Genomic DNA, 144,179 nt, shown 5'->3' with positions numbered 1-144,179 from the left:
CAATTTAACCTAAAAATTTACTTGTAGATGGCCAGGATGATCACAATGGTAACATGTCTGCTTAAATTTTTAATGTTGAGCTCCTATATTTTGAAAATTTACATTGGGTGCTCCAACTTGTTGGTCCATAGTGAGCAAATGAGAAGTGAGAAAGAATTTGAATAAGAGGGAATGAGGCTTTCTTGGACTCCGATTATGATTATGAGAGAAATTTTAAAAAGGCTTATTGGGTGTGAAGGATGTGTATAATATCTTGGAATTCTTTTTCAGCATCGTCTTATAAAGAAGAAGGCTTAAGAGAATGAAGTTTAGCTTGTATACCTGACTAGAGTCCATGTCATGTTTTTGTTGGAGGGTGCTTTCTAATACTTCCTCTAGCAATGTAACAATAAGAGTTATTGTTGCCATAACCTCCCAATGTAGGTGACTATATTATTGCAGTCTGCTTGCCTTGAAAGATTAGCTCAATTTCTTTGAGCATTGAGATGTAATTAAGGAGGTAAAAAAGAGTATTTGAAATTCTTTTGAAACATGTCCCATATAATAAGGTGATTGACACTTTTGTGGAGTACATTCTACCATAGATGTGTTTTGTCAGATAGATAATTTATGGCATACTTAAGCTTATTCTTCTTAGAAAAGGATTCTTAATCAAAATAATCATTGAACCTAGCTTAACCATGACAAAACAACCATGCATTTGCATTTCTACTTCTGTATTTGTTGCATGTTAAAGATGCCACAAAGAATGCATGCAATGTGGTCATCTTCATGTTGGATAGATAGGCTTTGTTGTGCTTCTAGCTCTTGAAGGATGCGAGTAGCCTCAACCAAATTGTGGTGCAAAAGATCAATTTGTTATTAAAGAGTAATCTCCAAAAGCAGAGATTCAACATTAATTTCCTCAGTGTTAAGAGGCTTTGTCATTTTCAAGAGACAACGATCTTGTTGCAGAAAGAAGCTGGTGAATAAATCCATAAAGTAATTTGGCATATGAGCAAGACTCAAGAATAATAAGAATCTTCAAACTATCCTTTAGGATAATATTGCAAAGGAACAAGATCTTGCTAAAAATGTTCTAACGAAATTCTTGGCAAAGAACTCTTCTTAGTTTGAACTCGAGAGAAGGTGAAGAGGTATATGCATAAACAGGGTTCTATGACCTTCTTTCAATAAGGTAAGAACCTTAAGGTTGAATGGATAGGGGATTTAAACGAGAACCCCTCCTTCTTCTTCATAAAAGTGCTGATAAGCCTAAATAATTAAAAAAACAAGCATCATAATCTCTTTTTATTTTGTTTTTGTGAAGCTTCATTAAGCTAAGCTTAAACGAAGAATGTGCTTGCGAGTTATCACCTCCTCATTGCCTGTTGCTATATGTGCAATTTGTAGGGCCTACAACTATTGTTCATGCTGACGTTAGTAGTCCGATTGTAGCACTGGAGCAATAGGAGATAACCAGAGTGGTCCCAGAGATACCATGGCATCAGAAACACTCCTATGTTCACAGTTATATATATATATATATATATATCTAGCTCACCGAGTAGGAAGCAAACAAATAGACATTGCCAACAATATTTTAGAAGAGGATGAGAAGAGCTTATTGGGCTCCTAAAAGAATTCCAAGATGTGATGGATTGATCTTAAGGGAGTACTAGCATATGTGCTTGCCCCCATGAAACCAATAGTGAAGAGTTAGACAAGCTTTTCAAGGCCAATTTCATCTACTAAAAATAGAGCATATAACCTTAGTATCATGCATTATGGTAGTACTTAAAAATAATAAAATTATTTGAATATATCTCAATTACAAAAATATGAATGTAGCTATTTTCCATTGGGCAAGATGGATTGTTGAAGAGGTGGTTATGTGTGCAAGAATTCACGGATATATTCAAGAGATACATACTAAAATAGTTGAAAGTTGCTTTGATGCCATCATCGCAACTCCAAAAGTACTACAGTCACAACTCTAGTGACCAACACTATTCAAAGATCTAGAATTCTTTGTTAAGCATTCCAGTGAATGCCGATATATAAAGGTACCTATTAAGGAAGACAAACTAGAGCTAGTGCCAACTTTGACATGTTAACCATATTCCCAAGCATGGTACATCATAGTTGCCAGTAGGTTTTATGAGCAAATGGGCTGAGGCACAAGCTACATAGCAAAATGATGCAAGAAACACAATCAAGTTCCTATGGGAACAAGTGATATCTAAATTGGGATACCCAAAAGAGATCATAATTGATAGAGGAACTCATTTCATTAATGAAATGCTAGAGCACCAACTCTCTACCATCTTCACGATTAACTAGAAGTCAACACTATACTACCACACAAGCATAATGAAATCTAAATGTATAGACCCAAGAATGGTCAATGCTTAACCACAACAAAACTAATCTCTTGTACACCCAAACCCAAGAGAGGGGAAACCCATGCATCAACCTCCCATAATTGGAGCATGTGATTGAGAAGGTTGAAACCACAATCCCAACATGACACATAGCCCAAAGAGCCCCACAAAGGCAATGTCTTAGAGCAATGAAGCTTTGAATTCATATGCTTTTGATAAGCACCACAAGATTGCAACTGCTAGTTGAAATAAAGCCAAATAGTACCCACCAATTGATACAAAAAATGGCCACATCACAAGTTAATCTTCCAATGGCTAATTTTTTTGCTCAATTGGGTAGAATGTTTGAAATTCTTTTTGCTAGAACCTATGAGATGATTGATTTGGGCATAGTCAAAGATTAAATAATAGAGCTTTGGAAGACTATATGAGAGGATAGTGAACACATTTTTTGCAAAAGCACAATTGTTCAATGAGGCAATTTGAAAACAATTTTGCCAAAAAGCACAAAAGAAATGCAACTCGTCTCCAACTAGGCTTCAACCATGAAGGCTAACAATCCTATTGAAGTAGCTAAGATCTAGTAGAAACGAGATTCCTAAAATCTATTTCTCAAAACCTGGTACAACCATCACTATGACATTTCTTGTAATGGAAGTTGACTCATAATCAACATGGAGCAACAATGCATTGTCAAGACCCTCCAACACAATCCAACCACTATTTCAATCTCACTTCTTGATGTTCTAATAATTTGCAACCTAATATATGAATCAAAACTAGAGAATTATCTTCTAGTAGACAAGATTCTTCTTGAAAAAGAGGTACATGTTGCAAGTTGAGTTGTAGGCCCCTCTCAATTGATTGATATTGCTACCTTTCTTTGCAAGCTTACTTGTCAACCCTGCAACTTGGATACACTTGTTAAGCTTTAGTAAATCCTAATTTCTATATATGGTGGCTCCCCAAGGAAGCCATAGCATTGAGCTATTCGTAAATAAAATACCTACCTTACATATACAAAATAAAACATCGCCATCATTAAAACACACACTTGAAAACCTAATGCTACTACTAAACCCTAGCTAGAAAGTAGTCCATTACCATCAAGAGGAGGGGAAATAACCAAAATAATTGGAAAAACAAACCAAAAATAGAAGCAAGCTGATGTATTAGGAAATTGAGGTAACTTATATTGGTGTCAAGTAAAAAGGTCCAAATTGAATTCTCATCCTAAGTGCATTAATTCCTTGTCTTCATACAATTCTAATACTAGTCTATTGTTGTTAATGTGTACATCGCAAGATGCCCAATTCCATCAATGAAGATCATAAATATTTGCTTCACTAATCAATGAACCTAGAAACAAATACAAATTTTCCTTTATTGTTGAAAATTGTAGCAGACTATAACATACAACTTACCATGTGGGGCAGTGGTAACCTTAAGTTCTAGCTATTGAAAAACTTTGAGTAGTTAACAAAAAGGACAAGGCCAAACAGCTAATGGTATAATGCAATCTACAATTCTATGTCAAAACATATAGTAGACTTGCTAATTTAACCACATGTTTATACTTCCTTCAATACTACTAGCCCAACTCAAAACTAGTAAATTAGGTGAGTAAGAGGGAATAGAAAGTCTCAAATGTCACTTATACCATAGTTGATAGAGTTTCCCCTAAGATCAAACAAAGAAAGGGAAATTATGAAAGATTTGTACAAACACTAGTGTCTCACAAAAGTGAAAAAAGACCCACAACTATCAAAATTGACCCTTGATTAGTGCCATCAAGGAGGAAGAATCACATGTGATAGCCCAAATCTTCCATCACATGTTCACATATAACAAAGAAAACTCTTCCACCATAAGAATTCCTAAGAGCCTTATGGAGGATATTTTAATGAAGGAGATAGGAAATAGGAATCTGAACAACCTATGGCTAGAGGGAGTCCACGAATCTATAGTTAAGGCCCGTAAAATTGTCACACATGACCCTATTGCAAACATCACCTAAATGAAGGCATGAGAAATCACCTTTGGAAGTGCCCTTACAAGGGCAATTAACGTAACACTAGGAATCTCTACAAAAGCCCCATTAGCTCAAGGAATTGTTACATTACCGTGAATAGTTACCACCTCATAGACAAGATAAGAAAAATCACATACAAAGGAAGTGAGAGAATGAACAAGGGAAAAAGGAAAAGAACAAAGAGAAGAGGAAAAAAGAAGCCGATCTTTCAATAGAGAGCAAAGCAACCATGGAAGCGAGACAAGACACAAAGAAGAAAGCAAGAACAAAGAGAGGAGGAAAAAAGAAGCCGATCTTTCAATAGAGAGCAAAGCAACCATGGAAGCGAGACAAGACACAAAGAAGAAAGCAAAAAAAGTCACCCTTTAAGGATTCTAGGGAAGGAGACACCCCAAAGAAATGGGCAGTAGTCCACATTGCCAAGAATAGGTCTAACAATGTGACTTGAAAAGGTTAGAAGCTAAAATGGGACAAGAAAAAGAAGGCTTCAAAAGAACTCTCCTATAGTCCTATGATAATGATAAAGAGATCAATCCCTTCCATAATAGGTGGAGGAAATATGATAAGGATAGAAGAGATTAATCCCTTCCACAATAGGTGGAGGAAATTCTAGTCAAAAGAGGTGAACAAAGCTCTGACAAAGGGAAGGAGAAGGAGGTGGAGAGCCAGCCATCTAATTGACCTAGGAACCTTTTAACTAGTTGGTTGTACAAATTTAGAACATGCAAACCAAAATCATTGAGCTAGAGAGGATAAAAACCATAGAGGAAATTCTAAGGCTTTGTAAAGATACAAGAAATACCCTACAAAGTTCATCACAAGCACAAGGGAGTATAGTTTGGTTGTACTATGGTGTGAGCACCCTAGATCTACTACATGAAGAGCTTTGTAAAGACAATATTGAAGCAGCTCAAGGTAAGAAATAGCTCCAAATGCAGTTAGATGAGACCTAAGAGACCTATCAAAGATTCATAGTACAATTTGACCAACAAATACATGACCTCAAGCACAATTATGGAACATGACTTGGAATTGAAAGACAAGGAGGATCAACAAGTGGAAAAGTTGTAAAAGCGATGTGGGAAATTAAAGCCAAATGAAAAACCTCATCTTCCATCTAGATTAAAGAGGGCCAAGATATCTCTCCAAAGAAAAGGACTCTAAATAATCAACAAGCTCAAAGACAACTGAGGATAGTCAGTAGCAATTTGCAATGAACTATTGAAGCAATTTTTGTTGGAGTTGTTAGTCTAGTTGAGGGTGAAACTAAAATAGCATATGAAGAAGTAGTGAGACAAATTTGACTTAGCAATCTTAGTACATAGAGAAAGCTAGCTTAAGGTTCATGTAGGCATTTATAAGTATGTGATTGCCTCATAGCAAGAGCTTTACAAAAAAATTCGATTGCTACTACTAAATATGTAGCAGAAGTGAAGGCTTAGTTGGTTTTGGCCACTATAGCATTGAAGAATCTGGACCAAGGCTGAAGACTCAATTTGTTGACCCTTATGCCAACAAGAGAAACTCTCATACACCACTAACAATGTATAGACTACAAAGAACAAAAATAATAGGACTCTAGCAACCAAATTCCTCTAAGCTAGAGCAATCTACATCCTTGGAGGCACTAGAAACCATGATGTCCATAGAAGAATATATAAATCCACTTGAAACTGATGAGCCTAGACAGGATATAGGAGAAGTACCTCAAAGCCCACAACAAGAATTTGAGAGGACACCAAAGATACATACATGGTATGCACAAATGATACATGCATTGCCCCCGCCCCTGCCCCCACCCTCCCCCCCCACCCCCCACTCAAAAGGTATGTGATCATCCCCTTGACTTTCAAGGATATGAAGAGTAGTAGAAGGATCTAGAAGGACTAGTGAGAAGATGCCAAGAGAGAGAAGAGTAGACTTGGCCATAGCCTTTGACTTTCACATTTTGATCAGGTTATGCGAGACAATAACTAGAAGCTGGAACAATCAACAAAACAAAGGTATGTCGTGAGAAGCTTGTCAACTTTTGAAAGATAAGACTCGAAGCGAATAATTGGCATTCAAACCCCAAGCCATCTACAAATTCATGATACACATTCTTAAATGTAGATGACATCACTTGGTCAACGTTTTGCACATCCTCATATATGGACTAGTGTGCTTCATTATCCTTACTGTAGGTGACACAAAGACTATGATCCATTAAAACACAGCTAGTAAAATTTTCCAAATATCGTCAATGCCAATGCCCCATTAGGCAACAAATTGTACCTATTCCAACCAAAGGACCTTAGGTTTTCTTGCAATATGTTCCTCAAAAGGTTTACCATCTACTTGGACCCTATATTTTATAGCCACCTACAACTATCTTTATCTCTTGGTAAAGTTATTGTAGTAAGCACCAACACCATACAAGAATGGTATACTGCCACTACCATTCAATATCAATGCTAAGATAAACAAAGTTGCTATGTTTTGGCTGCACTTCCATGCAATACTCTTTCCATCATGCTATAGCATACTACTAGAAGACATGGTGGACGACCACTTCACCTATCATAACTATCCATTTTACTTAGAGTCCTCCATTTAGCCTATGGAAAGCAATGCAGGATTGTCTACTCAAGAAGGATGTCTCACTACACCCTATAGTCACTCCCAAAATAATAATACACAAAAAAAGAAGAAAAAAAAAAGAGAAAAGAAATTAAAGAGAGAAAAGGCCCCAACCTTATAAGTCACCACACATTCACTGTATCTAGGGGTCCTTAAGTTAGATGCTTCTAGTGGCATTGATTGATCGGCTCTATTTCTAACCCCCAAGACCTTTCCCTCACTATACAACTTCAAGGAACATCAATGGCAAGACATTTTGAGCTTGCTCAAATGACTTGTCACATTGAGAATTACATGGCACAATAAAACTTTGTGTCAATTGGGTCCTCGAGTGTGGGACAACATTTCAAGCTTACTTGAAATTTGACATGTCTCTCAATCAACTTGGCATGATAAGGTAAACACACCCCTAGGGAAGGCATATTGTTTGTTGATATAATGAAGACCTCAAGAGTAACTAGTGATATTGGTAGTCACATATCCTCTACGATGACCATGTATCCATGCAAACTTCATCCACATATTAAAGCTACCACCTACTAGAGCATAGTGACAATCCTACCATGTCATCAAAAACTACTACTACTCCTCCAACAAGACTGTGTCCCCATCATAAATCTCCATGATATTGTGTATTAAGGGACTGTTGCTCATCTAGGAGGGAGGTAATGTGAACCTCAATTTCAAAGAAAAAAGCAAAAGAAGAAAAGAAGTGATAGGACACATGTAGCTAGATCTTTATCAAAAACTATATTTTGAAACACTTGCTATTTTATCTAATAATACTATATTGAAATTATATTGCTCAAGAACTAAGCTAACTCCCATGTAGATTTTTTTAGATTTTTTCAAATTTTGTTAGGAGAGAGTCCAAGTTAAACTTTAAATGTATGCATGTATCACAAAGGATTAGTCAAGAGCCCAAGAAAGAAGATGCAAAAATCTTAGGGAGAGCCCTAGAATTCAAAGTCCATATATAAAAGACCAAAAACTAAATAGAAGAGGTTATTCTTGTGTGTGCCAACTTTGAGAGCACCCTTCTCTTGCTTCCACCTTATCCATTTGAGCATCTTTTTTATGTGTGTGTGCACGTGTGCGCGCACACACACACACACACACGTGCATGGATGTGCATGCATACGTGTGTGTGTGTGTGTGTGTGTGTGTGTGTGTGTGTGTGTGTGTGTGTGTGTGTGTGTGCGCGCGCGTGCGCGCGTGTGCGTGCGCATGCGTGATGGAGAGTGAGAGACCATTTGGAGAAGCTCTTCTCCAACTCTTGTACCATCTTCTTCTTCTTCTCTTCATTCACAAGTAGGATGGAGTATTGATGGATCAATTTTGATGCCATGAAGTAGTGGATCTAATTGAAGAGCACCACTTGGATTGCAAAGCCATTTGTTACCCATTGAGGAACAAGGACTACAATACAACAGGTGTTAGCTCTATTCCACTTCCCACTAATCTAGAAATTCAATCAAGTAATCATCCTTAGCTACCAAAAGTAGTCAATCCACTAAGTTAGTGGTTGCTACTTCCAAATCTGACATGGAATCACAAGAGTCGTAGCCTTTGGTGGCTATAACAAAAGCTATCATATTAGTTGCAAAACAAGCCTCTACTACTCCACTACTATAAGGGGATATATGCATTGTGACTAACAGCATAATGAACCCAATGCCTCACAAGACATCCTCTTCTCGATTGAAACCTCTAGCACATTTAGAGCCTAGACATATCGAGAAATCTCTCATAGAGATGGCATAGGAGTGTGCATTGAAGGAATGAACTAAAAATGAAGTGTCTTGTAGAACTAGAGAACATGTTGACATCACTAACATATGCTTACATCCATTGGCATGGGATACAAAGCTCTCAAAAAATTTGTTGACATGGGATGAGCAACAACACATTTGCTCTCATTACATTGCCATTGTCGGTGAAGTCATGAATAACATTTTAAAAGCCAAATCTACAAAGCTATTCTTGATTCCCTTATTTCACACTAAATATTTCAAGAAAAGAAATATGAAAATAGAAGCATTAGAATAAAACCAAAAAGAATAAAGTGTGTTCGAATAGTTTAAGTTTGGTAGCTAGAATTGGCATCCGCCATTGCAAGAAAAGAAAAGCTCTTTGGACTTCAATACATGATTTGATGTATGTGGCCCCTACATCCCCAAGAGTGCTTGAAATTGTTTGTGGTGTCAAACTTGGTACATCTACCCAACAACATTCCTTGTATGCTAAAGTCCTTGTGGAGGAAGAACTACATGTGGCTAGCAAGTCGGGACAAGGAAGCATTGTAGTTGATGTTAGAGCCTATGTTTTTTACCTTATGCAAGATCCACAAATTCTTGATATCTTCATCCCACTTCAATGAAATCGTGACTTCTTTGAGTGGTTCAATCCAAGGCTGAGTAAAAGTAAAAATCATAAAGATCACAAATCTTTCTTCCATAATGCACAAGCACCACCCTTAGTCTCAATGACATTAAAATATACTTGCTTTGATAATGACAAAATGATGGTAGACTTACATAGGTCATCAAGCTCTTCCCATTCCTTTGCATCATGAAATTCTCACTTTATGTCCTCTAATTCCAATGGCTTGACTTGCTTCTTTTGCACCAATACTTGCCAATCCGAGTCTTCCAATACTCAAAGTTATTGCCATGCAACTTCTCTATGTTGAAGATAGTATTGTCATTGGAAGCAACTGCCATTATGTCTACTAAACAACAAAGAGAGTGTGGGCTGCTATAATAACATCAAATTAGCCCCAAAACCAAGCCAAAAAGAGTGTAGTAGGAGGATGACTAAGCCAATATAGTGTTATCCACAAGCAAGAAGCACTAAAGTGCTGAATACAAATGTCTGCTCTCAAAAAAATTGCTCAAAACCAATTTTTAGTATGGTTATCCATAAAAGTGTAATAAAGCAGCATGTAACTATAGGCAAACAAGCAAAATAATAAGTTCTGACTGCTAGGGAAATTTGGGTAGTAATCGGGATGTACAATGCAACTAGTAGTGTAAACACTAAGCATAAACCACTAAGTACTAAAGACTATCAAAACATCCAAGGTATCAAACACATAGATGTATACCACAATGCATACCAAGCATGTATCTACCAATGACAACACACTAACAATAAGTGGCAAATGGTGCCCAAATCAAAGGTAAATCAGCCCACAGTCACGAACCTCTACAATGACAGTATATGCATAAACCAATAAGTATAAGAGAGTGTCCCATTAACTCAAATGAACCAAGCTCTATGTTCTTTTTATTAAAAAAAAAGAACTACTCCCATTGGAGCAAATCTAGAGTATCCAAAGTAGCAAAGGAAGCTTGATGGATAGAGTTCATAGCATCCAACTACCCAAATTACATCATCTATACATCGAAGAGCATAAACCTTCAATAAGTTTTGAAGCTCGCAAGTGGAAATCACTTGAAAAAATAACTACTATCCAAATGCAATCAAATGAACTCAAATCCAAGACATAGAGCTCTATGATTTTGTTTTTTTAAAAATGAAGTACTCCCATTGAAGCAAATCTGGAGTATCTAAAGTAGCAAAGGAAGCTCAGTGCATAGAGCTCATAGCATCCAATTGCCCAAATTACATCATCTATACATCCAAGAGCATAAACCTTTGATAAGTCTTCAAGCCTACAAGTGGAAATCACTGAAGCAAATAGCCACTATCCAAATGCAATCAACCAAGCTCAAATCAAAGATGTAAAGCTCAACATAAGCATATTTGGGCATAAACAACAACGCCAAGCATCAACATAATCGTATAGCATACTCGAATAACATGCATGCATTCAATACATAGACATGCACTATGAATGCTTGTTGTCCAAACTTTGCTACAGTAATAAATGCTTCAAATTTTAAGCTATTCAAGCTCTAATCCATCCAAGAAGGTTTTCCAAGAATCAAACCAACATTCAGAAGTTATAAACTTGGCCCATAAGCATTACTTGAACCATAGGTATTCCAATAAATGCTGTCTAGAGTCTATTACAATAGACCTACCCTGTTTGCACTGTCAATGGCTTAGCATATGCACTTGAAATGGTGATCAAGACCAAGCCTTCAATGCAAGAGCAATTCTTAAGAGTCAAAGAAATACCCAAGAGTCAAAAGAGAGCAAGAGGAGTTGTTGTATATTAAAGACAAGTTGCCTAGATAGTGAGCATAGCCAGCATCAACATCCCTCACGCCTATGATGGTTACTTCTTAGCTCTGTAAGGCACTTAATAAGGCTAAGACAAGCCTTGGGAAGCTCCTCAACTAGCCTGGAATAATGTTGAAGGTAGGAAAGCCAATGCATATCTCAAATAAATTGAAATGGGGCTATGAAAGCTCCAAGGCAAGCTCTTTCAGGCTAAATGCAATATTAATGAAGCTCCTCAAATGTCTACTTTGATATTAGTTGAAAGATGGAGCAAGAGTGGAAGCAAGAGCTATGGGGTTCAAGCAAAAGAGAGTAAGATGGTATGTGGGAACTCCAATAGTCACAATGTGTAACTTACATTCCCTTATTCTATTGTTGTGTAAATAATAAAGAATAAAGTGATATTGATAATTGGCCATTACCTACAGTGTATAGGTGTGCGGGTAGTAAGTACAAGTAAATGTAGGTAGTTATGCATAGGGAGCCTTTAACCCTCAACACTAACATAGTGTATAATATTTAAAAGGGGTGCATAGCTCTAGAGTTATCTTCTTAAGTGAGGTTCATAGTAAATCTAATATAGTGTATGATATTTAAAAGGGGTGCATAGTATGGCTAAAGATGTATTGAAGTATATCATGTTCAATCCATTCACTAGGACTAGAGCTTCTTGAGCTCTTTGGTAAAGTTAAATCAAGAATGCTAATGATCACACAAGATTTACCCCAAAGCAAGCCATCAATGTAGATTGGACAAGAAGGAGCCAAGATCATAGAACCAAGCAAGAATGAGAGATAATGAATGAATCACTACAAAGCACAAAGCAAGAATGAGAGTTACCCTAAAGCATGCCATATAGGTGCACTTGAAAGGAGGAACTAAGATAATAGCACCAATCAACAATGAGAGATAACTAATGAATCAATGCATATGGGAGTACTTATGGGGCACCTTAATCAAGGCTATATAAAGAGTTAGAGAGTATAGAGGATTCACTATGAATTCTTCCTTAGCAAAAATCCATAAAGCACTTTATAAAGCAATAGACACATTTCTAAGCACATTTATTATTTCTATCGAATATTTGTTACGTGTACCAAAAAATCACAATAATGTTAAAAAATAAAAAAGGCTTTAAAAGCAAGGATGCCACATGGTTGTAGAAAATGATACAAAAGAAGAATCCTTGAGGACTAACCACAAGATAAATAATAAATTTTGTGCATTAACATCCGATATGGTCCAAGAAAGAATTATGTAACATTCAAAGAAGGCATCCAATATACTTCAACCGTATCAACATCCCAAAAAACACACAATATAGAAGAAGCATAGTCATTCCTCAAGACTTGAATCCAAGTAAAAGATTACGTGGGACCTAAAATTACAAAACACATGTTAGGATGAATACATCAATTTTATAGGCAAGCATTAGCTCATTTAAGGAGGCTAGCATGCACTTAATAAAGAAGACATGCTATCTCTTCACTTTGATCTCACTTTAGAGGAATCAATAGTTGGAGTGCTTTGATACCATGTTGGAAGTGTGATTTGCTCAAGAAAGCTTGATAGCGAAAGAGAATGTTTGTGTTCACAAGATTATGATATCAAGCAATTAGTTAGTGGCATAAGGTTGTAAGCATAAATAAGAGAAATGCTATTGATCCTTGAGTATTAACATGCAATGAAATCACTCAACATTAGTGCTAATCTTACTTTTGTTAAGGTTGTATGTACTCTTTTAGAAAATGTTATTCATTCAAGAAAGATATCGTAGATCACCTTTTCTTTGGACATTGTGGTTATAGAATTTGTGGTTCTATAGATAATATATGATTGTGAGTTTCCAAGGCATGTTTGAGTAACATTACATGGTGGTTGTAGGAATTGTGGTTCTTTAGAAGATAGTGAGTTTCCAAGGTATGTTTAACATTACATGGTAGAAAAAATCAGTAAATTTTATAATAAGAAAAGTTAGCTTTAGGGTACATAGTTAGTTCGAGCATAAGGGCACAAAGAGTGCATGTTAACATTGTGATCAATATGATGGGCTTTTGATGATTGAGTAATAAAGATTATGCATGATGTGTCTATTTACTTCTACCACCTCCAAGTAATGTGCACTAAAAATATATTGTAGAGCTAATATAAAATCTTGAAATGTGTTATTTTGTAAGCTTCTTTGGAAGTTTTCACAAAAAAAAAACTAGAAAGGAATTGTGTTTATCATTTTCATGCCTTATGGATGTTTACTTCTAATTTTTGCAATTCTCCAAAACACCTACAATTAGTCCAGAACTATATTCTTATTTTATATATCTACAATTATATAATATAGAATGTAAGGATTCACCTAACCTATTCCCAAGCCTACATGGTAGTACTAGAATTATCTCAAACCTTCCTTCATATTTTCAAATATGTTATTTTTCTTACTAGAAGAAAAAAAGACCAAAAGGTTCCCCACCCCCCCTTTCCTTGCCCCACACAAACTATTTATGGCCATGCATTAAAGCTAGGGACACTTTATTGTTAGGTTAGCATTGCTCCTAGTTTTGATAGGGTTGAAAATTCTTTTGCCTCATTCGTGAAGCATGGACAAGTTTGGAATTGTGACAATCAAGTCTTTTTCTAGAGCTCCACATGCGGTGCTCTAAAAAATCGTGATTAAGGGCAACAATTGAAGGGGAGCTACAAAGCTCTACCCCAAGACCTAGGACCGCTTATTAATCAAGCATTTCTAGCTGAGCGGCCATGGCTATCTCTCACATAGCCGAAGTGCAATGCCTACCTTACAGGTGTAGTGAGCTTACCTTGATGCTTGATCGAGTTCCCTCCTCTCTCTTGCACTCTGGTAGCTCCACGATCCTTCTCTTGCACTCTGGTAGCTCCACGATCCTTGGGGCAAGCTCAAGCTCTCTCCGTCAAGCTCCATCCTCCATAGCCACGCGAGAAGAGAAGAAGAGAAGATGAAGAGAGAAGATGAGGAGCTTCTTCTCCACGATCCCTCACTCTCACACACTCACTCCCTCACACTCCCTCACTCAAGCACAAGCAAGAAGGCAAGAAATAAGAGAAAAAGAAGAAGAATCTTTGGCCACACACAAAAATGATCTTCTCATTCACTTTTGAACTTTATATACATGCCCTACTTTTTGGGCGGTCATCCCCACTTTTTACATGGCCACCATTAGCCCAGGCCCTCTTTTTCCTATTTCCCACCGTTCTAACTTATCCCATTCCCAACTAGTGCATACAATTTGCACAGGAGTGAGCATGGTACTTTTTACAAGGATTCGGGAGCGCTTTCACAATTAATGGTGTGCTTTTACTCTTTTCTTTTCTCGAGGCAACATTGAGCCTTCTGGAGAGGTAGTCATTCAAAATTTAAAGGTTTGACTTCCATCCGGGGCACCTTTTCCTTCCTTTGTCTTGTGCCCTTTTGGTTATCTCCTTTTTCCATTTTCCCGCTCCTCTGCTCCATTTTCCTGCTCCTCTGTGATGTAGTAAACATTACCTCCCTCCTAGCTAATGCTAGTCCCATGGCTGGGGTTGTTGTTAAGTGGAACTGGTGGGTAGATGACCACAATCAAAAGGTACTATTGTGAATGAGAGGTGATGGAGTTTGATTAATGATGACTGGGAGAGATTCCGGCGTGCTTTATACTTCATGAAGATGCTCGACATTTCTCACACAGTTGTAGCTCCCATTCTGCAACCGCTGATAAAGATTTTGCATGGGCATCTCTAATCCTTTTCATTGCCAGTCGGTTGTTGAGAACCATGTAGCCGTGCATCCCGTGTTGATCCGAAAGCACTTAATCAATAAGTAATCCATAGGTCTAGGGCTTTGAACATACATTTGGAGAATATGAGGTTCCAAAATCTATGCCAATGGTGGGTCCATCACTGAGTTTTCCTTCTGCTTGATTTGGTTCAGTCATGGTAGCCATCAACAAGCAGATGGTCAGCTACATCAAGCATGTTGGTCCATCCAACCATCAGAGTATGCAAAAGCTCCTGAAGCTATTGTAGTGGTGTCCTGTCCGACTTAGGGAAAAATTCTTTGTCATTAGTGAATGTCGTGGATGATCTTCTTTAGTTGGGTAGCCATTCACTGAGTCATGATCATAGCCTGCAAGAGAAAGTTGTGCACTCCCTAAGGGGTGTGTCTATCTCACGGTGTGGTGTAAGTGCATGTGTAGTGGAACTGGGAAATGGGTCTAACCTTGGGTAAGCCCTTGGTAATGTCCCACACTTGAGGACCCAGTTCGTGTGTTGTTGGAGGTGTAGTGCAAAACTTAGGGTGACAAGTCTGGAAGTCCTGCCCTTGATGTGCCCTAAGCATGAAGTAGGGGAGGGCCTAGGTGTAAACCCTAGGTGTAGTGAGTGAAGTGAGCCCTCGTGCTTTTTTCTTTTTTCTTTTCTCTTTTTTCTTTTTCTTCTCTTTTTTTTTTTTGAAGAATTACATACAAGGAAGATGTCCTGGCTAATGCTTATCATCTTCAACTGGATTACGAGGCAGTCGCAAGCATTGGGATAGGAATACGCAACTTTGTAGATATACTTTAATATCGGCCCAGGCCTTCAGAGGTGTGGATGATAAGAAAGGATGATTGCACCTCGCGAAGCGGGTATCACTCATATTCTTTAAGATTTCTAGGCAAAAGGAGGGAAGCAGGGTTGCCCTCATCATTAGTCTAGTCATGGCTCTACTATCTATCCCTAGGTTGATGTCAAAAAAGAGTGAAGGGAAGTGGGCTTCCTCGGCTGTGGGTCTCTGCATTAGTAGGAACTTGAAAAGCCTAAGATAATTACAGGTAGTTAAGAAGGCTAGATCTAGGAAAGAAGAAAAATCTGCGAGGAAGCGGTTGATAGATGGGAGGAGATCCTCTAACCTAAAGACTAGGCATTCCTCGGGGCTCCGGGCATTAACATTATATATATTAGGAAAGTCAAAATTCCCATGAATATTTTGATCATAGTCAACTCCATGCCTACGGGGGTAGGGCATGTAGATGGGGTTGTTGCGTTCTTCAGAGAGCAAGCTGCAGAAGGTAGTCCAAGCATCAAAATTGGTATCCCAAATCCTCCTCCGCCACTTTGATTGTGCCTCGTAGCCTTGGACAATTTTGGGAACCCTATTTACCTTGTCTTGCCAGTAGTCTTCAGGCTCTTGCCTCCATCTAGTTATTATGAGGTTTCTTTCATCTATCCACTTGTTTGCAAGATCATTAGCCAGATCCTTGATCTTGGCTAGAATACCTAGAGGCAAAGCACGGTCCAGAGAGCGTGGATAAGCAAATGAAAGTTCAAACAGCCTCGTCTAGAACTCTTGTTGACTCCATATGACCAATTCCTGAGGCCAATCGATAGGATGGGGATCCCCTCGTAGTGGCACTGGCTCTTCAAGGAATTGTCTTGGCAGTGATCGTGCTTTGCATTGGGCTTCCTCTGCTAGTTCTTGTCTTCTTCTTCTGGCTGCCACAATGCGCTCGGGCATATGGGCATCTTCGGGCTCTTCAGGCGGGAGGTCTAGTAGAGGCGGATTGGGCATTCTTTATTGCTCTTCTTCAGCATCCTGCTCAAAGTCTAGACCCTCTTCGACATTCTGCTCGGAACCGCTTGTGGGGGTGGTGGTGGCTACTCATGCTCTTCAAACCCAAGTTCCTTAAGCTCAATAGTGGAGAGGCCGGCATGGCATAGATAGTGAAATTGCTGCTCTTTTGTGATTGTTGTGCCTGTTGGAAGCTCCCGTTCTTGAAGGCCATACTTTAGTGCTCGGATGGTCAGTTCTAGCTTCCTTCTTACCTTCTCCACTGAATCATTGCCCTCCGCCTGGGTGACATGTAGTACTGTGTTGAGGAAGGCTTGCCTTTGTGTGTTGGCACATACATCAACAGCTTCTGCCCTAGACTCCACAAGCACTCTCTCGCACCGCCAAGCGTTCTGTTAAATCCCTAACTCTTTTAAAATTGTTTCTTTCCCACTCACTCGCTCTCTCGTCCATCTTCTTTCTTCCCTCCTCCAGCTCACTTGCCAAGGTTGTCACAACCTGCTGCTCATTCGTTAAGAACCAGATTTGGTTCCTTTCCCTAGATTTTTGAGCCAGCTGTTCTTTAGCAATTTCTTTTGCCTGATTTGCACTACTGAATCTTTTTTTTGCCTCGGCAAATAGCTTTGACTTTTCTTGCACAAGCTACTCGTGACTTTGGATCTCTATGAAGTGCAATCTTCTTTGGGTGAAGGCCATGGCCATGAGGGCCTCTATGTCTCCCTTGGGAATCTCCAATGCATCTTGCAGTCATTGTGCCTCATTCTGTAGCCTTTGTACTTCTGCTATGGGAACTCCTGGCCTTTCCTGTTCTAAGAACTCTATTTCCATCTCCAATCTGTCTTGTTCTTCAAGTTCATACCATAGCCAGAAAGCTATGGCATCTTCTTGTTGCTCACTTGGCTCGCCCTCCTGAGCTTCTATCTGTTTGTACCTTTCCAGTTTGGCAGTTCTCTGTTGCAAGTAGTTGATGCCTCTAACTTCTGTCATTTTGGATCTTGCCTAGACTCGGCACCTCCAGTAGGTGGCCTTTTTGCTCCGGCTTCTGGTACAATTTCAGCCACTTTACTAACAAGTTGCTGCATCATGTTCATCAATTGGGCCATGTCTAGAGAGGGCGTGGGTTGTGGGGTGGTTGTGGTTGTGGTGTCGGTTGGTACTGGCACAAAGGAGGAAGGCAGGGGGTGCAGCAGGGACTTGCCCTTGCCTACAACTATTGGGACTGTTTCCACACTGCCACTTGCTTCAGGTTCATGGCAGGGACTCAAAGGATCAATCTCTCCTCCCCTATGGGTTTCTTCGACAGATCTATGAGTGGCCTCTGCCAACTCAGCAAGTTCTTTCATTCTTAGTTCTTCGGCTTCCTCCTCTTCCCTTCTTTGACTCTCTTCTTCTACCCTTTTTGATTCTTCTCTAATTTTTTCGAGTTCTTCCTCTTCTTTTTTCCTTCATTCCTCCTCCACCCTTCTTGACTCTCTTTGAGCCCTCTTCATCTCGGCTTGCTCTTCTTTGCTCAGTCTTTCTTTCTTCTCCTTCTGGCTCTTGTCACTCTTCTTTTGCTCCCGTGGTTTAGCTGCTTGAGTAGGTAGTACCTCCGGCTCTCCTTTGTCACTTATTGTCCTTTCACTCGAGCCTTCTTCCTTGCGGTGAGGTGAGCTTTGATGCACAGCTTGCTCTTCATCAACACCAACATCCTTGATAGCCTCATGGATGATTGCCGTCAGGACATCGCCATATCTAATTGTGGAGGTTTTCGAGGAAGGATTTTTCCTTGCGAATTGTGCAGTAGAAACAGGAGACTCCCCACTAGCTGGTGCTGCGGCTGGAGCCAAGAGCACGGCTAAACTCTTGATAGTTTTCTGCACAAAACCGTTCCAATCCACCTCCGCTGGAACTCTTGCAGTGATACTCTCTAGTAATGGCACCCCGATTTTGTTCATTAAAGCGTTGTATCTCTGCTGTATGCACGTCATCTTTTTTGACTCCCATCATGGTATATACATCTCTTCTTGGGGCCTCTCCTTCTTAGACACAAGCCCCAGGGCTTTCTCGATGATAGCTGCATTAAGGGACACTTGCATCCTTCTTTCCTGGTCACCAGTCCCTATTGTGACCGTGCCACAGCTCCTACCTTCATCAAAGCTCTTTAAAAAGTCAGTGCACATGTTGGATCAACCTTTTCCACATACTTTCGAAGGTTGCATTTATCCACCAACTCCTTCACTGCCGGCTCTTCCAGGATTGCATCATCTAAATTCAGGGTATGTTTAAACATGAACTGGCTAGATCCACATGTCTCAACACTGATCCCATACTTTGTCAACTCCTCTTCAGTGAATGGAAGTTTACCCCCCTTTTCTTGTCCTCCCATGGTAGGTGCCTGCCATTACACCATGCCAATATTAGCATTATGAATTGACTCATCACTCCCAAGAAAGAATGCGTGTGACAATTTGCCGTGCTGCTTCAGAGGTATGAAACTTGGAAATAATTCAAAAGCCACATCTATTTCCTCCTTGCATTCTTTCCTATTTAAATTCAGTTGATCATTTTCATCCATCACTACACCTTGCTACATCACTTGGCTCTCGCTTTGCTCCGCTCCGCTCCCCCCCCCCTTCCTTAAGTTTTGAAGGAATCATTCCTAGGATTAGCAAGGGAAGAAGGAGGACTCTCATGGACTTTGTGGGGCGGGTTACTTGGCCAACAGCCAAGTATAGAGGTTAGGGTTATATTCAAGATGGGCATGATGATCAAGTTCACATGGTCGTATGGAAGCTTGGGTGATATAGGTCAAGACATCATGAAAGATGTCCCCGGAGTTGAGGCGGCTAGCAACGTGCAGTTCCTCTTTCGTAAGGAATTGGTCAATGCAAGGGTGGGCTAACACATGGTCATCTAAGTGTATGTTGTGTGTAATGGCCAAAACCCTAAATCAAAGAGGTGCCACATAAGTAGGGTTGTGTTCAATTATTTTGATTGCCCTTCTTTGCTCGGCATTGGTCATGATGCGGCAGCCTTTTTTCTCCCATTGGAGTCGCAAGGCATACCACAGTTGTAAGAACAAAGAATCAGAGCTGGCAAGCTACGTGAGCTCCTCTAGTTCTTGTTCAGGTGCAGAGCGAGCAAGCTTGTGGTACGAGGTAATTAGTCTTTTGAGAATGGCTTGCTCCTTCGAGATTTCTCCATTAGTGATTAATTCAACGGCAATTTTGGGGAATTTAACGGTCATAAATTCATAGTCTTCCCAAGTGCATGGCAATGCACGAACATCAGAAGCAAGGGGTTCATCGAGAAGTCCTAGGTCAAGCCTCTCATAGCTCTTAGCGAATGTGGTGAAGGTGTTATCTAACACCTTGATGCATGCCACTACGTCATCTCCCGAGGTCTCAGCAAGATCCTTGGCCACTGAAAGGAAAGATCGTCTTTCATACGAAGGCCTAAGACCTGCTGGTGGTGATGGTGCAATTGGGCTGGACAGTGGTGACTCCATTAATGGCGTCACAAATGGGACTTTGCACTCAGAAGCACTTTGAGATGCTGCAGGGGGCTCCAGTGGCATAGGAGGTGTGCTGTATTCTATCTGAGCCGGCATGGGGGTGCTCAACTCCTCTAACTTGGATAATTCTAGGGCATCTAGCTTTGGATGATAAATGTGTTGGGATTCATTAATCACAACCGATGCTGGTCCAGATTGCTTTGCAGCCTGGGATCCGTATGTGCAAGCCTCTCTAGCTGGAGTGAGGCTGCTTAGAGTTGAGCCTCTTGAATGTCCACTCTTAGGCACCCATATACAGGGGTTGCCCTCATAGTATCCTTGTGCTCGTAAGAGATCTTTGGGGATCCATCGCGGCATGGTTGTGTGCCTACATCGATAGCATCTAAGTTACCTCTTAGGCTGTGACTGATAGTTTTTGTGTTTAGAAGCACGTTTCTGCGGTTTACAAGGAGGTGGCCCTTGTCGTTTTGGCACCCATATGAGAGCGGACTCCTTGGCCTTGTGAATGGCCATGGTGGGCTTGGTTCTAGCAGTTTGAGCATGGGGTGAGATATCACAGCCCTTCTCCCTAGGCTTGGTCATAGGCGTGGTCATAGGGGTCTCTATCGGTGGCTTTGCAATTGTAGAAGGATCAAGATAACCCTTGCTAAAAGTAGTCACTATGCGCACATTGCTTATAGCAAGATGGATGAGATCTAGGTTATAGTCCACATTGCAGTTCGTCTGCTTTTTAAAAGTGCGACCTAGTAGTGACTTATTACTGGCCCCTTTAGTGTTTGGCAACACATAAAAGAAGACTGGTATACTTTCAGACTCAATAGAGACAGCCACTTTGCATTGCCCCCAAATGGGCTGGGTTTAGCATTTGTGGGTTGTAATTTAGGTTGATCAATGCGTGTCCAATGGTCATGCGTCAAGATATTATAGTCGGCACCTTTGTCGATCAAGGCATCAAAAGAATACGTCCATTCTGCAGTGACCATGATTCGTAGGTAGGCGGGTGCCACTGCTTCTTCATCTGGATCTGTCAGTTTGGTAATAGTGGCCACGCAAACGTTGACAGGGCTTCAAGCATAGGTGGCTCGTGCAACGGATGGGAAGGAGGATAGTACTTTTTCATGCGACTGCCATTGAAAAAGCCTATTCCTTCACCTTCGAGCATCTCCAATTCAACATTGCCTATTCTACTAATTGTACGTACTCGGAAAGGTCCTAGTCCTCAAAATTTCATTTTCTGTTTGTGACCCTTCACAGAGTATAGTAGAACAAGGTCCCCCTGATCAAAGTTGCAATGTTTGACATACTTGTCAAACCACATCTTTCTTCGTGTCTTCTCACAAATCAGAGCGTGGGTGGCTAAGAGTCGAGTCTCTGTGAGATGCTCTAACTCCACTAAGCGGTTGGTCCAAGCCTCTCTTCCCTCCCAATGCTCCTGGGATGCTATCCTTAAGCTAGGGACAAAGAACTCTAAGAGTAGAATGGCCTCCGTTCCATAAGTTAGCCTAAAGGGGGCCCACAAGGCCACCATTAATTTGTTATCCCAGTCACTTCGTGATGTGGATACCACCTTTGCAAGCACGTTGACTAGAATTTTATTCGTGGATTCTGCTTGGCCATTTGCTTGAGGGTAGTAGGGAGAGCAGGTGGGATATTACTTCATTAATGAAGTGCGTGCCCTGATCACTTACTAGTTCAATTGGACAACCAAAACGTGAAAGGACCTGCTCCCACAAGAACTTGGCAGTGGTTCTAGCGTCGTTCTTCCTAGTGGCTCTTGCCTCTGCCCACTTCGTCAGGTAATCCGTTGCCACAATGATGTAGCGTGCCTGGGAGTACTGTGCCGCAAGACTGATTGGTCCAATGAAGTTAATGCCCCATTTTTCAAAGGGCTGTCGTGCTATTATGGGGGTCAACTCCATCTTATCCTTGCTCATAGGCACCTTAGTCCTCTGGCACTCATCGCAGTGTTTTACAAATTTAGCAGCATCATGAAATAGGGTGGGCCACCATAGTTGGGATTGTAGCACCTTACAGGCTATTGTATCCCCACTAAAGTGTCCTCCAGCTATTCCACCATATATTTCTCTCAATACATCGTGCATCTTGTGCTCACACACACATCTATGCAACAAACTGTCTTGTCCTAGCCTATAGAGTTGGCGGATGATCAGTTGGTATGGCTGGATCTTTAAGATAAGTCTCCTTAGCTTGGCTTTCTCAATAGGTCTCTCAGGTAGACCATTCTCTAGCACTTCAACTACATCATTGGTCCAATATGGCGTCAGATCGGCTCTAAACAAGTCTCTTTCGCTAGACAGGTCAAAGAGATGAACGTCCGGTAGGTCGTCAGGTATGCCTTGTCCAGTAGCTTCTCCTATGGGTATGCGGGACATGTGATCAGCCATGTAGTGCTGCTTTCCCTTACGTACAACCACAGAGAAATTGAATTCCAACAAGAGAAGTAACCATCTAGCTATGTGACCTGTAGCGCATGGCTTGTTCACAAGATAAAGCAAGGCTTGATGGTCAACGAAAAAGACGAAGGGGGTGGCCAACAAATAATGCCTAATTTTCTTTACAGCAAACACTATGGTTAACCCTTCTCTTTCTATAGTGGAATAGTTCATCTCCGTTTCAGTGAGCTGCCCACTGGCAAAACTCACGAGGTAATCTAGGTTATGCTCACCAGGCTAGCATAGAACAGCTCCAATAGCAAACTTAGAGGCATCTATGTGTACATGAAACATTATGCTCCAGTCTGGGACTTGTAAGCTTGGTGCAGTGGTGAGAGCCTTCTTCAACTCTTCATATCCATGCTGGCATTCCTCAGTCCACTCGAATATGATCAACAGCTTGTACAATGGTCTAGCAATCAGTGCATAATTCTGTACAAAGCATCGATAGTATCCCGTATGGCGTAAGAAACACTGAACGCCCTTGTAGTTAATGGGTGGTGGTAGGTTGACAATGACCCTGACTTTTGAGAAGTCACTGGCAATGCAATTCCTTCACACTACATGCCCTAGGATACATTCGTGCTTCAACCAAAACTGGCACTTTGAGGGGTTCAATGAGAGGTTGTATAACCGACACCGTTCAAAGACAGCTCTCAACTTTTCTAAGTGTTCGGCTCAACTAGAGTGTACGCATAAGTTGTCTACGAACACCTCTAGCTCGCGTCTAAGGATATCCTTGAAGATGGTGCACATTAATCGTTGAAAGGTCGCAGGTGCATTCATTAGTCCAAAGGGCATAATGATGTAGGCAAATACACCCCACTCTATGGCAAAGGCAGTCTTGTGCCTGTTGTCAGGGTGCATTTGCACTTGATTATAGCCAGAGAAGCCATCTAAGAAGCTGTAGGCTTCTTTGCCTACTACCCTCTCTAGCATGTGCTCGATATATGGTGAGGGGTAGTTGTCTCTCTTCGTAGTGGCATTAACTTTCTTGTAATTCACGCACACTCGAATTTTACCATTCTTTTTCATAACGATCACTATAGGTGATACCCAATCCTTGTGCTCAATCTCATATATAAATCCAACCTTCATGAGCTTATCGATTTCCTCCTTCACTACATAGGCATGTTTGGGATTCATAGGGTAAGGTCGTTGCTTTGTTGGCACCACATCTGGAACCATTGGGATATTATGGGTCACAACCCTAGGATCGACTCCTTTAAGTTCCTCCAAGGACTAGGCAAACACGTCGACATACTCTCGTAGGAGAGCAACAAGTTTAGCCTCCTCATCCTTGGTCAAGTCGTCAGCAATGAACACAGGTCAAGGCTTCTCGCCTTTCCCTGCCAAGTTGACTTCCTTGACCTTGGCGGATCCCTTAATTGGCTCATTGGTTTGCCCTTGTCTCTTTGCTCCTAGCAGAATCACCACTCTATCACCCTTCTTAAACTTTGTGAAGCATTTGGGGAGATCCTGCGGCTTCTTTTACCTCTCTGCTTTTGAGTCCTTAGTTCGCTTCCTAGCCTCCTTCTTTAGCCGTCTGCGCCTTAGGTGGACTGGCAAGTCCCCTTTGGTGCATTTGACCTTAGAGGGTTGGGGTATTTCGAGATCACTCTCCGTACTGACTTCTAACTCTGAGTTAAACTCACATCCCTCGCTTGAGAAAGGAGTTTCGCCAGGGGGTAGTAATTCAGTAGGTATATCTGTCTTAAGCATTGGAACTACCAATGGTTGCGCCACTCCTGCCTGCTCGTAATCCATGGCTCCTATGTGCTCCAACCAAGATCTATCGCACTCCATCCACATGACTCCTCTTTCGTTCTAGCCTATCCTTTTCCTTCTAGGCCTAGAGTCTTCCTTGATCAGTTCGATCATTCTCCCTTTAGTGTCATATTCTATCATGTCTAACTCTTCTTCACTCTCGTCTCCAATAGAGTGGCAGTCCTCGTACTCCTCATCATCAAAGTCTTGCCCCTCTGACTGCTCGTCATCCCCTAGGTTTTTATCTCTAATCTCCTTTTCGTCAATGACTAAAGCCTAATTGTGTAATAGGTTCACATCATGAATCTTGGTCCATTTCCACTCAGGCTTAGCCAAAAGATCACTTAGGGGTTTTAGATTGGCAGCCATGTTGCCCTTCAGTTTATCGGTCAAGTATTCTATGATTTCTTGAAGCTCGAGCTTGTTGGTGGGGATATGGAACGAGACCGGTTTCCCTAGGTTACGTGAGCTTCCTGCCATCATGTAGAGTGGCATGATGGGCTCCCTTGCTAGCATGCTTGGGGATTTAACAGCTTGCCTATATAGCTCTTCCTCATCTTAGAACGGTAGGTCATTGGTTGCCAAGATGTGCATCCAATCCCACTCTTCCTCAGGGCAAGGGATGTACTTGGTCAATGACCCATAGGGTTTGCTTGCATGTGCATCACCTTCTAGTATGGTTGAGATAGCATCAAGGTCGGTTGGGGTAGTCTTCCAGGTATCCATCTCAACCCTTACCGCTTTTGTTCTATTCCCCAAGAAGATGAGATTGTTACCCCAATCTTCAATAACTCGAACGTTCCTCATCCAGGGTCGGCCTAGCAGTATGTCGTAGACCACTCTCTTCATGACAATGAAGTTCACGGAAAACTGCACCCCTGCGACCTTCACTGGCTAGTTCTTTAGGACCCTGAATGGTTTGACCTTCATTCCGTTGGCCAATGTGACATTGAACCTAGCCGTTTCCATGGGTGGGTTTCCCCAGGCCTGTAGAACTACGTGGCTCAAGACATTGGCACTGACACCTGTGTCTACGATTCCTTTTCTTGTTACATCCCCCAAGGCTAAGATAGGTAAGACTGCATGCATCTCAGTGCCTTCCTAGAAAGCATTGAGATGCAGTGACCTTGGAACTGAGTGTAGAGTTAGGCTTGGAATCTGCATGACTGCGTCCTGCTCTTGCAAGTCAGTGGCAGTGTGCTCCTCTTTTTCCTCCACCCAGTGCTTTAGGAAGGGTGCTGCCAAAGCAGATCTCCTAGGCTCAAGGTTACTAGCCTGGTTACTAAAGTGGTGAGGAGGTTGCTGGGTGGTTGCCTTCCTCCTTGGTTAGCACTCTTTGGCCATATGTCTTGGTTAGCTTGCTGATATGCTTCTTCCTGGTCTTGCCTCTGTGGCATCTCATGTGGTGTGGGTGCATTCCTTGATTGAGGCCGCGACGATGAAACGTGTGTACTCACACTAGAGAGATCTTCAATTTGGTATTCCAGTATGGGCTCTATATCCTTAAGGTGTTCCTAGGCGTCCTTGAACCACTCCTTAACTTTGGCTATAGCCTCGAGTTGCCATTTGGGATAGGGGTATTCCCCTACCTTGGCACTCCCTAATTCTGTTGTCTTAGGAACTGAGGTCTCTGCTTATGCATCAGTGACCCTATTTCCTGTCACTAGCATTGTAGCTTCCTCAGTCTTAAGGGTAATCTTTGCGTTTGTTCTCTTTCTCCTTCTCCTCTGGCTTTTCTTTCCCAACGAGGCTGCATCTAGGTTACTTGGCCCAGGTAATGAGATGCTTGCCTGTTTTGTCTGTGCTCGCGTTATGACATATAGTGGGATGGGTGTATCCTCACTGTCAAAGGTCTCCACACTAAATAGCCCCAAGGATACTAAGGGCACGTTGGCAGAACTAGTTGATGGCTTCCATCTAGGACAGTCAGAAAATAGGTGTGTGATTCCACACTCGATGTATCAAAGGTCAGCTTTGTCCTTGTTTGCATGTTCCCTTTCCAGGCAGCGTGATGAAATATGTCTTGGATGACCACAAGTCCAACATGAGATTGGATCTTGGCTTGGTCCTCCAAAGCCTCTGCCTCTTCCTCTACCTAGCACCATCACCGGTACTGGTCGGTAGTCCATTAGGACTGGATTGCCTTCCTCATCATAGGATACGTATGGGTTCATGTAGGTCTCCTCTTCACTAGGTTCTTCCACATAGTGAACAGGAGCGTCACTCGGTGGATGAGTTACATAGGGTTATGGTGGCCTGGGTATGCCTGTTGGGTTCATCTGTAGCCTAGGAATGGCCGGTCTCATGTCATTTGGTGGTGGAAACGCCAACTGGGCTCCCCTACCGCCAAAGAGGTTAGGTGGACTATTGCCTAAGTATAGAGGGTTGTATTGCTGCGCATATGGGAATCTCCTTGGTAGTCTGCAATGTAATGCATCATGAACAAACCTACCACAGTTCGAGCACGGCCTAGATCTAGGAACTTGACACTCAACTGGGAGGTGGTTACCGCCACAGAGTATACACTGCACATGCGACTGCACAGGTTTCCTCATTTGGTCTTGCAATCGTGCAAGCATTCTCACCTCAGCCAGCTCCTAGCCTTGGTCAACACTCTTTTCCTTATCCTATATGCTAGAGTTCTCTCTCTCTCCTGAAATTGTTGACCGCTCTGGAGCTCTATGACTTGTACTGTCCTGACTGGTGCTCCTCATGCTTCGCTCCCTAAGCTGATCGTCCACCCTTATTGCCTCTTCAAAGACTCTAGCTAACACGTCTCGGTGTAGAGTGGAGTTACTAGCCAAAGCCTTGTAGAGCTCCTCGCTTCGAATTCCATTTATAAATACGGTAGACACAACCTTCTTGTTAGGTCGCTCATTTGCAGGGATCCTCTTGAAGAGCCTACGCACATGAGTGACATAGTCCCTTACGCCTTCCTTTTCCCTCTGACTGACATTCATCAACCGGACGATGAGATGGTCAAAGTACCCTACCTCAGAGAATCTCTTAATAAAGAGGTCCTTAAGATGGGCAAAGTTCATGCACTCAGCTGCATCTAGACTAGTGTACCAAATTCTCCCCTTATCACCTAAGCACAGACCGAAAGCTTGAGAGCGTTGTGCAAGGTCCATGAGACCGTTTGCTTCGCAAACTTGTTCAAATTGCTCCACAAAGCTATATGGGTCATTGCTAGGTTCATACTTGTCTAGCTGTTTTGCTACAATAGGGATTCTAGATTGCCCCTTGCATGACCCCTAATCCCGAGAGTAATGCAATGGCTAAGGCTGTTGCGCTCTGCTCAGCGGACGTATTGTCCATGAGCCGCTTGGCTACGAGTTCACTCAATGATAATTCAACCTCTGTTGCTTGTTCTCTCTCTACATTTGGCCCTGCTTTGGCTGCACCAGCCAAGGCTAGCACACGTCGGGCCTTGTACATGTCTACATCTTGTCGGAGTTTCCTAGCCTTCAGCTCGTGGTTATAGGCAGTTATGCCCTCTAGTGCCTTTCTAATCGCCTTTCTTTCCTCTTCTAGGCTTGCTACCACTTCCTCTACTGGTCTGCCCTGAACTACCATCCTAGTCAACAAGTCGTACTCATTGACTAACTCCTGCACTAAGACTAAGAATTCTCCCAGGTCCTCTCCTTGTCCGCCTCGTGATCCTAACATTGCTCCCACTTCCAGCTCCACAAGGTCATCGATCAATTTGAGTAGCTCCGGCAGCGTCCGATCCTCTATATTGTCGCCTTCTAGATCTTCATGTCCTCTTAAGGTCCTACTGATGGGGATCTTAGGCACCCAACTATGTTTTGGGATCTTCTCCTAATAGTGGGCTCCTTGATGTTATCATATCTCCTGATGAGTTCCTTGTTATTGAAAGCAGTGGTCAATCTTATTCACAAGTTGTGCTTCATGCTTTCTAGTGCTTAGTGCGAAAACATGCTTTTTCTTTTCTTATAGTGCACCTTTGGTGATAAAATCAAAAGTGAGGTGTGGATATAGGAAATGCTCAATGCAAACTCCGCTCTTCCCCTCACGTTCGTAGCCTGATATGGCTCTAAGCACAGGTCCTAGTTGATCAAAGGTCTTACTGAAAGTCCATGCTATGTTCTCTATTCTGCTTCAGGGTTGGTTGGTTGGTTACCGAAAGTCAAGTCAAGTTCTAAATTCGGTCCGCTCAGTGTCTAGATGTTTGGGGTGAATCCTCGGTTATCATGTCTGGTCTCTGGCTTCTAAGGGCTAAATTGGGTTTCCAGGGGGGGTCAGAGATGTGAACAGGGTGGCCAGGACTGTCATGCAGGGTCAAAAACCCTCTATTTTAAGTTTTGGTGAAGTGGTCCGATACTAGGAATCGGACCGGCTCGTCCGATTTTGAGACTCGGATAGGGTGGTCCAATTGTGAAAACCGGACAGTTCGATTTCTACTTTGGTCCGATTTCCCTAGTCGGACAGCGGGGTCTACTCCTGCGATATGACGAGTGGTCCAATTGTGGCGCTAGGACGAATGGTCTGATTCTCACACTAGGAAAAGTGGTCCGATCCTTGCAGTTGGTCCGATTTTGAAACTAGGACACGTGGTCTGATTTTGGCACTGGGTCCAATTGCTGGAATCGAATTGGACGGGGTGATCCAATTCTCGCAGTCAGACGGTCCGATTCTGAAACTCGGATAGGGTGGTCCGATTCTGGGAATCCAACCCAGACAACTTGGTCCGACTGCGCCGACGATAGCCCGCAGGTTGCATGCGATGACTCAAGCTCAGCGCCTACTCCATGGAATCATCCAGTGCCTTCCAGATAGATGCAAAGCACTACAAGAAAATGCAAGACATACCTAAAATCACTGTGGTGCTTGAATCGAACGGCACTCCAGAAGTTGTGCCCCTATTTCCTATTTCTAGCAGCAGCAAAACCCTTTCTGTTTTCCTTCTTTTTCCTATCCTAATCTTAACCTAATGCAACAAAAATAAAAAACAGAGATGGAGATGGATGGTCCTACTCTAATATTCAATAACAAATCAAAATACTTACTTGTTCCAAGGATTAAAACCTCCTAAATCTCCTAACTATCTCGAGCACCGGTTCGGCTGCAAACCCTACTTCTATGCTCGATTTGATGCGCGTGGCGGTCGAGGCTTGATTCCATCGCAATGGAACCAAAATGAAGGGGAGCTACGGAGCTCTACCCCGAGACCTACTGACCACTTATTAATCAAGCGTTTCAAGCCGAGCGGCTATGGCTACCTCTCACATAGCCGACGCGCAATGCCTACCTTACGGGTGTAGTGAGCTTACCTTGATGCTCGATCGAGTTCCCTCCTCTCTCTTGCACTCCAGTAGCTCCACGATCCTTGCGGCAAGCTCAAGCAACCTCAAGCCCTCTCCTCAAGTTCCATCCTCCATAGCCACGCGAGAAAAGAGAAGAGAAGAGAAGAAGATAAGATGAAGAGATAAGATGGGGAGCTTCTTCTCCACGATCCCTCACTCTCACACACTCACTCCCTCACACTCCCTCAATCCCTCACTCAAGCATAAGCAAGAAGGCAAGAAACAAGAGAAGAAGAATAAGAAGCTTTGGCCACACACAAGAATGATATTCTCATTCACTTTTGAACTTTATATATATGCCCTACTTTTTGGGCAGTCATCCCCACTTTTTACATAGCCGGCCATTAGCCTAGCTCTCTTTTCCTATTTCCCACCGTTCTAACTTATCCCATTCCCAACTAGTGCATACAATTTGCACAGGAGTGAGCCTGGCACTCTTTTACAAGGATTCGGGAGCGCTTTCACAATTAATGGTGCGCTTTTACTCTTTTCTTTTCTCGAGGCGACATTGAGGCCTTCTGGAGAGGTAGTCATTCAAAATTTTAAGGGTCTGACTTCCATCCGAGGCACCTTTTCCTTCCTTTGTCCTGTGCCCTTTCGGTTATCTCCTTTTTCCATTTTCCCGCTCCTCTGCTCCATTTTCACGCTCCTCTGTGCTGCAGTAAACAACAATACATCTTCTTCTACCATCATAGCTTGTGCACATGAGCTACCATGGTAGATGGCAAGTTTTCTTTTTCTCATGTGGTGATGTTGTATCATTAATTATTCTCTCACCTTGGTTCAACTATGGTATCCCTCTACAACTATGGGGAAAACATTTGTTAAGGAGTCTTATCATGGTGAGACTCCCCTTTCAGGACACATGGCCATTCTCTCAGCTTGGTTCAACTCTGGTATCCCTCTACAACTACGTGGAAAACATTTGTTAAGGAGTCTTATCATGGTGAGACTCCCCTTTTAGGACACATTGCCATACCTTATTTGTCTCTTCCAAAAAGAACGTTTATTTTTAACTAAATAGCACAGTCTCCATTTCTACCCAAATTGATAATTGAGTTACCATGATTTGTAAAAGTATTGAATGTGACTCTCGATCATGGTAGCTTGTGTGCAAAGATTTCTATAAATTAAAAATTGCCATTATCCAAGGCAAGAAGTCTCACTATTGCCCCTATAAAAAAAGGTGTGCCATTTTGTAGAGATTGAGAGGTATGTTGCTCCTATCTTGATGAAGGTAATCAATGCCATGGAGGCCACACACACACACACACACACACACACACACACACACACACACACACACACACACACACACACACACACACACACACACACACACACACACACACACACACACACACACACACACACACACACACACACACACACACACACACACACACACACACACACACACACACACACACACACACACACACACACACACACACACACACACACACACACACACACACACACACACACACACACACACACACACACACACACACACACACACACACACACGTTTCACAAGCCATGCATTGTTCTCTATTAGATCCCCAATACCACTAGTTGGCTTGAAATTCCAAATTTTACTATCATAGTAGATCTTGTTGTACACATCTATAGTAGATCTTGGTTGGCATCTCTTTCAATTCCTACTCCTACCCCACTGCCATGAATTGGCTTCAATTTACGATTTTCATTATCATAGCAGATCTTGTTAAAGACATCTATAGTAGATATTGATTGGTACCTTGATATGAGAGAGAGAGAGAGAGAGAGAGAGAGAGAGAGAGAGAGAGAGAGAGAGAGAGAGAGAGAGAGAGAGAGAGAGAGAGAGAGAGAGAGAGAGAGAGAGAGAGAGAGAGAGAGAGAATACATGGCATGATGTTGATTTACCTTCACTAATCATCCCTCATCTTGCATCTATGAAATTCCACCATTGCCTTATAGCCTTAACCCCTTTGCATTAAATCTTAAGCCTCCCATTTCTTTTTCTTTGAGATGTGAATGAGTATTCAACTTGGTGTTTTTTTGTAATATGTATTGGTGTGAAATGTATTGCTTAGTAGGGAAAGTGCCATGAGGACCTCCAATGCTTGGACTAGATATGTTGATATATAGTTCTAAATTTAGGACCTTGAGTATAGGAGCACTCAAGAGGTTAATGACTATGTGTTATAGAAGCGAGTAAAGAAATGAGAGGATACTACTACTAAGCTTCATACCTATCCAAAGAAATCAAATGGAATGTTACCAAAACTCTTCTCACCATTCATAAGTAGGGAGACCAAATAACGAGGACTCATGAAGTGGTTGTAGATATTGATCTCATACACATACGCATACGCATGTGTGCACACATGCGCACACGCACGCACACACACACGCACACACACACACACAAGAGAGAGAGAGAGAGAGAGAGAGAGAGAGAGAGAGAGAGAGAGAGAGAGAGAGAGAGAGAGAGAGAGAGAGAGAGAGAGAGTGTGTGTGTGTGTGTGTGTGTGTGTGTGCGCGCGCGCATACGTGCATGTGGGGTTGAAGACATGTACATCTGCATATAGTGGGTCTACCATGTGCCTCAAAAGGCATTATGCTACAAGGTGATCCCAAGAACATGGGAATCTACCCAATCTCATGTTATAATGTATATGTGCAATTGCATATTTTGTAAGAAATTTGTGGATAACATTCAAAGGCTAAACTTGCTTTGCTATGGAGGTGTCAAAGACATGACAACAAAAGTGCAAGAGGAGGTACAAAATGAAATTTAAACAAGGAAGGATGAAGATAAACAATGTATATATGATAGATGCTATTTTTTCTCTAGTTAATGAAGCTACATTACAAAAGATTGAATCTCATACACAACTAGGAGGCCTTCCTAATGGGTGGCATGAAGAAATATAGGAGGACTAGAGGATGAAGATTGCTAAGATTTTTTGGAGTCATACATGATACCGTGGCACATTGCCAAATAAGGGAATGACAAGCAACCTTGGATTTTGGAGATGTACAAGATAGAATTGAAGTCCTAAAACAATCAAAATGTTTTAAGGGAGCCAAACTATGGATCAAGAATGCATTCACACTAACACAACTTGAAGAACGACAAAGTGAGATCACCAAAATGAAGTCAACTAGAAAAGAGGTCAAATGTGTTGTTTATCGAGGTGGCAAAGCCATTACTGAAGAGTTCAAAAAACCTAAGCATTAGGCTACTTTAGGGTCTGAACCTATATAGTACCTCTTGTAGCCTTAGTAGTTCTTGTTCATTCATGCCAATGGCACCCTAAAGTGGATTGTATATAAATATTCAATTTGTCATTTTGTCGTGTGCAGCTTTGAGGCAACTTGGAGAATGTTAATATCACTTTCTCTAAATCATTTAGTTGCTTTCAATCTACTCCTACAATTAAAGCACTAAAAGTATTGAGGACTATGCTTTGGTAGCCATTAGAGGAAGTCATGGAATGGTATAGCTTTGAGATTTTTACATGGTGGGATTTATGTTGGATAAGCTTGAACCTAAATGGAAATCTTCTATATTGAATTAGCATAATTGTGATCACTATTGAATTAGTGTTTGTATCTTTCATATCTAGATGTCATCTTACATTCATATTTTAATCATTGAAGATCATTTAGCCACTCGTGAGGTGTTACTAATCCATTTGTTTTAATGAGTTAAATTTGGGTGTCACTAATCCATTGATTTTAATGAGTTAATTTTGGGGTTTCTTCTTTGTAGTGATCCACATATCCATGGATATATGCATACATGGCATTGAACATGAATACAAACCTAATATGCGCCTTCAAATCTATACATACATTCGAAATCTACCCACATAGACACATCAATCTATGTATACCACACCCACCATAAAAACAATCACCCTATATGTGCATATGACCTACATATTTGTGCCACCTCAAAAACTTTAGCAACTTTGAAACCTTTAACTAACACACACACACACACACACACACACACACACATGTGATTAAAAAATTTATTTCACACTCAACTTCTACCTCTTGCATGAATCCATATGTGTTAGCACCTCACATGGTCTCTTTTGTATGGATCAAAGAATAGCCTATGGTTGTGACATGTCTTCGTGTATGGCAATAAGCATATCATACAGCTATAACATTACATTAACATAATTATTAATGCATGGAATATTTGTTATTTGACACTTTAGGTGACCCTAAAAGGACGTTTGAATAATTATATGTAACATGCATATATGCAGATGGATATGTGCAAAATTGATGTATTGGTCATTTTGCTCAAGTCCCCTTCCCCTTCCCCTAACCCTCTTCTCACCTTTCCGCACTTTGTACTTTAATCAAATCACTATTTGTGTATATGGAATGTGAAAGAGAAGTTTGGAACTTTGAACATATAAGATACACATGGACACATACTTTTTTGTGAAATCCATATCCATACATATGCACACATTGAAAGTGCATGTGCACTTGTGTGCATGCACACACCCATGCACATTCTCTCCTATAATTTAAGTCTTGCTTTATTTACATTGAATTATGGGGAGCCACACCAATCCTTGAACCCTTGGAAAACACACAAGCATACACATGCACACTCTTACGAGGCATGCCATTTGTTGCATGCAAAGCACGACATCTGTCCTTTTTTTTGTAAGCAAAGCAAAAACATTGAGTGATGGATAGAGAGGTATGAAATATATTAGGAAGGTGTCACACGATGTTAGCTTTGCAAATAAATTGTGAGCAAAGCAAGTATGACTCATTGCTACATTTAGAGTTCGTGTCAACCTTGGCATCTTTCATGCCTACTGCTTACTGTTGTTTTCAAAGGGGCTCCTCTATATTGCTTAATCTAACCATATCAAATAAAGCAAATTCTCTTGTTTTGTCGTAGCAACTTTAAGGGGAATCCAAGGCAAGGTGTGTTGATTCGCTAGCTACATGTTGGCAACAAGTCGATAGCTAATTGCTATAAGAATTCAATTTATTTATATTGTGTAATATAAATGTTGAGGATAACGACCATTTTGTTCTTTTCTTTTGACGCACAACCAAAGAACAAAAAGAATTCTTCTAGAGTCTTTGGTCCGATAGAGGCTTTATTGAGGTGAGAAATTGTGTAACAGAAGGCATTTCACCTTGAGGTGTGTACCTTGAGGGGTGTGTCTGAGCAAAGGGAAACATGTGACATGAGTATTTTTCTTTGCTCACAAAAAATGCGAAGCTAGTGAGATGCAGCCTCTCTAAAACACCAACTAGGCGCTCCGCGCCTAGACTCGCCCCGACGGCGGGCACGATTTTTGCGGGGGAATGGGTGTTGGACGCGTGGCACCCGCCCCCGCATTCTCTTTCTTTTTTGTGGGGGAGGTGGGGGGCTGCCATGTGGCACCCGTCCCCCACCTCTCCTTAACTAATAATATAGAATATAGATGTAATGTAATGGGCCCAGCTAGTTATGCAATTAAGGTGCCAAGCTATTTATGCTCTTAATGTGACAATCGATCGGCGATTACATTTCATAGGATATACTTTCGTGAAGAACTGGGTGGGAAAAAGAAACTGCCGTCTTCGAAAGAGGGGTGACGAAAACGTAGTGGGGTGGTCTGCATGAGACGCGCATACACAGGCACAGGAGAGAGAGAGAGAGAGAGAGAGAGGTATTACTGTAGCGGCGGATGGCTCGTCCTCTTCCTCTCGGCAGCGTCATCGGCTTTAATGGAACAGTTCCCGGAGGTCTCGATCTTCTGCAGGATTGCTCGACCCTAGTTTACGCCCTCGGCACATGTGTTGTCCTGCGCCACAAGGTACACTTTCTCCTGCTCCTTCTACCAATCTTTTGTTGTCCAAAGCAAGTACTTTTTGGTACTGGCCCCGCAGAGGGCAGACAACGGTGTTCTTGTTCTCTCAGCTACCGTTTCTCAGGAATTAGATATGCAAGGCTCCACGAACACAGTACAAGCCAATATGGCCGTAACTGCTCACAGCGTAAAAGATTTATCAGCATGCGCAGTCGGAAAATGCAGGAGTTTGAAATCAGTAACATTGGTTAACTCAAGCAGCATCACATACACGAGACCATTTTAGATTTTGTGCATGGGCATGGTTTTATACGTGAATGGAGTATTCGAAGTCAGGCCGTGGAAGGAAATGCTATGGTCTTATGCTTCTGAATTGATGACGACCTGAGAGGGGATGCATAGGACGAGACATTTTTTCTTGTGGTGTTGTTGCTCCTTCATAGAGCTGTACAGCAATTCAAAGTAAAGGATTGTGCTCATAGGCCATACAATACTTAACAGCTATTGTTTCAATTGCAGGATAAAACGAGTGTGGAAAATAATAAAGATACAACGGAAGTAGTAGGCGAGCAAGTCTGCTGTCTCACATTGGTGAGATCAGGGTTGAAACATGCTGCCTAGTGATGCTGCAAAGTCATATGAGCAGAAAGGCAGAAGGAAGAGAAAGAGAAAGGTGACGAGGGCTAAGATATGGGGATTACTGAGAAGGAATGGCACTGGAGCTTTAGGGAAAGCAGGGCATAAACAGGAAGCATGCAGATAGGCAGTTGTGAAGAGTTGCTATTGATAATAGGGTAATAAGTTAACAAATACTGTGTGATTGACCTGCTCTTTACGTATGAAAGGAAAATCTCAGCCACAACATAAAATCACACAATTCAAGTGTGCTACCACACATGGTAGATATATTGCTCTTATCAGAGGGACCTCCTGCACAACTGTTAATGTACATGGGTGGAGGGTGCAGTGGGTGATGACAATGATGCAAATTTGTGTAGTTGGTTCGACAATATGTGTGCCTAACTGGTCTGGTGGTCTGTATATTGCCTACTATGTCACTTGATATTGACTAACTGATTTAACTTCCTTGACTGTCTGGTTTTGCAAAGATGCATCCTTTTCTCTATGCAACTTTCGTGTTCCTGTTTCTTCTTCAATTTCATCTGCATCGAGTTTAGAGTTTCCTTTGTGAGATCCTATGGTGTAAAGGGCTTGATCAGATTGTGAGTAAGGTTGGGAGCTAAGTTTTTTCTTGGGCGGTTCAGTAAAAATGAACTAATTATAATCTTAAATGAAAATCAAGAAATTACAGGAGCTTGATGGCATGGCTGGAGTTTCTGTCTTTCTTTTTTTTGGTTCCTCACCCTTCTTTTTTCTAAGCCAACTGACAATGTCATTTTGATACTTTGGTCTGAAAGGGACCGTTTCAAAATGCTTTGAATTCTGCCCGGGTCTTTAGACCTTGCCAAAAGCAAGTTTATTAATAGATTGAATGCTATTCAATTGAGAGGCTCTGTACTGATTAGACACTTCAAACAGACCTCAAGTGAACGCAAAATGAAAACAGCGATGCTCTTCTCGGCCACCCATCTCATAATTTTTGTTGTTCAAAATCAATGGTAGACTAGTTTGAGGCGAGATATTATATGAGAGTCATAAAGGGGAAGGAGAGGTGGGGAAAGATCAAGGATTATTCAGCCTTGACTTTGAGAAGCTTTGCATGATATTCTTTCTCATAGATCAGTGAGTTGGTTGTCCTTGAATGAAGTGTTAGAGACTTTGTTGATATATGTTGCAGGAATTGTTCCATACAGTTGGCAGAAAGGTCAATCTTCATAATGGAGGTGGGAAAATTATTGTCACTGTTTCATTTTCAGATACATTGTTCCTAGAATGTGGTGTCTGATGCTTATATCCTTGTGGTAAGTGACTCTCACCATGGATACCAATCGGATCTTACCAAAATGAAGGATTTCTGCGCTATTGACAATGATTTCAGCAGGTCTAGGAAAACTTAGCAGCAGGGAGATCCTATGCCTCCTTATATCATTAAGGAGGGTTTTTAAATGAAGCAAAAACAATTATATGTTGTAAAAGGCTTCCACAAGATAGGGGAGCATAAGGAGACACAAAGGCAATGCATATGGGACTGCCCAAGGACTGAGGAGGTTTGGAGGAGAGCCCTTAGAATGGTATTTCATGGCATTGCAGACTCTATGATTGCCATGTGGGGTTGGGTCAGGTCGAGCTAGTGGATATGAGGATGTATAGGGGTGTCATGCCTATCTTGTGTCAGGGTAACTTGTCTTAGTAGGGTTTTCATGCTGTAAAAGGCTTCCACAAGATAGGGGAGCATAAGGAGACACAAAGGCAATGCATATGGGATTGCCCAAGGACTCAAGAGGTTTGGAGCAGAGCCCTTAGAATGGTATTTCATGGCATTGTAGACTCTACGATTGTCATGTGGGGTTGGGTCGAGCTAGTGTCAGGGTAACTTGTCTTAGTAGGGTTTTCATGCTAGATTTCTTATAGATAATGTGGACCTAGGGCATTGTCATAGATGGGAGCTCATAGCTAGTATGATTGCTTGGTACATATGGACAGCAAGATGTTGCCATGCTATTGAGTTTTGGATATATCATTGTAGAGACTCACTAGAAGATTTGATAGAGATTGTGCATGCTCTTCATGGGAGAGGATACAGGGTAGTTCGGAGATTGTGAGAGGAGGAGAGAGGCTTTTCTTAGAACATGGGATTCTGACACTTTCTTTGTTTTCTAGACCCACATAGTTTGGCATTATAGGCCTCCTGATTGGTTATTCATTCAAGCCTTCTTGTAGAATTCCTTGATATGGAAGTCCCTTACGAGGTTTCTTTGAACTTGGTATTTTACCTCGGGATGTTTTGATCCAAGGGGTATTATTAATAGAATATTTTCTCTTCTTTGGGCAGAAAAAGACTTCAATAAGACAAATAGGATGAATGCAGATAATAGAGGGCTATTGTCACTATTTAGATTTTTGAGAGTCACTTCTTTTGGCCTAAAGGATATTGGGCCTTTGTTAGCGGATCTATGAGTTTCCAAAAGGTAAATAAGATAGACAAACGGCTCCAAGGTTACTATGGGCACTTCTAACACCTTTCTAAACTTTGTAAGGGTCTTAATGTTAGGCGAAAAAAGGTGTACTACACATTACACCTTCATTAGAATTTAGCTCGTTAAATGGCCCCCAAAACTCAAATGTACTTAGTGTGTTTCAGTGTCCCATAAGCAAACTCCCTACTTTTTGGTTGGTTTCTCATCTTCAAATAATTAGTGTGCTAGGACAATTGCATCCCAGTTTATCCCTAGTTCATCATCACGTGGCTGCCAGCTCCTCCTCATGCTGCTGCCCACTCATTCCTCATCACCTCCAGCTGCTTCTGAGGACATCCTTGATTTGCCCTTCCATCCTTGCTAAACTATGTTTGTCTCCAACCAGCCCCTGCCACCATCAATGCAAACTTGTGTTTTTGTTGTTCAGCTGATGTTGCCTGACTGCTGGTCATCATTTGCAGCAGGTGGTTTTTGTGTTTTCAACACTTTTCTTCATGAGCCTCTACTCCGACTGGTGGTTATTGCACTAAAGATCCATCTCCAATGGGTGACATACATTGACACCTCCCTCAGCCTACTGCCCCTGCAAGAGCCAGTAGCTATTGGACAACTCTATCCTTGAGTTCTATACATTTTCATTCATTTGTTCATTCATTAGTCAATTATCTTCATTTTGCATTTTTGCGTTAGTATTGGAGTTCATTGTGTTTTAGTTATGGTTGTACACTCTATGTTTTCTTTTGTAAACCCTAATGTATCCCCACGCTTATTATGGGTTTTATAATGGAATCGCCAAGTTACTGAATAAAAGTGAATCTATATGAACTATTGTGGATAAGCTAGATGGATTTGGGTGGCCTGGTGTGCAGAAAATGCAGCTACCAGTAGTTTGAGGATAATGTGGCAGCAAGTTGGCAGTAGGTGGAGCAGTTGCCAGCAGGTGGAGAAAGCATAGGAGCAAGGGTATTGGGTAGCAACTATGTGGGATCCAGGATGCTGAGTGGTTGGACAGATCCCCTATTTATAGACACATAACCCAACCAAATGTCTTAAGTGGTGCATTTAATATGGGTGCTTGGACACTTTGGGTGCATTTAATATGGGCAGCCGAACACTTTCAAGTTTTGGCACATTTAATATTCATGTTTTGGGGAGATCCCCCCCCCCCCCCCCCCAAGTATTCAATGATTGGTCCAAAATTGGACTTGTATGTGTGAAATCATGGATTTAGATATTGGGTTTGAACCATGAGATGATTAAGATGCGAGGCAAAAAATGTCATCGTGAATGAATCCAATAACTTTGATTTGTGACTAAGTCCACTCAATCACTTATTGAAAAGCAAGTTTGCAGGCTAGATTTTTGAATCTTGTCTAAGACCTAAAAAGATGCGAGGCAAAAAATGTCATTGTGAATGAATCCAATAACTTTGATTTGTGACTAAGTCCACTCAATCACTTATTGAAAAGCAAGTTTGCAGGCCAGATTTTTGAATCTTGTCTAAGACCTAAAAAGAACTTTTGCTGCCATTTCTGAAGATGTAGTCCAAACTAATGCACCTCAATCCCAGGATTCTAGATATGTAGCTCCTTTAAAATTCAACATCATTGTGCTCTCATCAGTTGCATTGTCTCACATGACAACAAACAGTGCTTTGGGGTGTCTAGGTGTTGTTGTGGGCAATGCCGGTACACTCCATTTTGTTGCATCTGAACCAACCAACCACCTACTACTATGCCCCATGAGCCACAAGCCATAGGAAATATGAAACCCTCTTCAGTCACTAGCTTCCCTTAGGCAGCTCTAGAAAGTGTGTTCGAAGGGGTCCATGATGCTGTTTTTTGCTCTGTCTTTGTGTCTGCTATGGTTGGGAGGACAAATGCACTGATACTGTAAGAGAAGGAGAGACTGGTATGAGAGGAATTTATCTTCCAAATCTAGGGACATGATCCCTGTGTTGGGGATAAAGGTGCTTGTGCCTAGCTGCCCGTGTATTAGTTACATTGATAGTACCCGCACACCTACACACCTGTACGTTGCAGGTGGCGGGCATCCATCAGTGTCACTTCATTCTTTATTCTTTTAGTGACATTTTTATAAAGGGAAGGCCGGTCACACATTGGGATGGTTGGAGTTCCCACAACTTGTGTCTCTCTCTGTCTTGCTCTTGCTTCTTCCACCATAGCTCTTGCCTCCGCTCCGTGCTTTCACTTCAGGGCTCACCTCCCTTCAACTGGTATTAGAGCCATTGCACTTGCATTGAGGAGCTCAACCTAACATTGCTTCAGCTTGCATTCGAAGATTTCTTCATTGGCAGCCATGGCTTCTCATTCGAAGGTATGCTTTTGATACTCCGTGTCTTCTAGGATATTTCCAGCTGCATTGGACCTCTTCCAGGCCTTCCTTGGCAACCCTTGGAGATTGCCTTGCTCCCCATTTGCCCCATTCCACCCAATAGAGGCAGCAGGAGTGGCCAGCAATTCAGCGTGAATTGTGCCTGTTTGCTGCCCCTCTTCCTTGATCAGTATGCATCACCCTACCTCATCTCCAGCTCTTGGCATTGCTCCAGGCCTTTGGGCAAACACTTGGCATTGTACCCGGCACCTTTAGCATGAGTTTGGGCATTAGTTGGAGCTCTTGGGTTCAGCCATTAGCTCACAGTTTATGACAGTTTGCTATATTACAGTTCTGGACAGCCCTCCACTCATTGTCTCGAGGTCACTTATGCTTCCCGGGATGTCTATTTGATGTCAGATCATTTGGGGATGTTATGTCAATATATTGGAATGCTATGGGACTGATTTGAGCACTCTTTTGCTCAGTTTTACAGAGCCTTTTTATTGCTGTAATAAGCAGGGCTGAATGCTATTTTATTAGTGAAAGTATATGTCTATTGCTCTCAAGTTCTTACTAGTTATTCAAGGTGATGTGCCGATGCTTATGGTTCATGTTACAGGCTTGGTTATGCCCCTGGCTTGCTTTTGAGCTGAGATTGGATCTTTGAATCTTGACATTGGTTGTCATTCACTGTTATGTAAGGTTATTTGACGCTCCAATAAGAGCTTTGCAAGTCACTTGGGTCGGATGCTCTCGAATATATCCTACTTGGATCTTGGATATATGGATGCCTTTCATATGATGTTTTGAGCTTCGTTCGCTCGTCTGGCATTAGACTTTTATTCCAATGGGAGCCCCTACTTAACACTTGGATGTTACATTGAGCATTTGGTTACGCAGTTGAGCTTGAGGGTCTTTTAGTGAGACCATGGGACTTGGTGACATGTACATGCTCTTGTTATGCTTTATGTACGCAGTTGATGCTTAGTGGGTTGAAGTGACATTACTTTTGGGCCGGGACCTATCTCTATCACGATGTTGTCAATGATGTATGCATCTTGTTTGGTTATGTATTGAGCTTCCGTTACATTGCTTGCCTTTAGTTGGTCTCTTTTGTTACACGTGAGACCCCCTCTATGCATGACGGTTATGCCTATGGGATTTATCTCAGTCTGCCACACTGATCCTTTGATAGTTCTCGGTGCCAATTGCTTATTCGCTCACTACTAGTTGGAGCTATTCCTTGGCAGTTGCAATTTGTCTTATATCAGTGATTGCCCATCTTTGTTGTGTTATGCTATTTCCTCTTAATTTTGAGCTTTATCTTTGTTCTTTTTGGAGCAAGGATATAGGCATTGCATGACCCTTATTGAGGCAAAGTGCTTAAAGGCCAATAAAGATTAGTCTTTCAGCAATTGCATTGCAATATTTAGCTGGAAATATTAGCATGGTTCTCCTTTTGTGGTTGTCAGGGGTTTTGCTTGAATTTTCTTGTTATTTGACTGACCATTCCTCTCATTTATGACCCTTACATGTAGAGGTCTTATGGACTTCATTCTCTTAAATGTAGAGGTCTAAATTTATCTTTTTGCCTCCTTTTTTGTTTAATGATTTTTTACTTTATCGACTTAATTTTCTTAAGTGTAGAGATCTAATTTTGTCTTTTCACCTCCTTTTTCATTTAATGGTTTTAACTGATTTTGCTTCTTTAGCTTATTCTTCCACATTTTGGAAGTGTTATCGCTTTTTGTCACACAATAGTCCTATACTTTGTATGCCCTCTCTTTACATGGAAGGACCATAACCCAATCTTTGGCTCTTGTTTTCTCCCAGCTTCCCTCTCACTTAATGCTCTCTTTATGAATTAATGATCTTCCGTAGTTTCATTGTGTGTGTGTGTCTCTCTCTCCCCTCAAACACGCATTTCTCAACTCCTTTGTGTGCTAACAGTGTTGTTGTGTGCTTGAAACTTGTTTACATTGCCTTGTATGCTTTCACATCCACATTAACTGCACCCCATAGCTTTTTTGCCAGAAGTGGGCATAAGATTTAAGTTCTTACAGCACTGGATATATAGCTCCATTATGCTTTCTGTCTTCTAAATCAAGTATTTTAATCAGCTATGCTAGTTGGCGTTTTTTTGTATTCTTGAATCTTTTGATATTTGCCACAGGATGCTTTTCAGATCAATTGCTGTCTGCATCTTTGCCTTTTAACAAGAATTAGGAGTGAAACTTTGTAAACACTGCATATGAATCCTTCTGTTGCATTGGATAGAGACCATACTTAAGTTTGCAAGTCTTCATGGCTTCAACTATTGCTTGTATCAGCAAATAAACAGTTGGTGTTTTGATGCATCAAGGTTGTGCACACATTTATCTTAAATGATTTGTCTGCTTTTGATTCTACTCGTCGGCAGTCCAAGTGGCAAGTCCTGCCCTTGAGATACAGCCCAAGGCTGTTGGCATGTTACTTCTAAATTGATGTTTTTTAAAAGCTTCAAAATCATTCTTTGGTTTCAGGAGGATAACAAATCTCAAGAGTTTTTGGAAGGCCATAACAATAAAGTATCATGCTTATGCTTGTCTCAAAACGGTCAATATTTGGCAACTGGACAGGTTCAATTTCCTCTCTGTATCTCTGTTAAAGTTCATCTGGAGCCAGTCTTTATATGGAAGCAAATAAACTCATTGTTTGTTGATTGTTTTATTTGCCTTTGTACTAATTGGTTTACCTGCTTCTCAAGCACGGTAAACTTATTATTCTAAATTTCATAAAGAAAAGATATTAATTTGTTGAGAATTTTTTTTTCTCCTGCCTGCTAAACATGCAAGTCCAATAGGTGCTAATATCTGTTAGTGGCACAGCAGTGAGCACCCTGAGAGAGCTCCCGCCAAACTGACTGTTGCCCCCTGCTGCATTGACATCTGTCTGCAGTGTGCAGCTCTCAACCCCTGGGCCCTTGCGACCTCCACCTTGCTTGCCTCACAACCTCCTCCCTTCCTTTGTGCTGTCCTCTCCTTAATCCCTCCTCCTTTCAATGCTTCTCTTCCTCCCGTATCCTATTACAGTTAGCATGCTGCCTGTGCCCTGCTGCATATCCCACCTTCCTCCTGCCAATCTCCTCCTTGATCATGTTGCTCTTCCCATTGCTTCATACAGCAGCGCCGTGCTGCCACATCCCTGGTTCTCATCATATTGCTACCTTCTTAGTTGTGCCTCCTTGCTGCCCCCTTCTGCAGTTGCCTTAACCTTGCGCCAAGTCAAGAACCTTGTGTGTTATCCTTGGCAGGAGCAACTCCAATGAATATGGGCTAAGGAGTATTATAAGGAGACCACTGTCTTCAGACAAGTTATTTGACATTCACGATCCTGTGCCAAGCTTCGGGTTGGCTTCACTCCACCCTTTGCATTCGTATCTCGCACATTATCAAGGGCATGCTAATGGAGCAGGCCATGTTCATGGTCAAGCTCACTTCAGTGGAGGCCACACAGTTCTCTAGTGGTCTCTTGGAAGGAAGACATGTACTAGGTCCCTTGGGGTAGCGGCTTTATATCTCAAACTTATAGCACTATCACCAGTTTCCTCAGCATCCAGTTACTCCTCTTCCCAAGGCTCACACTGAGTATTGTCATTCAGTGGAGGACTTTGGTTACCTTTTTGGGTCTATGTTACTTCCCTGTTTTGCAGATGTGGTGATTGGGGTAGGGGTGACAAAGGCTCACAGCTGAGTATTCCATTTGGTGGAGGAATTTGGTCACCTTTTTGGGTCTATATTGCTTCCCTCTTCCCCAGACTGACAGCTGAGTATCACCATTTGCTGGAGGACTTGGTCACCTTTTTGGGTCTACGTCGCTTCTTTCTTTTGCAGATGTAGTGATTGGTGTAGGGGTGATGAAGGTTTGGTTTGTAGTCATAAGTACCAAAAGGATTCTTATGGCTATTGAGATAGTGGCAAGAAATGCAATAGTTTATGAGACAGTCATTGTCATTGGGCAGCCCAACCAGGTCTACGTTGCCACAAGTTTGGCCATCAAGTAGTGGAGTGTACTCGGTTTGGACAGGAGCCTACCACTCAGCAAGAGCTTACTTCCTAGATACACCAATACTATTGCAAAGGATGATGATGGGTGCACTAGAGTCTAGCGTCATTGGGGAATGATAGAACAAGAAGTTAGACTCGACAGCCGAGTGCTATGACTATGGGTGTCACGGGGATGCAAAATTTTTGAGATGCTTTGCTCTTGCTAGTAAAATTTGATTAATTTAATAATCAAACATGTGTGCAATGTTGTAAGGCACATGTGTTGCACACGACAATTATTTCATGGTAATAGGCCAAGGACCTTGAGGAGGTAGTGGGTGTCAAAGGCAAAAGTTGTGACAAGTTATGCTAGCTGGGTTTTGGATGTCAGTTGGTGTCAGTTTGGCCCTAGGATAGTTATTTGGCCATTAAGTGTCAGTGGTGACACTAGTGACTAGGCATTAATTAATTAATTAATGCCAGTCTAAGGGTTAATGAAGGTTGGAGACCACTTGGAGTTGTAAATGGCCTAGCCCATTAAATTGTGGATGTGCATTTTTATTTTTGGGTAGGGTCAAAAGGGCTGAAATTAATTTTCAGAATTAATTAATTACGAAAATTACTTCATTGCCTGAAAATTGCCGGAAAATGGGATTAAGGGGCAATTGGCCCGAATTGCTTGCTGATTGGTTGTGAGTCGTGGCAACAAGGGGCTTTTGGATCAGCAGAGGAGATTGTGAAATCTCAGTTGTACTCCATCCAATAGCAATACAAATTAAAGAAATACCACAAGGGGTGCCAGTTTTGGGGCCAACTCGGTATCCAATATCCAAGATTATTATGGTAAATGTCTGCCTTTTAATTTATATTCACTTTCTAATTGCTGTAATTAAGTGCTTAATAAGGTTTTGCCATCCTCTCCAAGAAGGAAGGCTGGTTTCAATGGGAGGTGCCATGTTTGAATAGCGTACATCATCACAAAGACCAGCTTGGTTTTACCATCAATGGGAGGTCCATTCTTCACTCCTACAGACCACGAACTTTGCATCTCGATGACTTCATTAAGATAGTAGTGTCCTAGTTGTTAGCCTGCTCTTTATCATTCTCAGTCTGTCATCTCCTGGTTGTGAGCTCCTGTCAGAGTCTGACAGGAGACAGAGGAACTCTGTCAGTTCGTTTAGAGGCTGTCCTTGTCAGTTTGCAGCTTCTGGGTGTCATACAGCCCAAACTGGGCTGTTTTTCTGCAGTCGGCCCATTTTCTGGGCAGGTCGGCCAGATCTGGCCAGGTCGGCCAGATTTGGCAGGTTGGCCAGTTTTCTGGCCTGGGGGCTATATATAGCAGCCCCCCCAGTCATTCCAGCATTGTGCTCTGCAGGTTCAGCACTGCCTCCTCCATCTCCGTCTCCGGCATTGGTGCTGCCATTGCTTCTAGTCTGTTCTGGTCCCCTCATTGACGCTCTGGGCTGCGTGCAGGGACTGCTCTGTCCATTTCAGTGTATTCAGCATTCATCTCAGTCAGTGCAGACTTTCTTCCTTCATTCTCTCCTTTCTCTCTCCTCTCCTCTGTGTTCGTGTTCTTCTTCTGTTGCGCACTCTCACATGGTATCATCGCCTGAATGAGAGCACGGAGGACATACCCTCAGGAGTGAGATACCTTACAGCTGCTGCCATTTGATCAACAACTGCCAGGCGACTTCTTCAGGAGGCCCTTCAGCCTGCGTTTTGCTGCCCACGCTGCCTGCAGAGGCTGCCACGTCATCCAGCGACGCAGAAACCCTGCGTTTTCCACCAGGCTGTCCCTCCTTCTGCTGGGCGACCTCACTACAGGCTGCGTTTTGCTGTTCTGCTGGTCGCTTCCACTCCAGGCAGCACATTTCCTGCTGGCGACTTCTTTCCGGGCTATCTCCTGGTGCTGGTGGTCTCTCTTCTGGTGATCGACATCAGTTATCTTTGCATTTTGCAGATCCAGGTGTTTGTAAGCACTCTCTGCCTGCGTCTTGGTGGTTGGTGACCACATTGCTGGTCCTATTTCGACAGCGGCACAACTTTCTTTGGTATTTTGCAGATTGGAAGATGTCTTACCAGTTTTCAGGCTTTGATGACTCAGAAGATGAACTTCTTTCTCATCATTCCTCTGAGCGGAGGCGGGATTATCATGAGGTTCGACGTCGGGAAGAACCTCCTCGCACTCGTCCTTCTTCAGTCCATGCATCTCAGAGGGTTCCATCTACCGCGAAGGTTTCTTCAGTGAAGACTGCTTCAGATGTGCGGATGCCTTCCTTGATTCCCTCTATTCAGGTGCCGATTCTCCCTTCCTTTCCGAAGGAAGATAAGTTGGATGGTTCCAACTACTCCCTATGGTCATGCAAGGTGGCCTGCATCCTCGATACCTTTGACCTTTGGGAGCTTGTTTCTTCACCCATCGACCGTCCCCCCGTGGATTCGTCCGATGGCACCTCTATGGACCGTGCAGCCTTATGGGATAGGCTCAACTCTCGAGCCCGTTCCTTTCTTTTTATGAGACTCCATGATTCTGTTCTTGTACATGTTCACAGGTTACAGACCGCAGTGGAAGTGTGGAAGAAGCTTGCGTCTTTGTATCAACACAAGACATTTGCCCACAAGATTTCCTTGGAGAAGAAGTTGCGGATGCTCAGTCTTGATGGTTCTCCTTCCATGAAGGAGCACATCACGAAGATGGAGGATATGCGAGGCGAGCTAGCCTCTCTTGGTCGTCTGATATCGTCTGAGGATATGGCGATGATTCTGTTGACTCAGCTGCCATCACCTGGTTATGATGTCTTCTACACCAGCCTCATCACTTCAAGGACCCGTGAGACACTCCTATGGGAGGAACTTTCCCCGCTTGTCTTGGAGCATGACGAGCGACTCACAGAGGTGGGAGCCAGTGGCTCCACCAAGGCATTTACAGCCGGCACAGGTGGCGGCAAGAAGAAGAAACAAAAGAAGGAGAAGGCCAAGGACAAGAAGGAGGAGGACAAGAAGGATGCGAAGGAGAAGAAGCCCAAGTGTCCCCATTGTGGGAAGGGCACTCATCCTGAGGAGAAGTGTTGGCAGAAGTATCCCTATTTGAAGCCTAAGGAGAAGGACTCGAAGGCGGTCCCAGCCACAACAGAATCTACGTTTGTGCATGTTTTTGTTGAGGAGGATACAGCCCTAGCTTCTACCACATAGGAGAAGCCGTGGCTCGTCGACAGTGGAGCATCTTCACATATGACCTTCCGTCAGGATTGGCTTCAGGATCTACGTTCCAGAGGGGGTACCGTCACCATTGGTGACAATTCTACAGTCCCTGTTCGAGGCGTGGGGACTTTACCTATGTTTTCTGACAGGCGGTCTTCCTCCGCCCAAGTTCTCTATGTTCCTGATTTGGGTTTTAACCTATTATCTGTGCATGGCCTTACTCAGCTTGGTACCCGAGTCATTTTTACGCAGGATGCAGTCACAGTGGAGGATGCTTCTACAGGTGATGCTCTTTGGACAGGTACACAGGAGGGTGGGCTTTATACGCTCACAGCCTTGGCTGCGCGGACTTCCCATGAGCTTGGGCTGCTTTGGCATGCTCGGTATGGTCATTTGAACCTCGATTCTCTTCGCCGGGCTTCTAGGAGGAAGATGGTGGAGGGACTTCCTGATTTCCCTCCTCTTCATACTTTGTGCCCTAGCTGCTTGAGGGGCAAGCAGCATCGGCAGCCTCACTCGCAGGTTGCCTCAAGGAGGGCTACTTCTCCGCTTGAGTTGGTTCACACCGACCTTTGCGGACCTATAGGCACGGCCTCCCTTGGGAAAGCCAGGTATTTGATGCTGATTGTGGACGACTTTAGTCGTTATGTGTGGCCTTATTTCTTGGAATACAAGAGCGAGGCGTACTCCCGTTTCTGTGAGTGGCAGGTGTTTGTGGAGACCCAAACAACTTCCAAGGTTCGTGGCGTTCGAGCTGATCACGGTGGCAAGTGAAAAGTTCACATTTTCTCTCAGTTTTGCAGGGATCATGGTATTCGGGTGGAGTATTCCCATCCGAACACACCATCAGAGAATGGTGTGGTGGAGCGTGCGAATCGGACCATGGTGGAGATGGCCCGATCTATGCTGGAGCATAGGAGTCTTCCTCATTTCCTTTGGGGTGAGGCGGTGGCTACAGCGGTGCATATTCGCAACCGCTCTCCGACTTCAGCTTTACAGGACATGACTCCTTATGAGGCTTTCTTTGGCAAGAAGCCTTCCGTGTCCCATTTTCGCATCTTTGGGTGCGATGCTTTTGTCCATGTGGACAAGAAGAAGAGGAAGACGAAGTTCGACTCTAAGTCGCGGAAGCTTATCTTCGTGGGTTATAGTACGACCACAAAGGGATATCGGCTCTACGATCCGACGACGCGGAAGGTTGAGGTGAGCAGGGATGTGATCTTTGATGAGGCTTCGGCCTCTGAGGATCCGATTGATGGTTCCATTACAGATGTTTCTTTGTCATCGACGGACCCCCCCCCCCCCCCCCAAACCTTCTCTCCCCCACCTTCTCTCCCTTCACTTCCTTCCAGGATACCCCTTAGCACCCCCCCTATTCCTCCTCCTTCGGCTTCCCTTTCCCCTTTGATGGATGTGACTTCGTCTTCTACGAGCTCTTCCACCACCACTTCGGGATCTTCCCGGGATACACAGCCTTCTTCTGATGCGGAGGATCTACCTTCACTCGGTGAGGGGGAGTCCCTCTCCGATTTGGGTGCTTTGCAGGTTTCGGAGATCCCTCGGTCTCTCTCACAGCAGCAGGAGTCTCTCAGGATTCCTTTATGGTATAGCCGGCTCATGCAGGATTCAGGTGTTACTCACTTTCTTGCTTCTTCTACAGGTCCACGTCGATCAGCACGTTTACAGGCCCAGCGGGATAGTTCACTATGTGTGAACTATGCTCTTATGTCACAGATTCTTCAGGATTCCGAGCCTCCCACTGTGGAGGAGGCTCTTGCACAGGATATTTGGAGACAGGCTATGCAGGTCGAGCTCAATTCCATCGAGCGAAACCATACATGGGAGCTTGTTCCGCGTCCCGCAAAACGGAAGGTGATAGGTGTGAAATGGGTCTTTAAGACCAAGTATCTTGCAGATGGCTCCTTGGACAAGCATAAGGCTAGGCTTGTTGCCAAGGGTTTTGCACAGCGTGCAGGCTTGGACTACCTCGAGACTTTTGCTCCTTCAGCCAGGATATCCACCATTCGAGTTCTTTTGGCTCTTGCTGCTCACCACTGTTGGCCTGTTTATCAGATGGACGTCAAGTCTACTTTCCTGAATGGCATTCTTGAGGAGGAGATTTATGTTTCACAGCCTCCTGGTTTTCTTGTGCAGGGGAAGGAGGATCATGTCTACAGGCTGCGGAAGGCTCTTTATGGCCTGAAGCAGGCTCCTCGTGCTTGGTACCAGCGGATTGACCGCTTCTTTCTACAGAGTGGCTTTGCGCGCTCCGCTTATGATTCCAACCTCTACTTACGGGTTGTGGATTCTCTTTCAGTGTTCCTTATGTTGTATGTGGATGATCTTATCATTACAGGGAGCGACACTCAGCAGGTGGAGCATACACGGTCCATTCTTCAGCAGGAGCCTGACATGACGGATCTAGGGATCCTTCACTTCTTTCTAGGCCTGGAGATCTATCAGATGGCACAAGGCATTTTTATCTTGCAGCACAGGTACATCTTCGAGCTTCTTTCGGAGTTTGATATGGATGAGTGTCGGCCTATCTCATGCCCCATGGACCCCGAGTCCAAGCTTTTGACAGCTGGAGTTTCCCTTCCAGATCCCACCCGTTACAGGTACCTTGTCGGCTCTCTTATCTGGCTGCTTCACACTCGGCCGGATATCTCTTTTGTGGTGGCTTTATTGTCTTCTTTTATGCAGACTCCTACCCAGGATCACTAGCAGGCGGCCTTGCGGGTTCTTCGCTACCTACAGGGGACTCGATCCTTCGGGATCATGTATGGAGATGGGATTACCCTTTCTGGATGGAGTGATTCTGATTGGGCAGGTGATGTGGATACGAGACGATCCACTACAGGTTATGCTTTCACCCTTGGATCCGGTGCTGTCTCTTGGAGCAGCAAGAAGCAGCCTACAGTGGCACTTTCTTCTACAGAGGCTGAGTATCGGGCCCTATGTTCGACCGCTATGGAGGCAGTTTGGCTCCGTCGCTTACTGGCGGAGATTGGCTTTTCCCAGACCGGACCTACGGAGCTGCGCGTGGATAACCAGAGTGCTCTTGCTCTGGCCAAGAACCTGGTGTTTCATGCTCGCACGAAGCACATTGAGGTTCAATATCACTATGTTCGAGAGCGGATCGTGGATTCGGAGCTGGTGGTGGTCTATTGTCCTACGGCGGCCAATGCAGCTGATCTCTTTACGAAGCCTTTGCCTTAGGCTTCTTTGCTTCATCACATGCGGTTCTTGGGTCTTCAGACTCTCCCAGGATCTGAGAGGGGGTGTTAGCCTGCTCTTTATCATTCTCAGTCTGTCATCTCCTGGTTGTGAGCTCCTGTCAGAGTCTGACAGGAGACAGAGGAACTCTGTCAGTTCGTTTAGAGGCTGTCCTTGTCAGTCTGCAGCTTCTGGGTGTCATACAGCCCAAACTGGGCTGTTTTTCTGCAGTCGGCCCATTTTCTGGGCAGGTCGGCCAGATCTGGCCAAAGTCGGCCAGATCTGGCTGGTCGGCCAAATCTGGCCAGGTCGGCCAGATTTGGCAGGTCGGCCAGTTTTCTGGCCTGGGGGCTATATATAGCAGTCCCCCCCAGTCATTCCAGCATTGTGCTCTGCAAGTTCAGCACTGCCTCCGCCATCTCCGTCTCCGGCATTGGTGCTGCCATTGCTTCCAGTCTGTTCTGGTCCCCTCACTGACGCTCCGGGCTGCGTGTAGGGACTGCTCTGTCCATTTCAGTGTATTCAGCATTCATCTCAGTCAGTGCAGACTTTCTTCCTTCATTCTCTGCTTTCTCTCTCCTCTCCTCTGTGTTCGTGTTCTTCTTCCGTTGCGCACTCTCACACTAGTGAGCTATCCAAGCCGACAACTAGTTCTACTTCATCCTCAATTGCAAGGGACTTTTTTCAATACACTCAAACTCTTGCCATTAGAGTTTATCCATAGTGGGCCTTGTACTCGAAAGTTGCGAGGTGCATAGAATTCACCCTCCCATTGGAGTCCTAAATCTTTGTAATCAACAAATTTGGGGACAACAAGTTGTCTTTTGGTCCCTTTGGTAGACCAAACTCCTCATTTTTTACCTCTGAGCAAGATGCACAAGTGGCTTAACCAAGGGGAAAGTAGAGGAGGTCATGATGAGCTAGATCAACGAGCATATGTTGCAATGGTTGGGGTGAAGAGGGTCAGTGATGCTCTCAAAGCAGTGACCCACATGTATTATATATAGTAACCAGTGGGTGGGAGAAAGACACCCTTATCTTAGCATCCTCCTTCACACCACATGATAGTGGCACTTCCCATAAACATGATTGAGTGGCCATTATTCAAGCAGCTCACATCTACATCTTGTCAAAGGCACACACTTGGCGGCTTGGCTGATGGAGACACATCTACAATGCAAGGGGGAAACATCACCTCCCTTTTACAGCTTGGCTAATATAGGGAGTGGGGATGTCACTCTACCTTCCAAGCCAGCAGCTGAATACCAATGCATGCCACTCACCCTCATCCTCATCTTCAATTGCGCTAAGTAGGAACCTATTTGGCCATGCCCAATCATCATAGGCATTCACTTCGCATCCTAGAATATCAAAAGCCTTCCATTTAGTGGAGCATATGGATCTAGGAAGCTAATAGCTCAGCATAGGCTCTAGCTAGCCCTTGCAAAGGAAAGGTTGACATTCTATTATTGAAGTAACACAACCTCTCTTGCTTCTTGGCTAGTCACCTTGAGAAAGTACGCCCAAGTGATACCCATGGCTAGTTGCATTGAGAGGACCCCCAAGCAGAGCATGGTCGGGGTGGGGGGGTGTGCAACTTGATTGAATGGAGCCTCATCTCTTCTATGAGAGACTATGGGACAATGATCGCAGTGTTGCCCTATGTGTTAGGATAGACATCTAGGTTTCCTACATAGGAACCTTCAACATTTATGTGCTGACCAAGATTAGATCGCAATGTTGGTCCTATGGATTAGGATAGACATCTAGGCTTCTTGCACAGGAACCTTCAACATTTACGTGCTGACCAAGATTAGAGTATGTGTGGCTTTTTGGCTTTACATTTTTGCAGACCTTCCTAGAGGTTGATTCATGGATCATTGGAAGTAACTTATGGGACCATTAAGGGAAAGGCACGAAAGATATTGCAGATAGGGAGCGAGAGCTTGGGAGCCCTTTCTTTTCGTTGTTGGATGCTTTGAGAGGGCCCAACCTTCCATAGGAGGGATGTATCTTTGGGGTACTCATGGGGGGCACAAGTGTGTGGGAGGCAGCTTCTAGAGCAACTAATAGGTTTTGTGTGGGAGTTTAAGGAACATTAGACAATTGGCTATGTTTGTCCAAGGTACCATCAGTTTGGTACTTGGACTTGTAGACCCATCGAATTCTCGCCACCTTCCTCCATGGAACATGCAGAACCAAGTCTCAAGTCTAATTCCAGTAAATGGAATCAAGCTCCTTCAGCATAGCATGTTGATGCCTCTTGTGCAAGAGTCTCCTTGATGGTAGTAGGCTCTCGATCCTTGATAATTTTAGTCATGAGGGCATGGTACACACATAGAGTGAACACCCATGCTCTTGTTGCCGTATTGTAAATATATAGATCTTGTAGGCCTACTAGTTGATGACTTTGGAAAGGAACAGGTGCTAGAGTCTTGCATAAGGTGCCAAAACCATTGTTGAACAGTAAAAATAGTCTTATGAACGAGATGGATCAACCTCTTGTGCTCAAGCATAGACATCACCATTTCCCACATGTACTATTCTACTGCTCAACAACAACATTTGCAAATGGTGAACCAACATTAGTAAACTCTATCAAAATGCAATGTTGTTTATAGTACATGTCAAATACCAATGAGTGATACTCGTTGCCAAGGTCAACACAAAATTCCATGAACTTTGTGAGTGGATTAATCCTCCACCAATGTATTCCTTTCACAAAAGCGCTCAATTACCTTGGACTTGAGCTCAAGAAAATAAGCCAAAACATATTATGTGAAATAGTAAAAAACTAGCATCAAATAGTTTGCCTTTCCCAATGAAGGAATGCACATGGAGTCGTATAGATTTGTGTGAACAAGCTCCAAGGGGGAGCGACTCTGTGGGTAGTCAAGTTTTAGACAAGGTTCTTAATGTTGCTTTCCTTGAAGACAACTAGGACACAATGAGAAAGCTGGATACCAAGGTCGGTAACCCCTTAATCAAATGGTTGTAGTTGGCTTGTTGTAAGGCCTCAAAATGAAGATGGCCCATTTAAGAAGAAGAGCGAGAAATAAGGGCCATGAGCCAAAAACGTTCACTCTCTTGATGACCCGTCCAAATAGTGTCTTCAGAGGTAGCATCCTCCAACCTTGCCCTCTTGATTGATGAAGGTCACTTAGGTCCCAAGATGATTAAGGCCATTTATTTAAACAAGATTGAAGCCCAAATTCGGAACGTAAGATACTTTTGATATGGATCTAGGGTCATAGTAGTCAAAGAGTAATGGGATGATCTCAGCACCATGAACAAAAATAGACACAGAAGAGTTGTCACCTATGGTGATGGAGCCCCTAAAAGCATGAGGATTCTAGAGCTAGCCACACTGAAAGGTCATATGACGTGACACTTTCCTATCCACTAGCCAAGGCTTTTGTGAAGAAAAGAAAGACAATACAATATTTGTAAAGGAATATCATGGCAAACAAAACTAAACACAAAATGCCTCTGTAGTACTTAGTGCTACAATTTTCTGCAACCTTGAATACCAAGAAATAGCTCCACCAACCAAAGTAAAGAAATACCCACTGGTAGATTTTCTAGTGTCAAGATCTCCTGCCATGTCCGAATCACAGAATCCGTGCAACTCTAGTGTACCCTTTCCATAGCATATACACTTGTCTTTTGTACCTTTTAAGTATCTAAAGATACATTTCATTGCTTTCCAATATGGTTTGCCAGGGTTAGACATGAATCTACTAACAACTCCCACTGCATGAGCAATATCAAGATGAGTTGCAACCATGACATACATCAACGAACCACAAGTTGATGCGTAAGGTATGCCCTTCATAGCAGTAGCAGTTGCATCATCCTTTGGGCAATTAGCTTTGCTAAGCTTTGTATATGACAGTAAAGGCACACCAAGAGGCTTCGCATCAGCCATATTAAATCTGTCAAGTACTTTGCTGATGTACTTGTCCGGGGAGAGAAACAACAAGCTCTGCCCTCTCTCTCTTTTAATGCGCATACCCAAAATGTGTTCAACTGCTCCCAAATCTTTCATTGAGAAGGCTGAATTCAGCGGCCTTTTAAGAGCATGCAGAGTACTTTTATGCTTTCTTGCAATCAGCATGTCGTTCACATATAAGACCAGCACAATAAGGCTTCCATCATCAGCCTTTTTAGTGTATAAGCAGTGATCTGCATGACTGTGTTTGAATCCATGGCTGAGCATAAAAGTATCAAACTTTTTATACCACTGTCTAGGGGCTTGTTTCAGCCCATATAAGTTGCATTTCAGCTTACAAACTAAATGCTCTTTCCATGCAATAGCAAAACTTTCGGGCTGTTTCATGTAAAGCTCTTCATCCAGGTCATCGTGAAGAAAAGTGTATTCACATCCATCTGATCCAACTCTAAGTCCAAGGATGCAATGAGAGCAAACAAAACACAGAGCATAGTCATCTTCACCACCAGTGAAAAACCCTCCTGGAAGTCTATGTCTTTCTTTTGTGTATAGCCCTTAGCAATCAAATGTGCCTTGTATTTGGGCTTCCCATCAATACATTTCACCTTATAAACCCCTTTATTAGGAATAGCTTTCCTATCCTTGGGCAAAGGTACAAGCTTCTATGTGTTATTTGCATATAGAGACTTCGTCTCTTCCTATATTGCAAGCTCCCACTTTCTCTTGTTTTCACATGATTGTACTTCTGTAAATGTCAGAGGCTCACCTTCATTTTAGTCAATAAAATGCAATCCAAAGATGACTGAAACCTCTGTGGTTGCCTTTTGACACATGTAGACCTTTTGACCCAATCATCTATATTGATAGGCAATGGGCCTACATCCTCAGGTATGTGCACACCATCACTCGGTGGCTAATTTTTAGCATTTTCTTGCTGCTGTAACATGTTTTCAGCATGCTCTTCTTGCTGTCCTATTCCATCATGTGCATCTGTTTGCTGTCTATTATCTTCTGGCTATAGCACAATAGGTTGCTGCTCATTTTCAGCATCAAAAGGGATAGAATCTTCAGCTAATGGTTGCTGAATGGCTGGCTGTTCATGCTGAAATTTGACCTTCTTTTTGCCAAGATCACTATGTGTAGCATTTTTCAGCAACTTTGCCTCATTAAATACTACGTCTCGGCTGCATACTATTTTCCTCTCCTGAGGAAGCCAAACTCTGTAACCCATCTCTCCCTCATCTCCATATCCCATGAAGATGCCCTTGATGGATTTCTTGTCTAGTTTAGTCCTCTGATTTACAGGAATATGCACAAAGTCATCACAACCAAAGACACGCAAATGGTCATATGAAGCAGGTTTGCCAAACCAAACCTCTTCAGGAATGCCATTTTCCATTGTAGAGTGGGAGAGTGATTGCACACATGAATTGTAGTTTTAAGAGCCTCTCCCTAGAATTGCTGCGAGAGATTAGCTGTGGACAACATGCATTTGACTCTCTTACAAAGTGTGCGATTATATCTTTCAGCCACGCCATTTGATGCAAGATTGTAAGGGGTTGTCAACTCCCTCTTCATGCCATACATCTCACAAAACCTTTTGAACTCATTAGAAACATACTCTCCCCCATTATCTGTTCTTATAGCTTTTAACTTAAGCCCTTTCTGTGTGGTAACAAAAGCATGAAGCCTTTTAAAGGCATCCAATACTTCATTTTTTCTCTTTAACACATACACCCATGACTTTCTATTGAAATCATCAATAAAAGTAACAAAGTACCATGCAGTCCCATGTGAATTAACAGGCATAGTGCATACATCAGAGTGTACTAAATCAAGAGCATTGGACTTCTTAACGACACCAGAGTAATAAGGAGACGTCACATGTTTTCCATATATGTAGTCATTACAAAAGTCGAGACCAGAGTCTTTTACATCAAATCTTCCTAAAGAGGAGAAAACTTGAAGGACTTTTTGGCTCATATGACCAAGTCTTTTGTACCAAAGTTCCATCTGTGAATGAACTTCAGCCACAGCAAAAAAACTTGCTAGGTATGCTTTACAATGCAAATAATGCAAAGTCCCCTTTTTGTTGCCTTTAACAATCAACATAGAGCCTTTGTGGACCTTCCAAGATCCACCACCAAATGTAGTAAAATACCCTCTTGCATCAAGCTGCCCAACTGACATTAGACTTTTCTTTACGCGAGATACATATCTGACATCTTACAAGATCAGCTCTTGGCCATTTTCAAGGGCCAAGTGAATGGTACCTACACCCTCTATTTCACATGCATAATTGTTGCCCAAGTAAACCTTTTTAGGCAACCTGTAGTGTATTCAGAAAATGACTCCAAAGAGAGAGTAACATGAAAAGAGGCACTGCTGTCCACTATCCATGATTGAGACAACCCATCATGAGTTGAAAGTAAGGCATCAATTACCTCCTTTTTAGTGATGTGCATATTACCTACTGCTGCCATAACATCTACATCATTACATGAAGCTGCAACAAGTATCTCTTCAATGTCAAAGAGCTCTTCAATGACCACACTAGATGCAATATTTGCCTTTGCAACTTCTTTTGAGGAAGAGCTGTCATCATCTTTCTTGTCATCCTTCTTTTTCTTTCTTTCTTTCTTACTTTTTCTTGTAGTAGCGACAATCGGGATTTTTGTGCCCTTTATGTTCACATTGATAGCAATTAATATCTTGCTGTTTGCCCTTGCTTTTACTCCTTCTTTTGCCTTTATTTCTTGCATTACCCCTCTTTTTTGACCTACCTCTAAGATGATAGGCTGAACAACTGCTTTCTCCCCTCTTCATTGAGAATAGAGCCCCATGCTTCGATGCTGGCTTAGACTCATCCAACTCCATGTTTACAAGCTTGCACATGAGATACACTTGATTTACTGGAGGTGTATTTTCATAAGTCTCCATCAACTTTTTCCATATGGCATAAGCTATATCAAGTCGCTTAATGTTTGTAAGTACATCATCAGATACAACCATTTTAATGTATGCAATGGTCTTGTTGAGTCTAGCTCAATCCTCATCTATCATAGCTGTAGGCTTGACTTCCAAAAGAGCATCATCACAATTCTTGAGAAACAAAATTCCTTGCATCCTGTTCTTCCACAAGTCAAAGCTAGTGCCATCAAACCTCTTGATTTCAAGAAGGGATTTAGTGTCACTATTGCTAGAAGCATTTGCAGCCATTTTTCAGCAATGCACCCAAAAAATCAATGCTACAATTTATGACAGCAAACAATGAGCTGAATATTCAACTAATATCAGCTCAAATTTTTGGACAATAAGAGCAAGATTCAGTCCAAGTACATGTACAGCAGTAGAATGGATGACTTTCAGCAGTAAAACTGAAATTTCAGCATATAATCCAGGCATACATCACTGCCAGGTGACTCCCACTTCAGCAATATCACCAAAAATACATCTGCAATAATCCCAGATTTGCAAATGATCACTAAGTTTGCTGCAACATGATTATTCGGCAATACATCAACTCAATGGGAGTTGCCCAACATGTGTACTGTATGCATATGTGACCAAGTCAACTTCTGATACACAAAAACACTAAAATTCTCTGCAATTTCTCCAAAATCTCACAAGTGGGAGATAAATCTCATTGCTAACAGCACCAAGATTGCTTCAGCAATGTTCCCAAAGTGCATTTCAGACATCAATTTTGCCAAAATTCTTAAATTTCAACCAAAGCCCCAAAATTTTACTGACCAATCTGCTCCGATTGCATTGATACATGATCCCGAGAGCATAAAACGGCAAAATTAGCAAAATTTTGCAAAAGCCCCAAATTTCTTAGGTCCAAATGTGTACCAATGTCAGTAAATTTGGCTCAGCTAGGCAAAATTTCACTGACACATGAAAAGCCCTAAAATTTTTAGAGCCAATGTGCTCAAATTGTCGTTTTCTCTATCATGGTTCCCAAATCCAGGAAAAGCCCCAAAATTTTTGGCTAAGATGCCAGTGTGTTTGTATACGCGAACACTCGGTAAAGAAGGAGAAGAAAAAATTGCAGAATATAAAAAAACAAAAGAAAATGGGGCCTGTCTAGGCCTTGACCAGGCCCCGTCACCCGTCGCCTTGACAGGCCCCGTCACCCGTCCATGTGAGTTGTTGACTGCGCCCACGCCTCCATGCCGTGGTGTCCGCCAAACTGTTGCCGTCAACTTGTCGCTTGGTGTCTGTCTGGTCGTGGACGATGATCACGACTGCTGCCACGCTGGTTGACTACGTAGAAGTACTGTTGCCTGCTATCGTGCCGACTTGCTGTCGTCTGCAGAGAACGTGCCCCTCTTGGTTCGACTGCCTCTCCGATAGGCAGTCAACTGTTGACTCTGACTGTCTGAGCAGAAAACGACCTACGCCTTGTTGACGAGTGACTATCTGAGCAAAAACGAGCTTCTTCTTGCGTGCAAAACCAACTCACACTCTTGGGAAGCACAGCGCAAACACTGTTACCGTAGCTCTGATACCAGTTTGTTGAGTTAGAGTGCAAGACAAGAATGGAGCAAGAGTAGAACTGAGAGTGAGAGTGAAAGAATCCCAAGATGAGTGGTTGTTTACACAACCATTGTATCTTTGATGTACTTAGTTACTCTTCACAGAGTTTCTTGTACTTTGTATTTACCTTAGGGGGACTTTCTCCGAAGTGTTATTAATAGAATTCTCTTTTCTTGGAAAAAAAAGGTGTGTTTGGCTCACTACTTCTAAGAGAGTTCTCTTGAGTCCGTGGTTAAAGATTAGCCATTAAGGTCCCACCTCCCACCCGCACCCCACCGCCCCCCCCTCTTTTACCCTCTCATCTCCCCTAGGGCCTGTTTGCAACATTTCTATCAACATACATCCGCTTAGCTCTCCATGTAATTCATCAGAAGTTAAAATTGATGACCCACATTTACAATATGAATACATGTTTCTTGAATGCATGTTACTTGAACGTTTGCAAAAGTATGTAAATATATCTATATTTTTCTGTTTGGAGCAATTTGATGTATTATTTACTGGATGAAGTGATTATTGTTATTTATATGTAATAATGACATGCTGAAGTATGACTTCTTGGTGCTCTTAGGTGAACTATATGGGATTTTCAGCAGATATTATCATCTGGGATATCCAGGCTCGAAAGCTTGTCCATCGTTTAACGCTTCATAAGGTTTTACACAATTTGTAGAAGTCCATTTACAAAAGAAAGTGAATGCTGGCACTAATTACTGTTAGTGTGGTTCTGCTATATTTTGTCTTATGATTCATTTCAAGTCCATGTATCCTTCCTGTCATGTGTACTTGCATGAACTGATCAAATTGTCTTGGTTTTCTATCTCCGAATACAGGTCAAAGTGCAGGCTTTAAGTTTCTCTTGTGATGCAAATTACCTTGCATCAGTAGGTGGACAAGATGATGGAAAACTTGTTGTGTGGGATGTAAAAACTGGCAAAGCAGTTTGCGGAAGCCCTACTCCTGTAGATTATGCCCAAACTGTCAAATTTTTTAATAACTCTGAAGACAAACTTGTAACAGCAGGAGGTATGAGAGTAACTATATGGGAGTTTGATGTTGCAATGCGGTTGCTTCGACCAGCCGATGCAAATCTGGGCCGTTTAAGACGGACTACTGTAACCATAGTAAGTGTTAATTTGCACTCTGTTTGAGATCTCAAAAAAAATCATTGTCCATTGGAAATCATATGCCTGAGACTTTTTGTGCTGTGAAGTTGTTGATGACAGATTTATGTGCACAGTTGATGGCTAGATCACAATGTGTATACCATCTTTGTGTAAAAAAATATTCTTTTCTAGCCAGCCATGATTGCATTGACTTTTCCAAATATGCTGATTTGGATCTATTTTTCCACTAGCTGGGTCAAAAGGTATTCACCTGTTCCGAATCATCCACTCTCAACTGTACATGACTTGGATCTATTTTTTCCACAAGCTGGGTAACAGTTACTCAGCTGTTCTGAATCATCTAGCCTTAACTAGACGTGAAACATATCTAAGAAACTGAGATGATCAGGTGACAGGATTGAGCTGTGAGGGGCCAGAAAATGGTAGCCTCATGGTTAGGATTTGGCCTCATACCATAAGGTGGTAATTGGGTTTAGTATCCTGACACTGTGGATGTTATTTGTGGCATGTCTGTTACTCTTCATTTGACATTGTAGATGATCAGCTTACATTACCCATTCAAGAAGGATAAATTGGATGGTACCAACTATGCGTTGTGGTCTTGCAAGGTGGAGTTCATAGTGGATACCTTTGACCTTTGGGACTTTGTGACCCACCTAGTGCCTTGCCCTAGTATGGATCCTTGCCTCGGATTCACTGCTGATCAGGAAGCCCTTTGGGATTGGCTCAATTCTTGAGCCTTGTCATTCCTAATGCTTGTGCATGTCAGATGTATCCTATCCACAACCAAAGTTTGGACTAGATTATCCTTTCCTTATTAAGCCCAGACATTCGCATATCAGATGGCCCTTGAGATGAGGCTGTGCCAACTGTTTATTGCAAACTCCTCAACCATGAAGGACCACCTCAACAAGATGGAGGAGATACAAGATGAGTTTACATCCCTTGGAAAGAAGGTTTCTCTGGAAGATGTGGCTGTTTCTCTTTTGTCACATCTACTGTCCCCAAAGTATGATGTATTCTCTACTAGTCTCCTCACCTCCAAGCAAAAGAGAGGAAGAAACCAAAGGAGCAGTTAGAAAAGTAGAAGGACAACAGGTTTATCCTAAGTGCCCTCACTATGTGAAGACAACTTATTTGGAGGAAAAAGGTTAGAAGCATAGTTTCCACTTGTTTCAAAAACATGAAGAAAGGGAGCTTCAGTCATTTGAAATTTTTGTGGAAATGGAGTTTTGGAATATATAAATAATATAGGTAATTTATGTATGTGTGCATAGGAGCAAGATGGTCGTTGACCCTAGTGACACTCCTTGTTTTCACCAGGCCACAATAAATGCACTTCCATTTCTTGGATCCACTTAACCCCTCATACGAGTCCAAACAAGACATGAAGCCTAAATAGTGTGCACATAGCGGGCAGCTGGGCTGCACATTAATATTTCAAGCTGAAAATGGTGGGCAGTTGGGCTGCACGTTAAAATTTCAGCTTCAAAGCTGAAAATTGCAGAAATTCAGGTCTGAATACAGCAGATGAACAGGCTGAGAATGTCAGGGCTGAAGCTTATCTTTTGAAGTGAGAGTTTGCAGCTTTAAGGCTTGGTGAAGAAGGAGCATGGCTGGTGTTGTGAAGAATGACCACAAGAAGTACACATGCAGCAAACAAAGCAGAGGTGAAATAGCAAGGGGAAAGACCAAATAAGAAGGCAAAGACCAAAACAGCTAATGAAAATGATTTTTTTTGCCTAAAAAAGTGACCTACCTGAAGCACATCTCCAAGAAATGGAAACTCTCCAAAAGAATTGTTCCATTTTGGGGCTATTGAAAGGCCGTTTTTGGAAACTGTGCTCAGAAGAAGTACCCCCAGCTCACTTGGGGCGAAGGATGGAGCAAAGAATTTGAAGGCTGCACCAGCCACTACATCAGAGGTAGTCTTTGTCCATCTCTTCAAAGTTGATGATGACACTGTCGCGATGTTGTGTGCCCACTCGAGGAGAACCTTGGGGGAAGGGATAAATATATCATTCCTTTTTTGTTAAGTTCGATCTATCTTAAATAAGCTAGAAAGTTCCCTTCCTCCCCCCCCCGGTAGATAAGGTGAAGATAGCATGTACAGGTATACAAAGTCGGATATATAGAACCTTTCTTCAACACAGTCACGTAACAGTGGATAGAAGATGGTACCAAATCACCTTGGTATGGCTCTAAAGCATGAAAGGCGTCAAGTTTTCCTTTAAAGAGCACTGGATAAAGTCTAGAAAATATTGGATGCTGAATGGCATCAAAATTGTCATTTGAAGTTGTCCGTAAATACATGCTTTGGGGGTTTGTTAATCATTGGGCGTAAGGGCATACTCATGGCATGTTAGGTCTACATGAAATGAATAAAGAGCTTTATTATAAAGCCTGCAATATAAGATAAATCATAGGGACAAAGGAAGCTAAGCCAATGAAACAAAAGGGGTTAGGTTAAAATATAAAAGAGGATCTTGGGTTTTTGGAGAAGTGACGTGTCTTGTGAGGGTTGTGTTGAGAAACCCTTCACCCTTCACGTGCAGTTTGCGTTTTTGCGTTTTTGCATTTTGCGTTTAGGGTTTGCAGCCCCAAAAAGGGGTGCCATCCTAGAATGAATGTGCCTATTTATAGGCCACTCTCTCATTCATCCTCATAGCTGATTCATTCAATCCGTCACCTCTTCTCTCTAGCCTCTTCACTACCCTTACACCCCTTCAGGAGAACATTGCGGTTCGTGGTTCGTGGCTGTCTTCATCATCTTTCTTGTGCTACGGCACCCTTGTTCCCTTGTATTACATTCATTGCATTCATCAGAGTTTCTTTTCTCTTCTCTTCTCCATGTTTGCTGAGTTCACTTTGTGTTCCTCCCCGCAAACCCTACTGTCTCGCTGGTACGTCATCTTTTGACATGGTATCAGAGATGGATCTGCTCAAACAGTGGCAAAGATCCTCCACTTTAGTGAAGGCAAAGACCGGTGGCGGGCTTAGCATCCACTTCTCTTCTTCTTCTGCTGCGTTTTACTGTGGCGTTTTATTGCGGCGTTCTATTGCAGCGTTTTATCGCGGCGTTTTATTGCGGTGTTCTATTGCCGCGTTTTACCGCGGCGTTCTACTGTTGCGTTTTACTGTCGTGTTTTACTATTGTGTTCTATTGCAACGTTTTACTGCGGCATTTTATGGCGGCGTTCTATTGTTGCGCATTGGGAGATATTCTTTTTCTCCGTCCCACCCTCCCTTATCCAGTTTACCACACTAGTACCATGGCGTCTTCCCCGACAGATTGCCCCTTCTACTGGGTGCTCCTAATGCGGCACAAACGGTCATCCCATCGAAGACTATCGACATCGACCTTTGCTCCCCACCCCTCTGGAGTATATGCGTCTTCCACCAGGCACTCCTTGTGCCACCTCTCCTTTTTGGGCCACAGAGATCGTTTTGCATCGGCTATCAGAGTATTATGCTCAAGATAATAAGCCGCACTTGACGTGTACTAAGTCCTTTCGAGCACACAGAGGCTCTAAGGCCTTATGAGGCAATAAGCCCTCCTGGAGACCACCACCCAGTGCACAGAGGTTTCTCCCACCCGCTTTCGGGTACAGTGGCTTCCGCGACCCACATCTCCTCCATAGTCCACTCTCCTACGGGTCCATGACTGTTTCCCACCCTTGGCTCATCTTGAGCCTCCTTCCCCACCCTCTTCCACTCAAGTTTAAGAGGCTACTTCTAGGTGCTTTTTGGCTTCTTATTCCGAGTCCAAGATACCTTCTTCGGCACAACCGGCGGCACTTCCTTCGTCATCAGATGCTTCGCAGTCCATGATTCATGAGTGGTTGGATTCCCTTTCTCTCTCAGACTGGGATTTAGAGGGGGATTTTCTTACTTCACCCTCAGAGGGGGCTTCCAGTTCTTCTTCAGCTTCAGAAGGGGCTTCTACTTGTACTCCTTCAGATTCAGAGAGGGACCCTATGTGCCATGAAGTTCTTTACACATCACTACCTTTCACTTTCGAGGAGTGGCTCTCCTTTGAGCAGTCATTTCCTCTACTCATACCCAAGATCTAGAGGATCTACCTAGATTGGGGCCCTCGGGTCTTCAATAGTGACTTGGTGGCTAGGCCTTTGTATTCCTTCCAGCATGGAGTCACAGAGCTAGTGGCTTCTCTCCCGAGATTGAGTTTCAGGTTCTAAAGCTCATCCATGTGAGAGAGGAAGGCAGGATCGAAGCTCAACACAGAAAATAGTAGACAGTATGAGAGTGAAGCATGACACCCAATGTAATAGTTGAAAGAGTGTAGAATGCAAGTACAAAGTACAACCCTTAAACCTTAGGGTTGTAGGGGGTGTTCACACCCGAACACAGTAAGTGCCCGTAAGTGTGTGTCATAAGCACATACGAAATAATACCACAAGTCTGGGGGAAAAAACCTCTCCTACTGAGAGTAAAAAGTGCCCGTGTATCCTATTGATCACCGACACTCCTATGTGAGCGTAGGCATAAGTGAGGCGTGAGTGAAATACCCAACAAACCCCCTTGGAGTGAAGAGTGATCAAGAGTACAAGGATCATCCGCCACCAAAGGAGATCAAATTTAAAGCATTGCAAAATGCTTCAAATTTGTCACGAGGAAGAGCTTTTGTGAAGATGTCTGCCACATTACTTGTGGTAGGACAATAAACAAGGGTGATATCACCTGCATGTAGCCTCTCTCTGACAAAGTGATAATGTATCTCAATATGTTTCGTGCGTGCATGAAACACACGGTTCCGTGCCATTGCAATGGCACTCTGACTGTTAGTGAACAAAGGAGTAGGCTCCGTAACAAATACATCCAGATCAGCTAGCAAGTGTCTAATGCATACGCATTCAACTGTGGTAGTGAAAGCTGCCTTGTATTCACCTTCACATGATGATGTGGCAACGGTGGATTGTTTCTTGCTAAGCCAAGATATACAAGACGAGCCAAGAAATGCAAGGTCTTTCTTTGGAGGGTGATGATTAGTGGTCTTCCTCTTGCTTCTGCCATTTCCAAGCGTCGAATCTCTAACAGCAATTGTTTCTTTTGCACTACCAGTGTGGAATCGGCCCGTCATCGATTTATTTCTTGCCCTCTCGCTAAGAATATCTTTTCACTCTTGTCAGCAGTTTGGCGAGCGGTGGTTGGTTTCTCCCTAAGCCCTTTTGATTGGGTTTTTGTACGGCCCAAATACCCGACACCGGCACAGTCGCATATGAAGATCTTGTTTCACTTTCTTAGATACTGGGGCTGCTGGCACAATTGGACCACTCGGAATGCCTTTCTTTTTGATTCGGCCTCTAATGTTCTGGGACATATTGCGAGGCTTAGAGGTCTCCTGCATTGGCAGTTAGATCTCATTTGGTACTCTGACTTACTCCCTCGGGAGCACTTACTTCCCTGGCATATGGCAATTTCCTCTGCGTCTTTGCCATGAATTTTGTAACTCCATGGCTTAGAGCCATCGTGTATCTTGTAATCATGTAAACTTGTACCTTTTTTTCGTAATTAATACAATTACCTTTTACGAAAAAAAAAGAGAGAGATGCAGACAAAATATTACATCATCAAAATATAGTGCAAGCAAAGAAAAATGTCCTTGGAATATTCCTTGGCCGATCAGGGAGGTTCATAATATGGTTGGATAGGTTGATTAGCCTACCTTCCCATGCTATAAAAGGAGGACCAAGGCTGCAACAATCAATTCCATCAGGCAACTTGGAGCAGACAGTGGGCTCTAGATAGAGTAGGGGGATGAGACAAAAGAACGAGGAGGGATGGTTGAATGAACAATGAATGATGGATGAGCGGAGTGAGGGGGAAATTTGCTTATAAATAGGTCAAATTGAAGCTAGAACTAGTATACTAGTTGGCCATGTCTAAAATATGGGTGCCCAGGTCAGTCCACCTAAATGACAAAAATGACCAATATGCTAGAAATGAAATGCATTGGTGTCACGTCCACTTAAAAGTGTCTAGGAGTGATAAAATGATAGACGAACACAATGTTGGAGCTCCAAATGTCCTTGTCTAACTCAGACTGAGGCTTGAAGATAAGAGATGACCAGACATGACATATGATTGCTAATGCCCTCTCTTAGATCTTGGATGTCGCAGGAAGGACAATGATGGAATGGGTTTGAGGGTGGCATGAGTATCACTACCAATGAAGTCCATTGATGATGGATGCCAGCCAAGGAGTAAGATCCCCTCTCCATATGAATTCATGATGCAATGGGAGATCACCATAGGCCAATGGGAGTGGAGAGGCCTCGAATAGACCACTCTAGAGATATCCAAGTCCCTTCTCCATATGAAAGCCTGATACAATGGGAGATCGCCATAGGCCAATGGGAGCGGAGAGGCCTCCTCCTATATGCCCAATGGGAGTAGAAAGGCCTCGCACAGATCACTCTAGAGATATCCAATTGGGGATGGGATGAGCCAATCCTCTAACTTGATTGTGAGACGATAGTGAAGAGCTATCATAGACGCCATAACTTACCAAGAAAGAACAACACAGACCAAGGGCTATGGGATGGATGTGAAAGTGACAGGGGATGGTGGCTTGATGACGAAGGAAAGAGACTGCGGCATGAAGGAGAGGCTAGAAAAAGACTACAATCATGGAAGAATCTCCTCACGAGCTTGGTAATTCCTCTCTAAAACACAAAGAATCCATAGTTGCATCTTCAGTATCATCCCCGTTTGAAAGAGATGGGGTACAAGGAAACTATTTGAGGAGATGGTGGGGGATTGGGTAGAACCTATGGATGGGTGGTGGACAAATCAGAATGGGTGCTTCTAAAATAGAGTCCTCAACAAAGGCAACCTTCTTGGTGAAGACACAGAGGCCATGAATTGAGAGGAGATGGAAGCCTAAGTGTGGATCATGTAGGGATTCCAAGATGGAGCTCGAAGAAGGACAATCTAGCTATAGAGGCAAGGTGCCAATACCATAAATAAGCACCGAAATAATGCCAATAATAGTGACTGTATCTTGAGTGTCGATATCTTGGAGCCAATCTCTTGGAGGAGTCATATGACTTGATGCACTGCTGTCAACAAGCCATAACCTCTTAGAAGACGAGGGTTGAAGACGGCTCCTCCAACTGATGGATGTAAAGGAACATTGACTCTATAGTAATAGCGGGTGTAGAAGTAGAGGTAGAGAGAGGTTTTGATGTAGCTCCATCGTTTGCTCTTGGATGAAGTTGAGGGTATATCTTCCAACACTTTCTCGGCGTGGTGTAAGATTAGGTTCAGCAACACATGCACACACACACACACACACACACACATAGTGAACAAGTGAACAACAAGAGAGAAGAGAGTGTTGGAATGTCACATCCGCTATGTGAGATCGACTATGTGAGAATCTCAAGCTGCTTGTGCAAATAGGCTACATGAGCCTTATTGCACATTTGGTACAACAAAGCAAGGTTGTCCCAAGCATTCTTGGCCGTTGTGCATGACCGAATATGCGGGATAACTTGTCTCTTGCACGGGAGTGCAATCAAAGCATGAGCTTGGGCATCATGCCTATCCCATCTCAACTGATTTGCAGTGGAAGGTGCAGCAAGAGTTGGAGTGAGAACCTGTAGCATTCTATGTAGCTAGGCGTATAGGACTAACCTCTGAACCACATATATAACCCCAAAGCTGCTTGGCAACTAAGAGATGCTTCATCATGTGTGCCCACATGGGATAATTAGTGCCATTCAATTTATTGGAGTCCCCAAACATATTGAGCGACATGATGCCCACAAGGGATAATTAGTGCCATCCAATTGATTGGAGTCCCCAAACATATTGAGCAAATCATTTTGCCCTGCCATTGCTTGCTGCAAATTTCTGTCCAAAGTGCAAATGCAAGGGCAGTTCAAAAATTAAGTAAAGAGAAGGCCAAAAAACTTACAATTTGTCACAAAATTGATGATGGGGAGGAAGAATTTGTAGTTGAAACAACTCCAATGTCCATTTATGTCAATGCGGAAGGTGTAATTGGCCTCAATGTCAATGAATTTGAAGAAATTTTGCAAAAGCCCCCAATTTAGTTGCTGAAATTTTGTGAATTTTGAGCTCAAACGTGAAAAGCCCTAAAATTTTGGCACATAATGGGACAATTTTTGGGTGTCAAACACAAGATCTCCAAAAATTTGGTGAAATTTAGGCTTTTTAGGCAAAAGCCCAAAAAATTCTAAAGTTGATGGAAATTGATGCATGTTGCAAAATCCCCAAAATTTGTGCCCATTAGGACTGCTCGTGAATAAGAATTATTTAATGTGTGTAATGTTGATTAAGGCTTGGGGGCGCTTAATATTTTAATGTTTTATGGTGTGAGGCAGATGATGCAACCATGTGAGCAACTTGAAATGACCGTTGGCGGCTAACTAGGTGATGGACACATGAACTATTGGGCAGTGTAATGGGAAACGGGCTACATGGATCATGTGTAATGACACAGGCTCTTTGACGGACAAGAATTGTTGAGATGAGGCAGCGTAGGTTGCGTGATGGGCAAGGAGTGTCGAGATGAGGCAGCGTAGGCTGCGTGCCAGTTAGGGATTGTTGAGAATAATAGAATGCAACAAATTGTCAACTGTAGGTGCAAGGCTAGTGACAGATAGACAAGCAAGCAGATGTCATAGGCGGCAAGTGAGATTTGATGGGACTGAAGCGTGCTGCCAAAGAGTAGCCAAGCATGAGGCTCAATAGCAGTAGTGGTGGCACCGGCTTACCAGTTGAGTGGTGGCGGTTGGTATGGCTCTGATACCACAGTTAGGTGAGGATTTAGCAGCATGCACGCGCGCACACACACACACAGAGTGAACAAGTTAACAGTAAGAGAAGAAAGTGTTGGAATTGTGAGGAGGTGAGAGGATCACCGACACTCCCATATGAGCGTAGGCATAAGTGAGGCGTGAGTCAAATACCCAACAAACCCCCCTGGAGTGAAGAGTGATCAAGAGTACAAGGATCATCCGCCACCAAAGGATATCAAATTTAAAGCATCGCGAAATGCTTCAAATTTGTCACGAGGAAGAGCTTTGGTGAAGATGTCTGCCACATTACTGGTGGTAGGACAATAGACAAGGCTGATATCACCTGCATGTAGCCTCTCTCTGACAAAGTGATAATGGATCTCAGTGTGTTTCGTGCGGGCATGAAACACTGGGTTCCGTGCCACTGCAATGGCACTCTGACTGTCAGTGAACAAAGGAGTAGGCTCCGTAACAGATACATCCAGATCAGCTAGCAAGCATCTAAGCCATACGTATTCAACTGTGGTAGTGAAAGTTGCCTTGTATTCAGCTTCACATGACGATGTGGCAATAGTGGATTGTTTCTTGCTAAGCCAAGAAATGCAAGAAGAGCCAAGAAAGAAACAATTGCCACTAGTGGAGTGACGTGTATCATAATCACCAGCCCAATCAGAATCACTGTAAGCATGTAACTGCAGTGGTCCCCCCTTGGCATAAAGCAACCCAAGAGATCAAGTACCCTACAAGTAACGAAAAACACGCTTGACAACTTGCCAATGTGACATACGTGGCTGATGCATATACCTGCTCAAAGCTGAAACTGCAAACTGTATGTCTGGCCTAGTGTTGCATAGGTAGATAAGACATCCAACTGCAGGAGCATATGTATGTATATCAAACAAATCACTGTCATCATGTAATGACAGTTTCAGTCCAAGTTCCATGGGGGTACAAATTGGCTTGCAATCCTGTAAGCCAAACTTCTCAAGAAGTTGCCCAATATACCTTGACTGTGATAGCCCAATACCTTGAGCATCATGTATGAACTAGATGCCCAAGTAGTAATGCAAAATTCCCAAGTCAGACATGTCAAAAGTTTGCTGCAAATTTTGTTTGAATGCTGAAATCTGATCAGCATGTGTTCCAGTGAGCAAAAGGTCATCAACATAAAGACATATAATCAGCATAGATTTCCCTTCTTTACATACGTAAAGGGTAGACTCAGATGAGCTGTTTAGAAACCCCTGACCAAGCAAGAAAGCATCTATTTTTGCATACCAAGCTCTAGGAGCTTGTTTCAAGCCATATAGTGCCTTTTTGAGCTTGCAAACCAAATGTTCTGAGCCTTCAACTGCAAAACCAATGGGCTGCTGTACATAAACTTCCTCTTGAAGTTTCCCATGTAAAAATGCAGTCTTGATATCCAGCTGATGCACTGTCCAACCATAATGTGCCCAAAGCAATCATAGACCTGATGGTTGTCGTATGGGAAGTAGGAGCAAATGTCTCCTCATAGTCAATGCCCTTTTTCTATGCGTAGCCTTTAGCTACAAGCCGTGCCTTGTATTTATCAATGGATCCATCTGCTTTCCTTTTCAGTTTGTAGACCCATTTCATTCCAATGGCTTTCTTCCCAAATGGCAAAGACACCAAATCCCAAGTTTGATTCTTAGTGATAGAATCTAATTCAGCTTGCATTGCTGCCATCCAATGCACACTGTGTTGTGCATCCTCAAAACATTCAGGCTCTTCATTATCAAAAGTACTTGCTGCCATAACAAACTCCATGGTATGTGCTGAATCATGCAAACGAGTTTGCCTTCTAGTACAACCAGCCATGGGTGCATCCAAAGGACTATCTTGCATAGTCTGCAAATACCATCTAGGTAACTGTCTAGCTTCCTGACTGTGTGTAAGCTCTTGCTGAATTTCAGTTTCAGCATTATGCTGAATATTCCGATCAGCCAATGGCTGAATTTCTGCACTTTCCATAGGAGCAGCTGGCTGAACATTAGGTTCATTTTCTGAAGCTCCAGCTGAATCTCCAAAAGTAATGGGCAGGAGCCCTTCAAAAACATCACGGGCATCCTCAAAACATTCAGGCTCTTCATTATCAAAAGTACTTGCTGCCATAACAAACTCCATGGTATGTGCTGAATCATGCAAACGAGTTTGCCTTCTAGTACAACCAGCCATGGGTGCATCCAAAGGACTATCTTGCATAGTCTGCAAATACCATCTAGGTAACTGTCTAGCTTCCTGACTGTGTGTAAGCTCTTGCTGAATTTCAGTTTCAGCATTATGCTGAATATTCCGATCAGCCAATGGCTGAATTTCTGCACTTTCCATAGGAGCAGCTGGCTGAACATTAGGTTCATTTTCTGAAGCTCCAACTGAATCTCCAAAAGTAATGGACAGGAGCCCTTCAAAAACATCACGGGCAGCCTGATATGTGTCCAAACCAGCCAAGGATAATTTTGATTTTTCATCAAAAACAACATCCCTGCTGACAAAAACCTTCTTTGTAACGGGATCATAGAGTCTGTAGCCTTTGCTCTCACTGCTATATCCCATAAAAATGCACTTAACAGCCTTGTTGTCCAACTTTTTTCTAAGTACCTGTGGAATATGGGCATAGGCAAGACACCCAAAGGTACGGAAGTGGCCAATAGAAAGTTTACGGCTGTTCCAAGCCTCAAAAGGTGTGATGGTCTTCAAGGCTTTGGTAGGGCATCTGTTCAAAATATGGCAAGCACACATGACTGCTTCCATCCAAAAACTATGAGGCAAGCTCTTTGCCTTCAGCATACATCTGGCCATCTCCATGAGTGATTGATTTTTCCTCTCTGCTACCCCATTCTGTTGTGGAGTATAGGCAGTAGTGTACTAATGGACTATGCCTTTTCATACAAATAGAGTAGCCCCTATGTTGTATAAGCTGCTCAACAAAGGCCATCCTGCCATAACTTGTTGTCTTTAAATGGTTAAAGGGGCAAGCTCCCCACCTGTATACAGTTCCCTTACCTATTGCTAATATATACCACATCTTTAACAAGCACTGGAATATGCATCGCAGTCAACATCATAGGATTTTGATAAAGTAATATCTTATCGTGTTGCATCTGTTCGTTATACTTGATGCATGTGACTTGCATATACTCTCATGAAGTGACAAGTGGATGTAGGACGATGCAAGTCTTTGAAAGAATTCAGTATAGAGGACATGTATTCCCCCCTTCGGTCCAAACGGAGCGTCTTAATTTTGCATCCAGATTGATTTTCAACAAGTGCAGTGAAAGCCAAAAATGCATCATACACTTCCGACTTCTTTTTCAAACAGTAGACCCAGCAAAAACGTGTAAAGTCATCAATGAATGTCACAAAATAGTAACAACCGCCCAATGACATTGTTTGCATAGGCCCACAAACATCTGAATGCACCAACTACAATCTGGTTGTTGCTCTGAAAGCAACATCACGGGGAAATGAGAAACGATGCATTTTCCCCAAAATGCATCCCTCGCATAAGTGCTCAGGAGGTCTCTCCAAGAGAGGTAAGCCATCTAGCATCTGAGTACGCTGCAAAAGCATCAAGCTACCAAAGTTTACATGCCCCAAACGAGCATGCCATAACTCCCCCTGTATCATAGCAGGAGTAAGAGTGGATATCAAGTATGCCGACTGATCTACTGAAATAGCATCTAGCTCATATAAACCATGACACAAAGATCCTGTCAAGACCAAAGTCATGCGTTCTTTATCTCTAACCATGCAACGGTCATAATCAAATGTGACCTACAAACCACAACGTGCCAAAGAAGAAATAGAAAGCAAATTCTTCTTGATTCCACGCACAAACAAAGTATCCTGCAGGTGGAGAGATGCATTATTGGCACGCTGTACAGATTTCCCAACGGGAGGTGCACTAACTGAAGCAAACAGATCTCTGCGAGATGTAATATGTCTAGAAGCACCACTGTCAAAGAACCAAGTGTCAGCATCCTCTGTAGAGCTAAGTGCTCTATCGGCCCAAGAGATGTCATAACTGCAAGTGTAAAAACAATAGTCCCTGTCCACAAACAAAGGACGTGGATTCACTAGCAGTGGAAGGAGTAGTAGAAACAGACATTCCTGACTCCTTCTTCTCTTTGGCAATGCGCTTCCTGCACTCAGTAATATAGTGGCCTGGCTTCTTACAATAATGACATTTCCCCTTTTTAGCTTGCGTCTTCCCTTGTGTCTGATTTTGTGATGTGCCAGAAGTACCAGAACTCTGTGGAGCATTTTTTACCTTGCTGTTTTTGCCTTTCTGTCTTTGCCACAAAAGCCTGCTCAGAGACTATAGCATCCACACCACTATTTTTTCTTGTTTGCTCCTCCTCTAGAAGTAAACTAACCAGCTGAATAAAAGTGAGTGGGTGCTTGACAATCCTCATGGTGAGGTTCAAGGCAGTATGAAAAGACAAGTACGAAGGAGGTAAGGAATTCAAGGTGGTGGATATCAACTGTGCATCCGAAAAGTCCTGAATCTTATTCAAGTGATCCTGCATAGAATCACCCTCATTCATCTTCAAAGTCTATAACTCTTTCTTCAAGAAAGAGATTCGAGTCTCATTCTTTCCTACAAACATATGCTCCAAAGTCAGCCATGCATCTCGTGAAGAAGATGCTGAACAAATGCGAGGGATGATGGACCGCTGAATTGCCAAAGCAATCAACGACAAAGCTTGTGCATCTCGTGTATCCCAAGCTTTTTGAGTTGCAATTCTTGGAGGAAGTGGCTGAGGTGGAGCGGGCTGAGGTCCCCGTTGTCCACGTGCCCCTTGAGGAGGAGTAACGGGAGCTACAACTCCCGGTCTAGTTTCCTCTCCATTGACATAATCCCATAAATTCTTAGCCACTAATACATTTTTCATCATGAATGACCATAGCGAATAATTGTTTCCATCCAATCTGTCTTCCTTGGATACATAGGTAAATACATCACCTCCCTGATTTGCCATGATGATAAATTTCCAAAGACAAATGAGCAATGTCAAAGCAATAAGGGCTGGAAATCTGCAAATTTCCAGAAATTGCAGCAAGCACACTTCTGCAATTAATGTGCAAGGGTGTACTCTGTCAAGAACTGTCTTTAATGCACGCTTCCCAAGGTGCAAACGGTACTCAGCAACACTGTAATGTCAAAATCCCCAAAATTTTTGCCAAAATTTCTGTTACAAATACCCCAGAATGTGCATTTAATGTGTCTTTGTCACAGACACAGGCACGTGCCCCAATGCAGAAAACTGATCCTGCTGTTGCACGAACTCCTGTGTTTGAAATAAAAAATGCAAAATGTTACCTCTGCAGAATGATTGCAGCTGACTGACGACGGGCATGGATCCCGAGGCAATGTCTGCGCACAGGAACAGGGCGCGCACAGGGACTGGCGGCGCTTGAGGAGGCGGCAGCTGCAGCTGGCGGCGCTTGCAGGAGGCACGCTAGGTAGAGGGCACGTTGGGCAGAGGACATGCTGGGCAGAGGAGGCGGCGCTTGGACTGGCGGCATCTGCAAGTGGCGCGCTGGTACAGAGGAGGTGGCGCCTGCAGCTGGCGGCGTCTGCAGGAGCAGCGTCAGTGCGCAGGTACAGGGCGCACTGGAGGTAGGAGGCGGCGCAGGCTAGCTCAGTGCAGGAAGGCTGCGCAGGCAGACTGACAGGCGTAGGGGTGTCACTGCCAGTGACGGGCTGTCTGGCGCAACCGGCAGGGTATATCACAGGTGCTGGCACTAGTTGTAGTAGTACCGGCACTGCTCTGCAAATGCTGGGGGCGGAGCAGGTTGAGCTGCAGATCTCTGGAACCAGCTATAGTGGGAAGTAGCTCGCGGGCACTCCTGGAGGATGAGACCAGAGCAGAGCTGAACTGAGCTGAACTCAGCTCTGATACCAAATGTGAGGAGGTGAGAGGATTGAGGTGCAGCTGAGAGTGCAGTAGACAATGTGAGAGTGAGAGAGACAGAGTGAAGCACGACACCCAATAGAATTGACTGAAAGAGTGTAGAATGAAAGTACAAAGTACAACCCTTAAACCTTAGGATTGTAGGGGGTGTTCACACCCGAACACGGTAAGTGCCCATAAGTGTGTAACATAAGCACATAAGCACATACGAAAATAAGACTATAAGTCTGGGGGAAAAAACCTCTCCTACCGAGAGTAAAAAGTGCCCCAATGTCCTACTGATCACCGACACTCCCATATGAGTGTAGGCGTAAGTGAGGCGTGAGTCAAATACCCAACAGGAATGTCAAATCGACTATGTGAGAATGATCTGAAAGTACAATCCCTAAGGTACTAAGTACCACACCTATTGATGGGTGTTTACACGGGTTAAAAACCCTTCACCAGCTAGAAGGTAAAAAGTGCCTATGGATAAGGGAGTGTTCACACTAGAACTTAGGAGGAACATGATAAGTGTAACAATTGCAATGTCTTTCCACAGTGTGGACACTTGGGATAGCCTTTGCGCTTCCCCTTTGAACCTATATCATTGTTGAAAAATGATTCCAATTCCTTGGACCACTTCTTCCCTTTCTTCTATTTGGCTTGTCCTTTTCTTGAAGATGATGCTGCAAAGGCACGTTTTTGTGCTACAGCTCTGGCAGAATTTACTCCTTGTGATACACATCTTGCTCAAGCACCATTGAGACTAGCTTCTCCCAACTGATAGTACCCCTCATAGGAGAGCTTTGGAGATTAGTGTAGAACACATCATACTTTGATGATGGGTGATGTGAGAGAAGTGTCACAACAAGGTCCTCCAAAGACATGATCTTACCAAGGAATGTAAGCTCATCCCAAATCTCATCCATCTTGTTGATGTGGTCCTTCATTGTAGGGAATATGTGACAGAGAGATATTGAAGCTTCAACTTGAGGGTCATGCGATGCTAGAATGTCTAGACCTGGTAAAGAGATGCCAATCTCTTCCAGACTTTTGTAGTAGTGGCAACCGAGTCTATGGTTTCTCTAACATGGGGATCTATGGCAAGTCAAGAGAACCGGGATTGTCACAAAATCCCATAGTTCAAAGGTGTTGAGGATGCACTCAACTTTGCATGACCATAGAGGGTAGTTTGTCCCATCTAGCTTTTCTAAGGTGAGAAGGGAGGGTAGGATAGGCACTTGCACAGGGGGTGCCACAATAGCCAATCATGGTCTGGTGATCACGGTGTGATGGCTGTAGCCTGTCAGAAAGGAACCTTGTCACGGTTTGTCCTACAATTCGTCACAATCACTATGTTGATCTCTGTGGTTTGAACAACGATCCTCATGGTCGTGCGTTTGTGAAAGTCAGTCTTCTTGGTCTCGGTCATCACTTCAACAGTCCCCGCAGTCCCAATTCACACAATCCTCCAGTCCTACTGTTTTGCCATCAGTATCCTTAAAGAAAACCTGCAAAAAACAGGAAAATGCTGCTGCTGTTGATGAAAACGACCTAGAAGATGATGACTTCTGCCTGTTCAGGGCCTGTCTCTTTGCTGTACAGCAGGTCTGACGATGTCAGCAGTTGAGGCTGGATGATCAAAATACTGCTGAAGAGAGGTGCTGGTGTGCAAAAGTGAGGTAGACAGGTGGCCGGAGCACAAACACAACCTGTTCAACAGGCTGAGAACTATCAACACAGCCTGGGAAAGTCTGCCTGACCTGAAAATGCAGCTTGGAGCACCAAAATGATCATATCAGCAGCTAGAAAAGGTCATCCACACTGAAAGACTGCAGCCAGCTTAAAATGCAGCTTCAGAAGTGTCACTAGCAGCTGGGAAGGTTGCATGGCTAGAGAAATCAGCCACCAGCATAAAAGTGCCGCCTGGGAGAGGATTCAACGCAGAAGCAAAGCTTTGCTGGCTGAAGGTAGGCTGCCCTGCATGCAAAGAGACAAAAAAATGCAGATTGGCAACTTTATTGATGATGCCCAGCTGGCTGATGTGTGGGATAGTTGCTCCTCTTCAGTTGACTCCGGCTCCCACCAATGCAGATGATACCATCTGAGAGTGCACAGTGGAAAGGAAAGTGGGCACAAAGTGAAGATAGGAGGCTGAAAGAAACAGGAGAGAATGAACAAATTGACAAAAGACTCAATGATACAAGGCTGCAACAATCAGCCCCAACACGTAGCTCTGAGGGTTAGTGTGACTGCTAGATAGAGGTAGGGGGATGAGACAAAAAGAATGAGGGCAGGCTGAATGAGCAATGATCAATGGATGAGTGAATTGAGGGGGTGGGGCAGGCTGCATATAAATGGGCAAACTGAAGCCACAAGTAGTATACTAGTTGTCCAGGTCCAAAATATGGGTGCCTAGGTCAGCCCACCTGAACGACAAAAATGACTAGTGTGCTAAAAATGAAATGCACTGGTCTCACCTCCACCTAAAGTGTGCTGGGCTGATAAAATGATAGACAAACACAATGTTGGAGCTCTAAATGTACTCGTCCGAGTCACAGGAAGGAGATGACCATACATGACACACATGAATGCTAATACTTCCAAGCTAGTGCTTCACATCTGGGATGTTGGGCATCTTGTTGTGGCTTTTCCTAGGATGCTGTGTAAGCAGGATTCCTTCAAAGATGAGGGAAGGGGTAGACCTAACCCTTGTAGCAGTGAGAGAGACCTCCACAGAAGGTCTAACACCAAATAGGGGAGGAGACAAAGACAAAAGATAGGAATAGGAAAGGTAGGGAATTTAGGGACAAGGGTGATAAGTAGAGATGCAGATTTACATGCTTGCTACATCTTTGGACATCTAGAATGGGCACTCGTAGCATGAGTCACAGCCTTGGGTTATGAGTGTCTTAGTGCGAGTGCACTAAGAGCACTTAAGGGTCAGGGCAATTGAGTTCTACAGATAGTACTCAAGGCCCGTTTGTGCACATCCATGGTTTGCTCACTATGCTTGGACTCTAGGATGGTGGTCATGTTTGTATACTAGGACAGTTTGGGTTGGTAGTATGGGACTCTAGCTCTTGGGGATGCGAGCGTGGTACTAGCCCTGGCTTGGCATTGAACCCATTTGGCTCTATGGCTGGGAAATGAGTCAAATGTCCAAGGATGTAACAACACCATTTAGAGTTCTTAGATCTGCATCCCAAGAAACAGCAGCCAGCTGTGTATGCTCAAGGTTCCCTAGATTTTCGCCACATAATACAGGCACTTAGGGCTTTGACATAGGGGAACCCAAAAACCAAACAAAGCATTTTGTTGCCTGTATTACCACTCGTACAAGAATAACCCTCTTTGTTAGTTCTTCTCGTGATTTGATTTGTTCAATGGCCCTGGTTCATTGTGGCATTTCTATGTTAAGAAATATTTCATTCCTTGCAGTAACAGGCTGATGCATCGTGTCTAGGTGTCCATCTCCTTTACAAGGAATTCATTGCAGAAGTGCATAGTGAACTTTTAACTTTTTCTCAGGGACTTAGAGTCAAGGCGGGATTGATGCTTTCACTGACTTCTAGAAGGGTTTAGTAGAATTTTTAGCTCAATTGGGAGCAGTAGAGACATATCTGAATCAGGTTTTAATAGCTGAGAGCTGTACCAGAGGTTGTGGAGGATCAGATGCTTGTTATTGGCTGCTATCAATAACAAATTAATTGCAGCAATACATTTTAATGATTGTTAGTCATCATCCCTGCATATATGGATTGGAAATTGGATGCTTTTACATGTTGCCCTTGACTTTTGGATTGCTTATGTTTGTAGTTATGTCAATGTCTAAAGATAAATTGCCTTAGTCCTGCTGTTTTTCCATGCGAGAGATGTTGGACTGCCGTATACACTGATGGATATTTTTGGTAATGTCGATAAACAGTTTTCAACAATTGACTATCTCAAGTATATCTATTAGAACAAACACTTTTATGTAGCAATATGAACCCAAGGTATGTCTAGATGCAAGCTATGTGCCTTCTTTGGGTAAGAATGAATTATTTATTAATTGATTCAATAAAGCCTCTGTAGGCATTAAACATTTATGTAAAAAGCACGTGCTCTTTATCTCGCTAGTTTTTGAGAAATTTGAAAAGAATTTGTTCGATAAAATACACAAGTATTAATACAGTTTTCTGCTCGTGCAAGTATACAGACATACATTCAAAAGGCTCCACTCTTTGTTTCGCCCAAGTGTGGCTTTAGTTTCATTGACAGATTCAATGATGATGTTATAGTTTTGACTGTGATTATTGTGCACAATTTTCAGGTTCTAGATGCAAATGACGAATATGTGTATGCAGGCACTCTATCTGGAGACATTTTGCAGGTTATGCCCTCATCCAAGTGAAGCATATCAAACATTAACCTGTTGTTTTCAGCAAAAGCCTCAGTTAGATCCCCATAAGAATTTTAACAATGCTTGATGTCTAATGCAACAATGATATATTCTAAATCATGAGCCTTCAGCACTCCGCATATTTACATGATACAATTAATTAATCCTAGAAGTTGCATTTTATGAAAGGTGCTGTTTTAGTGTCTGATTTGTGAAATCCCATGAGATTTTTAGTTGCATGACCCAGGAAGTTATTTATATTGAGCAGCAGGGTTGCATCATTGTCAAAAGTCAATTGCTTACTAAAAGTAAAGGATATCCGTTACTAGCAAAGATGCCATAATTGGTACAAGATGGAGGGTGCTTCATTACACGATGCCCAGACACATGGTCTGTCACAGTGCCATGTTCTATGATCCTCATTTTCTCCATTTTGTCTTTTGTATATTCTCAGCTACCTCATAGAGTGGCCATCTCAAGGTGTACTAGGCTTGTACTTCTTCAGTTAAATGTACTGTTTGTGTGTAACTAATTGAAGGAATTACTGCCGGAAAAAAATATACATGATGCCTGCAATTTGTTTTTCATGTCAAAAGGTACAAAAGGGATCAGAGAGTGGGCAAATAGGTGCTCCCAAACTGGCTGCTCTATTAGATAGCTCCTTGATACAACAAATCATCATACTATATTCATTAGCAAGCCTGTCTAATCTTTGTTGGTGAGGATGTCAATGTACCTCTCACTGCTCAGAAGAAATATATACGTTCTCTCCATGAAAATGTGAAGGAAATCTTTCTCATGCTTCCTCACACTCTGTTCTGCAGCTTTCCATGACTTCTCAATGAGAAAATCAAGTCCAAAGATAGGACAATAATCCTGTCTACTGGGAGTACCGTCAGCTTGTTGCGTGCCTACATCTGACTTTTTGTATATTCCAGGCTATCACACTCTCATCTACAACTTTTCTCATCCCATGTCCCTGAGCTTTCCATGACCTCTCAATGAAAATAATGCCCAAACATAGGACTGTAATCCTGTCTATTGGTCATTCCATTTGCTGCTTGCCTGCCTGCATCTGACTCTCTTGAGATTCTAGGATATCACACACTCATCTTGAACTTTGCCTTGTCTACATAGCTGGGCTGCCTAGTGGACCACACTATTGGACCCCGAATGACCTCTCTACAAGACCTCTTGTACTAGAGTGTCATCCCGTGTACTATATCCATATGTGCTGGCCACATCGCAGGAAACCATGCGTGAAGAGCCCTTCGTGGGTAAGGCTGAATTGCTGCTGAAACCAGTCTTCTTGGAAAGGGTAGTGGATGACCTGATGTACCACAAAACAAATTTGAAAATGCAAACTTTACCACTTAATCTTGGACAGCCAACACCCAATTGGGCCCAACAGCTGGTGCCCCTTGTGGTATTTCTTTATCTTGTATTACTAGAAGTTGAAGTACACAGGCTGATCTCCTTCAATCTTCAATACAATTGTTATCAAGAATGACCAGCCCTTTGATTGTACACTACAATCTGGGCACAATTGGGTCTTCAATATGTCGCATGTGGGCCGCAATAAATTGAGAATGGGCTACCTCTGGATCAGCTGCAAATTTCTTGCCTTCAATTGCTACACTGAGTGGGATGTCTTCAATAATTGGGCATGGATCTTAAAGCGGTTATGGAAACTCTGATTTTTGCTGTAAATTAGGGTTTCAAGAGCAATTTCTTCAATTGTTGTTCACCTAAAGCTGGAAAAAGGCTTAGAACTGTTGAGGGAATGATTGGAGATGAGAAATAAAGCTGTGGAGAGAGGGATTTCAAGTCTCTGTCACCAAAGAGTGCCAAAATCACCTGCTGCCCTGATCTATGACAGCAGAAATGATGTCACCTGCTGATCTAGGAGCCCTTGATGGCTGTCCCCTCCCCTAGGATGCATTCACCTATTGCTAGAGGCACCTTGGGAGCACATGCTGTGTGGACTGCTCTGGCTAGCTGGAAATGCACTGAAACTGCTGGTGCCTGTTGTAGCAGCACGCACACACACACACACACACACTCTCTCTCTCTCTCTCTCTCTCTCTCTCTCTCTCTCTCTCAGCTTCCACAATCATGTGAATGGCTGGCTGGAATGACCCTAAGCCATCCCTCGAACAGACCTCCCTTAGTTTGCATGGGTAATTTTGACAGTATGGCTGGCTGGAATGACCCTAAGCCATCCCTCAAACAGACCTCCCTCAGTTTGCATGGGTAATTTTGACAAGTGGAACTCATCAACCAATTAGAAGCAAACAATTGCTTAAATTGTACCCATATTGATGGTGCTCTACCTTGCATCGAAAATGTGGACCACCATTGTAATGCTTTCCCTTTCAAAAATGTGGCTACCTTTCGGATATTAGAGGATTCGATGAAGCTACCCCTAGAGTATGCCACATCAAATTGTTGAATGAAAGTCAGTGCTCTATCTTGCACACCATTGAAGGTCTCAAACTTCACCCCTTTACCACCCTCACCGTAGTCCTTTATTGGCCCTTTTGGTGGCATTTGCATGACCAACATTTGTTCCTTGAGCCCCATACACACCAAGGGATGCAAATGCATTACCATACATGCCACATTGTATCCTAGGTATCATGCCACTTTGCCATATCTGGATACATTGGGTTTTGCATTCCATGCATTGGTTGCTGCATACCATATCGATTCATACTATACATCCCAATATGCAGTCCTTGACCAGCCATTGCATGGAAGATAGTTCCGTCACCAAAGTATCCTAGATAACCCATATTAGCATGCATGCCATGCTGTCCAAAAACTAACGGATTGGCATTACCAAGATGGCCTTGCATTTGTATATCTTGCCCCATTGGCATGAGTTGCTTTTGTTCATCACCAACATTTGACGCATTTTGAGGTTGTGGTGGCTCTTCTTTGGGAGCTTGCTGCCTAGAAGCTCTAGAGGATGACATCTTCTTCTTGGCCTTGATGTTCTTCTTGGAGGAGTTAAAAAAGGATGTTGTTCTTGGAGGAGTTGCTGTCCTCAACCAAGCCTTAAATTGGTCATCATATTCTTCATCTCCTTGCTGGTTATCATGATTTTGTGACTTTGATGGACTTGCTTCTTGCTCTTAACCCTCGCTATTTCCTTGCTACCCATGCTTTGTGCCTGTTCCAAGATTAGGTATTGCATTTTCCCTATTGCTCTATGTACCTTCAAATGCTTTCACACAAGTGCCTCAAGCCCACACTCAAGGGAGTTGATGTGTCTTGGCAATGGAACCATAAAACTAGCTTCCTTCTTGGAAGGGGTGGTAGATGACCTGATTTACCACAGATTACAGCAAGCAATAAATGCACAAATCTGAAAAATGCTAACTTTATCACTTAATTTTGGACAGCCAATGCCCCATTGGCCTGAACAACTGGTGCCTCTTGCCGCTTACGGTATTTCTTTATCTTGTATCACTAGAAGGTTGAACTACATTGAGACATAGGCTGACCTCCTTCAATCTTCAATACAATTGTTGTCAAGAATGACCAATCCCTCATAGAATCATTTTGCCCTTTGATTGTACACTACAATCTAGGCACAATTGGGACTTCAATCTCTCATATGCGGGCCACAATAAATTGAGAATGGGCTATCTCTAGGACCAGCTGCAAATTTTTTGCCTTTAGTTGCTACACTAAGTGTGAGGTCTTCAGTAATTGGGCATGGATCCCAAGGTGTTTGTGGAAACCCTAATTTCGACTGTAAATTAGGGTATCAACAGCAATTTCTTCAATTGCCCTTCACCCAAAGTTGGAAAAAGGCTTAAAACTATTCAGCCCTGATCTATGACAGCAAAAATGATGTTGCCTGTTGATGTGGGAGTCCTTGATGGCTGTCGCATGCCCTCGCATGGAGTCACTTGCTGCTAGCCACACCCTGGGAGTTGTCACGTGTTGTGTGGACCTCTCTGTCTGACTGAAAATCCATTGAAACTGCTCGCCCCTTTTGTAGCAGCATTCTCTCCTCTCTCTCTCTCAGCCTCAACAATCCTTTGAATGGTTGGAATGACCCTCAGCCAACCCCCAAACAGTCCTTTCTCAGTTTGCATGGGTAATTTTGACAAGTGGTAGCCTCTTTTGCCACTTGGCAACCTTCTAATTGTAATTTTCAACATTAATTAATTAATTTTCAGAATTTATGTTCTAACAATAATTAATTTTTCCTTTGTCCTTGCCCAACTACTGGCTTGTGCCCATTTACAATTAATATGCTAACCTCCATGGGGCATTTACTTGTCCCAAAATTAACTAGCTTTGGACTAGCATTAATTTATTAATTAATGCCTAGTCCCCCAACGTTACCATTGGACATTTTAATGGCCCAATTAATGGCCTAGACCCAAATTGACACTAGGCACCCACAAGTACGTGTCTAGCATAACTTTATACAACTTTTACCAATGTCACCCATTGCTCACTTGGGGTACCTAGGCCGTCAAAGTGACTTTACTACTGACTTGCACTTCACAATTGCACGTCACATGTGCACAACTTTATAATGCCAAAGCTAAGCATTAAAAATATATGCCACGTGATAGTTGCACCTGCAAGATCTCTAAAATCTTGTAGCAAAGCCAGTTCTTATTACTGCATAGGCTTTAGTCATGACTTTGGTAGTAAACACACTAGGTGTAGCTTTGGATGGCTTTAGTCATGAAGGTTTAATTATTTCTACATAGTTTGAGTCACAAAACTATGTATACTTATTGAATAGAATCATGGGAACTTTTTGAGATGAATGCTCATCCTTGCCTCAATGATATATTCTAGTCTTGTAATTACCAATGCTAAATTGCCTCAATTTAATAGCAGACTAACAAGGGTTTACTAGTAGAAAATGAGATCTAACATAAGGCCAGCTAATAAACCAAAATAATGCCGGGAATAAGAAGGCTAGCTTTCCTGGTATTTTACAACATAAATTTGCAGTAAGCAAGAATAAGCCCTAAAAGCTGGTTTTCCAATGGTGTATCCAACAATCAGAAAATAAGACCTAAAATAAGCAAGAATAATGCTGGTAAATGAATGATAATAAGGTGAGAAAAAAACAACTAAATGCAATAAATAAACTCAATATCAAGGATTATGTCAAAGAGTGAAGCAGCAGCATGTGCTATTCCTGTGGCCATTGTATATGATGCGGTACATAACGTAAACATGTATGTGGTACATAACATAAACATGTATGTGCATGTGTGTGTTCATGTATGTATGTCTTTGTTTTGGGAGAAAGGGAATATAGCATGGTTCCTATTTTAACCTGAAATGGGTTGTTGGAGGTAGCTTAACTTATCATGGTTTATTATCTTTGTGAGCAGGTTAGCCTTGGTCCAAAGGTATTTCGACATGGGGGACCAAAAGCGAAACTTGAGATGGGGATACTGTATTGTGCAGTTACTCCCACTGGAGATCTTCTTGCTGGTAGTGGAAATGGAACAATTGCACTTGTCAAGTCAGAGAGCTTGAAAACTATCTGCTGCACTCAAGTAGAAGGCAAAGTAACATCTATAGTTGCCCTATCCAACAGCTTGAGAGGGGAATCTTTTGATTTTTATGCTGGCACATCAATGTGTAACATGTATTTTGTTAGGTAAGGACTGTTAAGTGTATCAACATGGTAATCTGTTTTAAAGTAAGGTAGGATTCTCAGGCCTTAAACTAAGCTGGTGGATGTTAGTTGTTTGTTTACTGATACTCCTTGTTTGTATGTTATGCTCCTCACTTTCTTTTTCATCTACAAAATGTGGAAAATATCATACAATCATGTCTTCTGCTATGTATCAATTGATCTCTTCCAATCATGCATCTCAATGAAAACAGGTATGATGCTAGGAAAAATATAATGGAAGTGCAACTTATACACACTTGCCATTATGACAAGATCTATGACATAGCATTTCCTTCAGGATATAGTGAGGTCTTTGCTACTTGCTCCCATGAGGACATACGACTTTGGCATCTGTCTCAGGGGCATGAGCTACTCCGCATCAAGGTTGCATCCCCCTTAAATCTAATAAACACAAGAAGGAATAATTTATGAGCCCCAAATCTGATTTACATAGTTTGCAGGGATTTTTTATTTAGCTGCATTGAGACCAATGAGTACAAACAGTGTATCGTGTTTTAATAACTGGTCTGCAAGCAATTTGGTGGACCTTCCATATCTCTGAGCCTTCTTTTCTTTCTTTATTTTCTGTTTACAGGTTCCCAATCAGACATGCCTTTGCATAGCGTTTATGCCAGATGGAAAATCCATTATCAGTGGTTGGAGTGATGGTAGGATAAGAGCATTTGGTCCACAATCAGGAAAAGCATTGTATACAATACTTGATGCACATGTCACTGTGAGTATTGAATTTTCTAGGAGAAAAACTTCACCAGTTTCATACTTATAACTTCAGCTTATGAGCTCATAATGTTTTGCACGAATCATGCTTCAAGAATTGACAATAACATGTCAAGCTTCAAATTCCTCTTGAAGGCAATGTGTCTGGCTTTGTAAGAGCTGCATAAGCTTTCAAGTTTAATTCTCTCTAGTAAGATAGAAAGTCTTGCCTGTAAACAGTCATTATACAAAGAAGGATATAGCAGCAAAAATTTGTAAGTCATATCCCCTAATGTGGCATCGTTCACAAATGATCTAGAGTGTTGTTAGAGGAATACGTATCCGTTACTTGTGCTTTATGATGTATCACTGTTGTCTTATATAAGAATAAACCTTGTTATCTTTGTCTAGTCTGGCTTCCTTAAGAGTCAAAATTAGTTATTGTTACAAAGCAACAGACATTATCATTATTATTCCATCAGAGGCAATATGATTTCTTTAAGGTGATTGATAATTCAGGCTGGACATATGGATGTTTGTTCTAGAAACACTGACTTACTTTCAGCTTATATAAGTAGTTGGTTTCAGATCAAGGAATCGTTTATCTGGGAAACCTTGTTGACATTTAAGCGGTATTCTTGGTTTAGAATCAAACTAGCTTGGACTACTAAATTGAGCCTCAAATGGGATAGGATTGAAGCAGGGCAGTAGAAGTGAAGAGCTGGGGTATCATGCTTGGGATGGGAGTGAAGTAGGGAAGTCTTCATTGCTGCAGACATTAATCATCTCGTATCCAGTCTCTATCACATAAGTTCTTTCTTCCTGTGATGATCTGTTTTTTTTTTGTGGTGATCTACATTGTTCTTGTGTGCTTGTTTAATCTATCAACTGATTGTGAACTTCATGCAATTGCACATAATTGAGTTAATGAGTAATGCATTGGATTTGTTGCACTGCATGGCAGTACATCGTGCTTTCATTTTCGTGTGTCTGATGCTGACATGTTTATTTCTGTTTTGTAGGGTGTCACTGCTATATATGGCACTTCAGACAGCACTAGGATAGTCAGTGGAGGCAAAGAGGGCCAGGTAATTAAACCCATTATTTATAACCAGACCTGCAGTAACCATATGCTCATCTTTGAAGCCTATTTTTCATACGAAAGATGTCAAAAGTATCAGTATAGTAAGTCATTCCGGGGATTCTAATGTATGCAAGCAATCAGCTCTTGTTACCTCTCTGCATTTGCTTATGAATGGTCTGGAGTGTCAAGCATGGAATGCATTGACAGATTTACCTTTTGAAGCAAAATATGTGGCCATGATTGCATCCATCAAAATCAGTTTGTATGTAATGTTCGCAGCTGATCGTGAGACCTAAATGTCATTTTTCATTCCTGAGGTCATGACTATGCAGCTTGAAAGGCAGCATGTTCCTTGGAGCACTACTTGGTAGTGGTAGAATTGTCCAGGCCTTGTTTGCACAACTTACTTCATGGTTTAATTAAACCTTCTTTCAGCATGAGATGTTTTTAAATATATGCAGTGGTTTGTCACTCAATTCAGCAGAATACTAATTTTAAGGCCTTAAATGCTTTGTTAAATAGTGGCACATTTTGAGAGGAGATGGCATGGATGGAGACATTGGGCTTATTAGAGGAGGCCCCTTCAAAGGTTACAATGGTATCCAAGAGAGTGGGATTGGAGGGATCCATTTCTTGATACGCCATGTGATTTGGCCTTCTTTGGCTACACCATTATGATGGTGAGGAGTATCTAGAGGAGTAGGATCAGAACGCTGCCAGCAGCCACTTCTCATTGGCACAGACATGGCATCACAAATCATTTTCTGTCAGGCTTTTGGAGGAGGCTAGACGATAGCTTCAGGCCTAGGAAGGCATCCCTCTTCCTTTGGCTATAAACTCACAGGAGCTTAGCAATCGATACATAGCTTGAATACTGTAGGGTCCCAGTGGCATGTGTAAGATGTGGTGAGCTAGAGGAGACAAAGAGACACTGCCTATGGGACTGTCCCAAAGCTCAGGACACATGGAAATCCCTCAGGATGGTCTTTCATGGAACAACTTGGTTCATAGATAGGCCCAACATGTGGATGTGAGTATTTTCATTGGAGCCACTCCTTTTCATCATTGGCCAGCCCTTGAAGTAGGATCCCTATTCTAGACTATCCATAGGCTCAATGGACCCATGGGCACTATCATAGATGGGAGCTGATTGCTAACACTATTTCCTGGTACATGTGGACTATGAGGTGTAGCCATGCTATAGAACTCTAGGACATCTCCATTGTTGAGATCCTCTTGAGGACTCGAATAGAGATCATCTAGACTCTACAAGGGAGATGGTAGAGGCTATAAGGTCTCTTTGAGAGGAGGAGGAGTGATGCTTTCCTGTGGACCTGGGACTTAGGCACCTTCTTTCACCTAGTCCCTCAGATGGTCTGGCATTATTGCCCACCAAATAGGTTGTTCACATGATGTACTTAGCTATTCTCTACAAGCTTCTTTGCACTTTGTATTTTACCTTGGGGGTTTTTTTCTTCGAGGTGTTATTAGGATTTTCTTCTCTTAAAAAATTTCTTGGCTAATTTTCAATGAGAATGCTAGAAAAGTTGGCTCATGAATACAATGTGCAACATGCATCAGCTCATGGGGTTCATTTGCAACCTTCATAGAGTTTGTTGGAGGGCTTACAGATTCAGTGCAGGCTGGTCATTTAGCCCCTGGTATGGAAACTTTTATAGAATGGTTGATAAATCAAGCGGTGTCCTTGCAAATCCAGCAATATAAAAAGTATTTGTGTTACCTTATCTTGATGAATTCATATATGATAATTGTCAATCACAAAATTTTCCTAGGCTGTGTAATAAATAGAGATTATTGTCACCTGCAAGTTTTTCATGGCTTTACTGAAACTGCCTTTGAATATAGTATTCATCTATTGCAAGTTTCTCATGTATTGGTTTTGCATTACCACAATGGACACACTCTTTTGGGCCCAATGGACAAAAAATTGGACTTTTCATTGCAGCCCATTGATGTGAGGTTGAAAGTCTAGGATCACAAACATGGGCAAGGACTTTGGACATATGTGGATATATAACTCTCTTGGGCTCACTAGACTGTCATTGCAGCCCAATGATGTGTTAGATTAAGTCCTCAATCAGGTTACACAAACATGTGCAAGAACTTTGGATGTGCACATTACAAGAATCACTGTTGCACCTTCCAGAGGAAAAGAACTTGGGCTGGGATAGCCAGCCAAATGTTTGTTTTCAGTGCCTAGATGATTTAAAGCCACTGATCAGAGTCTTGTGTCTTGTTCATGCTTTTCTGGAAGCATAATCTTACTTTTGCAAGTGACACAGTTTGTATGTGAGGGATGACATCGCAATGCTGCAGATGCTTACAGTTTCTGGAAGCATAAAAATGAGTAGCCCCAAACTCTCAAAGGTACTTTTTTGAGGATGGAAGATGGATGGTTGATAGAAATGAGTAGGGTCCGGCCTTCCCAAACCCATGTTGGAGGAGGATGAAGCTTTGTAGGGCTGAAAAGTAAGCCTTGGTGACAGTTGTATTGTGGCAAAGGCTTCATGAGTGGCACATATGGATTTTGGATATCTATGTAGACTTGGCCAGCCTTTTCAGTCTTGGGGGTCCTAACAAGCTTCTTCTCTTAGATAGCCAGGGTAGGTGCACATATTTCGATGCAAGATGACGATGATTGGACCCCATTGCAGACCCTCTTCGTTTCTACTTAAGCCATCCCTATCCAAAGGCGTCGACTGCATCCTCATCCGGGGCCTTGAGAGGCCCACCTACTTCCAATACCTTGAGTGGCCCACTATAGTCCCCCATGCTCGATGCAAAGATTATCACACCCACAGAGAACTCGGAATGGCTTGCACCTATTGTAATTGTTCCTAAAAAGAATGGAAAAATCTGAATTTGTGTTGATTTCTGAGAATTAAACAAGGCCACTATTAGCGATGGTTTTCCCTTACATTACATTGATAGAGTATTAGAAGATGTGGCTGGTCATGCTCTCTACAGTTTCATGGATGACTTCAGTGGCTACAACCAGGTAAACATACAACTGTGAAGAAATGCTCTAAATGCAGAAAACACAAAACCAATTATACGACAAAGCACAAACTAATAACAGAGAATATAGTTAAGAAACAGTGAACACAATGAATAATGAAGTGAATGAATACTAAATATACAATGCTCATGCAGCAATCACACTATGCAATGAATACTAAACCTTGAACTCTCGTATCTCTGGGATCAAGGCAAAGGTTATGAGCTGAAGAGTGTGTCATTCTCCGAAATGGATCCCAAAATGTAGCAAGGCAGCCTTCGTGTGTCTAACACCAACAAACACAGCGAGGGAGGCTGGATTTGCTGTAGAAACACAGTGAGGAGAGAGAAAGATAAAAAACGTAGGTACTTGAGGAGAGAGAAAAACTGGGTGATAGCTGAAAACAGTAGATAATTGTACAGGAAGTGTAGGTGATAGTAGCTGAAGGAGGGAGATACTCAGTAAATGCAGGGTTTTGGATGATGTTAACAACTCTAGATGATGACATTGGCAGCAAACGTAGGGTTTTGATAGCAGGCAACAACTCTAGGATGATGTCCTATGCGAACAGGGTGCAGGCAGTAATGATACGGCTCTTGAAACCTGCAAAAACGAGTTTGAAGGAGAGTGGTGGGCTGCATGTCTATTTATAGAAAGTTTGGGACACCTAAATTAGGGTTTGGCATGTGGCACACAATAAGTCTCTAGGATCGCATTTCTTTTTAAAATAGTAAGGTTTCTTCATTAATTAAGTATGTTTGAGGGCTATCTAAGTCAGGCTAATTGCAATTTAAGCTCAACACCCCCTCTTTGGCCCAAAACTAAGCCATGAGAAATAAGCCCTTGTGTTTATTTTCTTTTACCCCAAGGTGTCCCATCCCAAAGCAACCAGGATATCGGGCAAAGGGTGTGTGTCGGCTGCCTGGTGACTTACGAAGACTACGGAGTGGAGGGTTATCTTACCAAGGGAGCCCAAGTGATCACCCAAGAGAGGCCAGGGCATTGGGTTAAGGGTGCTCGTCGGTTGCCTAGGAGCTTGCCTAGTCTTGCAAAGGTGGATGGAATCAACAACGGAATTCTTTTTTTGTTTTTTGAGGGCTGTGTTTTAGTTTTGCCACAAGATTTAGCATTAAGTGAGGGTTGTAAATCAGCGTTCGTCCCATTGAGTCACTATGCCTAAAGTACAAGAAATAAGGATGGATAGCCCCACTACCTTCGTAAAATAAGCAAAAAATTTTACACACTACTAGGATAAGTATCTAGGTATTCCTAAGGATGTGTGTGTGTACACCAATCATATGGCGGATATGTGGAGAGACAAGCACGATGATGTGGGAGCAAGCAAGACAAGCAAAGCTAGCATGCAAGCATAGGGGGGAAAAACCTGCCTTTGGAGATAGCCATGTGCAATGCCATGAGTATGATGGATCCGGAGTCGACACTCCAAGGGTGACCGAAAAGGGATAAATGTGCACATATGCATGTTTGCACGAACAGGATGCCAATGTACGGGGTAATGCAAAGAAGGATGCAAATTTTCATGCTCATGTAGAATGCGATGTAACAGTGCTACTTGGACAGTGCCCTCGTAGGGGAATTGTTCAGTTGCCCAAGTGCCCTTTTAAAATCATGTAATCTTGATAATGCAGATGATTTTACAAATGTCCATAATATGTAATATAAAATAAACAAATGTCTGAAAGTGAAAAATTGTAAGCATTATCAGTGTCATTATCAAGAGAAGGAAACCGTTCCCTTTCAAACTAGAAGGAGAAGTAAGAGGGAAACACCCTCTCCCTGTCAATCTGAAGAAGCAGAGGAGGGCATACCCAAGCCGATCCAAGATAGAAGGTACTGTAGAACTGACCTCCTGACCACCTTGGTTAAAATATCTGCAAAATTGTCACTGGACATCACAAACTCTAGGCGAATAGTGCCTAGCTCAACTTGCTCTTTGGTGAAGTGATAATGAACTGCCACATGCTGTGTTCGAGGGGTGATGATCGGATTGCCCGCACGGGCGATGGCACTCTAGTTGTCGCAGTAGACAATTATAGGTATCTTACAAGGAAACTGAAGCACGGCCAACCTCAATGGTACCATCGAAAAGACCTTGATACTCTGTCTTGGCCATAGAAGCCGCCATCGTTTCTTGCTTAAGGCTTGCCTAAGAGATGGGTGTTAGGATCTCCTGACTAGTCAGAATCAATATATCCTTGTAAGCATAAACGATGACCATAAGTTAGTCCATAATTATAGGTACACCTTAAATATCTCCATAATTATAGGTACACCTTAAATATCCTAACACTTATGTAGACAAGCAATCCAATGAGACATTTTATGTGCATTAAAATACTGACTAAGCAAACTAAATGAGTATGTAAGATCTGGCCTAGTATGAATCAACCAAATTAGTTTCTCCACAATAGAATGATAGGTATGAGCATCAAAAGATTGATCCAAGGTATCCTTATTGGATAGTGGGATCAAGAGGCGTGGCCATTAGTTGTGTCTTATCAGTGCAATACTGTTTCACCAATTGTAGGGCATACTTTTGCTGTGATAGAAAGATGCTTCCCTCGGATCGAACAATCTCCATCCCCAAGAAATAAGATAACAACCTAAGTTGGTCATCTCAAATATAGCATAAAGCTTTGCCTTGATTTTTGCTATGGCTAGAGAATCTGAGCTAGTAAGGAGTATATTATCAAGGTACATCAAGCTATAGTTGATCCCTGTGCTAGTGGTGTGCACATGTAGACTAGGATCATAGGGGGTAGAATGGTATCCATGAGACCGTAAGAACTCATCCATCCTGTGGTACCAAGACCTTGGTACTTGCTTCAGCCCATAATGAGCTTTCCACAAGCAAAATACCTTGTCACTCGGATCAGGGAAAGAAAAGTTGAGAGGTTGCTCCACATAGAATTTCTCCTCCAAATAACTGTTCAGAAAGGCACTTTTGACGTCCATTTGATAGATCGGCCAACCATAGTGAGTGGCGAGCACAAGTAATAGACGAAATGATGTCAACTGAGTGGTAGCTGTGAAGGTTTCTTCATAGTCTATGGCGTGCTTTTGCTTGAAACCTTGCGCTACAAGGTGAGCCTTATATTTGTCTAAAGTGTTGTCAGCCTTAAGCTTGGTCCTAAAAATCCACTTCGTTCCGATAAACCGGCTTGTGACTAAAATCCAAGTCTCATTTCAATGGATACCGTCTAGTTACTTCTCCATGGCCTCATGCCACAGAGGGTCTTGGAGAGCCTCATGCCAACTATCTGGCTTGGAATGTTGTGCGATATAATTAGTTGTAAACAATGATGCATATGAAGTAAGAGGGGTGAGCTGACTAGACCTTCTAGGGCCCTCCAGAGTGGAATTAGATGGAAGGATCCTCAAATCCCGCATGGTTTGCTAGTATCACTGAGCTAATGGGTCTCGTAGAGGGGATTGGGGAGTTGAAGTGCTTGCAAGAAGGTCAAGAGCGAGCAATAGACTTTGCTCAAAAGGCACAATCTCAAATGATGTGAGCAGAGATGAGGACAAAGAGTCCGAGGCAAGAGATTGCACGATGTTCCTTTCATCAAAGACGACATTCCTCTTAACGATCATGTGGTTCATCTGAGGATCGAACAAACGGTAGGCTTTTGCTTCGGAAGAATAGCCCACAAAGATCAAGAGATCAGCTCGAGGGGTAAGCATTCCTATCTTGTCATCCAAAGTGTGCATATAAGTACGACTACCGAAGACTCTGAAGTGAGAAATAACAGGCCGAAAGCCAAAAAATACCTCATACGAAGTCTTTTTAGGAACCGCCGCAGTCCGACATCTGTTAAGGATGTATACTAAAGAGTTAACGACCTCAACCCAAAGGCACTCAAGGAGCTCTATTGCGAACAACATAGAGCGTGCCATATTCATGACTATCCGGTTCTTTTTTTTTTTTTGCAAATAAAATGTGGCTAATTATATTACTTCAGAAAAAACTTGAATACAAAGAAGTGCTCATGCTCAACAGACCAAGCTGGAGTTGGTGAAAGTCACAGATACATCATATATACAAGCCTCTTAAGGCGGTCTGGGGGGGAGGAATGTATCACCATCTGGGGTTGCCTGTCTGCATCAAGAACAGGTCCTGGCTGCCCCAAGTGCGCATGAAATGACCACGGAGCTCCTGACTCGCCCTAGACTCGCCCTGTACCTAATTCCATCGGTCTCGAAGGGAGTGGATGATGGAGGTCCAGAGCTCTGCTAGGGTCGCCTGTACTGAAGGTCTCTCTCCACCGAAAGCCACCTGACACCGTGCCTTCTAGATATGCCAACTAGTAAGACTCCCTATGATTTCCCATACCTCAGAACGGTCTGCTGTGGGCTCCAGTACTTGGCTGATAGGTAGAGCCTCTAACTCACCACTACGCACGACCCTGCCTCGATCATCAATATCGTGTCCTGCATCTCGGCCTCATATAGAAGGTGATGGCCCTGGTTGACCGCCTGCCAACAGAAAGCACCCCAAGAGATACATCCAAGGCTGGGTGCTATGCGGCGCAAGATGCAGCATACTCCTCTCCACACGAGCTGTGCCGCCTCACACGACCAAAGGCAGTGCTTTGGGGTTTCCATCGACTGTTGTGTGCAACACTTACAAACTCCCTCCTTTTGCATCTGGGCAAGCCAACTTGCCACCGCCAAGCCTCCATGTGCCACCAGCCATAAAAAGTACGACACCCTCCTCGGCCTCCAGCTGTCCCATTGGCGGCGCCAGAAGGTCTGTGCTCTGCCCAGTGCCTGCTACGTGACGGCACCCAATCCATGTCCTCTTGCATCAGTACGTGTCTGCCAATCTTGGCGATGTACTCTAGGAACCTTGGTGGCTTCTTGGCGACCACAGTGGCCAGCCAAAGCCACTCTCCTGGATCCCACTCCAGCTCATCAAGTGGCCTTCCTTCCCAGATCCAGAGGCGCCACTCCCTGAGCTCTTGCTAAAAGACCAAAGGGTCTAGCTGCCATATCTTCCCTTGAAGGCCCACGACCCGGATCCTCTTCCATGAAAGGACAACTATCCCCTGGTCTTGGTGCCCTTTGTCAAGAGCCAGATGCCCCCCCTCTTGCACTGTGAAAAAGGTCCGAGGTGGAGTGCCACCCACTTTTCCTACCACCTGTAAGGGGATGCATGCTGGTGAAAACTTGGCGGCCCATACCTCCCCGGGCTCTATTGGCTCTCGGATCGGGGGAGCAAGCCACTCTTGAGGTATCGTTGCGTCTATCTCCCTTCTCCTTAGCTCCACTCCTCGCTGGCAACCTGATGCTTGCTTCAGCATCTCCTTGTCCGCCATCTTGTATACCTCCCGCCATGTCCTGATTGTACGAGCCGGGCCAGCCTCCCAACCAGCCCACTAGATGTGGGGGCGCTTGCTGATCTGTGCCCCTTCCGGTCCCTGACTTGGGGGTTCCAAATTACTGGCTGATAGTCTATCTTCTCCTGGCAGCCTGGGGGGCTCTGGATAAGGGCCTTACGGAGTCCTTGCCACACACGGAGCAAGGTGCATAGGAAGGGTGATCTGGGGGGGGTGATTTGGGCTGTCGTGAAGATCCATCTTAGGGACAACCTTCACCCTCCAAGCCTCGGTCTACAGTCCTGAAGACCCTCTTGCAATAGGACCTTCCAGGTCTACCCTCCCGGTGTGAGGCCGCAGACGACTAGCTTGCTCAGTAGGGCCATACTCTGATACTCTAGGTCTATGATCCCAAGCCCTCCCTCTGACCGATATCGTATAATGGTCGCCTACGCCACCTTGCTCTGGAATCCCTTGAGCCGTCTGACCCGGACCAAAGGAAATTCCGCACTAGGCGGCCAAGCTGTATTACGCAGGAGGAGGAGAAGCACCAACATGAGGTGATGTACCAGGCTATTGCTAAGAGGACCCGGTTAACAACTAGGGCTCGGCCGGCTAGTGAGAGGCGAGCCGAGCTCCAGTAGGTCAGCTTCCTCCGAATAGAATCGAGGACTGGAAGAAACTGCTAGGCGAGAGTGATGTCGAGTCCCACCTGGAACCCTAGGTACCGGACGGTCTATCCTCTGCTCACCCATCTAAATCCCAGGTGGACGCCCCACTCCGTGCTAGAGTCCGAGTTTGTGAGGAAACCAACCAACTTTCGCCAATTGATTTTTGCCCCCACTGCAGTGCAGAACACCTCAAGAGCCAACCTCACTCTCTCCAACATCAATTCGTCATCCTCTAAGTAGAGCGTTGTGTCATCTGCATACTCTTGAGTCTAACAGCTCGGTCTCCTCTCTTACTGGAAGTCGGAGGCTACGTAAACCGCTCACTCATGACATGAGGAAGTGAGACATCGCCTCTGCAAAGAGAAGCAACAGGTATGGGGCCAGGGGGCAGCCCTGTCGGACTGATCTCTCCAACCAAAACTCCTCCCCGCGCCTTCCTCCTATGAGAATCCTGTTGGTGGCCGATCTGTAAATTGTGCAGACCGCGGAAATCCAAGCCTAGGGGAAACCTGACCTTACCATGGTGCCCTCTAGGAAATCCCAGTCCACCCTGTCATAGGATTTCTCAAATTCCAAGAGTAGTACGGCCAGTCTCTGCCCACTGTACTGGGCCCCCTCTGTCACCTCAAAGAAGGTGAATACATTGTCCAGGATGCTCCTATCCTAGACAAAGCCTGTTTGTGTGTCATGGATGATGTCCGGAAGCAAGGGGCGTAGTCGCCTACCAATCATCTTTGCCAGTGCCTTATAGGCCACTGCAGTAAGGTGATCGGTCTCCACTGGGAAAGCTCCAACCGGTCTCCGGAGCCCTTTGGGGTGAAGACTGATAAGGCCTGCTGATAGACTCCCTGGCATCTGTCTTGAAGTGAAAATCTCTTGAAAGGCCAACAGTAGGGGGTCCTTCACCACTTCCCAGAAGGTAGCGAAGAAAGCCTTAGAGAGGCCATCCTCTCCCGGGCATTTTTGCCCGTCCTGTGTGTGGAAAGCCTCCTCTAGTTCCTTCTCTGTGAAGGGAGCTAGGAGGAAGCGTCCCATCTCCTCTGTGACGAGGGACGGGATATTATCCCAGACCTGCTGTCTACATCACTTTTCTCTGGCTGAGGCTTTCTCCTGCTAGAAGAGGCGACTATAGTAATCGGTAGCTTTCTCCATCACCTCGTTTGGGCTAGAACGGGTCCTCCCATACTGATCTTGGAGGTTGCATATCTAATCTCCAGAGGTGTGAGGCTGGTGCACCTGAAAAAACTCCCTGCACATCATGTCCCCCTTCCGTGCCCAGAAAGCTGTTGAGGTGTGGAAAGAGAACTCAGAGCGCTTGTCCTCTAGGCTAGCAATGGCTGCTCGCGCACACACCTGTGGGTGGAGAGTGGGATCCCCTTGTGCTACCTGTAATAATCTTTGCGTGGCTGCAAGGTCCCGCTTGAGTGCTCTCTCCTCCTCCTAGCTCTGCTACCTGGCCTGTATGGTTGCCTCTTGGCAGATCCTGCTCGACTCAGCCAGGGCCTCTGCAACCTCCTCTGCGATCTGGCCCCTCATGCCCCACTCTTTGGTCCAAAATTGCTCTATCTGTCTGGTCAGCTCCTCCATCCTATAGATCGAGCCAGGGATCTGACAAGATCGTGAGTCTAGGGCAGATGCTGGGAGATCTAGTGTTAGGAGAACCGGGCAATGATCGGATAACGTGGTGCCCGCCAACTGCCCAATCTAGCCTCCCCGAGAGCCACCCCACTCTCCCACATAAAACGTGTCCAACCGCTCCAGCAGGACTCCACCTAGCCGCTTGTACCCCCAAGAGAAGTCCAGCGACCTCTCCCTCCTGTGGAAGGCAGGGTCTCTCCAGGCATTGCGTGCTCCTACTGCCAGTAGAAAGGCCTCCCATGCCTCCTGCTCCTCCCCGGCCATGCTCTGGTAGTTTCTCCCTCTGTTCTGCTGGTCCTCCAAAGCCTCTAGGTTGTTGAAGTCTCCTCCAACAATCCAAGAGTCCATCTCCAGGAGTCCTTCTGCGATCCCCACCCAGAACCTGTTGCGTGCCCTAACCTCCGTTGGGGCATAGATATTAGGGACTCAAAGGCACGAGTCCCCAATATCTAATCCGATCCATAGCACCCTCCCTGCCACTATCGTCCCGTGGTCTCGAAAACAAGCAGTAAGACTCGGACCAATAGAGGTGCATACGCCTCCACTCCTGCCGTGGGCACCTATGGCATGCTCCCAGTAAGTGTGCGAGCTGCCTGGGAGTACCTTCCCTACCTGTTGGGCCTGGGTGGTGGTGAGCTTGTGCTCCTGTAGAAGTAAGATGTCGATCCGTCCAGCAATGGCAGGCTGCAACTCTTGCCGAACAATCAATTTCATGGAACCACGTGTCCCACTGTAGTAGAGGCTATTGACATTCCAGGATGCAAGATGTAAGCTCATGGGGAAACTTGTGACTGCTCGAGCGGCATCTGTTCGGTGTGGAGGCTGCTGATGACGAGGAGGAGCTATGAGGCATGCAGGTACACTTTGCCGCCGGTCTGGACAGCAGGCTCCATTCCCCCATGGTGGCCCTCGGCCAAGACCAACAGGGTGATAGAAGATCCAGGTGGTACTATCAATGCATCTATCAACCATGCTGAGAGTCAAGACTCTGTGCAATGGTAGAAACGGGCCGCCTGTGCCAAGGGCCACTCAATCACATCCCTCGGAGCTCTCCAATGTGGAGGGGCTCAAAAGATAATGCTTAGGTGAGGGACCTCGGCACCAGCCCACCAGTTAATGTCCATCATACAACCAGGCCACTGCTGTGCAAATAGTGCTAGTCCTTCTTCTCCCATCCACTGGGAGGTGTGGTCCGCCACTTGACTTTTCAACTCTTTCTCTATTTGTGTCGTCCTCCACTCCTCTGAGTGAGAGGACTGAAGAAAAAAGGCGTAGTTTGGTCCATTCGGTGGTGCTAGTAGATGGACCTTGCCCCTCCTTGACTTACGAACCACGAAGATCCCCACCTCTAGTGGTAGTGGGAACTCTCCGCGCTCCGCAACTCTTAAGTAGGACCATGTGCCACTGGGGAAGAACTCCTGTGGCAACAGGTGTACCTGTCTCGGGAAGGTGTGACGGGCGGCAGGGGTGGATGAGCTGGTGGCTGTATGGGAGGGGGAGGATTGCTGGTGCGAAGAGGATGTAGGCGTGTGTGGCTCATCACCTCCTGTGGGAGGCGGGGGGGGGGGGGTGGGACTGGGGGGGATCGCCTGAACAGGTGCGGATTAGGGGAGGTGCTCGGTACGGGAGGTGGTGGGGGGGAGGATGGTCGAGGGATGGTAGGGTAGACGGAAGTACATGGCTAGTGTGGGGGGGGGCTAGTGGTCCTGGGAGTGGGGGGCTGTGGGCCAGGGTCAGTGGGGAGGGGGGCCTGGGATGTGGGGGGAGGTGGGTGTGGGAACTCTGGAGAGGTAGTCTGTGGTGTGGGTGGTGGATGTGGGGGGTTGCGGCCCTGCCGGGTGGGGGGGGGGGGGGGGGAGGAGGGGGCTGTGGAGTGCTTTGCCGAGGAGGCATTGCATGCCCACCTGCTCCCTACTGCCGAGGTTGGGTCTGAGACGCAGGCTGCGTCCCCCCCTGCCGTTTCCCTCTCTGTCGTCTCTGGACCCGTGTAAAGCCATCAACGTCCACGTGTAGGCCTATCGACGGAGCCACCTTGCCTCCGAAACGCTTGCAACCTGCTGCTTGATGCCCAAAGTCGTGACAGCGCAGGCACTGCCCTAACTGCCCCATTACAATGACCTGCTGCTTAAAGGAGTGCCCGCCCGCCTCAATCTCTAGGAATTGTGGGATATTCTTGACCTCTTTCACTGCCACCCGTACCTTTGGGACTCTTGCAGCTGTCACTGCACCTGTGAAGGACGCGGGAAGGATAGTGCTGAAAAGCCTTCCAAAGTCTTCCACCAATTGGCGATACTCAATCGCCAAGGCGGGGAAAAGAAGAGTGACCGGGTGCCGAAGAAACCTGTTGTGGAATGCAAATGCCTCCACAGTGAAGCCCCTGTACCAAGGGACCATATGTATGACCCCTTTCGTGGACGCATATGGTGAGCTGGCGAGTAACTCGCGAGCTGCGTCCGTTGAGCTGAGCCGGACCATGAAGATTCCTTGGCCCAATAGGACCGCCTCCTCGATCTGCGCTATCCCGATGCGCAGCGTGGAGTGTAGCCAGTCCGGAAGCTGGGCCCTGGTTGGGGAATGTTCGACTACCTGACCATAAATCGCTGTTTCCATTGGCTCCAGCTCCTTAGCTCGGACGGCTAAGAGTTGTTCCTCAGAGAGGACTACGTGCAAGGTGTTTGATTGGGGGGCACCTGCTAAGTGCGCCGGCATCTAACCAGGGGTTTCCATTGCATGTCCCTACTAAGAGGACTAACAATCACGTTGCGGTGCTACTTGAGGGGGGGGTTGTTGCAGATGGAGGGAGCAACTAGAGGGTGGGGGAATCGATGGCGAGGGAGGGGAATCTTGCTGTGTTTGTTACAGATAGGTCCGAGGTTGCGGACAGGGGAAGCACGCCGCTGGGGGGGGGGGGGTGGGGAACGAACTGTTTGGGCTAGGCGGGGGGGGGGGGGGGGGGATGACGGGCAGGGTGATGGCTAGGGCGGGGCGACGGGCAGGGCGGGGTGACGTGTAGGGCGGGGGCGACGGACAGGGTAGGGTGGGACGTCGGACAGGACGGGTGACGGGCAGAGTGGAAGACTGGCAGGGGCGATGGCCAGGCAAGGCAAGCGCTCAGGCGGGGAAGGAGGGGGCGCCAGTGCAGGCAACGATCGTGAGGGAGTAATCGGGAGGTGGGGGTAGCAGGCGACATGACGGCTCGAGCTCTTTGCTATACCTTTGCCCTCCAACTGGCTAGAGAGTGTTGACTATCCGGTTCCTACACTCTATGACTCCATTTTGTGCAGGGGAGTTGGTAGAGATGAGCTGGCGTGCAATGCCGTGCTCTTATAGAAACTCAAAGAACTTGTGGGAGATAAACTCTCCACCAAAATCACTCCTCATAGTATCCACATGACGACTAGTCGAATTATGAATCAGCATCACCCAAGCACTGAAATAAGTGAAGGCATCTGACTTGTGTTTGAGGAAGTACACACACATGTACTTGGAGAAATCATCCACTAACAAAAAGAAGTATAATGTGCCATTCAAGGCATCAGTGGATGTGGGACCACAAAGATCTACATGAATGAGTCTAAGGGGTTCTCAATATGTGTGGTAGATTGCTGAGGGAAGGGTAGACGATGCTGCTTACCTAGCTGACATGCTTTACAAATCTCTTGAGACAGTTTAAGGCAGGGAAGACCCCCAACCATACCCTGATGCGACAACTCATAAAGAGAGTCATAGCCAAGATGTCCCAAGTAAAAATACCAAAGATGCTCAGAGTCTGTGGGCTCCTGTGTAGTGGCCAAGGTTGGGAGCGATGGAACTCTAAATCATTAGTAGTCAGCTCGGTAAGAAAATGGCTCATGTGGTAAGGGCCATTAGGTTGTACCTTGCTGTGAGCAATCACTAAACCAGTTTGAGAGTCTAGGACCTTGACTGTAGCCGCTGTGAAGAAAACCACTCGCCCCAATTGGCAAAGCTATTGAACGGACAACAAATTCACCCCAAGTTGGGGAACATGATAGACATCATCCAACGAAGCTAGATCTGGATCCTAGTCAGTGGAAAAACTGACATGACCTTGGGTCTAAATCTTGATTGAGGAGTTATTTCCTATGCAAACTCTCTTGGTTGTAGGGCCTAAGGAAATGAAAATATCCTCTATAGGAGTCATGTGATGGGTAGCTCCACTGTCCATAAGCCAAACAGATGCGGATGTGCTCGGTTGTGATGAGTGGGCCTCTGCAGTCACCTTGTTAGGAGGCAACTCACAGATGTGAATGAGACTCACATCCGATGTCTCTAAGGAGATGATGTGGGCCTCTATAGACCAATTAGACAAACCCTTTGTAGTTGAGCAATGTGGTCTACTGACCTCGCCATTGCCCCTATTGGGGGTTGTCACCACCTTGCTTCCCTTGTTAGGGTTACCCAACTGGGGTGTGGAGGTTTGATTCTTAGATTTTGGCTGTGTGCCTCTTGCCTTAGATCGACACTCATTGTCATAATGGCCAACCTTTTGACAATGTTGACAATATTGATTATTCTTAGGTACATTTTGCCATCCAGGTTTGAGAGTAGACTGTGTGGTTCCTTGGGATTCACTAGCCTTGTTTTGATTTTCATTTTGATTTATATTTGTTTGCCCTTGCCCTGCTGCCCCTTATGAGAAGATGCAATGATAGCCCCCTTCATTGAGAATGTGTTATGAAATTGATTGAACAACTGCACATACACAACAGCTGATACTCAACCTCATAAAATGTGGACAACTGAGGTTGTGAAATCACCTACTGCACAGAATGGAAATATTTTCTTGGTAGCTTGTTAAGAAACATGGTAACTCAACAAGGATATGCCGATAATCAACCAACTTGACTTTCAGGTTATTCTTGTTGGTGATTTTAAAATTTTGGAGCTCATGATCCAAATTGATGTGATGGGTCCTATCTCGAGCCTCATAGTAGTCAATCAAGTATGCCCAATGCTTGGATGCTAAGTTGAAATGTTGAAGTTGAGAGTGAAACTCAAGCAATGAGCTTTGCAGAAGCTCGACAATAGCAAAGGCGTTACTAGCCTTCCATGAGCGGACAACCTCATATGGAACAAGTGTGGGATGAGGTTGGGATTCCAACCCTTGCGCTAAATCCCATATGTTTTGAGAGTCTAAGACATGCCTCATGAAATTTGACCAAGTGGTGTAGTTTGACCCATTGAAACGAGTCTTGTCTTAAAAGTATGCTTGGCGGATGAGAAGCTAGAACCATGAGGTATCTATGAAGATGGATAGGTGGGTTAGGGTGGAAGATAAGATGGTGGTGGTGGTGGTGGATAAGGAGGGGGTAATGGTGGATAGGAGAAAAACCTTGGCCTTTGATTGGAAAACTCATTTACAGAAGCAGGAACAACAAAGGGTTCAAATGACTTTGAATGCATTCACACCACCGCTATCGTGTCCGGATGCCTCCACCTCCACCTATGGTACTGTATGGACCTATATCTATTTCGTTACCTCCGCATCAATCGGCACTCATTGGATATCAACTTAGAGAGTACCTAGCTTTGATACCATATGCGGAAATGCTTCAAATGCAGAAAACACAAAACCAATTGTACGATAAAGCGCAAATTGATAACATAGAACACAATTAGGGTTAGGGTAACTCAGAGATAGTGAACACAATGAATAATGAATAATGAAGTGAATTACTATTAAATATACAATGCTCATGCAACAATCACATCATCAGCATCCTCAGGTTCTTCATTTCGTCGAAATGACGATGAGGGGGGAGCCTCCCCGGATACCTCTATGAGTATAAGTGGTGATATTGACACAAGACATATCAACCATCTTGCCAATTAGCTTCAACAGACTCCTAGGAAAATTCCCCCTTGTAGTAGGTACACCGACCATCCTCTTCTTAGCCAAATTCCACCTACACATTTGTGGATGGCCCCTCTCCTATTCTCTCCTCCATCTATCTCTTCTATGCTTCTCCTTTTTCACTCACACAACTAGATATTCTCACCTCTGAACTTTCCTCTCCTGATGAAAATCTTTGCAAAACCTATATACATAAGCATCTTCAACTTCCCAAAGGTCAAAAGCTTGATTCTAACACCATTGCCACCATCCTCACCCTTCCCAAGAAACCATTAGCTGCTAATCATCTTTGCCGCATTAATATTGCCAATCCAGCCATTAATAGCCATGTAGGTTGGTAGGAGAGAGGGCTATATAGGCTCCATTCCCCTTCCCTTGTGCACGGTCCTTTGAGCTAGTTGTCTATAGCTGTACTTGTTCGTGATCATGCACGATCTATCCTAGAGGTTTTGTCCCATCCCCCACTATCTTCTCTAGTGGTTCCCTCGTACCTCCCATCCCTTTCAGAGGGAGATGATATCAGCAATGCTGTTGTGATTCCTTGGCCCCTAGTGTTTCAAAGGGGTGGTATTCCTAGAATCATGAGGAGCTTCCTCATCGATAGACTTCGTCAATGTATTTCATCAGCTTTGGCACTTCTTTTGCCACCCTTGGATCCATTCTGTCTTCTTTGGTGTTCAGCCACGTTGAGGATCTGGGAGGGTTGTTAGCAGTCATGTTTGTCATGCACAGTCATCTCCTGCGTGTGAGCCTTAGTCTAAGTCAAACAGTGACACTAGGAGCTCTTACATTCAGTTTGTCATGTGTTTTGACGGAGGAAGAAGCTGCCTCCTCCGGATTTAAGTGGCAGTTCTTTCTTTTTTAGTCAGATTTTGGAGTGTTCACACTGGCTGGTTATTTTCCAGTTGAGTGCATTTCTTTTTCAGTGAGCTTGGACTGCGTTTACACTAGCCAAGATGGGGCATGACTTGATGATTCATTGGTGATCACTATATTTTTTATTCTTTTGTTCAATTGCCCAGCATTTATGGCTCCTATAGGAGCAGGTTTGCCAGATATCCAGCCCCCACAATTGACCAGTCATTCATCTATGTAGGTTTCTAGCACACTCTGACATACAAGGTCTCTCCGTCTGTTGGTATTGTCATCGATCATCAGCGTGATCTAGTGCCCTCACTGACACCTTGGGTTGTGTGCAGGGACCGATCAGTCCCTCTATTGTATTCAATTTTCATTCAGCTCAGTGCACATTATCTCCTTCCATTCTCTTCTTTCGTTATAGTCTCTCTCTTCCCTTCTCTCGATGTTTGTGTTTTCTCTTCCCTTGCACACTCTCATAAGAAAAAGGGGCATGCCATTGAGGTATGTAGAAAGAAGATTGCTAGTTTAAAAAAGAAGCAATCATGCATGACTGTTGTTGAAAATTCAGCAAGTGCGAAGGATGCAATGGCACATTTAGCCAATCTGGCAGTCTTATGCTTTTGTTATGCATTGTTTGTATGATCCTTCTTCTTATGCACATGTTGAGCTAAAATGCATTATAAACCATTAAGGAAGGGGATGGTTTGAAAGTCAAGTTGACCGAATATCGGCGGTTACTTTTTGAGTTTGCCACTATTGGATTATTGAAGTCACATGATGATCAAGTTATATTCTTTTAAAACAAGCTTCCTGAAAAGTATTTCCATTTCATCCGATGCATCATCTTGTTTCCCCAATTGCTAATCTTCTATGAGTTCGAATGTTAGTTCTTACATTATGCAAGATTGCACGATTGAGTCAACAAGTCCACCCCACATACTTCTTTAGAGAGGGTTTTGATTGTCTCTTCTTCACAAGGGAAAATTGGAGGTGGCAAGAACTCACAATACGCAAAGGCAGCTCAAAAAAAGGTTGAGAACCCTTTCTTAGACGGAACTAAAGAACCTAAACTCATCTAGTAGAAACTCCCTAAAAAGAATAGGATTTGCACATACTGTCAGAGATTGGGCTATGTGGATGAGGAGTGTCGTACCAAGGCCCAAGGTCTCCTGAGTCCCACCTAAGAAACCTTAGCAAGCTGTTATGACTATCTCCACTCTTGCTGGACAGTCTAGTGAGGCAATACCTTTTGCTACTACCCCATCTGCTCCTGGTACAATTGCCACTAGACATGTGGCATAGGGATAGCCTCAACAACCTATATCTTTAAGTATCCCTAAAGGATTAACTGATTGGTCTGCTAGCTCCTCACCCATTGCACTATTTGCATCCATTTTGGGGTCTCCTCCTACACCCCATCTTAGACACACTTTCCCACCCCATCACACATTTCATTGGCAGAAATGTGTTGATGGAAGAACACAATAATAGCCACATCCTTAGATTTTCCTTCTTAAGTATTTTGTTGCATTCACACATTCACTCATATAGACACACTCATTGCACATCTTTCCTTTAGCTTTACTTTTCTACTTTGTTTTGTTTTGGTTTGAGGCATCTCACTACTCACCTCTGTTTTGCAGATTTTGATCTCTCTTGCAAGATTTTGTATTTTAGTGTAGGGATAATATACATGTTTGCATCAGTCCTTCTTGGACTGCAAACATGGGATGCACATAGTTTCTTCACGGTTTCATCTTTCTAGGAGATTTGATCTTCTACTAGCATAGAGGCTTCCCATCTTGAGGCAGATTGTGCATCACCTCTCTTGATGCTATTATGGCGGTAACTTCTACCTTGCTCTTCTAGTCGAGGTGCTTCATTTTCATCATCATCTATCATCATGGTTCTTGGCACCACACAAAGACCAACATTAGGCTCCTCCTCCTTTAGCCGCGACATCCAAGGTTGAGAGGGGGTTCCTACCCTCCCTTGGTATTGTTAAGGATGGAACTTGTCTTTGACATCCATCTCCCTTCCCTATTGTACCTCCCCTTTGCATTGTACGACCATCATCATGTCTGTAGTAGGGCACTTGGGCAAGTGAACAATTTCTCCACGAATGACACTGTCCAAGTGACACTACTGCATACTCATTCTCATTATGTAGCACACTACTCTATGTCTCTCATTGTGCAGAGTACACCTGGAAAGATCCTGAGCTATCTCCACTGGTGGTTCTTTCCCACCACATCACCATCCTTCTTCACCTCTTTCCCTCGTCATCAATACCCACGAGTGGTTGGAAAGCTTGCTTGTTTTGTGATGTGTTGGATCTAACCATCTCTTTCATTCTCCCCTCGGGGCACAGTTACTTGACAAGCCACAAACTATATCTTCTCACAAAAAAAAGAAAGTTCAATGTGGTTCCATTTGTCTTTGCAGAACTTGGTAGGCCACTAGGCAACCAATGTGTGCCCTTTATCTGATGACGTGGCCTCTTTGGGGTGATCACTCTGACTTCCTTGATAAGATAACCATTGCCTTTGTAGTCTTGGTAGGCCATTGGGCAGTTGATGTGCAACCTTGTTTGATACTCTGAATGCTTTAAAGTGTGATGCCTTGGCGTAACAATGGGCTTGGACTTTTCTTACAGTCCGTTTTTGGTTCCAATTTTGGGCCTGAGAGGGGATGTTGAGCTAAAAATGCTTTACAAAGTGATTAGCTCTTTAAAACAGCCCCAAAACATGTAAATTACCAAAAGTTTCATAAAACAGGGTGCAGTCCTAGAGAGTTTCTATGTCCCATAAGAAAAACCCTAATTTGGGAGGATCCTTTTGCATCTATAAATTTTCTTTTTTGCAAGTAAAATGTGGCTGATTATATTACTCAAAAAAACCTATCACAATGGAGTGCTCATGCTCAACAGACTAGTTGGAGCTGATGCAAAGTCACAATTACATCATGTATACAAGCCTCTCAAGGCGGTCTGGGGGGGATAGAGGCAAGAAGCCATGGAGGGGGGTGTATCGCCATCTGGGGCTGCCTGTTTGCATTACGAAGAGCAGGTCCTGACCGCCCCAAGTGCGCATGAATTGACAACGGAGCTCCTGACGAGCCATGGACTCGCCTTGCACATGATCCCATCGGCCGCGTAGGGAGTGGATGATGGAGGTCCAGAGCTCTGCTAAGGTCGCCTGTACAGAAAGTCTCTCTCCGCTAAAAGCCTCCTGACACCGTGCCTTCCAGATATGCCATCCGGTAAGACTCCCTATGATCTCCCATACCTCGCCCTGCATCTGATCCCATCGGCCGTGTAGGGAGTCGATGATGGAGGTCCAGAGCTCTGCTAAGGTCGCATGTACAAAAAGTCTCTCCGCCAAAAGCCTTCTGACACCGTGTCTTCCAGTTATGCCATCCAGTAAGACTCCCTATGATCTCCCATACCTCAGAGCGGTCTACTGTGGGCTCCAGTACTTGGCGAATGGGTAGAGCCTCCAAACTGACCACTGCACATGACCCTGCCTTGATAATGAATATTGTGTCCTCATCCCAGTCTCATATAGAAGGTGACGGCCCTGGCTGACTGCTTGCCAACAGAAAGCTCCCATGAGATACATCCAAGGCTGGGTGCTATACGACGAAGGATGCGGCATGCTCCTCTCCACACGAGCTGCGCCTCCTCACATGACCAAAGGCAGTGCTTTGGGGTTTCCAGAGGTTGCTGTGCAGCGCTTACAACCTCCCTCCTTCTGCATCTGGGCAAGCCAACTTCCCAACGCCAAGCCTCCATGTGCCACCATCCATTAAAATTAGATACCCTTCTCGGCCTCCAGCTATCCGATAGGCGGCGCTAGAAAGTCTGTCGGAAAGGCTTCGTGATGCTATGCTCCGCCCAGTTTCCGCTACGTGACGATACCCAATCCATATCCTCCTGCATCAGTACGTGTCTGCCAATCCTAGAAGTGTACTCCAGGAACCTTGGTGGCTTCTTGGCGACCATAGTGGCCGGCCATAGCCACTCTCCTGGATCCCACTCCAGCTCATCAAGTGGTCTGCTCTCCCAAATCCAAAGGTGCCACTCCCTGAGCTCTCTCCAGAAAACATAGGGATCCAGTTGCCATGTCTTCCCCTGAAGGCCCACCACCCGAATCCTCCTCCACGAAAGGGTAGCCATCCCCTCATCCTGCTGCCCTCTGTCAAGGACCAAACGCCCCCCCTCCTGAACGGTGAAGAAAATCCCCTGCGGGGTGCCGCCCACCCTACCTGCCACCTGTAGGGGGATGCCTGCTGGTGAAAACCTAGCGGCCCATACCTCCCCGGGCTCTATCGGCTCACGTATCAAGGGAGCAAGCCACTCCAGAGGTATCGCTGCGTCTATCTTCCTTCTCTCAACTCCACTCCTCTCTGGTAGCTTGATATATGCTGCAATACCTTCTTGTCTACCATCCTGTATACCTCTTGCCAAGTCCTGATGGTACAGTCCGAGCCGGCCTCCCAACCAACCCACTAGATGTGGGGGCGCTCGCCAATCTATACCCCTTCCTGATCTTTGATCTAGGGGTTCTAGATCATCGGCTGACGATCTATCTCCTCCTGGGAGCCTGGGGAGCTCTGGATTAGGGCCTTACGGAGGCCCTGCCACACGTGGAGTAAGCTACGTAGAAAAGGTGATTTGGGGGGGAGGGGTTTTGATCTAGGCTGACGTGAAGATCCATCTCAAGGATGGCCTCCACTCCCTACCAAGTCTCAGTCTACAATCCTGAAGGACTCCCTACTGTGCTGAGCCCACTCTGTCGCCTCAAAGAAGGTGAAAACATTGTCTAGGATGCTCCTATCCTGGACAAAGCCTGTCTGTGTGTCACGGATGATGTTTGGAAGCACGGGGCGTAGTCGCCTACCAATCATCTTTGCCAGTGCCTTATAGGCCACTGACAATAAGGTGATCGGTCTCCGCTGGGAAAGCTCCAACCGGTCTCCCCCTTTGGGGAGAAGACTGATAAGGCCTGCCGAAAGACTCCCTGGCATCTGTCCTGAAGTGAAAATCTCCTGGAAGGCCATCAGTAGGGAGTCCTTTACCACTTTCCAGTAGGTAGTGAAGAAGGCCTTAGAGAGGCCATCCTCTCCCGGGCATTTTTGCCCATCCTGTGTATGGAAACCCTCCTCTAGTTCCTTCTCTGTGAAGGGGGCTAGGAGGAAGCATCCCATCTCCTCTATGACAAGGGACGGGATGTGATCCCAGAGCTGCTGTCTACATCATTGTCCTCTAGCTGAGGCTGTCTCCTGTGTTGGAAAAGGCGCCTGTAGTAGTCGGTGGCAATCTCCATCACCTCGTCTGGGTTGGAATGAGTCCTCCCATACTGATCCCAGAGGTTGCGTATTTGCTCTTCTGCACTGCGAGGCTAGTGCACCTGAAAGAACTCCTTGCACATCGTATCTCCCTTCCGCGCCCAAAAGGCTATTGAGGTGTGGAAAGAGAACTCCGAACGCCTGTCCTCTAGGCCAGCAATGGCTGCTCACACGTGCATCTCCTGTGCGTGGAGGGTGGGATCCCCTGGTACCTCCTGTAATAATCTCTGTGTGGGTGCGAGGTCTCGCCGGAGTGCTCTCTCCTCCTCCCAGCTCTGCTGTGGCCTGTATGGTTGCCGCTTGGCAGATTCTTCTCGACTCGGTTAGGATCTCTACAACCATCTCTGCGATCCGGTCGCTCCTGTCCCACTTCCTGGTCCAAATCTGCTCTATCTGTCTCGTCACCTCCTCCCTCCTATAGATCGAGTTAGGGATTTGATAGGATTGTGTGTCTAGGGCAGTCGCGCTGGGGGATCAAGTGTTAGGAGAAGCGGGCAATGATCGGACAGCGTGGTGTCCGCCAACTGCTCAATCTAGCCTCCACGAGAGCCTCCCCACTCTCCCACGTAAAACCCGTCCAACCGTTCGAGTAGGACTCCACCTAGCCGCCTGTATCCCCAAAAGAAGTCCAACGACCTCTCCCTCCTGTGAAAGGCAGGGTCTCTCCAGGCATTGCGTGCTCCGATTGCCAGTAGAAAGGCCTCCCATGCCTCCTGCTCCTCCCCCGCCGTGCCCTAGTAGTTTCTGCCTCTGCCCTGCTTGTTCTCCAAAGCCTCCAAGTTGTTGAAGTCTCCTCCAACAATTCAGGAGTCTACCTCTAGGAGTCCATCCGCGATCTCCACCCAGAACCTGCTGCATGCCCTAACCTCCGTAGGGGCATAAACATTGAGGACTCCAAGGCACGAGTCTCCAATATCCAATCTGATCCAAAGAACCCTTCCTGCCACTATCGTCCCGTGGTCTCGTACACAAGCGGTGAGACTCGCGCCAATAGAGGTGCATACGCCTCCACTCCTGTCGTGGGCACCTATGGCGTGCTCCTAGTAAGTTTGCAAGCTACCTAGGAGTACCTTCCCAATCCGTTGGGCCTTGGTGGGAGTGAGCTTATGCTCCTGTAGGAGTAAGATGTCGATCCGTGCGGCAAGGGCAGCAGGCTGCAGCTCCTGCCGAACAATCAACTTCGTGGAACCATGTTCCCCATTGTAGTGGAGACTATTCACATTCCAGGATGCAAGGTGTAAGATCATGGGGAAACCTGTGAGTGATCGAACAAGCACCTGTTCGGTGTGGAGGCTGCTCATGAGGAGGAAAAACTATGGGGCATATAAGCACGCTTTACCGCTGGTCTAGATGGTGAACTCCAATCCGCCATGGTGGCCCTCGGTCGGACCGTAGGGGTGATAGATGCTCCAGGTGGTACTATCAATGCATCTATCAGCCATGTTGAGAGTCGTGACTCTGTACATTGGTAGAAACGGGCCGCCTGTGCCAGGGGCCACTCAATCACATCCCGCAGAGCTCTCCACTGTGGAGGGGCTCGAAAGATAATGCTCAAGTATGGGACCTCGGCACCAGCCCACGGGTTAATGTCCATCATGCAATCAAGCCATTGCTGTGCAAACAGTGCTAGTCCACTCTCCCATCCACTGGGAGGTGTGGTCCGCCACCTGACTCTTCAGCTCCTTCTCTATCTGTATCGTCGTCCACTCCTTTGAGTGAAAGGACTGAAAGAAAAAAGCATAGTTTGGTCCATCCGGTGGTGCTAGTAGATAGACCTTGCCCCTCCTTGACTTACGAACCACGAAGATCCCCACCTCTAGAGGTAGTGGGAACTCTCCCCGCTCCGCAACTCTCAGGTAGGACCATGGGCCACTGCAAAAAAACTCCTGTGGCAAAAGCTGTGCTTGTCTCAGGAAAGTGTGATGGGCGGGTGGGGCGGATGAGCTGGTGGCTGTGTGGGAGGGGAAAGACTGTTGGCGCGAGGAGGATGTAGGCGTGTGTGGCTCATCACCTCCTGTGGGAGGAGGGGGGGTGGGTTTGGGAGGAATCACCTGAATCGGGTGCAGATCAGGGGGGGTACTCGGCAGGGGAGGTGGTGGGGAGGAAGAGGGTCGGGGGATGGTGGGATGGTCGGAGGTACGTGGTGGGTGTGGGGGGGGGGGGGGGGGGGGGGGGACTGGTGGTCCTGGAAGGGGGGATTGTGGGCCAAGGTTAGGGGGGGCATGGGAGGTGGGGGGGGGGGGGGGCTGTGGGATCTTAGGTGAGGTAGTCTGTGGTGCAGGTGGTGGATATGGGGGATTGCGGTCCTGCTGAGTGGGGCAGGCAGAGGGGGTTGCGGAGTGCTTTGCCAAGGAGGCGTCGCCCGCCCTCCTGCTCCTTGTTATCGAGGCTGGGTCTGAGGAGTTGGCTGCGGTCCCCCCCCTGCCGTCTCCCTCTCTGTCGTCTTTGGACCCGTGTGAAGCCGTCGGTGTCCACATGTGGGCCTTTCGGTAGAACCGCCTTGGCTCCAAAATGCGTACGATCTGCTGCATGATGCCAAAGTCGTGGCAACGTAGACATTGCCCTGGTTGCCCAGTCACAATGACCTGCTGCCTAAAGGAGTGACCTCCTGGCTCAATCTCCAGGAACTTTGGTATACTCTTTGTGTCCTTCACAGCCACTCGTATCTTTGGGACTCCTGTAGCTGTCACTACATCCGTGAAGGAGGCAGAAAGAACTGTGCCAAAGAGCCGTCCAAAGTCCTCGACTAACTGGCGGTACTCTACCGCTAGTCCGGGGAAAAGTAAGGTGGCTGGGTGTTTGAGAAAACTATTGTGGAGCACAAATGTCTCCACTGTGAAGCTGCTATACCAGGGAACCATGTAGATGACCCCCTTCGTGGAGGCATAGGGCGAGCTTTCCACCAACTCATGAGTTGCATCCGGAGAGGTGAGTCAAACCATGAAGATACCTTGGCCCATGAGGACTGCCTCCACGATCTGTGCTGTGTCAATGCGCAGCGTGGAGTGAAGCGAGTCCCGTAGCTGTAGGCCCTCGATGGGGAGTATCCAATGACCTAACCAAATATCGTTGTTTCTTTCAGCTCCAACTTTGTGGCCCGGACAGCTAAGAGCCGTTTCTCAGAGAGGATGATATGCAAGGTGTTTGACTGGGGGGCACTCGCAAAATGCGCCGGCGTCTGACAAGGGGTTTCCATTGCGCGTCCTTGCTGGGAGCCTATCAATCACGCTGCTGTGCTATCGGGGGGGGGGAGTTGCTACAGGGGGGAGGGAGCAACTGGATGTGGAGGGAGTCGATGGCGAGGAGAGGGGGGCTGGAGGGGGGGGATTACTGTTTTCCAAAAGGTGGTAAGACTATCTGGCCGGGCCTCAAGATGGAAGAGGCGCGCCTGGGGGGGGGCACCGAGTGGGCGGCTAGGGGTGGAGGCGGTCGCAGGGTGGGCAGGCCGGGGGGGAGGCAGGGGGGGCATGGTTGGAGGTGGGCGGAGTGGAAGGGTAGGTGGCCGCAGGGGGGGGGGGAGGCTTAGGGCGGCGGGCGGACAGGGTGGTGGGCGCAGGGCGGGTAGGCGGCCACAAGGCGCGGGGGGGGGAGACTGTTGAGCAGGAGGAAGGGGGAGGACTATTGAGCGGGGGGAGGGGACTGGCACAGGCAGGGGGGGAGGGGGGGAGGACTGGCACGGCGTCTGATTAGACGGAGGCGGGGGGCAGCTTGCGACGTGATGGCGGGAGCGTGAGGTTTTTTGCATCTATAAATAGACAGGCTGCCCACCATTTAATCCATCCTTGTCTTGCATGTTTCACCCATCAGCCCTGTTCCACCAGCTATCCAGCCCCCAACAATTGTTGCTATGTGGTCTACAGTTATTGCCCAACCTCGCACTTTTGCTGGTGATCAGTTGGCGGTTACATTGCTGTATTTACCAATTCCAGCCCCAAAGATTGTTGTGTTTTGGTTTCCCACCTATCGCCCTTCCATTTCTAGCATCAGCCTCATTTGCGTTTGCATCTACAACAGGTGGTTTTTGTGTTTTCAACACTTTTCTTTATGAGCCTCTACTCCAACTTTGGTTAGGATCCATCTCGTGTGGATGATACACATCGATACCTCTCTCAGCTTGCTTCCACAAGAGCCACCAATTGTTGGTCAGCTCTGCCCTTGATCATTCTCTACATTCTCTCATTCATTTACAACATTGATTCATTCACTTTAGAGTTCTTTCTTCTTTGTTTGTGTTTATGCTTTTGTGTTTTGCGATTTATGTTTCACATTTAGGGTTTGCATTTATTGAATTACTATTTGAGTTATCGCGTTTCAGCCGTGTTCATACATTATATGTTACCCCAGCATATCTTCATAGCACATGGGTTATCAGTGGCTGAAAATAACAATACGTGATATTTTGACAATGGTGTCTCTAAGTACATAGCATCCTTTCATGGCTTGTTTGTATCATATGAAAATGTACAAAAGGGGGAATTAGTTGTATGTGCAAATAATGCTTCGTATGCAATCCAAGGAATTGGATAGATTTCCACTGTTGTAGTAGATGGGAAAATTATCATTTTGGAAATGGTTTTTATGTGCTTGGCATAAAGAAAAACTTGTTTTCAATTTCAACCATTGCATGTGTTGGTTTTTTGGTTAAATTTCAAATGGATCGATGTAGTGTCTATGATTGTAGTGATGGAGATTCCCTCATTGTCACTAGTACTTTGTACAATGGCTTATATTAGCTTGATTTATAGAACATCAGAGGATGCATTACAAGTTGATGCCACCGAGTTACAACATGCTTGATTTGATTATCTCAATTATGGTAGTTTGTTTTGCTTGAGAAGCAAAAATATGGTGCTTAATCTCCCTTTGTTGAAAGCACCTACTTATAATGTATGTGAGAGATGTGTACTTAGCAAAATGCATTGTGCTTCATTTTCCAAAAGTGGATCTATGCTTGCTGATAAAAAATTACAGCTTGTGCTGCATAGTGATGTTTGTGGATTCATGCATGTCAAATCCACCGAAGGATACTTGTATTTTGTTACCTTTATTAATGGCATGACTCGTCATTGTTGAACATATTCTATGAGGCACAAATCAAAATTGTTTGCATGCTTTAAAACCTTCTTGGCCTTGGTTGAAAATGGCAATGGATGCAAGCTGATCATGCTCCCTATAGATTGAGGGGGGGAATATATGTCATGAGAGTTTAACCCTTTTTTGCTGAAAGGGAGTATTAAGCATCAATGTACTACACTTTACATACCTCAACAAAATGGTGTGGCTAAAAGAAAAGAAAAAATTGGACTTTGATGTACATGGCATATTGTATGCTTTCACACAATAAGATACCCTGAAAATTTTGACTTGATGTTTTTATCTATGTAGTATCAATGTACTACACTTTACATACCTCAACAAAATGGTGTGGCTAAAAGAAAATTAAAAATTAGACTTTGATGTACATGGCATATTGTATGCTTTCACACAATAAGATACCCTGAAAATTTTGACTTGATGTTTTTATCTATGTAGTATCAATGTACTACACTTTACATACCTCAACAAAATGGTGTGGCTAAAAGAAAATTAAAAATTAGACTTTGATGTACATGGCATATTGTATGCTTTCACACAATAAGATACCCTCAAAGTTTTGACTTGATGTTGTTATCTCTCATGTGGTTGTTTGGCCTATCGATAACACAACTATGAAAACATGAACTACAAGACAAGGCTATCAAATGCATTTTCATTGGGTATAGTGTAGAAAGCAAAGTGTACCGCTTATACCAACATTCTACAAATAAGATTTTGTTAGTAGAGATGTGGTATTTGTTGAACATGAGGGTCAGCCCTTCATGGACTGCAAAAATCGGCCCAATGCGGGGCCTATGGATATGTTTGATAGTTGTTGCCATTGTTTAAGAAAAGTGCACCTGTTCTTGGTCACTTTCAGCAACCTATTCAGGGTTCACAGTAGCAAAATCAGCAGCAAACACATGTTGAATAATAACTTGATTTTCAGCCATTGATCAGGAAATTGCTAATGATGAACTGGTAGATGAGAGGATTTGTTGTCCTGTAATGTATCCAACATCTTAGGACTGTTTTAGCTTCCCGAATAGCAGCCCTTTCATGGCAATGGCTGCTCTAGTTCTACTGGGAAGTGAAACAAATTGTTTGTTGTCTTGTAATGTATCCAACATCTTAGGACTGTTTTAGCTTTCCGAATAGCAGCCCTTTCATCTACCAGTTCATCATTAGCAATTTCCATGGACTGCAAAAATCGGCCCAATGCGGGGCCTATAGATATGTTTGATAGTTGTTGCCATTGTTTGGGAAAAATGCACCTGTTTTTGGTCAATTTCAGCAACCTATTCAGGTTTTACAGCAGCAAAATCAGTAGCAAACACATGTTAAACAATAACCTGATTTTCAGCCCATTGATCAGGAAATTGCTAATGATGAACTGGTAGATGAAAGGGCTGCTATTCGGGAAGCTAAAACAGTCCTAAGATGTTGGATACATTACAAGACAACCAACAATTTGTTTCACTTCCTAGTAGAACTAGAGCAGCCATTCCCCATGCATAAGGTAACTTGGTTACGCAAGCAATTGTAGCTATTGCATGTAACAAGGTCCACTTCCTCCTAGAACTAGAGTGCCATTTTCCATGCACAAGGTAACTTAGTTGCGCAGGTACTTGTAGCTATTGCATGTAATGAAGAACTTGTTTTTTTATAGGATGCTTTGGAGGATGAGCATTGAATGGCATCTATGTAGTCAGAGATGGAATCTATCCATAAAAATGGCTCATGGAAGTTATATGACTTGCTTGCAAGCAAGTGTGCTTTAGGCATAAAGTGAGTTTACAAATTAAATGTAGATTTGATGATAGCATTGATCACTACAAGGCACGACCTGTTGCCAAAGGATATGCCCAACAACATGGGATTGATTATAATGAGATGTTTATACCTACTTCACATATGACTACCATTCACAGTGTTATTGCTTTGGTTGCCCATTTTGATTGGCATGTGAATTAGGTGGATGTGAAGATTGCTTTTCTGAATGTTGATCTTCATAAGGAGGTTTATGTGACCCGACCTCTAGGCTTTGCTATGTGAATTTTGAAAAGATATGTACATATTTGATTGCTCTTGGTTTCAGTAATTTACACACTGAAAGCATGCTTTATATCCACAAAGATGGGAATAATCACTTGATTCTCATTTTTTATGTGGATGCTATACTTTGACTGGATTCCATGAGATAGATCGTAGCCTTAAGGGCCAAATTGTAGCATGCTTTTGATGTAAGAGACCTTAGCCACTTGCACTACTATCTCGGCGTCTAGTTTGTTGTAGTTGAGGGGGCATTGTTTTGCACTTGAAGATGTAGGAGATCCATTTGATTCTTCTCTCTATCAATAAGTTGTTGGATGTCTATTGTATTTGTGTAATACACAGTTGGATATTCAATTTGGGATCTCTTAGTTGATATGCTTTATGCATAGTCCTAGTACTACGCAATGGCAAGTAGTCAAACGTGTCTCTTGCTATCTTAAAGGCACACAAGCATTGAGTCTTTTCTATCCTAAAGGCACTTCTCTTTGCTTGCATGCATTCACAGATAGTGACTCGATTAGATGTTTTGGCATGCGGGTGTTTCTAGTGGTAATTGTTTCATGCTTCGTAATTCATGTATCTCTTGGTTGAGCAATAAGCAATCTATAGTGGCCACATCTAGATGTGAAGTTGACTACAAGGTAGCATTTACAGCTACGTTGGAATGTATATGGCTCAGATGCCTTTTGGTTGATCTTAGTATGGGACAATAGTCACATACTCCTATCTATAATGACAGTCAAAGTGCCATGGCTGTTGCAAGGAATCCAATATCTCATGTTTACACTAAGCACATTGAGGTACATTATCATTATGTTAGAAAGAGGCTCCATGTAGGGGAGATTTACTTGGTTTATGTCCCTAGGTAGGACAACTTGGCAAATGTGTTTACAAAATCTTTATTTAGAGAGAAGTTTGAAGGCTTTCGCCAGGCTTTAGGCTTACTACCATTTCGGGATTGATTTGTGGATTTCTTATAGATACTCACATCATTCATTTGAGGGAGGTTTATTATACTTATCATGTTTCTCTGTAGTTTTGATATATGCTTTCTTATCCATGGATATTTTTTTACCAGAGGAGGGATTTTTTTCTTTGTGTGAATCGTCATAAGGACGTGAAAATTTATTGCTTTGCTTAGCATTTGATTAAAAGTTAATCAAATGTGAAATGTGACTTGCACATGTGAGGTGCATGTCAATTATTTCATAGTGTGAGACCCAAGACCTCAAGATATTAGTTAGTGCCAAAGGGAAAAGTTGTAATAAGTTATGCTTGATAGCTACCAGGTGGTACTAGGTGTTAGAACTTGGCCTAGAACATTTAATTAGCCACTAGTGTTAGTGGTGACACTAGGGAATTTGCATATTAATTAATTAATGTCAATTCCGAGCTAATAAATGTTGAGGATCACTTGATTGATAAATTGGTCTAGCCAATTTAATTGTTGGCTTGTTAGATTATTCTTTTGGACATAGAAATAATTATTAAATTAATTTTCAAATTTTATATTCTGAAAATTAATTTAATGGGCTGAATAATGTTGAAAATTTAGTTTAGAAGGCTGTCACTTGGCAAAACTTGCCTGTGCAAGTTTGGGAAAGCTAAATTGGAGCTGAAGGTAGAAGAAAAACTCATTTTTGCATTCTAGAGCTGTTGGGAAGGAAGGTTGGGTTGTTGCTGCTTGCTTTTGGGGCCATTTTTGAGCCATTGGAGACCATTTTGGTGAAGGCAGTTATATATTCTTGACTAGGGGAAGTTGATGATCACAATTGATGCATTTTCTCTTGAAGATTACAGCCTCTAATGTTGCTTTTTGCTATTGATGAATCCAGTTGGGACTGGAAAAGTGGGCCAAGAGCTCACAATCTCATGTATCTTCTTTCTCCAACCAATTCTCAACTTTGCTCCAAGTTTTATAGCAATCTAGCCAATGAAGGTGGAGATTTTGGTGAATCTTTGATGCAAACCCTAATGTATGGCAGAAATTAGGGTTTGACAGCCATCGTGAGAAGCATGCCTAAATTTGAAGGCTTCAGACTTGAATTTTCAGAGCTGAAATTAGTGTATTTCAGGAGAGTTCACGACCAACATTGAATCTGGGGCTAATTTATTTCCCAAGGAGCACGGGTGAAGGTCAATCCCCTAGAAAATCATGGAAGAAATTGATTTGAAGGCTTGCTGGTCATTGATGATAGCAAGAGGCACTTGGATTAGTGGAGGAGGTTGAAGAATTTGAGTTGTACTTCATCCAATACAAGTTAAAGAAATACCACAAAGGGCACCAAGTTTTGGGCCAATAGGCTATCCAATGTCCAAGATTAAGTGGTAACATTTGCATTTTTTATTTATGTGAACTTTATACTTGCTGTAATTAGTGTTAAATCAGGTTATTTAACACTCTATTCAAGAAGGAAGGTTGGTTTCATGAACACTCATCGGTAGGTGTGGTACTTTAGTACTGTAGGGAATGCACTTGTATAATCATTCTCACGTATTGGATGTGACCTTCCAACATCTCTCTTCTCTCTTGTTGTTCACTTATTCACTACGAGTGTGTGCATGCTGTTGAATCCTAACCTAGTAGCTGTTAGTTGAATCCCTGAAGTGAATGCTTCGAGATTTCGATTGATTTCTATCTTTCTCTCAAAGGGTGTTGCCAAAACAATCCTCACTTTGGTAGATTTTAGCAATTAGGTTAGGAGAGACCTTGTGACCTAGAAAGCCTTGGCGATTCGGATGCTCGAAAGATTGCTATTGAGAGGAAGATGGTGGAAAAGTATTCCATTCAGGATGGAATATTGTTTAATAAGGCAAAGTATATGTGCCCCATGATGAGGATATTTAGCAAAGGATTTCATGATGCGTTGAGTGTGGGACACCCTAGTTTGGTGGCGCATGAAGACTTTGGTTGAGTCTTATGTGTGTGAGTGCTTGCAGTGTTAGCTTAATAAAGCTAAATGATGCAAACAAGTGGGGATATTACATTCTTTACAAATTCTTGATATAAAGTGGAGTAGTATCATCATGGAATTTAGTATGGGATTGTCCCATATGAATCGAGGCGATGATGCAATTAGGGTCGTTTTCAACCAATTGACAAAAATGTCTCAATTCATTTTGACAAAGAGGATCGTTAAAGCCATGAATTGGCTAGTCCCTTTGTTGAGCATTTGTATAAATTTGATGTTGTGCCTAAAAAAATAGTTAGTGATCATGATTCTAAGCTCATTGGCCATTTTCGGCAACGGTATGTCATAAATTAGAGACTTGATTGCCCATGTTGTTCTCTGAACATCTTGAGACCAATGGACAAACCCTGAGAATAAATCAGGCCATGGGGGAGATACTGCATACATATGTCTCTCATAGACAATTGGATTGGGAGCATTATCTTCCTTTTGTTTACTTGTAACATTGCTAAGTATTCAGCTATTGGCTATAGCTTGTTTATGTTGATGTATAATTATGAGACGAAACCATTGATTTTTGTCAAGTTTAAGGAGTAAAAAGACAATCTCTAGTTGACTTTTTGCATGATATGCAAGATATCTTGATGATTGCAAGGGAAAGCATTAAAACAGTCCTAGATTGTGCTACGTTTTGTGTTTAACCAAAATCATACTCCTTGAGAACTCGAGAAAGGCATGTAGGTTGGCATTGTGGTTCTTTCCAAATTAGCAAGAAGATAAGTAGCAACATCCGAGTTCATCTGATATTCCACATATTCCACATAAGTTGTTTGAAATAACAACTAGGGCAAGGTGAACTAATAGTCATGATTTGAAGTCCTTGACACGAGAACACTGCTCGTTACATTCCACTCAAATCTGAATTGGTTTTAATGATCCTATTGGACCTTTTATGTGGAGTGTTCAGTCAAGTGGAAGAATTTCCCAGAGGCAAAGGCTACGTGGCAGTTAGTATGTTTGTTAAAGAGTCATTTTTTTCGTTTTGTTCTTGAGGATATTGTTGAGGATAACAATCATTTGTAAGGGGAAAGTGTTACATCCTTGGACATCTAGATGGGCGCTAGTAGCATTGCATGGTGGTCATAAAATGACCTATTGCAAGTGCACTAGGGATATTGTAGGGTTAGGGCAGCCGAGTCCTATTTATAGGAGTAAAGGCCCTATCGTGCATTATCATTGTGTGATTACCACTCTTGGACTCTTGGCATATAGAATGATACATACAGACACTGCTCATTACATTCCACTCAAATCCGAATTGTTTTAATGATCCTATTGGACCATTTATATGGAGTGTTCAGTCAAGTGGAAGAATTTCCCAGAGGCGACGGCTACATGGCAGTTAGTATGTTCATCAAAGAGTTGTTTTTTTCATTTTGTTCTTGAGGATATTGTTGAGAACTACAATCATTCATAAGGGGAAAGTGTTACATCCTTGGACATCTAGATGGGCGCTAGTAGCATTGTTCATGGTGGTCATAAAATGACCTATTGCAAGTGCACTAGGGATATTGTAGGGTTAGGGCAGCCGAGTCCTATTTATAGGAGTAAAGGCCCTATTGTGCATTATCATTGTGTGATCACCACTCTTGGACTCTTGGCATATAGAATGACACATGCGGACAGTGCTCATTACATTCCACTCAAATCCGAATTGTTTTAATGATCCTATTGGGCCGTTTATATTCAGTGTTTAGTCAAGTGGAAGAATTGCCCAGAGGCAAAGGCTACATGGCAATTAGTATGTTCGTTAAAGAGGCGTTTTTTTCATTTTGTCCTTGAGGATATTGTTGAGGACAACAATCATTCATAAGGGGAAAGTGGTACATCCTTGGACATCTAGATGGGCGCTAGTAGCATAGTTCATGGTGGTCATATAATGACCTATTGCAAGTGCATCGGGGATATTGTAGGGTTAGGGCAGCCGAGTCCTATTTATAGGAGTAAAGGCCCTATTGTGCATTATTATTGTGTGATCACCACTCTTGGACTCTTGGCATGTAGAATGACACATGCAGACACTGTTCGTTACATTCCACTTAAATCCAAATTGGTTTTAATGATCCTATTGGACTGTTTATATGGAGTGTTCAATCAGGTGGAAGAATTGCCCAGAGGCAAAGGCTACATGGCAATTAGTATGTTTGTTAAAGAGTCGTTTTTTTCATTTTGTCCTTGAGGATATTGTTAAGGACAATAATCATTCGTAAGGGGAAAGTGTTACATCCTTAGACATCTCAATGCGCGCAGGTAGCATTGTTCATGGTGGTCATAAAATGACCCATTGCAAGTGCACTGGGGATATTGTAGGGTTAGGGCAGCCGAGTCCTATTTATAGGAGTAAAGGCCCTGTTGTGCATTATCATTGTGTGATCACCACTCTTGGACTCTTGGCATGTAGAATGACACATGCAGACACTGCTGGTTACATTCCGAATTGGTTTTAATGATCCTATTTGACTGTTTATATGGAGTGATTAGTCAAGTGGAAGAATTACCCAAAGGCAAAGGCTACATGGCAGTTAGTATGTTCGTTAAGAATCGTTTTTTTCATTTTTTCCTTGATGATATTTTTGAGGATAACAATCATTCGTAAGAGGAAAGTGTTACATCCTTGGACATCTGGATGGGCGCGAGTAGCATTGTTCATGGTGGTCATAAAATTATCATTGTGTGATCACCACTCTTCGACTCTTAGCATGTAGAATGACACATGCAGACAGTGCTCGCTACATTCCACTCAAATCCGAATTGGTTTTAATGATCCTATTGGACGGTTTATATGGAGTGTTCAGTCAAGTGGAAGAATCGCCAAGAGGCAAAGGCTACATGGCAGTTAGTATGTTCGTTAAAGAGTCGCTTTTTTTCATTTTGTCTTTGAGGATATTGTTGAGGACAACAATCATTTGTAAGGGGAAAGTTTTACATCCTTGGACATCTGGATGGGCGGTAGTAGCATTGTTCATGGTGGTCATAAAATGACCTATTGCAAGTGCACTGGGGATATTATAGGGTTAGGGCAGCCGAGTTCTATTTATAGGACTAAAGGCCCTATTGTGCATTATCATTGTGTGATCACCACTCTTGGATTCTTGTCATGTAGAATGACACATGCATATGTTGGGATAGTGTGGGCTGGTGGTATGGGATGCTAGCTCTTGGGACGCAGTCGTGTCGTAGTTCCTCTTAGCTCCCAAGTTTGGGGTGAGCCCATTTGGCTCTATGGCATGGAAGTGAGGTTGGGAGGTGAGTTTGATGTCTATTCCTTTAATGTTCTTTGCGCTGGGTATGGCTTGTGTTGTGTCTTGTGTGCAGGTTGGATCCTAGGGGGATGTTTCAAGATGGACATACCATATGATCATGTATCTCAGTTTTCCAGCAATGCAGCCTGTTACTCCCAATGCTGTATGTATTTTTGTGAAGGCTGATAAACAGTCTTCATGTGGAGCATGGGAGGAAGGTGCACCTAGGGTGGTTATGATATATTAAAGTCAAGGTTGTTAAGGGCTTCTTTCCAGGCATGGGAAACTGACCATGGCTGCCAATAGTTAGCATTTTGGCTTAATGAGTCAAGTAACTCAAGCATTAAGCATTAAACTGGACCATGTTTTGTCTTTAATCAAGTAGCTTAATGAGTCTGATGATGATTCAAAATTCTGTAGCATTTTGGCTTTATTTACAGCCTGCTTGTTTTGAACATATTTTGCTGTCCAATGACCCCAGTGGGAAACTGGATCATAACTGCCAATAACTAGCACAGTATCTTAAGTAACAAGGTGGCTTTGAATTCAACCAGGACTTTTTTAGTTTTATTTCAATGAGATAGGTAAATGAGTCTCACTATTATTTTGGCTAAATAACATATGATCTGCTTGCTTCGAACCTGCTTGTTTTGAACATGCTTTTCTATCTGTGATTTAACTTCGTGACCATTTTCAGGTCCGTGTCTGGAAAATTGGGCCACAAAGCCATTGTATGATAACTAACATGAAAGAGCATAAAGCTCAAGTAAACTCAATTCAGGTCTGAACTAACACTGGGTGATCTTTTCATCTTGCTTGATCAATCTTCTTTTTCTTTTCTGCTCAATATGAATATGATTTTATGATGGTATAATTCTGTTTTAATCTGGCTCCTTGATTTGATTGTCATAAGTGGCGGATGTGTTTTAGGTGCGGAAAAATGACAGCGAGTGTGTCAGCTCAAGCAATGATGGATCATGTATTGTTTGGGATTTAACGGTCTGACTCCAATCCCTTTAAACTATCATGTTTTGATATAAAAGATGAACTTCTGGTTTGTTGTAGACTTGATCATAGGTCTACTGCTTGATGAAAGATAATTTTGTTTAAGTTTAAAACATTTAGTACGATGCTATCCAAGAAAGGTGAAAGGAATTCATATGACTTTCAACGATTCTACATTCTGTTTGTTATTATTTGCGGCCGCATCATTGACACCTGGTCTCAAATCTCATAAATGTCTACATCATTTTCCAAGTTGTGCTAGAATTGGCATAACTGCGTTCTACCCCTTAGGGCTTGATAATCTTGTCACTTGTTATTATAATGGTTGAGAACTGTAATGTGCCTCAGTGGTGAATGCAGCTTGTCTGGAGCCAATACTGCAGTTTATTGGCTTGAGTACCTTGTGGCATATCCAAAATCATCTGCAGTGGATCAAACGCCATCATATATCAACTGGCTCCTGTTGCCATGGGCATGTGTAGACTTACCCTTTGGCAGTTTCCACAGGGGTGAATTGTAGCTAATTGTCACAGAGGAAATGCTTTATTGATCCCAGTCCCATTCCACTACTTTTTCAGACATCCCAGAATATATGGGTCCTCAAGTGCCAGCTGTTCACCATTAGGAGTTGGAAACCAGTGACTCGTTTGGAATGCTTCCTGATTATCCATTTTTCAAGTTCACCACATTGCTTGACGATTAAGTTCTCACTATGCAGCGAGCCATCAGCAACTTTTATGCCATTTGCATAGCCACAGTATCACTACTGAGCTTGAGCTGGACATCTGGCACCACTCATGGATAATTCATCATCGGAGAGTGGATCTCATGTAAACTGCCTGCTGCCAATAAAGTCATTTTGCTGGTGGACACTATGCAGGGATGTGGGTCTGTCACATACATGTCCTATGGTGCCACTAGTGTAGAGTCTAGTGTACATCTCACCAAGCTGTCAAGCATCACTACTTCGACCATTTTTCAATCAGCATGCTTCCAGTACAGCTCTGTAGCACCAACCAGCTGCAGTGGCATTTGCTTCTACAAATACAAGGAGCTTTCTCAGAACCAAAAATCAAAAAAGTATGGAATACGAGAACTACTATAAGGTGAAGCCATGATGAGCAGGGTTACCCTAAGTTTTGCATCGATAGCATCTCAGGGTAGCAGCTTTACCCTGAGTTTATATATAGATAGTGTATCTGGGGAATCAATTATCTGTTTGAATTTAAAGCACACAACCAATTAAACTAAGAGCTTGCTCATATAGTAGTTTGTTGCTTGCTAATATTGTACAAAAATGTGTTTTTGTGCTCTAAATTGCACTCTGCTTTAGACTTGTTCTGCTTGGAAAAGACTTTGCATGCTGATTCTGTTTAACATGTTCTGCTTGGAAGAGGCTTTGCATGCTGATTCTGTTTAGCAACATAATATTTGAGTAGAAACTCACCTTTGCATTTTGAGATTTCAGAGATACACTCGAAATAACAGCTTCTTTGCATCAACCTTTTTCAAGTCGGCACTGTATCATCCAGATGAAAGCCAAATTTTGACTACTGGTACTGATCGGAAGGTTAGTGATTTTTAATGTTAAAGTTAGTTTAAAGTACAGTTCAGTTCTTCTCAATGGCCAAGCTGACTATGTTATTGACCATTATATTGCTGGATGTAGATCTCATACTGGGATGCATATGATTGTTCTGCAATCAGAGTAATAGATGGATCTCTAGCTTCTGAGATGACTTCAATAGATATTAGTCCGGATGGAATGGCATTTGTAAGTGGAGGAGTAGACAGAGAGGTCAAATTGTGGAACTATGATGAGGGACACTGTTATTTTGTTGGGCGTGGCCACAGCGAAGCGGTAGTAAAGGTTGGTGGCACATCTGTATCCTGTCATTTATAAAGTTTTTACTTTTCATCTGTTTTTCTAAGCCCCTTCTAGCTGAATAAGCTACACGAACATACACATCCTAAAGATGTCAGGCTTGCACTTTCCATCTCTCCTCAGTAGGGTGGGCCAAAATCATTCGGGCAAGAACCTGCTGACTTAACATCTCTACTCGGCAGTGCAATACAATCTATCCTTAGCGCGCATTGTATTTGAGTAATGTAAATCAGACAGTACTTTATTAAACTCAAATAGTCAGACAATTGTACCTATTTGCATAAGCAGAAAGCTGAAGTTCTGAGTGATGGCTTTTGATTTTGCAGGTAAAGATCAGTCCAGATCAGCACCATGTGGTATCTGTTGGAGAAGAGGGAGCCATTTTTATATGGGACTACAAGAGTCCTGTATCAGCTTCAACGAGTCCAGCTGCTAATTCAAGTCCTGCGAGCAGCAGTCCTGTACCAGCTGCAGATTGTCATAGCCCTATTCCTGGCCTATCGAGTCCACCGTCAAGTCCTATCCCATATCCTCCTCCTACTAGTCCTCTTGATGCTTGTTCTAGTCCACCACCTATGGCTAGTCCTGTATCATCATGTTAATGTATTATTGGCCCTTCTACATCACATCGTTATGAATACCCCCTATGCTCTTCCTTTTGCCAGTGCCCAGATTATTGCAGTTGAACACAACTGTCATGTAAATTGATCTGTTCCTTTTTTAAAGAAAGCAGAAGCACAAGATTTAATTTAGCTGTCCTCACATCTTACAGCTTTCTTAGGGACCTTACAGATCACTTGCATGTCCATTCTCAACCGATCTGATAATCTGCCAACTGTGTATCTCACTGAGCGTTTGTAATTGAGTGCGGTTTCTCATCTCTTATAATTACCTTCTTTGCTTGTGTGTTAATGCAGATACTAGTAGGTCCCTCATTTCGAGGAAACCTCAATATCAAGTCTGTAAGGGGCCTTACAGAACTCTCTAACAATCAGTATTTGTGCTTGGTCCACTTGCCAGGTTTAAGCACACGTAAGTATGAATAGTGGGCAACCTATAACTAGGTTGACACTGTGAGAGTGCGCAACAGAAAAAGGACATGAACACAGAGGGAAAGGAAGAGAGAAACAGCAGGAAGAAGGAAGAAATCTGCACTAACTGAAGATGAATGCTGAATACAACCATCCCTGATCAATCCCTGCATGCAGCCTGAGGTGTCAGTGAGTGCACCAGATCAGGCTGAGAAGAATGATGGCAGCAGCACCGGATACAGAGGAGTATGCTGGAGACGGAGCGTGCAAATCATCAACCTGCAGGAGAATAATTTGCCAAGTGTGGGGGGCTCCTATAAGTACCAATACAGCTGCAAAACTGGCCAACAGCTGTCCACATGTACATAAATGCTCTCTGACCTGCAGTAAATGCAGTCCACAGCAATAAACAAAGCAAAAAATGCTGATGGGGCTGCCTGAGCAAAATCACAGCATCCTGGATGGGGGGGGGTGGGGGGCACAGCCCATTGGCAAGCAGCACTGATTGTCATATGACTGGCATACACAAGAAATGCACACTAAGATGTGCACAAATTGAGAAACACACACTAAACTATCAGCGCTCCTATGTCTCCATCAAAATGTGACAGCAGCCTCACAACTAGGAGATGATAGATTGACAACTCTAAAAAATAGGTAGGCTAACATCCCTCGCAGATCCAGGAGTGTTTGAAGATCCAACAACCTCATGTGATGAAGCATGGAAGCCTTGGGCAAAGGCTTCATGAATGGATCCACTGCATTGTCCTCCATGCGACGGTAGGCCACCGATAACTCGGAATCCACGATCCACTTTCAAACATAATGGTACTGAACCTGAATGTGCTTCGTGCGAGCATGAAACACAGGGTTCTTAGCCAGATCTAGGGCACTGTGGTTGTCCACCCCTAGTTGAGTGGGACCTGTCTAGGAAAAGCCAATCTTTGCCAACATACGACAGAGCCACACTGCCTCCATAGCAATTGAACAAAGATCACGATACTTTGCCTTTGTAGAAGAAAGTGCTACAATAGGATGCTTCTTATTGCTCTATGAGATAGCTCCTAAACCAAGGGAGAAATCAAAACTTGTATTGGATCGACTTGAATCCACATCAGTTGCCCAATTAGAGTCACTCCATCTAGAAAGAGTGGCTCCATCTTCATACATGATTCTGTAGGATCAAGTCCCCTATAAATAGCACAGAACACGCAAAGTGGCTCTCGAGTGAGCTTGAGTAGGAGTCTTCATGAAAGAAGATAGCAAAGCCACAACAAAAGATGTGTCAAGCCGAGTGTGAATCAGCCAGATCAGAGAGTCAATAAGGCACTTGTAGCACATGCTGCCAATAACTTGGACTTGGAGTCCATGGGGCAAGAAATAGATTGACACTCGGCCATACCAAACTCCAAAAGTAACTTGGAGATGTACCTATGATGGGAAATATAGATATCCTGTGCCATCGCATAAATCTCCAAACCAAGGAAGAAGGATCCTAAGATTCGTTGTGTCGAACTTCTGTCATAATGTCTCCCTAGCTTGATTAACCTCATGTAAGTGACTCCCTGTGATAGTAAGGCCATAAACATACAAGATGACCAATATATGCTTGTTGCCCTCAACCTTGTAATAAAGGTTGGGGTCATAATTCGACCGATGGAAGCCCCTCTTGAGGAGCTTGCTTTAGGACATAAAGGGATATCTGCAACATGTAAACATGGTTCTCCTTTCCTTGCACAAGAAAACCAAGAGGTTGTGAGACATAAATATCTCCAAGATGCCATTCAAAAAGGTCAATTTCACGTCCATTTGATAAACCGGCACGGTTATGCCGATCACCTTTCGCTTCGGATGAAGAACTAGCTTCCAAGTTTGGTTTCGCTCAATAGAATCGACCTCAGGTTGCATAAGATTGCACCAAATCTCTTGTGCAAGAGCCTCATCAATTGTAGTAGGCTCATGATCCTGAAGAATTTGTGACAAAAGGGCATAGCTCACATAGTAAACTATCCCATTGGGGCTTGCATCATGGTTGATTTGCATGGGCCTTGAGGCATCTCAAGGAATTGACTAATCCCTGAATCTTGGATGAGCCATTGATACAACTAAGGGATGGTGATAGACACATCTTGTTGGGAAGGAGATCGAGAGGCCTCTAGTACTTGTAAAGCACTTGTCTGTGAAAGAGACTTCCCCTCACTAAGGGAAGGTAAATACTCCTCATTTGATGAAGAAGGCAGCCCCTTTGATGGCTCAATCCCCCCCGAAGAAACTGGAGGAGATGGGAAAGGGGTAGAAACATTCGATGATGAGGCAGTAGATGGAGGAGCTATCAAGGGTTGAAGGGGAGAGGGAGAAGACGAAGGAAGGGGAGGAGTTGCAAATGAAGAAGGGTTATGAATGGGTAGTTTGGAAGGAAGGGGAGGGGTTGATGGCGGGGTGGTAGTCAATCGATGACAAAGAACCACCTACATAGAAGAACCATTAATCGAAGCTTGGGAGGTCATAGCCTTATTGAAGATCACATCCTTGCTTACCTTGATTTTTCGAGTCTTCGGGTTGTAGAGTCTATAGCCCTTCATGGTTGTGCTATAGCCAACGAAGATAAGCTTCTTTGACTTGGGGTTGAGTTTACTTCTTTTTTCCTTTTCCACATGGATATATGCCTCGCACCCAAAGATGCGAAAGTGGGATAGGGAAGGCTTCTTCCCAAAAAAAGCCTCATAGGGAGTCATATTCTGCAATGCTGAAGTAGAGACCTGTTGCAGATATGTACTGTTGTAGCCATTTCCTCACCCCAAAGGGAATGGGAGAGACTCCTATGCTCCAAGATTGATCGGGCCATTTGAGCATGGTTCGATTGGCATGCTCCACCACATCATTCTCAAGTGGTGTGTTTGGATAAGAGTACTCTGCTCGAATATTGTGATCCTTGCAAAATTGAGAAAACATATTAGAACAAAACTCGTGGCCATGGTCTACTTGTACATTGTGAACTTTGAAAGAGGTTTGTCTCTGCAAACACCTTCCACTTATAGAATTGGGAGTACGCTTCTCTCTTGTCAAAGTAGTCCAAGCTTGTGGGAAAACCGTGTAGCAAGGGCTGTAAGTGTGTAAATTCCAACCTCCTATCTACCTATCCAAAGAGGAGCTCCTATAGATGTATCCTTCATTGTGATTGCATTTTAGGTAAAGATGACTTGGGTACCTAGCTGCGTAAGACCATAAATAGAGAAGAGGTTAAAGCCTAAATATGGTACATATAGGAGTTTGACCCAAGAAGTATGCTGATTGGGTAATAGGGAAATGGTCCCCACTTGTATGGGGACGAAAGAGTTGTCACCAATGGTGATGGATCTCCCTTTGGATCTCATGTCTTCAAGCCAACCTTGGCAGTAAGTCATGTGGGAAGAGGCTCCCACTATCCACGAGTGAAGTCTTCTTCTAAGAAGTAGAAGCAAGTGCTATATCCTCCACCTCGAACAAGTGTACAAAGACAGACTCAGTGGTAGTGGGTGTAGCCTTTGAATCCTTGGATCCCTCCTCAAGCTTCAAATGGGGGTACTTCTGCTAGCACTTCTTCTTTAGACAAGTGCCCTTGCCACAATGGGGACACTTAGGTGTCTTCTTAGAATCCTTTGAATCATCCTTCTGGTCCCTTGTTTCTTGGCTTTGGACTTCCTCTTCCTCTTCCCTTCCCTGTACTTGCTCAAAAAGCCTTCGTGGTGTTGGATCTAGTTGTACCTGTATCTTGGAGCCGCTCATCATGCTCCAAGACTAGCAGGGCAAGGTCCTCCCGAAGAAGTGTATCTCGGGTCATCAAAGTCAAGAGACTGGTGTATAATACATCGAACTTTGGAGATGGTAGTTGTGTCAAAAGAATCATGGCCATGTTCTCGAAAGATAGAATTTGTTCGAGAGATGCAAGCTCATCTCGCATGTGCTCCAATTTGTTGATGTGGTTCTTCATCGAGGGAGAATCATCGGCACTGAGCATCTGAAGCTTCTTCTCAAGGAATATGTGGTGGGAAAACGTTTTGTAATGGTAGAGAGGCGCTAGCTTCTTCCATACCTTTATAGTAGTCTTTAATTTGCAAACATGCACCAGGATAGAATTCTTTAAGGTCATAAAAAGAAGATCTAGCTCGAGAGTTGAGCTCATCCCATAAGGCAACATGATCCATCATTGGTTCCACTTTAAGATCCTCCACGGGATGGGGTACATGATGGGAAACAAACACCCAAAGGTCACAAGTGTTGAGAATACACTCCGCCTTACATGACCACAATGAATAGTTGGAACCATCCAAGTGGTCCTCCTTAGGCAAAGGAGGAGGTACAGGCACCTACAATGAGGGTGCCATAGGAGGCACCTTAAGACCAGGGTGATGGGTCTTTTGAGAAACAATGAGGGAGTGGGGAGGGGAAGATTGTTGGACAAATGGACTTGGTCACCTATATTCTTCATGGTCTTCGCGAGAATCTCGCTACCTTTCAAAGGAATGATGAGAATGCTTATCCTCTAAATCATAAAAGCTTGCAAATTGGTGATAAGACATCTTCAAGGACTTGCAAAATACCCAAAAACTTGTGTTTGCTATAGACAGTCTCTTCAATAGTGAAATCAACTACATATTCACAATAGAAATGATGTAGATGGTTTGCTTGGAGATTAGTTGTTGCTTGCACAAGAAACTACTGTGTTTGCACAAAAACAAAGATGTAGACCATTGCCAACAATTGTGGATTGTCGCTTGCACCAAGAACAGTTGTATTTGCTGATGGAGACTGTCACCTATGGCAAAATGTTGATGTGGAACGTTGTGTTAGCAGTCTAGGAAGGTCGCCTTAGATTCGGTCACCTCTGTGTCCTCTTATTTGGCAATGATACCATGTGAGAGTGTGAAAGATAAGAAGAAAAAGTACACAAAGAGAAAGGAAGAGAAAGATAGCAGCAAGGAGGAAGAAATTTGCACTAACTGAAGATGAATGTTGAATACAATAGTGTGGACCGATCGGTCTCTACATGCAGCCCAAAGGTGTCAGTGAGGACATCAGATCAGGTTGAGAATGATGATGGAAACAACACCAGAGATGGAGGAGTATGTTGAAGACAGAGTGTACAAATCAACAACCTATAAAAGAATGATTTGCCAAGTATGGGGGGTTGCTATAAATAGCACTAGAGCTACTCATCATATGGCTTTTCACAAGGAATGGTTAGTCAACTTCAAAGAGATCTTCACTCCACTCAGTGTTGCCATGGGGGACAACAACATTCAACAAGCTCAAGGCTATGGCACCATTCAAGTGGAGCTTCCCTCCAATCACATAATCAAGGTACATAAAGTCTATTATGTTCCCAATCTCAAGAAAAATCTATTAATCATCGGTGACCTCACTTCTCAATCCTCTCTCACTGCTCACTTCTACAAAGATCATTGCATCTTACAACTATTCTCACCTTCTCTTAAACTTGCATGCCCCAAACTAGGTCGGCTTTATACACTTGGGTATTTACTTCTACAATTGTCTTCAAATGCTTTAACTAACTCCACTTCACTCACAAGTATAACACAAGAGCAAAATCGTAGCATCCTGGAGCAAGGGGAAAGGGGCCCATTGGCATGCAACACACTAATAGTCATATGACTGGCAGACATAAGAAATGCATACTAAGATGTACACAAATTGAGAAACACACACTAAACTATTAAAGCTCCAATGTCTTCGTCAAACTCTGATAGGGACTCACAACCAAGAGATGACAGATTGACAAACCCTAAAATAGGCAGACTAAGACACATGCAACCAAGTCTAGGTAGTGGTATTGTGTTTTTTTATTTGTCCAAATGCTTGTATTTGAATAATTTGGAGTGTGTGTTACTTTTCATTGCTTGAAAATCAAATTTGAATATAAAATACTTTTTTAAAGAAATGATATTCTATAAAACAATTAAATTAAATGAAGATAAGATATTCAGTTCATGGATGTCGAGAAACTAGTAATTTTGTTGAAGATTATTGGATAGCTCTTTGGAGTTTTAGAAACAATGAATCTACTTAAAATTCAAAAAAAAAAAGCCATGGATAATTTAAGAAGCAAATGAGCTCTAGTTATTTATTTTGAGTTTGGGAAGCATGGAATTGATCGTGTACAAGTTATTTCTATGATAAATTAAGTATTTTCTCTTCAAAAACTAGTATTTTTTATCTCTTTATACATGTCACAGTGAAGGTGGTTATATATTGTAGCTAGTTGCTTTTTTTTAAAGGATCATATCCTACTCCAAGTTCCTAGTCATGTCTATGTCCTTCTCTATGTTATCAACTATTGACTCTATGTTGACCTCAAAATTATCCTCAAATGGTTGGTAGGTTTGGATGTCTTTTGTGTTGTTGGATTGTTTTTTCAATGATTGTTGTGTGGCCAATGTATATATTGCCATTCTGTTTGCATCTTATGTTGTAGATAAAGTGCTTGGTCTTGTTTTTCTGCGTTGCCACTTTTGAACTAGCTCATGGGTGTTAATCAAAGCTACCACTAGATGATGTGGTTGAGCTTAAGTTGGTGGCAGCATTTCTAATGGCTAAGGATGATACCCTAGTGTAGAAGTTTGGTTGCTTGTTGATTTGCTTGTCTTTGCACTTGTGAGGAATGTTGATGTTCTTAGAGAGAGGTTTTTTAAATAAATTTGTCAAATGTATTGAAGGTTTTTAAAAATGCATGTTTGAGCGCTTTCCTGTTACATATATGATAGCACATAATGGATTGGTCTAGTTGCCATGGATTTGGTTGCACATCTTTGTGTTATGTGACCTTTTCAATGGTCATGACACACTTTTCATGACCATGAGTGTAGTAGTTCCCTTCCATGTACTTTCTTAGTGTATTGTCTACTTCTCCTTTCGTCACTTCTACCAAGTAGTGCAGAATCTTGATTGTGTATGTGGAGGAGTTGTTTGTTTCGGTGTCTAGTAGCACTTGCTTGTAGTGGATTCTCAACCATGTCTTCATACTTGAGTTCGAATCTATCAAGTATCTCTTTTAGGAGTCTTGAATATGAAATGGGTTTGTGTTAGTTGTGTTGGATTATAAGAAAATTAAGGTTTTGAAGGTTGTAGCAAGGTTTATATTGTTTGTGATTTTGTTATGTTCTCAAGGTGGATTTTGGATGTATTGATCAAATTTTGGAGGCCAATGTATGTCGATGATCTTTGCCCAATGATATTTTCCATTCTCATTAGGTTTGTTATTAGGTACTTGTGCCATTGTGGGCCAATAGGATGGTGCTCAATCTGGTGCTGGGTGTTCATGTGGTTTTGAATGTACAACTTGAACATATGCATGCAAAGTTTGATGTGGTTACATGAATTTATGATGTTGCATATTTGTAGATACTAGCTACTACGTTATGTTTTGTGTATCTCATCTTGAGTCATGTTTACCTTTGTGGGTGGTGTTTATCTATAAAAAGGAGGAAAAAATTGTATCATTATGTTACTGAGGATTTTAATACAAGTGACAATATTTGATAGAGGAAGAAGAAAGTTATTTTTCCCCCCTCTACTAGAAGATACACAAGGTCTTTTTGTGACAAACCATGATGTAGTTGGTCTTTGTTCCATTGTGTCGTGATATATTATTTTTATGTGAGTCATGGTGTTGGGTATGGCATCAGAATAATGGCAGATGAATCTTGAAGCTTGACTTTTTGCAAATTTCTTCTTTCAATTACATGGAAGAACATTGTGTACACCGATTTAGACGCGAATACACTCCTTATGTACAAAAGTACTTTTTGGGTGATCATAGCTCCTTGTGATTTATAATTTGTGATTATATATGCAAGTATTGAGAATGTAGGTTTGTGGTACCACTTGTTATTGAATACCATGTGTTGTTGCTTGCTTTGCCACAATGTGGGTTGTTAATTTATAGACTGAATTGTGCTTGGATTCCAAATATCATTTTGTTATTTCTTCTCTTGATATGGTCGACTTTACATGCAACATTCGTAGCATCTATGGTGAGATTGATGTTCTTGGTTATCAATAGGGGAGATTTGAGGTCAAATTTTGGCCTTGTAAAAATTTGAGGAGAGAGAAAGTGCTATGCAATTTATAAAATACACCATTGGAAAAAAAATTGCAATCTAGTGAAAACATAGCCCTTGGTGAGTGAAAATACAAGGACCAATTTTATCAATGCTTTGGTTGGTGCTTCCATTAATTCTTAATTTGAATTTTGGAGGAAAATCCCTAGATAAGAAAAGTTAAATTGTATAGAATTTTGAGCACATTGCCAGCCCAAATGATGTCAAGCTACGCGCGATGTACGTGTATGGTGTCATTATGATCGCGTATGGATGGAGTTCAGTTGAGTAGGCTTGAGTTTGAACTACTAAGAAACTTCCTATCCCGTAAACAAATCTCACTGTCATCCAATCGATGGGGCATAGGAGATGTGCTAAAGCTCGCTACCCTAGATACAACATGAGTCCCCTCTAGCCATTAAGCTCTCAATGTAGCCCTTGAGGCTCTTTATTGTGCCGCTCAAACTCTCTTCTTGGTGCTTTGGACCCAATTTGCCAATTTTCATGTTTCCATGAGGACTCACCCAAGTGAAAGCCCCAATGATGAAGTGCAATGAGGGGACGAAATCCCCTTGCAGCATCAACAAAACACCACGGTTTGTGTTGTAGGAGACATGGACCCCAACCACTGGTGCAAGCAAGGATAGTTGCTCCATGATGTAGTCTAAGAAAACGTTAGTTTTGTTTAATGATGAAGACAAATCCTCGACGACCTAGAGTTGAGCTTCCATGATATTACTGTATTTGGGATTTACTTTGTTTGTTTTGTGTTTTTCCACATTTAGTTAGGATTTCATGTAGTCTGCCATACTGGCACATATAGTTAATCTCACTGTTTCGATTCCTAAGAGCTTGTTGCTCAGGTCATGACCCTCACGTGGTTTAGGTCACTACGAAGCGAGAAAGGCCCCTCCCAAGGGTGAAGAGTACCATATCACTTGGTGGTGACCCTTTTGTTTGGTGAACCTCGCATGGGTCAGCACCAAGTGAGAGATCCCCATCTCAATAGCAAAGGGCCCTCATATTGCACGGTTGTGACCCTCGTATGTGGTGAGGGTGAGAATTGTGTTCAGGAGGTGAGAAAAACCAACATATTAGAGAGTTAACCAGTGCTGAAAATTACAACCATGCCTGCTCTTTCTTTGTTTACATCCCTGCAGATGCATGGCAATCAAATTAGAGCTCTTCCCAATGCATGCCAAGCTGACCATGAGGCTTAGGAGATTGGATTGCGATTGTATCTTTGAGATAGATAAAATTGTTTCTTCAGCCTACATTTGCATAGCTAATATTTATATAGCAATGTGAATGCAAGAGGATGTAGGAGAGATTGAAGTCATGCAAGTTAAGGCTTGGAAGAAGCCAAGCTATTGTTGGTGGATTGATGCCAAAGGAAACACTCAATCCTTTTTAGCCTTCGACAAAAAGCATCCACAAAGAAAATACATTTATGCAAAGCTACAAGATATTGTAGGAAATATGTCATGGTAGGGCTATTCTTTGAGCTTGGGTCTAGTTTCACAAAACATATCTGAAGACATGAAGAAGGATGTGTTCTATGGGCACAATGAGAAGTTATTAGACTATCCAAAGCAATTTGCAACTCTCTGGTTTGCAGTTGTCTATGCCTTGATCAACACACCAGAAGGATCAACTATAATTGTTGCTATGAATATCTTGGTCTGTAATGATTGCCGTAGAGCTATAGCGCTCATATCTAAGATGGAGAAGCAAAAAATTAAGATCAGAGATGCTAATTGTGTGTATATCTTTGAACATGGAAAATGTCCTGTAAAGAATCGAGCAGTGCAAGGTTCACTTTCAGAAGAGCAGGGAACTATAGCAAGGTTGCTACAATGCACATCAAAATTTGTCCCTTGAGATTCAAAGCAAATCAATCCATCACTAGAGAGCCTTTTAATTAAGAATGCACATGTGCCATGTGACTGCTTCCAAATGGACCAATGTTGAGTTTGCTAATATGCACCTTGGATTTACACAAAGTTGTATTGATCAAATAGAAGATCCATCTTTATTTTCTAAATGTTTATTTGTTATTGACTCTATTTTTTCTCTATATTTTGGCCATTTTGCTACAAATTCACCTTGGCTAACTTTCTCTTGGCGACTTTGTTGGTTGTAAAGCCATCCGTGTGTTCATATTCCTCTACATCAATGGTCACCGTGCTAGATGACATGATTCTTTGGAATTCCTCCATTTTCTCAGCCACAACACATTCCCAAAGGAGCCCAATACTTTCTCAATAGGAATAGGCAAGTTGAACATACATGATAAGTCGGGAGCAGGAGAGTGAGCACCAACATTATAGAGGAACATATATAGCTTTTTATATGAGGTCTCCTCCACATCATCCTCAAACACTAGCTTGATCTTCCTGTTTCTTGTGCCCGACAAAAAATCCAAAAGCAGAAAATGATTTTCCAAGCCAAACAAACCACTTTAAATCAAGCATCCTTTACTTTGTGGTGACCACAATGTGTTCAAGTGCACATGAGTGTCAACACCAAGTGATCCATTTTTCCCACCGCCTAGGGAGGGGCCAGGGTTCCTTGAGCTTAGGGGGGCACCCCCATCGCTTGGTGATGACCCATATTGTGGTCAGTGCACACGAGGGTCAAAACCAAGTGATGTGGGAGTTCTCAAGCCTAGGGAGAAGCCTCCCTCTCTTAATGGTATCCCATACTATATTCAAGTGTACTTGAGGGTCAACCCATGTGGCATTCAATGCACGCCTGGGTCAAAAACAAGTGACCTATGTGGCATTAGTGCATGGGGATCCCCTAACCCTGAAAATTCATGGAGGCGGCTCTCACTTGGCGTGCATAGAATCAGAAATAGCACAAAGTTAGAAGTAGCCCACAAATGTTCCGTTGTCGGATGGTACCTTGCATGAAGAGCTGGTGTCCATTCTTGGATGGGTTGGTTCCTTGATCTACCATGTCAAGGGAGCAAGGGCAATTGAGCATGCCCAAAGTAGAAGCAAGATGAGAGTAGATGCACCAAGGGCAAGATATCATGCATGGTCGAAGGAGGTCAAGAAAGCATGAGTGTAAGGCACACTCTAAAATATAAACTATTTGCACATATACACTCAATGGTCCCTATTTAAATGTCACTCATGATGACAGGGGCACCTCTTTTTAGGATTCTAATTTATATCTCCCTTTCTTTCAGTCCCGGTGATGGGCCATAACAGACTCCATTGATCAAGTCATGTATATTCGGTCCAAATATATGCGATAGTTCTCAGCCTATATACTTTATGTTGAACCCCTGGAAATAAGAACGTGTTCTAGCATGCGTCCAAAACAAAGCTAAAAATTTTCATCTGTTAATGCAAAAACACACATTACGAGTTCCCCATACTGTTAATAGATTAATGCAAAATACTTGATCCTCATGCTATAAACCAATTACTGCAATAGCTCCTCCAAACTAGACTCTGCATGCATTCTTACTCTCACCTTCACTAGTTCTTTGCTCTACCTCTAACGCTAAAGTCATCTATTGAGCCCTACTCTAGAAGGAGCGTATCTCTGACATGTCTGCATTGAGAATCGGCCTCCCAACAAAGAGATTTTGCCACTACAATGCCAATTCCGTTGTGACCTATTCATTGGTAAGGCCATTTTTTTGTTTCCAACAAAACATCCTTGAGCATTGCATATTTGAGATCCCCCTCCCCCATGGCGATGACCCTCACACTAGGGCTTTGTTGTTGTGGATGGTCTTTCAGAGACACCGTTGAGCGATTAGTGGCAACCCATTTTCCATGGGTTGTCTCCCTTAGTGGTGGCCCTCGTCCCTTGTTATTGACTTCGATGGTCCCCACCAAGTGGTGCATGGCAAACCATTGCCAGAAGAAGCCTCCCTCATAACCCATTGCTAGGAGAATCCTCCCTCTCTTGGTGGTGGCCTGTGTTCTGTGTCTTTGTGGTTGCTACCAAGTTGGCCACAATCCATGAGGGGAAGCCTCTGCGGCGTGGTGGTGGCCCTCATCCCTTGTAATTATCCTCGAGGCCACCAAGCAGTGTGTGGCTACCCATTACTAGGAAAAGCTTCCATCACTCAGTGATGATCCTCATCCAGTTTTATTGTCTTTGAGGGTCACCACCAAGCAGTGTGTGGCTATCCATTGCAAGGGGAAGCCTATATCACTTGGTGGTGGCCCTCGTCTCGTGTTATTGTCTTTGAGAGTCAACACGAAGTGGTGTGTAGTTTGTAAGTGTAAGTTAGTGGCCTCTCTCACTTGGTAGTGACTCTCTTTGGTCTTTGATTGAGGCCTCATACCTCAATCTTGCTCAAGGTATATAAGATGCCAGGCTCACCGAGTAGTGCTTGGAGAGCTATGTAGGATAGAAAATCGCATGCAACTTGCAATAACACACTTGCAGTTCCAAATGTTAATTCACAAAATCTATGAGAGGAATGGGGCATTAACATGAGATGGATCGTATCTACAATTCTTTCTGAATAGATTGCAGAGGACTTTCTCATGGAGTCTTTTGAGGACCCATATTTTCTTGTACCCCATGCTCATAGGGTGATTGTCATGCCGAGAGATTTCAATAGCTTGTGCCACACCTACATCTATGGTATGACAAACTACCAAATCTTGTTGATATCTCAGAGTGGTGCATGCAAGAAATTCTTGTCATCCCACCTCTTCACCATCAATGATCCAAGTTGAGATTCACCATCTTGCATGATAGGGACACACACTTACAAAGAGCAAGAGTAGTGGGTGATCGAGTCCCGTCGGATGTAGCCCCATCGGCTCAAGCACCTCCACACCTTGCTCTAGCACCACAATTCCCATCACATTGAGCCTCTCAAGGCCCTCCAGGATCTCCAAGATGAGCCCCACCACTCGAAGCCCCTCTAGGTCCAGCCTTGCCACTCCAAGCCCCTCCAAGTCTCGACCTTGGAGTCCCAACCTTGGAGCCCCACCAGGTCCCTCACCACCACTCTAAGCCCCTCTAGGACAAGCCCCTCCACTCCGAGCCCCTCCAAGTCTTGCCTCTCAAGACCCTCCAAAAGGAGCCCCTCAAGGATAGCCCCCCCCCCAGACCAAGGGCGACCGAGCTGCTCCAAAAAGAGCCCCATCATGCTGAGCCCCTCCATGCCTGCGAGCATAGCCCCACCAACCCGAGTCCCTCTATGGCAAGCCCCCCAAGGATGAGCCCCTCCAAGAGGATTCCCTCCATGGTGAGCCGCCCACAAGGAAGAGCCCCTCTCCAGGTTGAGCCTCCACCCCTCCAAGAGGAGCCCCTCCATGTCGAGCCCCCCAAGGATGAGCCCCTCCATGCCAAGCCCCCAAGGAGGAGCCCCTTCAGATTGACCCCCCCAAGGATGAGTTCCTTTAGGCCAAGCCCCACCACCCACAATAGTGCTTGATGAGTATAGGGCCCCAACTTGCAAATGCCCCCTTCCTCACCAACACCTTCTTACACCTCTGCCTCCACATCAGCTTCTCGACATCCACCGTTTCTGATAGAGGATGAGCTCACTCTCCATAATGAGCTCAATCTCATCCTCAATGAGTGCTCAATGGTGATGGGGGAGGTAGTGGCCCCCATTAGGGTAGTTGTACCTTTGAGAGGGTAGTGGTAGGTTGCGGAGTTGGACACAGTGGATATTGGAGTGCTTCCTCTCCCTAATGAAGAGAAGTTGACTGAATCTATCATTCTTGCCCTCAAATAGTAATTTTTAGCTCTTTGTTTTTTAGAACCTCAATCATTGATCTCATTGGTATGTTACCTTAATGATCTATTTTCATATCCCTTGCATTTGATAGCTATGTAATATTATTGTTGTCACCGGAGATCCAAAGATCCATATATTGTCTTGACCCACTATTGTCACATCCCCCCTACAAGACAACAAAGTCTCATGAATGATGAGACATCAATTGTGGATGGAGGACATCCCTCAATGCATTTCTCCTTCTGAAGGTTATATACAGTCTACCAAATGTGAGTGGTTTTTATGATGAAATCTTGTTTTGCATATCAAAGCTCGCAGTTTGTAAGTTCTTGTTTGGTGCAGGATGTTGATATAGGAAACTACTCGAAGTTTGAAGTCGAGAAATTCAAAGTCAACACCATTCAATTTTTTGCATTTGTGATTGTCAAGCACCACGCGGAGGCGGTGTTGCAGAGAGAGTTGGTTACTGAAAGGCCCGAGGAATTGATGGCATGAATGTATCCTTCTAAAGATAATAGGCATGCACTCATTATTTGTTAATAATAACAATAGTGATGGGATTCTCAAAGTATGATGGTTGTGAGAAGAGAACAGCTCATCCTAGAGTCTAATCATGGGGGCATGGAGAATATGATGGCACTATCCATGATGATGGTGGTGGAGACTTCTAGGCAAATCATTGGCATGTCCTTTGATCAACATGCCTCATTTTCATTCCCACACCAAGTTGATAGCATGTGGTGGTGATGAATCATGATGGCTTGTTATGAGCTTTGATCTTTACTTCAATCATGGAGTTTATATGCCACTCTCCATCACCGATGTTTGTTGGCATCAATTTCCATGGTGGCCATTTTGAGATAAAATGATGGCTCATCAACATGGCGATAGTGGCCAATCAAGACATTTGAAGCTTTTAATAGCCTTATTATTATTATTATTATTATTATTATTATTATTATTGCTATTATTAATTTAACCTTTAATATTTAGGCCCTCCATTCATATGTAAAGCTTGGGACATTACAAAACTTGAGAACACACAACAGAAAGTATATAGAAAAATATTAGTTTAGATGATTTATGAGACTAAGTGTTCCTTGTAGTGAATGGGCATGTATAAAAATCCAAGGGGACCTCTTAATGAGGGAAAAAAGTGCCCCAATAGATGTAAACATGTTCATAAACACACATAATTACCAAAATATGGTAGCATTCACAATAAGGCACCACCTTATTATCCTCAAGATAAAGGCTAGGCAAATTCCATAAAATGAGCCTTCATCAGTGTGTTGACAAAGATTGTCTCCATAAACTAGGGGGAATGAGGAAAATAAGCTCAAGGCAACATTATTAGCTTATTGAGCCACTTATAAAACTATGGATGGCCTATGATACCCATGCTATTATGCCTATAGAGTGTTTGTTCCAAAGCCTAAGAAGAGCTTAAAGATACATGGAAATATGGAATGGCAATATCAAGCAACTCCTTGAAAGAGAACAACTTGGAGAGAATTTCCATTATGTCAAATCTATTGAAGGAGTTCAAGAATAAATTAATGAAAATAGTTTTCAACTCTTGGATAACATAGTCTTGCCTACATTTAAAGTCACCATGGAAGAAAATGTATAAAAATGGTTGCTACAAATCAATCAAAGAGGGGATACATTTTGATTATGCCCTCTAGAAGAGCATGAATCTACTTAAGAAGAGCATGCAAAAGATGGAGTAAAAGAAGATGTAGAAAGAGAAAAGGAGGTGTAAAGAGTAGTAGATCCAAACTAAGCTTCAAAGAGAATATTGTTTTCTATAGCATGAAAATTGTTTGGAGGGAAAACATTTCATTGCAGCAATCAAGAAATTTGAGAAAATGGCATGACGATTGCATGGGTGTGTGGGATCACAAAAACATAATCATCCATCATCTTAAATGATGCACATGCCCCTTGCTTTTCATATTGAAAACAAAAAAGGATATAAAATACCAAAACATGAAGAAAAACATTTTTATTGTTTTGCAGCTCTCTTCCTATTGATTGAGAGCCTTTCTCAATCTATACCTAAAAGGACCACATGTGAGTCCAAGTCCCTAATGAAGATAAATGGGTTTCTTCCTTCCTTGGTTTGAAGACTTACCCTCCACATCAGACACTCGTACCAATTCCATCGAGGAGGAAGAGGCATGATAGGACTAAGAACTAGCCTACCTACCTCACCACAAATTGCTTTACTAAGAAGATATAGGAGGAGAAAGAACAAGGAGAAGAGAATCCACAAGATGAAGGACACCCATAGCCCCATCACTACCACCATTTTGATAATGATAAGCCCAATCAAGAAACATCTCCAACACCTACTTCCATGCAAGGTTCTGACTAGCCATGGTAGCAACTTCAATTAGAGCCACAACAAGAAGAGCATCAACAATACCAACTCCATATGCACAAGAGAACACCGAGTGGCTTCACAACCTTACAAAACATGCCCATCATCTTTGATTTTGGAATCCCAACAAGACTTACATAGGGTTTCCCTTTTCCCCTCATCCATCAACTCATTCAAACTAGCTTGTAAATCGATGACAAAATTTTTATATCATTATGCCTAACATAGGTCCAAACCAATAGATGTCT

The 144,179-nt window shown here is 43.5% G+C and overlaps 1 protein-coding gene across 2 annotated transcripts; it reads left to right on the top strand.

The window, feature by feature from the left end:
• Positions 1–35,385: 35,385 nt before the first annotated feature.
• LOC148032714 (cilia- and flagella-associated protein 52-like) lies at positions 35,386–127,561 on the top strand. Of its 2 annotated transcripts, XM_087683353.1 has the most exons (14): positions 35,386–35,645; positions 43,597–43,692; positions 60,585–60,668; positions 60,847–61,137; positions 80,166–80,225; positions 85,613–85,884; positions 86,115–86,286; positions 86,498–86,638; positions 87,642–87,707; positions 124,498–124,581; positions 124,731–124,799; positions 126,274–126,375; positions 126,475–126,675; positions 127,017–127,561. In XM_087683353.1, exons 1-14 carry the CDS (start codon positions 35,517–35,519, stop codon positions 127,290–127,292), a joined length of 2,043 nt encoding a protein of 680 aa, XP_087539479.1. In that variant the 5' UTR covers positions 35,386–35,516; the 3' UTR covers positions 127,293–127,561. The 2 variants fall into 2 exon arrangements, with proteins under 2 accessions (XP_087539479.1, XP_087539480.1); XM_087683354.1 differs by lacking the exons at positions 35,386–35,645; positions 43,597–43,692; positions 60,585–60,668 and adding an exon at positions 60,683–60,728.
• Positions 127,562–144,179: the final 16,618 nt, after the last annotated feature.

This window comes from Lygodium microphyllum, chromosome 8 (assembly GCF_053477565.2).
Source record: "Lygodium microphyllum isolate KBCC chromosome 8, Lygodium_microphyllum_v1.1.10, whole genome shotgun sequence".
NCBI classification, from domain to species: Eukaryota; Viridiplantae; Streptophyta; class Polypodiopsida; order Schizaeales; family Lygodiaceae; genus Lygodium; species Lygodium microphyllum.
The sequence above is the reverse complement of the archived record's forward strand: the minus strand, read 5'-3'. Positions and strand labels throughout refer to the sequence as shown.

Excerpts from the sequence above, each read along its gene's own strand:
- LOC148032714 (XM_087683353.1), top strand. The coding sequence starts at position 35,517 with ATGGCTCGTCCTCTTCCTCTCGGCAGCGTCATCGGCTTTAATGGAACA. Across the intron at positions 61,138-80,165 it reads GACGGACTACTGTAACCATA|GTTCTAGATGCAAATGACGA; the intron begins GTAAGTGTTAAT and ends CACAATTTTCAG. Across the intron at positions 124,582-124,730 it reads CTCAAGTAAACTCAATTCAG|GTGCGGAAAAATGACAGCGA; the intron begins GTCTGAACTAAC and ends GATGTGTTTTAG.